The sequence below is a fragment of the Rhipicephalus microplus genome, chromosome 5 (assembly GCF_043290135.1).
Source record: "Rhipicephalus microplus isolate Deutch F79 chromosome 5, USDA_Rmic, whole genome shotgun sequence".
Classification (NCBI taxonomy): domain Eukaryota; kingdom Metazoa; phylum Arthropoda; class Arachnida; order Ixodida; family Ixodidae; genus Rhipicephalus; species Rhipicephalus microplus.
The window spans coordinates 117,296,513-117,440,691 of record NC_134704.1 but is presented as its reverse complement, the minus strand read 5'-3'; the positions used below and the strand labels follow the sequence as shown (position 1 = coordinate 117,440,691).

The 144,179-nt window shown below is 46.1% G+C and overlaps 2 protein-coding genes and 1 pseudogene across 3 annotated transcripts; all 3 read left to right on the top strand.

Annotated features, from left to right (window-relative positions):
• The first annotated feature begins 1,899 nt into the window (after nt 1-1,899).
• On the top strand, nt 1,900-3,933 carry LOC142817547 (uncharacterized). Its single transcript, XM_075894583.1, has one exon. It carries the CDS (start codon nt 1,900-1,902, stop codon nt 3,931-3,933), a length of 2,034 nt encoding a protein of 677 aa, XP_075750698.1.
• An 8,089-nt stretch (nt 3,934-12,022) lies between these two features.
• On the top strand, nt 12,023-14,916 carry LOC119168443 (uncharacterized; annotated as a pseudogene).
• A 50,283-nt stretch (nt 14,917-65,199) lies between these two features.
• On the top strand, nt 65,200-141,724 carry LOC119186855 (uncharacterized). Of its 2 annotated transcripts, XM_075894383.1 has the most exons (16): nt 65,200-65,421; nt 66,027-66,111; nt 69,061-69,249; nt 76,457-76,627; nt 80,079-80,147; nt 81,550-81,607; nt 87,250-87,414; nt 90,418-90,603; nt 103,249-103,318; nt 107,053-107,243; nt 109,852-109,947; nt 111,575-111,707; nt 114,487-114,740; nt 119,692-119,909; nt 130,262-130,369; nt 140,644-141,724. In XM_075894383.1, exons 2-16 carry the CDS (start codon nt 66,094-66,096, stop codon nt 140,752-140,754), a joined length of 2,037 nt encoding a protein of 678 aa, XP_075750498.1. In that variant the 5' UTR covers nt 65,200-65,421; nt 66,027-66,093; the 3' UTR covers nt 140,755-141,724. The 2 variants fall into 2 exon arrangements, with proteins under 2 accessions (XP_075750498.1, XP_075750499.1); XM_075894384.1 differs by lacking the exon at nt 109,852-109,947.
• Nucleotides 141,725-144,179: the final 2,455 nt, after the last annotated feature.

Genomic DNA, 144,179 nt, shown 5'->3' with positions numbered 1-144,179 from the left:
ATCATGCTGTTCTATTTTTTGTTTGTTTGTTTGGTTTATGCAATCTTGAGTGCCAACATTGTGAAAATTATATCTGTAACCACCCTGCTAAAATCTCTGTAATAGGGATTGCAGTATGAATAAATAAAATAAATAAATAAATAAATAAATCCAAGACGACACATCTCCACATGATTCAACTGAGAAGATCAGGTCCCAAATAACTTCCTGGAAGGCAAGAGCCAAAAGCCACTTTTTCGTGGTGTGCGGCGTCCCAGAAGTAGGACCCAAACACGATACCATGCGGATAAAGTGCGAGTTGTGGAATCAAAACCTACGTCAAATTTGCTCAGACATTGGAAAGCGCCTGGAGTTCGTCAGTGTCACAAAGGCTCTCCAGGATAAGATGAATGGAACTTCCTACAGTGAATACGCCGCCGAGCAACTAGGACAACGATTGGGACGCAGACTATGTGCTTTTTTAGGGCTTCGCCCGTCGGGCAACTACAAGCACAGGGCATGGAGGGTGAAACCAACAATCTCCATGATGACTGCCCTGGGACAGGCAATCCTACAAATGGCCAATCCACAGAGGAGGCAGAAGCGCTCCTGGCACAGGACGTAAAGAAAAAGTCGACCCGCCGTCGCCGCAGCCGCAAGAAGAACGCGGACATACATGTAGGCTTCCTTAACCTACATGGTGCTTGAACGGCGAGCAAATGGGAAGAACTATATATATATCAGATGATGGGTGACGAAGATATAGAGATATATGCCGTGGCTGAAACACACCTTCGAGTCATGGAAGAGCCATCAGTACATAAAAGTTGGCAGTGGGCTGGCTTGAACCGTTCAGGTGAATCGAGGAAAGGGGGAGGAATAGGTTTCCTGTGGAAAACTAGGTCAGCTTGGAAGAAACTGGACAGTCCGTGTGTTGAGCATATGTGGGTTGAGGGCTACCTGCAAGGGCTGGCAGTCCTGGTAGGGGTGGCCTACTTTGCCGTATCTGCTGGAGCCGATGCTGGAAACTCAAGAATGGCGCAGTGCATTAGGGAAGACGTGGCAAAATGGGCAAACCAGCGAGAGGTTCTCATTATGGGCGATTTCAATGGGCACCTCCAAGCTCTGGATGGCTTCCAGGATACCAATGGGGAACTACTACTGGCACTGGCACGTACACTCGCCTTAGATGTGCTAAATCTTCGTCCAGAATGTGAAGGACAGTACACCTGGAGCGCCAGGAACAGTCGCAGCTGTATTGATTACGTGCTTGCGACACCTGCTTTAGCACGACGTCTCACCCACATGAACATCGATGAAAAGGGTGAATTCAGCATAGGAAGTGACCACAACCGAATCAAGTTGAGCTTTTCTCGATCCTCCTGGCGAACCATTGCGAAGGAACATCGCAACCCAGCTGAGAGGCACCTCCCGCAGTCGAAGTATGCGGCAGTCGCGGAAGCATTCGAGCAGAACTTTCAACCGACGGAACCACCAACATATGATCAATTTGTGCTCGAACTGAGACGCATCATGAAGAAGCACGAAATTCGCGTAAATTCCCGCGGCGGCCTAAGGCGCAAAGGCTGGTGGGACGAAGAAGTGCAACGGGCCCTTATTGCAAGACGAACGGCGAATCGCCTACACAGAGCGGCTGTTAGGACATCACCCGGAGAGGAGTGCATGAGTACCTGGGAGGAATACCTCCGCCTCAAAAGAGAGATGCGGATCCTCGTACAAAGCAAAATAGCTCAGTACAATAGCAAACAATTGTGAGCTATCACAGAGGCAGGGCGTAACGGTGCAAACAAATTTTGGAAATATGTGTCTTCGTTAGATTGCCAAACTCCGGCACCGAAAATTCGACACCACTCTAGCAACCTACCGGTCACCGACCTCGCAGCGCACCTCACGACCCACATGCAAGAGCTCTTCAATCCCACACATGACGAATCGACCTCAGCAGTAAACGGCGACCCGGATGAGCCTCACCAGCCAAGTGAAGAGGACCATTGGCAGATAACGAGGATCGCTCTTGAGCGTGCACTCCCGCGTATCAGTGCAAGCACTGCTACTGGACTGGACGGCATACCGGCGGGCCTTGTGAAATGCTTGGGGAAGTCTGCTCGAGAACACCTCGCGGGAATTTTCAATACCATCCTCAAGAACGGCCCAATCCCACCTGACTGGCAATGTGGCAGAGTAAGCCTCGTGTGCAAGAGAGGAGGCGACGCTGGACTGCTGGGCGACTATAGACCAATCACGGTGACGAGCGTCCTATATAGACTCTTCGCTCAAGTCTTGAAAGTGTGGATGAGTGGCTGGGCGGAGAAGAGGGGCATACTGTCGGAACTCCAGAATGGCTTCCGACGGAACCGACGCTTGGAAGACAATCTTTTCGTGCTCACCCAGACCATCGAGGTGGCACGGAGAGAAACCAGAGGTCTGCTTGGATGTTTTCTGGATGTCGCCAAGGCTTATGATAGTGTGCCACACGAGGAGTTTTTCCACCAGTTAGACCAACGACAAATGCCGAGCGTGTGGACAGACTCTCTCCGGCGGCTCTATGCAGATAGCTCGGTGGTAGCATGCTTCAGAGGCACCAGAACACAGCCTGTGAGAGTGACAAGAGGACTCAGGCAGGGCTGCCCTTTGTCTCCGCTGCTATACATGATATATGTGGCGGGACTCGAGCAGGCACTTGTGGAATCGGGAGGTGGCTTCGCGTTCCGCCTCATGATTGGTGGGTTGGCGCAGACATGGACGCTGCCCGGCTTGGTGTTCGCGGATGATCTAGTATTACTGGCTGAGCGCAGCAGTGACCTTCAGAGGTTGGTAACACTGGCGGCCGACCACCTGAAGAGTCTGGGCCTTCACTTCAATGCCAAAAAATCGGCCATATTGCAGTTTTCAGGCATGGAGACCATTGATGTGCAGCTTCCCGACGGAGGAAGCATTCCGGTATCAAACCAGTACCGGTATCTCGGTGTCAACCTTTGCACCTCCGCAGATATCTATGACAAGCAAGAAGAGCACGTTCGACAGGCTTCAGTGAGGGCCGCCAACGTGCTGCGACGGCGGAGTCTGTGGGGGTGCAACCGGTTTGTACTGGTGCGCGAACTGTGGAAGGCAGTACATGTGCCAGTGCTGACATTCGCCAACGCCGTCATCTGCCTGCCTGAAGCAACACGCCAGTGGTTGGAAAGAGGTCAACGTGAGTTCGGGCGACTGGCGCTGGCGTGTCATGGACGTGTGGCTGTCGAAGCTATACAAGGCGACCTCGGATGGTCAAGTTACGAGGCACGCGAGGCAAGGAGCAAGGCGGCCTACGAAGGACGTCTTCGCCTCATGAACGACCATCGGTGGGCCCGTCGTGTATTTAGATACACCGCTATCAAGGGCATGAACACACCATGGCGCAGGCGTCTCCACAATCTGTGCCGCAAGTACTCCCTTTTTACTGACCCTGTCCAGGAGGACAGTGAGAGGAAATGGGCAGTAGGAGTACGGAATAGAGTGCAGGAAGCTGAGACGTCGATGTGGCAGGCGGCTATGGAGAAGAAACCCAGTCTGGCCCTATACAGAGCTCACAAGACCACCATCTCCGCCGAACGATTATACGACAATAATGTCGGCAGTGCGCTTCTGTTTGAGGCCCGTGCTGGAGCGCTCCGTACCCAGGTGTATCGCCGTCACTTCGACCCGTCGTTGGCCGACGGCACTGTACAGTGCAGGACATGCGGAAAAGACGAGGAGAACATTGAACACCTGGTGCTTCACTGCGAATGCCTGTGTCCCCGTCAGACAGATGGCGCCACACTACCGGAGGCACTCGGCTTTGTGAAAGACTGCGGCGCACCGGGAGGCGACAGCCGCGATACTAACGTACACCCCCTGGCAGCGACAGCAATAACCAAAGCAAGGCTTCTACAGTGGTGGTCAAGGAGGCAGTGAACAATTGTGATGTTCATGGACCTGGTGTGATTTTTTTTTCTCATTCCGGTCAGGACACTAAAAGGTGCCCCCCGGGTATGAAGGGGAAGACCACAGAGATCATCATCATCATCATCATCATCATGGTAAGAGTGATTGTCTGTGCTACCTTTAGGTTTCATAGTAGGACATTTGTTTTCTCATGCCGCTAGCAACCATGCACTGCAGAGAAGCTGGTGCACAGGCCGCACCACCCAAGGCGGTCGCCATTTATCAAATGATCGTCGTGCGCTCTGTAGCTCGTTAGCTAAACTGGTACTTTTACTTGCTTTAGATGCATCTCCTGAAGCTTCGACAGCAAAGTACTTGCGTGCATACGGCACTACTTTCCGAAAAACATACTGCAATAAACAGTGCCTTTCGGAGGACCTACACTTTGTGTTTGTTGGTTGTTGCTTATCTTCCATAGCAGGCCCCATTTGACAATGTGACAGCGACTGTGCGTGTCATTCAGTGCTACGCTACACCTTTGCGCTTTTCGTTGCCGTACAGACTAAAAATGCTTTTGAACTCTCATAGCAATGTCTCGAAATCACGTGTTTCTTCTTTATTCAGTGGTGGTTGATACGCCAGGCACGTCACCTGGTGAACGGTGACACGCTTCGCCTGCATAAAGAGAGTGTGGCTTCGCCGCGTAACTATAGCTGCTAACCAGGCAATATGGCAAACCTATTATTTGCTCACATGGGGAGCATATACAGTGACTTTATAGTTTTAGTTAAAGACCTTAATTTTTTCAGTGAAGCACTAGGAAATTCGCCATCTCGCTGATAGCATCGCATTTTCAGCCCAGCTTACTAAACAATTTGGCATTTAAAATTGCTTACCTATGCGTTTTCTAAATAAATATATTCACTGCCTAACACTGATGTATTGATGCTTTGCTTCAAGTAGGCGTAATATTCACTTCTTTGTTGACCATGTCCACAATTGTGAACACAGCGACCAGATTTAGATGGGTGGGTTTTAAGTAGGGAATTTAAGTTTTCGCCAGGTGCCTGAATCGTTGCACAGACACCAATCGCCAGACAGACAGAGAGACCAAAGTTTTGTTATGAAGTTAAACCAGCCTTGTACGGGCTGGTTTGAGGTCCACGGGACGGCTTTATACTCTCCCAGAGTACAGTACCTCGTACTCTAAATCGTTAACAACTCGTTCTAGACACAAGACCAAAGTCTTTGCGTTGAAGAATCCCGAAAAGGCTATCGTCTTCAACTATCCTATTTAAAATAGTGATGATATATGTACCATGGAGAAGGTCGATACTGAAAATGGTTATATGCAAGACAATTTGGGAGAGAAATCTAGTTTGTAATCCCTGCCGTTCGTGTTACGCGGCATGGAGGGGTAACGTGTCGTCTGTCACTCCGTAGGTTGCAATGTTGCTGGAGTGAATGTCATACTGCATCTTTTGTTTTCCCGTTCTTTCTTTGTTTGAAATAGTGTATTAAGAATAAAATCCATGCTTCTAAGAAGTAGAATTATTTTTTTGAAGGAGAACAGCAACTTATAGACATTTTTACCACGGAGGAGGATTCCCTCCTTCTTGGGCTGCTGCACGGGAGTACAAAAGTGGAAGTCACAGCTTCGGCTGCGCTGTATTTTTGGGGGGTAACACATGTTAACAACAGCCCAGAGGGGCTCATGGCGGTGCCCGTAGGGAAATTTTAGGGAAAAGATCTATAGTGGTCAATTAGTGGAAAATGCGAAGGGATAACTACCCCTTCAGCTCAGTCACGAACGTTAATGATGTTAATGAACGTTAATAATGTTGAACGTTAATAAAGCTACGAACGCCAATGACGCTTATGGCGATTTCTGTATCGATTCCCTCTACAGTACATATAACTGAAATCTTCAAAAAAGTATGACATTAGAAGCTGTGAAAGTCACTCTGTCGTGAATCTAAAGCTGGCCATTCTGATATTTATATTTAGAGAAGTCTTATTTTTTTTCCTTTCCTGTAACCATGTCCTGTTTCTTAGTTCGCCCTTGAGAATGCAGGGACCACCAAGTACACAACCCAGCAGACCATCTCACAAACGCACACGAAACACACCTTTCCACTTTAGCCACTGGGTGCATGGGCAAACATGGTTGCGAGGCGCACACTAGCAGCGCGGAGGACAACAAAACTTCTGCGCAGTTTAGCAGTTTCATCTGCTCGACCTAAATGTACTTAGGTCTTACTTTTGAGTCACTCTTGCATTCAGAATTTCCTGGCCCAATGTATTTCATACCTACTGAAGACAGTGTGTCAGAATTTTCACAGAGATATACTAAGTGCTGCAAACATCCCTGTCCTCTTTTAGCCTTCACTAACGCGAAGCATTAAGGAGTGCAGCACATATCATAGTACTTAGGCAGTGTAAAGCGCAGCACATACAAAGTCCACAGCAACAAAGTTGATCTAAATATATCATACCGATAAGTCTATCCTGAAGTCTTCCCACTTAAAGTTTTCACACAAGGGCGTCGTTTCACTCTAGCTTATGGATAACCGAGATGACAGACTGATCGCTGTACCTTCTCCTTCTTCTTCTTCTTCTTCTGAGCTTCGGAAAAATTGCCATGGTGGATACTGGAAAACATGGTGGGAGTAGTGGAAATAATAGTGGGCATGGCGTAAATAATAGTGGGCATGGTGGAAATTATGATGGCTATGGTGGGACGTAGTGGAAAATATGGTGGTTATGCTGGGACATACTGGGTGGTATGGTGTAGAGATGATGGGTAAAGTGGAAATTATGGTGGAAAGCAGAGGCTAGATAGTGGGCAATGATGGGACGCTCTGCCCACCATTGCGATAATGCTGGGAAGCTCTAAGCATATGGTGGGTGGTGCTTATTATGGTGGGCTACATGGTGTACCAAGTTGAAAAACTCTTCCCACCATTGCGATAATGCTGGGAAGCACTAAGCAGATGATGAGTGCTGCTTGTTATGGTGGGCCACATGGTGTACCAAGCTGAGAAGCTCTGCCCACCATCGCGATAATGCTGGGAAGCAGTGCGCAGATGACGGGTGGGCTTATAATGGCGTGCAATTTATATAGTGTACAAAGCTGGGACCTGTACACTACATGTTCTACCACCATGATTTCCACCAAAGGTTAGGCCTACTGACCGAGCCCGTACAATTGTGTTATCCGTGCTTCCGGGTTTCAGAATACATGATTACGACGATTAAGTATGACAATACAGCGCCGCCATATGGCATCAATTAACCTAAATGAAGCATTTTTCATTGTGTATGGTGTCTGCTCAAGAAGCAACAAACATCGATGCGACGCGATTATAGCACTCCCAGAGAACGTAATTAAGTGTTTCGAAAAGTTAATTAGAGCGCGAAAACTTGACACGATCACTCACACACGCACACACCCATGCATCAGACACACAGCGCTCATGGGTGTGTGCGTGTGTGAGTGATTGTGTCAAGTTTTCGCGCTCTAATTAACTTTTCGAAATGATCTACCAACTAGCCCAACAACAAGTTCACTCAGTAATTAAGTGTCTTCTCACCGACAGCCGCCGGTCACACTCGCCGGCACCTCTCTAGTTTTTGTACGAGAACTCAGACGTAGCAATTCGTGTGCTTGGTGAACCAATATGATAGCGTAATGTTTCCGGCACACTGCATTCGTTTTGGCCAAGCCGTTATGTAGTTGTTGCTTTAGCGAAAGAGCTACAGCATTGCGCTGGTGCGACCGCCCTCTACATTGCGCGAAAAGCATCCCAATACTCAATCAAATAGATTAGGCGGGCGTATCTATGGAATGAGCCTAGAAGCGTCATAAAGCGTGAACAGATGTCGCCCTTTAGAACGAGCGCGAAACGGATATTAAACTTGGCAGACCCCGCCGGTAAACTGTCACTGCTCCCCAGTCCACTTGGTTTTTTTTTTCTTGAAGTTGTGAATTGCAAAAATAGCACTAGTGTCATTAACATAGTGGCAATCGTTACAGGCCGCAGTTGCTTGTGTTTAATAAATGTGCAATATTTAGTAGCAGGTGTAGATCTTGTCTATGTTGTGTACACGACAAACATGACCAAGTTGAACCTTAAGTTTGTATGGCAACTAAGTATTTAACACGCAATCAACGTCATGTTGGTGTGGCGCAGTGGGTAGCGTCTTCGTATGGGAATCCGCAGGTTGCACGTTCGAAACTCCGTGGCGCCTTGTTTTTCTTTTTTACGGGACGGGTGTTTTTTATACCGTTTTTATAGAATTCTTTTTTATTTTTCGTGGCAGCTCGTCACGGTGATTCTGACGTTATTTCGCGCTCAAGTGTTGCCGGCACTGCAGCACCAACCATACCCACCATGCGCCATGGTGGGCATTTCCCACCATTCACCCACTACATTAATCCACTATAATGGTGGGTGGTGGTTTCCACCATGCCCACCATTCGTTTTTTTCCGATAGGGAGTCACGTGGTCGTCGAATGTACTGATCCTAAATAAATATTCGAACTACACCAACGTACAGCGTGCAAAGGATATAGTCTGTTTGAAATTTAGGGAGCAATATCAAGTGCGAAACTTTCCCTGTCAAAAACTTTTTTTTCGCGTTTTCTAGCGAAAAGCTTTCGGTGGAAGTGGGCGTCTTTGTATCAAAGAGCTCCTTTGTGTAACAGTGCTTTCTAAAAATAATGAAATTACTGTGAACTACTGAGAGTCAATTTTCTGTATTTTCAGCTGAAAGTCACTTTTTCTGTATTTACGTGTGCTTTATTCTCCTTCTGTTACGATTACGTATCATTTGATAGGCCTTAAATGCCATATCTTCAAATCTTGGCCAATCGCCCTGAGTGGGCAGAGCTATAGTGCAGGCATCATATCATCATCATCACATTGGGAAACGATCAAGGAGGTTTAAAAAATTGACAGATCTCACAAACATTGGGCATCGCTGATATGCGAAGCATTCATGAGAAAGGTTGACATGTCACTTTAAAATCAGCGCAAAGTTCGAAGGTGGTGGTAAATGATGCCGTACATGACTTCGGTGTAATGATTACCATGTTTTGATGTGTGGTTTACCTTCGTCATCTATTCACGTCATGTGATACCATATTTAGTATATGAGGAGCTAGCTAAATGATCGCGAGCACACTATGAGCTTGGTGTGTTCTAATATTCTTACATGACACGCGTGTCAGGATTATCATGTTTACACCAGTCATATATTTCGTCATCCATTGACTTCACGTGACACCAAATTTAGTATACTTGGAGCAAACAAAACGGTCTCGAGCGCATCATGAAGGGCCCAATATACTCCAATGTAGCGTTGACGCACGCGCACGCTGGGCACAGCGACGCTACGTTAGCAAAACACGAGCACTCTATAGTCTGACGCCAGGTGCGGCCAGCGTCCGTCGGCGCGCCCTGACGTCAAACGGCGTGATATTCGACATCCAGCATTTCGCGCCCATGCCATAGATTACCACAGCTCTATGCCGATGCCTTGACCAGACAACACTGCGTCTCCCTCTTTTCGTGAGAGAGGGACACCGGACGCGCTGAAACGCGCATGCGTCACAGCAACGCAGCGTGGCGCGTGCCTGCGAGTATATGGCAGGACCGGCACCTGGAGTGGCAACGCCGGCGTGACGCGTCGAAATGAACGCCGGCGAGCACGCGCACCGCATTATGTTGAAATGTATCAGTGCCTTGACTGTGGCATGTAGTCATGTTCTCACATGGCACGCATCTCATGATAATTATTTTTGCACTAGTCACATACCTTCGTCATCAATCGGCGTCACGTAATATCGAGTTTGGTACATGTGAAGCTAGTGAAACGGCCGTGAGCGCATCATGAGCGTAGCATGTAGTCATGTTGTTACATGACACGCATCTCATGTTTATCATGTTTGCACCAGTATCATACCTTGATTGATTGATTTGTGGGGTTTAACGTCCCAAAAGCACCATATGGTTATGAGAGACGCCGTAGTGGAGGGCTCCGGAAATTTTTACCACCTGGGGTTATTTAACGTGCACCCAAACCTGAGCACACGGGCCTACGATATTTCCCACTCCATCGGAAATGCAGCCGCTGCAGCCGGGATATGAACCCGCGACCTGTGGGTCAGCAGACGAGTACCATATTCACTAGACCACCGCGGTGGGGCGGTATACCTTCGTGATCCATTCACGTCCCGCAATACCGAATTTGGTATAAGTGAAGCTAGCGAAACTGCCACCAGCGCTTCATGAGCGTGGCATGTAGTCATGTTTCCACGACACGCATCTTATGATTATCAAATTTGCACCAGTAATATACGTTTGTCATTCATTCACGTACCGTAATACCAAATTTGGTATATGTGACTAGCGAAACGGCCGCGAGCGCATCATGAGCGTGGCATTTAATCTTGTTACATGACACGCATGTCATGATTTTCTTGTTGGGGTCTGTCGTTTGTGTTCGCTATGTAATCATGTCAAACCATACCAATTTTGCAACACACCATGTGAAAGAAACCACCGCAAGAGCTGCAGGACTATGAAATGTAAATCATGACATTCATGACATACATGTCAGGATTTTGATGTTATGAGAAGTCAAATATGTTCTTCATACAGTCATGTTATGTCATACCAAGTTTGGTATCGGTACCACTATCGGAACGGCCAGGAGAGCTAAAAAGTCGTAGGTGGCTGGCTAGATAGATAGATAGATAGATAGATAGATAGATAGATAGATAGATAGATAGATAGATAGATAGATAGATAGATAGATAGATAGATAGATAGATAGATAGATAGATAGATAGATAGATAGATAGATAGATAGATAGATAGATAGATAGATAGATAGATAGATAGATAGATAGATAGATAGATAGATAGATAGATAGATAGATAGATAGATAGATAGATAGATAGATAGATAGATAGATAGATAGATAGATAGATAGATAGATAGATAGATAGATAGATAGATAGATAGATAGATAGATAGATAGATAGATAGATAGATAGATACGCTCAAAGTCACCGAAGTTTGCTAAGAAATGCTTCGCATTTAAATAAATTGCTTGAGTGGAAGCCCCGGCAATGCTTTGCCAGCAGCAGTGAAGCCTGCTTTTGTCCTCCAAAGATCTCAGAATCATGCTGTTTTCTAGTGATGCCCATTTAGACATCAAGTGGCTTTGATTTGTTAGTCTAAAGGCTATGTTAAATGTAAATGAAAAGGTGGTTGTTTCCGAGGAAATAATCCGCAGAGACTAGTATCGATGTCAGGATTATCATGTTTCCAATATAATTTGCCTTTAATTTGAGGCTCACTAAAGAAAACTGGCAACGAAAGGACGAACTTTGAGCGCTATCTGAGTCTAAAATATCACGTTAAACTCGTTGGTTGTGCAAGAAAAACGCTACTTCTGCAGATTAATTAACCTTTTAACCTTTTAATTAACCTTTTAAATGCCGCACTTTGAAGAAACAGGAAAAAAACTGAAATTTATGTTGATAATTTGCATTGGCCTTCTAAATTAACTATAATCAAAAATACAGCCACATTCACAATGACTAAGCATGTTTTTTCGTTTGTTCCATTTTTGGAACATTAGGGAGTTTTAGTGCTGGGTACGCAATCTCTTGGGGCCTTGCGGGCTTGGGAGCGTGCGGCTTTGCGTGCCCAACGCATACCCAACCGGAATTCCTTTTAGTTGGCACCACGGTGGTACGCACGCAAACGCGAGCCGCACGAAAGTCACATGCGCTCGCAGCGCCATAACGTCCGGTCACGTAAGTATATTTTATATTATTTTTACGATTTAAAGTGGTAAATTTAACGTACATAGTGAAATGACGTGAATTACTATCAAGAAATCATTTTTTTATTATTCTGACAGCTTTCAACACTAAAGAAACTTTTTTTTCATATGTGCCGCAGTTGCGACTAAAGCCGGTGCCGCCGATGCCAAGCAATCCAGCCCGACAAGCGCGACAATCTAACAGAACAACGTGTAAAAAACGAGGCAACGTACGCGAATAGGACCTTGTCATCGGCGTCGTCTGTTCTTCTGAGACTTATGCCACCGTTGCGTCGTCGACGTTGCAGCGTGCTCTGCGACCAGCTGCTCTACCTCGATCTTTCTTGGACAGAGATAGAATATTTGTTCCTCGGCTACCGCGCGCCTGGACAAAGGGTTTGGAAATCAGCCGGTGGCCATATAGACATAAACAAAATCGACGAGCAGGCCTTCCGGAGGCAATTCCGCTTCTACAAGGAAGACCTGCAAGTTCTGACCGAGGCCCTGAAGATTCCAATAATTCGGAGCAGCCAAGGCGTCACCGTGTCGGGAGAAAAAGCGCTTTTGATGGGGTTGCGCAGGCTCGCGTACCCCAATAGATGGTGGGACTTGGAGCCCCTTTTTGGCCGTCACTCGTCGGCGCTATCTAATATAGTCAGCCAATTATTCGGCCACATCGATAGCACCTTCGGGCACCTGCTTGCGGATGTCAACAACCACAGCTGGCTGAGCTTGAATGATCTGGAAGAGTACTCCGAAGTAAGCACGTAATATTCATATTGTGTAATTTTAATGCACGCACGTTCTAGCCCTGCTCTATAGTTCTTGATCTTTATGTAGGTTGTCAAGCTGTTCAATTTTTTTTACAATGCTGCGCGATTTTAGTGCTTCGGTCATATGCAAGATTTTCAGGTATGTTTTCCTTGTCTTCGCAGGCTGTGTACAACAGAGGTGCACCCCTGCGCAACTGCTGGGGCTTTGTGGACGGCACGGCGAGGCCCATTTGCCGCCCTACAGTCAACCAGCGGATATACTTTTCAGGCCACAAAAGGCAGCATTCTGTAAAGTATCAGTCGGTCATGTGTGCAAACGGAATTGTGTGCCAGCTTGATGGGCCATATGCAGGGCACAAACAAGCATGATGCCGGTCAGTGTGCCTTCATTCATTATACTGTTTGCTTATAGTTACTAATACGAGTGTCACAGTGAATCCTGCCGATCACTGTGTTAGCATAATAAGCGCATAAAAATGGTTCATTGAGTCAGTACAAAAACTGTTGCAAGCGCAGTACAGTGATTTTGAGTAAGGTAGCTTGCAAGTGTTGTGTTTCTTAGGCTAGTTGGTTCGTACTTTTTATTAACCAAACACTATTATCACATAGTGCAAATCGACAAAAATCAACATACCTCTAGAGGAATTATGCAAGTGCTAAGTCCATTCTCATGTTTCCATTTTTTTTTCTTCCAGTGCTAAGTGACGCGAGTGTTGAGGTCAATTGAAAGGTGTTTAGTGATTAACAAGTGTAACTAAAATGTCCTAAAGGCTAAATTTCCAATTGAAACCTGTGACATTGAGTCTTGATACCCTAACCACATGTTTGATGCCCGATAAGTTTTTCCCAATGATACTTTGCTGAAAGCCTTTCCCAATATAAGCCAACACATTGAAGCATTACAGATGCTTCCACTACTTTGGCTTGCTGTCAGCCAGTATTCATCTCGTGGACACTTTTCGGATGAAATGCCTGGGCCACCTTTAATGGCTATCGTGACTAGACCTATAGTCTATAGCTGCTTGTACCTGGCAGTGCCTAATCTCTGCGTGATAATGCAAAGGCATTCCTTTCACATGTGCTATTAAAACTATTGACACAAAGTTAGCGCTATACCTTCCTGTACCTTAATTTCTGCTAAGTGTTCCGCGGCAACAAGTACTTGTTCGATTACATGCAGACCGAGATAGGTAACGTACAGCCCTGCTTTTAGGCTATAAGTCACAAGCACATTTTGGTAATCATGTGCTTTGTTTGTTTAGACTTCCATAATAGAACTGTCAAGTACAATCACCATAAAGTAGCCTAAAGTTTTGTTAGTGTCTGAAGCCTGGCTATCTCCAAGGCCCAAACAGACCTTTTTTTCTGTGTTTGTGCATGTGTGTGTGTATGTATGGAAGGAAGCCTCCTGCACCGCATAGGATAATCTAAAATGAATGTTTTGCAACAGATCACTCCAAGATGACACTGAAAATGGCATGTTAAAAAAGAAATGCATTTCAAGAAACTTCTTTTTCTCCCTTTTTTGCAGGCATCTTACGCCTAAGCGGACTGTACCAGAAGCTGGAAAAGTTATCCCAGAGCTACTGATATGGGATATATGGTGACCCTGCATACCCACTGTGCCCTCTTCTCATGAGGCCTTATGCTGGAGCCACCCTCACACGACCGCAAGCCCTTTTCAATAGGCATATGAGCACTGTTCGCCAGGCGGTCGAGTGGGGATTTGGAAAGACTGTGGCAGAGTTCGCTTTTTTAGATTTCAAAAAGAACCAAAAACTCCTGCTACAAAACGTTGGCCAAATGTATCGTGTTGGCACTATACTCGCGAATTGCCACACGTGTCTGCACGGAAGTCAGACAGGAATGTTTTTTGGCCTTCGAGCACCTGACCTACAGGAATACTTGAGGTGCGGCTAAGTGTGTAATTATGATTGATATGTAGAGTTTAACGTCCCAAAACCACCATACACCACTGTAGAAATTTTGACCGCAAAGGCTTTTTAATGTGCACCAACACTAGGTAGTACTAGTGCCTCTGAAATTCGTTCAAATAGGCAACCGTGCACTGCCATCACTGCTTCATTGTGGAAGACTGTTTAGCTTTTTTGTTGTGCTGTAGCTAGCAGCACTTTTCGTGTGTGCCACAGTCAGCATACAGTGGCCAGAAGTGAGACTGGTGGGGGGATTTTCTCAGTAGTGTGTGCTCATGCATGCCACTATTAGATTGTGTGTATCGGAGTGCGTGTTCGACAGATGGTATGTATATCACGTGCGACGAACTTGAGTACATGTGCTCTTTTGTGCAAAAAGTTTTCTCAACTTATTGAAAACGCTTTCATTCACCTTAGCAATCTGGTGATCTAAGAGTGCCGGATTTCCAACAGATGCACAGCTGTGCTTGTATTTGTTTGCCTTCATCGCATCTGCATGTTATATTTCTCTCATAGAAAGTGTCATGTTAAATTCTTTTCTATACACTGTTATACGGATTTGAGGAATTGGCAGCTTACTTAATCAAATATTTCTACTCCAAATACTAGTATTTCAAATTGTGGCTCATTTCACAGCACATTTTTAACAAACTGCCATTGTTTGCACCATAACATGTACTTTGATTGTTGTCTGGTAAATACATTTCATAATAATAAATATTTCCAAGATTTTTCGACAATGCTCTGAACTCCAATTAATGCATGGCAAATTTGATAGCTGCTCCTAAGACACTGGTAGCTGCTGTAAACTAGCAGTGTGGGCGTTTGGGCTAGTTGATATGACATGACAATAGGTACAACGCAAGAACAGGACAAAAAAGGTCTCTTTCGTGTCTCTTTGTCGTCGTTCTGTTCTCGCGTTATACCTATTGTCATGTAAACTAGCATGTTTTCCTGCTCCGAATACTTTTATGGCTGCTTCAAATTTTGCTCCAAAAAGCAAGGTCACTTCCATCACTAACGAAGCAATTACATTTTAATTCTTTTAAATTAGGCTATTCACAAAACAGAAAAGCCTTTAAGTCTGTTAAAATTGAAAATTGGTATTTAGTAACATCCCAAAAGCAACTGCAACATTGCATTTGCCCCTAACCTACCCCCACATGTGCAAGATCGAAGTGTTGAATGCAACGAATGTGTGAGCAGACCTAGTTGCAAGGAGCCCTCTAAAGCTGTTACTTTGGACTTGTTGTGCAAATGACTGTAATGTCATCCCCAAGCGAGAAATTAAAAAGGAGTGTAGTGAAGGAGCAAAACTAGCAATATTAAGTCTACTGAGATAGCCTACTTTAAGTTAATGATGACATTTGCCAGAGGGACAAGTAGAACCAAAAGGTTGAGTATGAGGGTTTTCACATTTGATACAGTTCAGTGAAATATTTATTTCTCCATTTAATATGTAGGCTCCTAATTACAATGTGCAATACTGCCTGGATCATGGCACTTCTTTTGCTAGTACAAACACAACAGCAACCACAATAGTGTTCCTAGAAAATTTTAGTGCAAGACAAGAACTAGCTATACGGGAAACTAGCATCATGAAAACAAATACATATACAAGAAGATCACGAGTGTACACTAATGTGGACCATAGTGAATCATTGTGCAAAAATAAAAAAAAACAAGATTGCAAGTAAACAAGAATACATTAATTGATTTAACAATGAAGTGTATTATACTGATAAAAGGATAATTACATGAACAAGAATGTACAATAAAGGAAAATACAATTACAAGCATATAGCAGTCATCACAGGAATCAATCACCATTGCTACCTTGTTCAACCCCCTACAAATCCACTCGCTGTGACAATAGCAAAAAGATATCTACCTTCAAATGCAGATCCAATACTTTTTCCACTCATTCTTTCCAAAAACAATACCGTATATACTCGTGTAAGGGCCGCCCTCGTGTAAGGGCCGCACCCCAACTTTGAAAGCGGATATTTCGAAAAAAAAAAAAACAAAAGTTCAAAATGTCCCGCCAGAAAAGTGTAGTTAGTTCATTTACAGCCAGATGGCGCTGCACGCTTTTCCGCTTTTATTCTACTTCCGCCGACGCGCCGACCACGCTGTTGACAGCGCGCCGCCATATTTGCCTTGTGCGGCCTCTTTGTTGGCATCGTTCCTAGCATCGTGTCGATACGTTGGCAGCGCGACTTCAGATCGGTGTCGTCGGTGTCACTTTGTTGGTTGTAGTGAACCCTGCAGAAGCCAGCGCACGTGACGGACGATGGGCCGGCATCTGAGATCATTCACTGCAGCATTTAAGCTGCAAGTGATTGACTATGCCGAGGAGCACGGGAAGCGGGAAGCTGGACGAAAGTACGACGTCGATGAGAAGCGCGTGCGTTACTGGATGAATCAGAAAGATGCCCTCGCCGCTACTAACAGGAGCCGAAAGGCGTTTCGCGGGAAAAAGTGCAAGTACCCGCAACTCGAAAGCGAGCTCGTCAACTACGTCGTCGACACACGAAGGGACGGCTACGCCGTATCGACTGACATGATACGCGTCAAAGCCCTCAGCATCGCTCGCCACATGGAAATACCCCCGGCACAATTCAAGGCAAGTCGGGGCTGGGCTACGCGGTTTATGAACCGTAACCAGCTTTCTATTCGGCGCCGAACGACGATTTGCCAAAAACTGCCGCGCGAGTACGAAGACCACGTCATTAAGTTTCATCGCTTCGTGAATGCTCTCAGGAGGGAGCATGAATACGACCTGTCCCAAATTGGGAATGCGGACCAGACACCTGTGTGGTTCGATGCACCGGAAAGCACCACAGTGGATTTAAAAGGTGCGAAAAGTGTGTCTGTGCGCACGACTGGTGCAGAACGCCAAAGGTGCACTGTGATGTTGTGCATCACGGCAGACGGCAGGAGGCTTCCGCCGTACGTCGTATTTAAAAGGAAGACTCTCCCAAAAGAGAAGTTCCCTCAGGGAATCGTCGTACGTGCGCAAGAGAAGGGCTGGATGTCCGAGGAACTGGTCGTTGACTGGATTAAGACCGTCTGGGCAAACAGACCTGGAGGGCTGTTACAACGGAAAGCCCTCCTTGTTTTGGACAGCTTTAGGGGCCACTTGACCGACCGCGTCAAGAACCGAGTTGCCGCAACTCGTACGGACTTGGCCGTCATTCCCGGTGGCCTGACGAGTGTGCTGCAGCCGCTCGACGTATGCGTCAACAGACCATTCAAAGTGGAATTTCGCCGATGTTACTCTGAATGGATGGCTGGAGGCGTCCACGAGAAGACCCCTACAGGACGGCTGAAGCGGGCGTCGCTCCAACAGGTGTGTGAATGGATTTTGAATGCGTGGCGTGCCATGTCAGTAGAAGTAGTTGCTAAAAGCTTCAAGGTAACGGGAATTTCGAACTCCATGAACGGCACCGAAGATGACCGTCTCTGGGAAGACGCGGACGCCGAGGCGAGCTCCTCCGAGAACGAGGACAGCGAAATGGAATCCGAATAAAAACATTTCTGGCATGTCATTTGTGACTCTTGCACTCTGCTACTGTTGCATAAACAGTACAGACCTTTGGCCTGTACTGCCTGTACTAAATCGGCCTGATTCGTGTAAGGGCCGCACCTAGCAAAATTTTCGAAAAAAAAGTGCGGCCCTTACACGAGTATATACGGTAAGAGAGTGGAACAGCTTAAGTGACGACTTGGTTGATATAACAAATAATGATTTTTTTTTTCTATGCTGTGAAATTCTTCTTGCATTATGTATGTTCTGTGTGTATGAAAGTGTACTTTGTGATGCATTATTATGTTCTGATAAATGTGGCGGTGGTTCTTTTTTTATTTTTATTTTTTATGTATATTATGTATTTTGCTACGAATTCCTTTGTACTGACTGCTTTTTGTTCCCCCCCTACGTAATGCCTATATGGCGATGTAGGTACTCTGTAAATAAATAAAGAAAATCACTTTCTGCCTTTTAAAGCTACACCAATGTGTCAGATGCACATCCTCCCATTCCCTATATGGTACGCTTTTGCTGTTATTTTTTGTGCTATCTTGTCCCTACTTCTGCCTAGTACAAAACTTGCATATGCTTCACCAAATTAGTACGGCATATACATGGAGTGTACCACAGCAGGAAAAGAGAGAGTGATGCGAGACATCAGTGCAGCTTCGAAGGGTAGAAACTTATTACAGCAAAAGCTGCTATGAGATCACAAAGGCAGGCTTGATGTCAGGAAAGGAATCACAATAGTATGAGTAAGAAAGGAATTTCAAACAGCAATAAAATAAACTGTGACATAACACAAATTGCTTAACAAGTGAGATGTCCAATGCTCCAACCCATACAAAATTTTGATCTCTTATCAACTGTGGCGCCTACCCACTTTGGTCGGGCATAATTTTTCGTCTTCAGCCGCTGCATAAAAAATTTGAAAAATTTTTGCAAGTATGCAGCGGATACCACGCTTCTCCAAAGAATGACGAAGGATAGCAAAAGGAATGCCGGTCTTGCTGAGTAATAGGCTGAGTAACCAAGCCTAAATTTACATTTTCAGTACTACACTGCACTATTTAACCTACCAAAAAATAATGCATTATGAATAGGTCTAATTCATTCAAAAAGTTCAATCTATTCTCTTTTTTTTTCTTTGTGCATCAAAATTATCATATGCTGTTAAAACAACTCATCACTTTTTCTTTTACCCTGCATGGTCCTTAATTGGTCACTTACATTAACCGCTGGCTATTGAAGTACGCACTAGGGGAACAGGACATTGCAATCGCGGTCAACTTCTAAAGGAAAAGTTTTAGGGTCCGGAATTTTTTTTTTTTCCGACAATTTTTCCTGATACAATCGTGTCTATTACAATGCATAAGACTTACTAAGCATTCGTTCATATATATATATATATATATATATATATATATATGGATGTCCTCAACGACAGACTTTACCAAGTCAATCAGGGCACCCTGCTGTCGGAGATAGAGTTCTCTTTCTTGTTCCCTTTCTTTTTGCCTGGCAAGCCGCTCTTCCTTTTTCTCCTCTTGGGTTTCTTCCCACTCCCTCTTTTTTTGGAGAAATACCTCTCTGTCCAAGGTGAGCCTGTCTCGTTCTAAAGTGATGCGGCGGTCCTCGACTGCAAGGCGTTCCCTTTCTAGGGCCAACCGCTCCTTTTCCATTTCTCTGTCCCTGCTCCGGGCCCCTTTCTCATGTTGCAGCCTTTTTTCGAAAAACTGCAAGTGGGGATCCTCACGCCTTTTTCCTGTAATTGCAAAATGTTAAGCATTATGGGATGTTTCCATGAGAAATAGAACATGCATGCTCTCTCGCTACACTCATTCTCACTGTTGCTTTCATACGCTATCTAGGTAGGTATATGCAAGCTGCACGAAATCGGTTTTTTTTATCCACTGAATGTTTTGACCGCATGTTGTCAACATGCTTGTTGTCAACAAGCATGTTGTCAACATGCTTGACCTGCCTGCAAGATACATAATGCTTGCACTGGCTAGTAAAATAGGTTAGAGCAAGTGTAGACTGCTTAAAGGTTGTAACAGAAGTAACACCTCTTCGTTTCTAGACTTTACCAGGAAGTTGGGATCACATGCATGTAGAGGCAATCTAAGCTGTCAATATACAGAGGTAGAAGTTCCCAGACCAAAGACAGCCGAGGAGCTTTTAAGCACCTCTAATTTAGCACCCAGAAAGGCTCTAAATTAACATGAGAAGTATAATCATCATGTTTTAATCTTTGCGCAAAGTCAAAGAGACTGGGATGAATGATTAGGTCCTGGTGAAAATGTGAAGGCCGTGAATTACAGTGAAAATCAAGTTTTCTTTCACAATTTTAGTAGGTTTACATTCTGAAACTGCCTTCCATAGTTTAATACTAAAATATTGTCCAATGTCAGGAAAAAGCCTAGACGCTTCACTTTGCCATCGTTCAGTTTCTTGCACATAATCTGATGCTTTTATGCATACCTAAATTAGTGCTGACAGTTTGAGTGTGCACATTGTGACAAAGGAGATGTCAGGCCTTTAATATGCCTTGAAGATGTGATTGATTGATGTGTGGGGTCTCAAAGCCATCATGTGGTTATGAGATATGCCGTAGTGCAGGGCTCCAGAAATCTTGACCACCTGGGGTTCTTTAACGTGCACCCAAATCTGAGCACATGGGCATACAACATTTTCGCCTCCATCGCCTTCAAGATGTGGGTGAACAATATATGGATGAGTCCCCACAAGCAATGATCATGAAGAAAAGAAAAACCCTGTGATCATGATTGTGAACAGGTAAAGAAGGTATATGCTCACAATATCATAATCCATTTCCGCTCTATTCCACGCTGCTTACGAGGTAATAAAAGGAGAATGCCCCAAGGAAAGAAAAAAAAGGAAAGAAAGAACACGACTTTGCTAGATGGGCTGAAGTAACGCATTGACAATGTTTTAGTAGAAGCAGTATCACACAGGTCACTGTAATATGTTGGTTACAGATAAAATAGAGCATCTATACGTTTCATTTAGATGCGCTCTTTGTACATGCAGTAATGAATATTTAAGAAACAACTCAAAATGTCAGAGTAATGAATATAGCTATTAGTTTATCCACATTGAAACGTCTGGCTAGTTGCATTTTGTTTGTCAAATACAAACATACATTGGTGATTTTTGTGTCATAAATTAGTCATGCTTTGCCAGAAGCTGGTGGATGGGCAAGGCCGTCTTACAATGTTCAAACAGTAGTAAACTGAAACGTACGATTTTTGAGGCATATGCCAGGTGGTGTACGCATATACCCCTTTGCAATAGTGGGCAAAAGGCCACTAGTGGGGCCTTGTGTGGGGCCTGGCGAAGAGCCAGAGGTGGGGCCAGAGGTAGGGCCAGTAGTGGGGCCAGAGGAAGAGGCAGGGGTAGAACCACGGGTGGGATCAAGGATGGGGCTAGGATGGCGGGTAGAGGTGGGGTCAAGGGTGGTGTTCAGGGTAGGGCGTGGACTTGGCTCATGGAGGATGCCAGGTGAAGGGCTGGGTGAGAGGTCCTGAACCAGCCCGCTGCTGGATGCAGCCGTCTTCCCTGTTGTACTCACCGAGGTGCTGGCGGGTAGTTGTGGAACTGATGCCAGCACCTCGCAGTCATCACAGGTAGCTGAAGCTTGGGCCTCCCCCAGGTCACAGACGTTTGTGGACCCTGAGAAAGAGTAAATGTTGTAGCGCATAGTTTATTTAGCTTATCAGAGACATCAAGGTAATCTGGTGATACCAGCAATTTGGGGAAATGTACAATTTTATATGGTTTTACTAGTGGTTGGTACAGACTTCAACAACTCAGGGGTACTGAAGGACTCTGAAGGTCCCACGTAATATTTTTGAAGAAGCAGTCAGGGTATCTACCATTTTGATTTTTTTTCAAATTCCCTGACTTTTCCCAGGTTTTCCAAGATAATTAAAAGCGAATTCCTCGACAACCACATTTCCTTGGAAAACTGTGCACAGGAAACAAACCCTCGAGTGAAAAAAAAAAAAAGCGAAATCAGGCGCTCATATAGAATAAGTGAGCATATTGCACGCCCTCAGAATATTCTGAGCGTGTACGGTAAATATGAAAACGTACATCTGGCCAAATAAAACATGTGAGCTAGGCAGTGAGCAACTTTTCAGTTTGATGTTTGGAAGAACCGGGAAGCGAACCTTTTCTGTTTCGTTATAAAGTCAGTAATACTGAGCAATAAATGTTCTTTCGTTCTGCCTGCTACATTCCAATACTTCACTAACCTTAATGATGTCACAGTATAAGTCATGACACTTAACAATTTCTATTTGTTGTCTTGACATTCATTTAATTGCTAAACTAAGAAAACATTTAATCAAACTACTGATTTTTAAGTAAGGAGCAAGATACTTACACATGTTGTCTTCATCATGCGAAGACAGTACGTCCTCATCCACAGACATCCACTCCCTTCCAGTTACTTCGAATTCTGAGGCGCCTAGGTCTCGGATTGCTGCAGCTATTTTCTTTTCTGTAGGTGGGCGCTCCAATTTTGCTGGCTCCTGCTTCAGCTGCTGTTTTGCTGCAGCTGCAACTTTCCTTACGGCACTACCTTTTAATCAGTACCCACTGTTCTGTGCTAAGTGGTATACCTCTGCCAGCAGCCTCTCTTTTTCATTATATTCTTCTTCTGTTCCAGATCTAAGGGAGATTAATTAGCAATAATATTAATATCCCATAACAATTACAAACAGTACTCGCTAATGTTAAGGACAGAAGAAACGCTGACTACCGGCAAGTTTGTGCACTTTGGAAGTTTAACAAACCACATTTCTCTCAACTGTTTGACATCTCTGGGCAACCCATTTAAAGTTGTCAATTGTTTCAATGCATGCACACCACATGTTTATTCTCTAAGCCGCTGTATGATGCCAATAGTAAATAGCCTCCTCGAACATGCATATTGTTGGAACGGTAGGGTGAAGCATATGAGCAACTCTCAAACACTTAGGCATTCGTTCTGATCGACTTTTCGCGTAAAGTTGCCAGGAACAGGTCATTCCTAACTGAATGCGTTCAAGAGCAAGCAAAATTTGGACCGGTGGCCTAAGAATCACGTTTCGTGATTGACTATATTATTTTTTACTTGTTGCGCTGCCTATAGTAGGAAACGTTTTAGATTTATTAGGGCTATTCCTAGGCACTAGCTTTCTTCCTGACCAGATTGTGCTTTTGCATATTGCATATCATAGAGATCCACATGAGCACAGCTCAGCGCAGTTAGGCCTTCAGCAGCGCAAGTGCTGCGGCAGCAGATAAGATTGGAAATGACGTAGCACGTATGTACACATAGGTTATTAGAGAGGGGAAGCGATCAGAACACTTACCTTCTTAGATTTTCTCTGTCGCGCGCGGCGAACTGCGCGAGCAACAAATCGAGGCAGTCCCGAAGGCTCCGGGCATGAACATTCCTCCGCAACACCGCCGATAAGTTGCGAGCGATGGCGGCCCATCTCGAACTATCTTCAAATGGGTCCACGGCCAGCACCTCCCGTAAAAGAAAAATGTCCACCTCCGGCGTAAAGTAAATCCTTGCGCTGCGCTTCTTCGCTGGAGGCGGAATCTGGGAAGACGGCTGATCCATCCTGTGCGAGATTTGGCGCTTTTGTGCTTGCAAGTCGAAGTGGTGGCTCTGGCCAGCCTCGGCTTGGCTTATCTCCACTTATCTCCGCTAGAAGGCCGGTGGCGGCAGCGTTGTTTATGGGCGCACAGACGCATCGCCCCAGCGATCTTGCGACGCATCTGTTTGGGGCTTCGCGCAAGCGCAATACCGCCGCCCCATCGTCCTGCGCACGCAAGCCGCCGGCGTACCCAGCACTAAAACTCCCTATTGGCATTTCCCATATGCAAAACACACATTTTCTCTGGAACAACTTTTATTGACTTTTCAGTCGGGTTTTCTTATTCAGGATAACGGAAGACTAATATTTGGCGTCATACGATGTCTCTGAAAAGTATAGATATTTATAACGACACTTTATGAAAATTTCTTCTTTCATACTACTGGCTGTACTACAGTGAGCAAATCACAAACCGTGGTAAGCGGCAAAGCCTTTCTTGTGCCGCCGCTTTTTGCACTGCTGGCACCGATTCGTTGTATTCTTCTTGCATTCCGTGCACCTTCCCTGAGTCGTTGAGATGATGTAGTGGCCATCAGTGTTTCTGTCCTCATATCTCGGATGAACCCGGGGTCCAGGTCTGACAGTGAGTTTCTGCTTGAACTGCAGCAAGGACATGGTGACGTCCCGCTGAAAGGCGATGTGCGTCATGGCGGCATCACTACCCTTGTGAAGCTCGCAGTGGAGGAGCCATCCTACGACGACAGCTATGTTCAAACCATTGCTGGAAAGGTTCCACCACTATTTCTTGCTCCTCAGTCTCGGTCGATAGCTTCCGAGGAGGCGGTCCATTATATCTACTCCGCCCCTGCCCTCATTGTATCTACTCCGCCCTTGCCCTCATTGTATTTTCTGATCAATTATGGTTGAGGAATGTCCACCTTTTTGTTTGAGCGTCGTGTGGAGCGTTTCGCACTTCCAACAGGCTCTTGGCTGAGGTGGTTAGATGAAACTGTGACGACTGCATTGTCATTCCACCTGCATGCGCAGACTACCCCGTCACACTTGTAGTGGAAAGATCCTCTTTCTTCCTTTTCGATGTTTTTCAAGCTCTTCAGTGGACAACCACCTGTTCTTGTATCTCGCACAGTCCCTGTAGCTCGAATCCCCTGGTCAGCCAGTTTCGTCAAGAGGCCATGCGAAGTGAAGAAGTTGTCAAAGTAGACTTCGTGATGTTCAGGCGCTTCCAGGACCGATACCATATTGCTAACAACCCTGATCCCGAGAGGTGTCTTGTCGTCCTTCTCGTTCCTCCCACAATATATTTACATCGCATAGGGGTACCCATTCGAAGAGCACATCATCCATATTTTGTACCCAAATCGAATTGGTTTACCGCGAATGAACATTTTGCACGAGTGGTGGCCATAATTAATAGGGCACCATTGACTCGTCGATGCTAAGGCTTTCATTGAACAATCCAACTGGCGGAAACATTTGGAGATTTCGTCGTAAAACAGCTGAAGTTTGCCCATTTTTTCGCCTGCTTTCAACTGAGTGTTGTCAACAACATGAAAGAACCTTTTCAGCTGCCGGAACTTATTGCGGGCCATCACTGTCGTGACTATAGGCACACAAAGATCTTCAGCAGTGCTCCAATACGAGTCCTCAGACAAAACGGAGTGGTGCCCGCTGAAAAGTAAGAAGCCGATAAACTGACCTATGGCCGCTCCTGTGACGTCCACCACCTCCCCCTTTTGGAGTGCGTATCTTGCAGTTAGTTGAGCCAGTGAACCAAGATACTCTGGAGAAATAAATTTGCTGAACAGCATAAATGGGCTCATGTTTGCAAGATCAGAAAATGCCTCTAGCAACAACGGAGGACTCTCGCTGGAAGTGTTTTGTCAAACGTGGCATGTTCACCCCATACTGGTGTATGGGAACGCTACGGAGCATTTGTTTTCCGAGTGTTTGTTGAAGCTTTGCATCCTTTTTCCAGCAGCGAATTGCCGCCCCGCTGGTTTCTTTCGTCGTGGCTCAGGACTCGAACATGCAGAAGGCGAATCAACGTCTTCATCGCTGCACTGCATAACTTCAACGTGCCCACAAACATCATCGGGAACAACTTCAGAAAAGTCGTTTTCGTTCACGTGCTCCTCGTCAGTTATATTGCTATCTCCAACAGGCGGCAATTGGCATACAGACGCACCTTCGCGTTCGTCATCAGGAAGGCTGAACAAAAGGTCAATTGCTGCCTCCAAACTGAGGAAGCGTTCTACAACGAAAGTTATTGCGGTGTAAAGCACAGTACTACAAAAATAAAACCAGCCGCAAGGTAGTTTTCTACCTACATTCACAGGGATTGGTGTAGCTAGGCACTGTAGTTCAATGCTGCTCTTACCATGTGTCTGGCAAACTCAAAATGACGCCCAGGAAAGCTTATGTTCAAGTTTCTGCCAAGCGCTGCCCAGCGGGCGCCATCGACCAGGCAAAAAAAGAAAAAGAACGAGGCGAAATGCTCGCGCGCGTCTACGCTGCGTTTGACACTGTGAAACACCAATGTTCCAAAAAAGGAACATCCGCACAAAACTCTCAAGCTGAAAACTAGATTGTCTTTGTTATTTTTTTTATTGTATTGCCACGTAATCCCGAACTATTTGCCGATATTTCAGTTCTGCTTTGCTCACTGCAACATTACTTTTTCCTGCGGAATAATGCAACAAACATCGGGTGGTCAAGGAGCGCAAAATATGCCTGTTTTTAAAAATTTATTTATTGATTCTCCGTAGGTTCATAATAGAAATTAAAACTGCTGCGTTTTTCACAAGCATCAATGAGTATGCGTGAACATAAAATTTTAATATGCGATATATTGGAGAGGAAATAAAAAATTAGGTTTCGGATGTTCCAATTTTGGAACATTGGCAAGTAAAAGGCAGATGAACAATGATTCCTTAAGACATATTATGCCGCCAGGGACGGCTTTATGCTCTCCCATAGTACAGTACTTCGTACTCTAAGTCTTGAACACTTTTTTCTAAACACAGATTTAGCTTAAGGGGGATCGTTACCGTGGACGGGACAGCTTTATGCTCTCCCATAGTAGAGTACCACTTACTCTAAATCGTTAACCAATTTTCCTAAACACGCAGACAAAGCAGTTGTATTGGTCAACTGTTCGACTTTACTAGGGACGGTTTTAAGCTCTCCCATAGTAGAGTACCCTGTACTCTAAGTCATTTGCCACTTTTTTCTAAGCCGCCACAAGTGGTGATATAGCCTCATGAAGTGTGAGGCCCTTGGGATGGCTTGGTGATCTCCCATAGCAGAGTACCTAGTACTCTGAATCGTTACCCGCTTTTTTCTAACCACAACATGCGCTGTTTCAGTGCTCGGTGGCGAAAGGCGTCTGGCACATGGTACAACGCCTCTTTGGCTTTCACACAGTGCGCATGGGTACAGAACGTGGGCTGTTTACGAGATTGGTCTTTGCAGTGACCTTGTGCCTACTGTGGCGGCGACGCTGTTTAGTGGGAGAATGGCACAAGCCTCATATAGGCGCCTATCCCTCACTCCAGAATATAAGGCTCATTGTGTGGAATTACCTAGACCAGCCGCTGAAAGCGCACCGCGAAGAGGCTTTCCTTCGACGATGGCACACACGTTTCTTCAGAGTGAGAGAGGGACAGCAGAAGTTTCCAGTTCCGTAGTAGTGATGCTCCCACTCTAGTACACAAGCATACGTGGTACTCTGTAAAATGTGATTAACTTTATTTATTTTATTTTCCTTCGACTTGTAACATTTGGATATGCAGTGATCAATTAATAATTATATATTGGGGCTCATTTGTAAGATGTGTTCACGGTCTTCACTAGTTTTCTAAGTTTAGTTTGCGTGCGTACGAGTTAAGTGTACAATAAACTTCTCTTTTTCAATCACCGTTTGTGTTTTATTGTGTGAGTGCAGTGTTAAAAAAAATTCAGAAGATCCCACGTACCTGTGTATCGACCTTGTGCGAAGCATGCGGAGGGAAGGAGACTGTTGTACTTTTTTTATTGAGTGACGCAGCGTGAAATGAGGCAAATATATGTACAAATGTTGCACGCACAGATATACGTTGAAGAGTGGCAGATGTTTATATAACCAGTTTTTTGCACTTGAGCAACGATGCCAACTGGAAGATACGCATTAGCAACACCAGAAGCTGATACGAAGCGCTGATGCTCGCGAGGATGGTGGCCCTCGGCACTGCTACATGAATCAACTTCAGCGCATGGCAACTAACCACAAGACAAGTGACGTTAACATGACGTGACGGCTGTATCAAAGAAACACATATGTAATGTTAACACAAAACTGGGTGGGCAGCACTGCAACCACCATTGACCCTTCACGAAGATTACCGTCTGTTCGAAAAGTAGCTCCGAGACCTGGCATAGCTCTAGGGTAAAATGCTTCATTGCCACGCAGAATGCTTGGGTTCAATTCCAGCTGAGACCCTGACATTTGTTCTTTGCATTCGTCGGGTTGACCCTACTGATGTCGGGAATTTTTAATGCTCGTGCCTTAAAATTGTCCATGTGTGTTCTCGTCGTTCTTGGCTAGATACTAAGTGTCAATTACTTGTTGCACATACCCACGTTTCAGCGGCACAAACCCACCCATGGGTATGTGCCCCTGTCTGGCATGAAGTGTTTAACGACATTTCGTTTTCATATATATAGATACGTATACATATACGGTGCATGACATCGATGTCAACATCGACGCTGGCGGCAAAATCCAGCCTGGAGTGTCCATATAATTGCTATCGCAATAAAAAGTTTAAGTGGAAGTCATCGGCCCACCAAGTGTGTTCATGAGTGTGTTACAGTGGCGTAACAACTGTTTCGCAAAAGGGGGAGGGGGCAAGCCTACCTCACTCGTCAGCCAGAATATATATATTGTACCGAAGCATAGTGGCGCCAGCTCTGTGCCAGCGTGAAAGAAGACGTTGACGTCCGTGTGTGGCTCGTGCTTGCCGGGTTCCTGCCTGTACCAGCTTGTTGCGGCTAACGTTTCTGGAATAATAACCTGTGTTTTTACGCAACCTTGCTCGTTGCATTTGGTGGAAACGTGCTGGGTAACGTCCTGGAGCTCCGCAGCCGTAAGCTACCATCTCAGTCCACGATGACCGAGCGCGTCGATCCCCCACAAGGCTCTTCCACGCTGCCACCCGTCATGTGTTCTGGTGTACTTCGTCTGCGTGACCCACCAGTATACAACGGCGCTGAAGATCAAGATGTCGAGGACTGGCTGGCAGAGTACGAGCATGCCAGCGCGATTAACAAGTGGGATGACCCTGCGAAGCTGATTCACGTCATCTTCTACTTGACGGATTTGGCCAACCTATGGTTCACCAACCACCAAGCCGACATCCCCACCTGGTCGGTTTTCAAAGAGGCCATCACCTCGTTTTTCGGTCGTCCAGCCATGCGTAAGCTTCGCGCTGAACTGGGACTGCGGGGACGATTTCAGCGAAATGGTGAGAGCTTCACAAGCTACATTGAGGATGTGATCAGCCTCTGTAGGCGAGTTGATGACAGGATGACGGAGGCTGACAGAATAAAGAACATAATGAAAGGCATTGATGACGATGCTTTTCATATGCTTGTGGCCAAAGACCCACAGACCGTCACGGCCTTGACTCAGTTGTGTCAAAGTTTCGATGAGCTGCGCAAGCAACGAGTTTCTACACGTCGCGCTAATACGCAGACAGCTGATATTTCGGCCTTGGAGTGCAAAAGCAGTGGCCCCGACTACAGCGTGTTAATGCCTCAAATTCAACAGTACATCCGGGAGGAAGTTGCTCGACAGCTCTCTCTTGTCGCCACCATCAACGAGACCCCCACAACACTGGACCACTCACTTCGCCGTGCTATTCAGACGCAAGTTGCCGAGGCTCTCCCTTCGCCCACATCCCCAATATCAGTGGCTGCACCGCTGACTTATGCAGAAGCCGTCCGCCGACCTTCTGCCCAACCGCCGCTCCCTTCATACAGTCCATCCACCAACTACTACAGGTCACCAGTTTCAGTTTATCCGGTAAATCGGCCCATTCCACCACCTCGAGCACCTGCCAACTCTTGGCGTACTCCGGATAACCGGCCCATCTGCTACAACTGTGGTATTCCAGGACATGTCGCGCGCTACTGTCGTCGCCGTGGATTCTATTTTAATGATGTGCAGCATTCCGGCAACATACCTCGGCCATCAGAATCGCATGTGACACCTGATTCGCATGACCCCCGCTCACGTCGACCAGACTTCAGCCGACGTCGATCTCCTTCACCCCGTCTTCGGTCTCCTTCCCCCATGCTTCGCCGTTCCAACCACGCCCAGGAGGAAAACTGACAGTCGCAGTTCCTGAGGCAAGAGCTGCGCCACCGACGAAATTTCCAAGGCCTCATCTATCGCCCCCTAACGAGATTGCCGTGTTTGTGGACGGTTTCGCCACAACTGCTCTTGTCGACACAGGTGCCGCTATTTGTATAATCAGTGAAGTGTTATGCCGCAAACTGAACAAAGTGACGACTCCACTGGTTGAAATTTCTTTACGCACGGCGAGTTCGCAACACGTCCAACCTTCTGCCACATGCACTGCTCGTGTTGTGATTCAAGGGGTGCTTTACATCGTAGAATTTGTCGTCCTTCCGCATGCGTCGCATGAAATCATCCTGGGATGGAACTTTCTTTCCGCTAATCATGCGGTTGTCGACTGCGCTCGTGCTCAACTCGTTTTGTTTCCATTCAGCACGACATTCATAGATCTCCCTCGCTCACCCAAAAAGGTGATCGTCGCCGCTGACGTCGTCATTTCTGCTTTTTCGGTCACCGCGGTATCTCTTTTGTGCAACTCCGTTTCCGATTCAACTGCCCTATTTATGCCGTCACAAGAATGCGCTCGTCGCCGGAACCTTGTCGTCCCGTTTGCCGTCATAACACTTGCCGATGGCTCCAGTGCCGTGTACGTGTGCAATCCGTTCCCTTGTCCCGCTACCTTATTGCATGGCGAATGCATTGGAAGTCTTGACACTTATGATGACATCTTTCCTTTCGATGCCCGTTCTGATACGACACCGATGTCCGTGGATGCTGTCACAGCTGGCACCGCGCCCTCACTACCTGACGAAGACGTTTTGTTGCGCAGCGTAGACACCGGCCTTACGCAAGACCAGCGCAATCAGCTCATTCAACTACTTGACCGTTTCCGCGCCTCCTTCGACCACGGACAACCTCCCTTGGGACGCACGTCAGTTGTCGCTCACCATATCGACACCGGTCATCATACTCCACTTCGTCAGCGCCCCTACCGCGTCTCGCAGGCCGAGCGTGACGTCATCACTCAACACGTCGACGAGATGCTGCAACGTGGTGTTATTCAGCACTCACACAGTCCTTGGGCTTCGCCAGTGGTCCTCGTGCGAAAAAAGGATGGCTCCATCAGGTTTTGCGTGGATTATCGTCGACTAAACAACATCACACGCAAGGATGTTTATCCCCTGCCACGCATTGATGACGCCTTGGATTGCCTTCAAGGTGCGGAGTTTTTCTCTTCACTGGATCTGCGCTCTGGATATTGGCAAGTACCAATGGCTGAACCAGACCGTCCAAAAACGGCGTTTGTGACCCCTGACGGCTTATATGAATTTAATGTAATGCCCTTCGGTCTTTGCAATGCGCCTGCGACTTTTGAAAGAATGATGGACAGTGTCCTCAGGGGACTTAAATGGCACATCTGTCTTTGCTATTTAGACGACATAGTTGTATTCTCGGCGAATTTCGAAACTCATCTTTCCCGTCTGGAACAAGTTCTCCAGTGCCTTACGGCAGCCGGGTTGCAACTTAACTTCAAGAAATGTCGTTTTGGCGCCCGCAAACTCACAATTCTCGGCCACGTCGTTTCAAAAGAAGGAATATCGCCAGATCCTGCCAAACTGCGTGCCGTTGCTGAGTACCCCAAGCCTACTACCCTAAAGGAGCTTCGTAGTTTCATAGGCTTGTGTTCCTATTTTCGGCGTTTCATTCGCAATTTTGCCTCTATAATTGCCCCTCTGACTCAGCTTCTCTCCCGTAGCACGGACCTCTCTGGCTGTAATTCCCACTGCGATGAGGCATTCACGGCGCTACGCCGGCTACTCATCTCTCCGCCAGTTCTCCGCCACTTCAATCCCAATGCACCCACTGAAATTCACACGGATGCAAGCGGTGTCGGCCTCGGTGCCATTCTCGCTCAACGCAAGGATGGCTGCGACGAGTACGTTGTCGCCTATGCCAGCCGTACACTAACGAAGGCAGAGTCCAACTATTCCGTCACGGAAAAGGAGTGCTTGGCTATCATTTGGGCTATAGGAAAATTTCGCACCTACCTTTACGGACGCCAGTTTGATGTTGTCACAGATCACCATGCCTTATGCTGGTTAGCGTCCATGAAAGATCCTACTGGCCGCCTCGCTCGTTGGGCTTTACGCCTTCAGGAATACGATATCCGTGTTGTTTATCGCTCAGGACGCAGACATTCAGACGCCGATGCACTATCCCGTTCTCCACTGCCTCCTGACCTTGCCTGCTTATCAACTGCCATTTGCGATTCGTCATCGTTGAGCATCACTGACATGCCATCCGAACAGCGCAAGGATCCCTGGATCAATTCTTTGCTCGACGTCCTCTCTCACAGTTCGTCAGAAACGACTTCACGCTCCCTCTCTCGTCAAGCAAGACACTTTGCTGTCCGTGAAGGCTTGTTGTATCGCCGCAATTACGTGACGGATGCCGTAGGTGGCTCCTTGTCATCCCTCGTCATTTGCGTTCGGACATCTGCGCTGCCTTTCACGATGACCCCCAGTGTGGCCACGCTGGAGTATTTAAGACTTACTCTCGCCTTCGTCTAAGATACTACTGGCGCGGCATGTATCGGCACGTTCACCAGTACGTTCGGTCATGCACCACGTGTCAACGACGCAAGACGCCTTCTCACAGCACTGCTGGCCTTTTGCAACTCTTACCCTGCCCAGCGAGACCATTCGACCGCGTCGGAATTGATATTTATGGTCCTCTACCCAACTCTCTTCGAGGTGGTGGTGGTGGTAAAAAACATTTATTTCAGAAAAAGTTTACTAGAGAGTGCCGACGTGGCCCATCGGCGTGCTAGAGTGGCAAGACCCTATTCCGGGACGCCAGTGGAGCTGGAAGCTGCCCGTGCGCGCTCCACCAAGGAGCGTTGTGCAGCCAAGGTAGAGCAGCCGAGCAGGTGCTCCTCCCAAGCCTCTCTAGTTGGGATAGGAAAAGGGGATGAGAAAGGGACGGGATTAACTGGGCACGATGCTACGACGTGATATGTGTCGGCGAGCACATGACAGGTCGAGCAGGTGCCATTGATTTCCGGCAAAAAGTGCCTGGCGACCGCCGGACTGATAAAGGTGTTCGTCTGCAGGCGGCGTAGCAGTCGTTCGTCCGCTTTCTCCAAACCGCGTGCGGGGTCCGGGTAGAGGCGGCGCGAAGCCCGGTAATAAGCCAAAATTTCGCGAAAGCGCGTCAGGTTGGTATTGCCAGATTCCGTCTCGGGACATGGAGGGGCAACGGCCCGGACAGGAGAAGCGCGGGCAGCGGCATTTGCCACCTCGTTGCCGGGCAGGCCCGAGTGGCCTGGGGTCCACACTATACGAATGGGATGAGGGTTAAAGCGCCAAGAGGCTGCCTGTAGTAGGCTAGCCGCCAGCGGAGCAATGGAACCCTGAAGGTACTGAGAACAGGCCGAGCGCGAGTCCGTCAGGATGGTGCGTGAGGCAGGGTGAGAGGCGGCCAAAGCTATGGCAACCTCTTCAGCGTGCGTTACTGTGTCTGCTCGAAAGGAGAGGCCATCTACGTGTTTGCCCTCTGTAATCACGGCAGCCGTGAAGTGACCCGAGGGAGAGGGACCCGAGACGTTCACTTAGAAAACACCAGGACGATCGGAGTGTCGCGTATGAAGGGCCGCGGCGCGTGCTAGTCTACGGCCAGGATGGAGGTCAGGGTTCATATTACGGGGTAGAGGTTCCACCCATAGCTTTTGACGCCAGAGCTCTGGTACCGGCTGCAGAGGGTCTTGGTCAGATATCGGGTTAAGGCCAAGTCTGTGTAGAAGACGGCGCCCTGAAGGCGTCTGTGACAGTCGATTGATTTGGTTAACGCGATGAGCTTCGCGCATCTCTGCAAAGGTGTTGTGTACCCCCAGAGCCGTGAATCGGCTGTTGGAAGTTGCAATAGGTAGGTCCAGAGCGCGTTTGTATACTGAACGAAGAAGGACGTCCAGCTGATGCTCGTGTCGACGACGCAGGCGAAGGTAAGGCAAGGCGTAGAGGACGCGACTGGTCACAAACGCGTGGGCCAAGCGGAGGGACTGAGACCCGCGGAGGCCGCCGCGCTTGGTAGAAACTCGCCGTATCATGCGGCTCACCTGTTCGCTGGTGCGTCTGAGGCCTGCTATTGTGCCCTTTGGATCCAAGGACGATGTGAGGTGAAGGCCAAGAACCCGAATATTTTGCACTGACGGGACGGGCCCGGACGGAAGAAAAATTTTTTGAGGCGGTCTTCGAGGCAACCGGTATATTATCGTCGCCGTGGATCATTTAACACGCTACGCTGAAACATCTGCGCTGCCTGCTACCACTGCGAAAGACGTTGCGTCCTTTCTTCTTCACCATCTCATTTTGCGACACGGTGCACCTCGTGAATTACTCAGTGACCGTGGACGCGTGTTTCTCTCGAACGCCGTCGACGAGCTACTCAAGGCATGTCGCACTGTCCATAGGAAATCCTCGGCATACCATCCCCAAACCAATGGCATGACAGAACGCTTTAACCGTACCCTTGGAGATATGCTTGCCATGTACGCCTCTGACGACCACACTAATTGGGACCAAGTGCTCCCTTTTGTCACGTACGCGTACAACTCTGCGCCACAAACAACCACTGGCTTTTCTCCTTTCTTCCTTCTGTACGGACGTGAGCCATCATGCTCCATGGACACCATTCTCCCTTACAAGCCTGATGTTTCCGAAGCGACGCCTGTTTCCGAAGCAGCTGCTTATGCCGAAGAGTGTCGTCAACTCGCTCGCTCATTTACCGCACAAGACCAATGGCGCCAGAAAACTGACCACGATTCCTCTGCGTCTACTGTACACTATAACCCAGGAATGCTGGTTTGGCTCTGGGTCCCGTCTACCCCTCCCGGTCTTTCCCCGAAGCTTTCGTCGAAATACCATGGCCCCTACCGTGTGGTGCGGCAAACATCTCCTGTCAACTATGAAGTTGAGCCCATTGATCCACCCTCGGACCAACGCTGCCGTGGGCGTGAAACAGTACACGTATCACGCCTCAAACCGTGCTATGACCCCCTTGTCGTGTCCTTTCCCTAGGTCGCCAGGTTGGCTCCTTTCTGCGCGGGGAGTAATTGTACCGAAGCATAGTGGCGCCAGCTCTGTGCCAGCGTGAAAGAAGACGTTGACGTCCGTGTGTGGCTCGTGCTTGCCGGGTTCCTGCCTGTACCAGCTTGTTGCGGCTAACGTTTCTGGAATAATAACCTGTGTTTTTACGCAACCTTGCTCGTTGCAATATATATATATATATATATATATATATATATATATATATATATATATATATATATATATATATATATGTGTGTGTGTGTGTGTGTGTGTGTGTGTGTGTGTGTGTGTGTGTGTGTGTGTGTGTGTGTGTGTGTGTGTGTGTGTGTGTGTGTGTGTGTGTGTGTCTGTAAGGAAAAAACTAAGCTGCAATGTCAGCGAAATTTTACTATGTAGTAACGTAGCCTCGCAACAACGTAGGAACATAATTGAGTAATTACTGTTGTGATGGAAAACTACACCTTACTTGCTCGTTTCCCCAGCGTGCAGCCAAGAGTGACCACTGTCGAAAGTAGGGGGTCTTTTCACAGTAGGGGGGGGGGGGGGGGGCTCTCGCTTTTCTCGCCACACTGGCTCGTACGCCTATGAGTGTGTGCAGGCTGCCGCCATAGGTTGCCGATGACGTGGCGGACTCAGTTTTGCAGCCTTTCGGCAAAGTACATAGTATAACATACGTTCGTTCCTCTGCAACGACGTCAGTCTACACTTTACCGTACACGAGTGGTGAAGATGGAAATGGCAAAGCCTACACCGAACTTCATTTCAATCCATGGACGCCGCTTTATTTGGAGCACCGTGGCACGCGTCGCGTCTGTGCGCGTTGCCACAATGAAGGCCACATTGATAAAAAGGTGTTACACAGGTCACAGCGTAGATAGAGTGCGTACGGACACGTTGTGGATTAGTGCACTGAAGCCTGCAGAAGGTGGGGAGGTGATCACCCGACCAAAGAGTGTTTCAGGCATAAATCACACGCAGTCGCAGCTCAGAAGGCGTCGTCATCGAGAGTACAAGACTTCCCAAAGCCGGAAGAATCTACCTGAAGCTCCTCAAGTGGGGTCAAGCAATCTAGATCCTATGAAATACTGCGTCAGCAAAAGAAAACGATACGAGCTAAGACACCAGATCACTGGGAGGAAGAGAGCCTGACAGAAGAATTCGTAGACGCCAAGTCGGAAGACGCTACTCGCGTCAAGTCAGCCAGTATGCCAGACGGTGCAACTACCGATGAACTGCCCACTCAGACGCAGCATGTACACTCAAACAAGAGTTCCACGAAAACGTCCAGTGATTTTTCTTCACTAGCAGGCAGCATCGAAACTCGACATAACTGCAGCGCATCAATGGTGTCCGAAGAGCGTCATACGCCTACCGACCAGGTACCCCTTAAGAGGCATCGCAGAAAGCACTGCTTTGATTTCCTCTGCGACGACAGCGACGGACGCCAGTGACAACACACTGAACGCTAACCTTGGAATATCTACGACCCTCGATAGCATGAACGCCATGCCTTCGACTTCGATGAAGCAGCTAAGAAGCCGACCAACAACGCGGAGCAAACCGGCGGACATCTAGGTTTCTGCTAAAACCGCACAATCTGCAGGCGCATCAAGCTCTTGGAGTTCACAACGCCGTTCCAAACCAGGCAGTTGGAGCAGTGGCAGCGACTCCGCTAAACACGGAACATTTAAGAAACCCCGCGTGGGATCACCGCCTCGGCAAATGTCACCAACCGTGAGCGGTGACGATATGTACTGTGACGTCCCCCGCTACGCCACCGATTGCCAGAGAGAGGGAAGAGCACTCAACCCCTTGTCTATCTGGTTCCCTCTTGGCTATATGTCTCAATCATTTCCCACATACAGGGATCCGTGCTAGGGCCAGAAAGTAAGAGACGCTATGATCTGTTCCTGTTTACTGATGCATTTCATTTATTACCAATTGTAAACGGCGTACGAATATGCTGCCCTCTTAAAACAACCGCTACACAAAATTATAACACATGGTTTAGACACTCGCGACGTGTGACGCAGGACACATAAGGGAAACAACTTTGGCAATACAATGGTGCGACAATACAAAGTAAACGCATGACGACACAAACACGATGAAGTTATCAGTTACCAAAACCCACAATGTCTCAACAGGCCACCTCCCTTCCCGCAAAGCAAATCTAAATAAGGTGCATAAAGTCTGTCTCACGAAAGGTCCATGTTAACGGGGGCCTCGGAGCTGGCTGCTCGAGTCGGGGCTCAGGGCTTCTTCCTGGGGTCATTGTCTAATTAGTCAGCGTCTTCATCGTCTTCGTCATCGTCACCTTCGTCGTGCCTCTCAGTGATTTCCATCTTAGCCCTCTTTCGTAACATTCCATTCACTCGCCTCCTATCCCTAACTTTAATTCCTCATCGTACCGTCCTTGCCCCAGTCATCATCTCCTCGCCTCTCATCGCTATCTCTTCGCAACGTTATCTTCCTTTTCCATTCCGTCTCTCTACCATCTCAATCTCAACGCTCCGTCTCCCTGACTCTCCTCGCATTGTCTTGTAGTCCCTTTTCGTAGGACCCGACTCCGCCCCCCGTGGCACCTAACCAATTGCCACTGTTGACACGACACATTTCTCTGTCAGTCAGTGTGTGTCATCTTCGACGGCCGCCCCCGGGGCCCGCACCAGTGGAAAACCCTCTCCCAAGCATAGCCGAGCAAGTAACTATGTACAAACTCAAACCTGAGAGAGAGAGATGGGCGAGCTGTCCGAAGACACGTGAATTACGGGCGAACAATGGTCTCAATGCTCCGACAAAGAGCGTCGTCTCTAATGGCCATCGTCCGGAGTTTCCAGTGTTGTGCGGAAATGTTTTCGGCCGAACCAATTGCCTAGGTTTCTGGCCCCCGATGACCCATTGTCCAGATCAAGTATGAACGTCTCCATGCAGCTTGGTGTCTCCCGAGAAATTCTCCGCAGCTGCCGCTTCTTCGTCATTCAATTCCGCGGGTGGCCATCCGCGCAGAACGCAGTAATGAGCCCTGGAGCCACGGAGGCTGACGAAAAGTCAGGCTGGGCCCGGCACAGACGCTGCAGCAGGGTCGCATTCACCGAACCAACAAAAGGTGCTCTGCAGCTCCCCCATGCCACAAATCTGAAGGGTGCGCGCGGCGTATTGCCACCGTACACTGTCACACTGTCCGTAGACAACAGGCCGCCACCCGGTCCTGGTGTTTGCGCGGGTGTTGGGGTGGGGGGCGAGAACCGTCGACAGAATCCTCCCAGGTACTCCACTCCAGAATGCACATTCGTTACCCCAAGGTTTTATTTTTCTTTCTTTTTTAATTGCATGGGTTTAAGAAACGAACGTAAACATCTTTAAAGGGCCGGGGTTCAGTCCGTGTTTGCGGGGACGTCACAGTACCTTTAGCATTTGGCTCTCCTCACTCTTACCTTTCTTTCCTTTGAGCAGCTTCCTCGCCTTTAATTCAACAATGGCATCACTTTCTTTTATGTCGTTCAATGTTTGCGGTTTTTTGAAATTCGGTGAAGCAGCAGGCAGTACTTGACCCCACGCGGACGCATCAAGTAGACTTACTTCTTTTGCAGGAGACAAATTCGTACTAAGGCTAACATTGCAGAGTTTCGGGAAAGGTTTCAAGTAGTAGAGGTCTTCTTCTCTCTTACAGATGCGCCTGAACGTGACACAGGAGCTGTTTTCATGGCGCAACGCTGAGGAGGGTGTTCACTGTCCTATTGACACCGAAGGCCACATAATAATGGTAGAAGTGGCACTTAACTGCTAACGAGTCAGATATGGCAACGTATATGCGCCCGTAACGAGTTCAGAAACGAGCGGGTTCTATGAAAGTGACCGAAATTTTTTGATCGAGCCGATATTATTCACAATGTTCATGGACTGTCACGCTGCTTAGCGGAATCCAGGAGCGTCCTCTCATCTGAGATCATTAGGCAGACGCTCTGAACGCTCCCTTGTTCGGCGATCACTTTGTATGTTGCGTGCATCAGTGAATATACTGGACCATCCGTGACGTGATAAATCTGATTCGTTCGTGCGAGAGGCGAAGTTTTCGTGAAAATACGTGGCAACTCGCGCTTTCAATTATAGCCCACAAAGTACACATATCAGCTTCGCTAGCAGCTGACGATGAACGATCAGCTGCTAGCTCGCGAGCAGCGAGTTCCACTTCTCGTCTTGGCGTGCGTTGATGTTTTTTTTTTCACGCTCGCAAGTCACTTTGATTGCATTTATTTTATATTATTCTTCAGCGAGCTAAAGAAAACAGTTCTTGTGCATTACATGTAGGATAATTACAGTGAATATTAAAACGCTGCAAGCTGCCAATGCGCTTGAGCTCGACCAGCGAAGCGAATTGATTAGAGCAATGAAATATGCAGTTACGACTACAGTCCACGCTAACTTCTCCTGCACTTCCCCGGTGCCGCCCAAAAGACGTTGTTGTTCCACAAATTTTCACAATTTTGACGTTGCGAAAAGCGTAGGCATGTATTCGTTTCGATATCCTTGTTCCTATCACGCTGATAGAACCTGCAACATCCGAGTTCAGCGAATTGCGCACTGTTAGTCTGATCATGGCTGGGACAAAAAGCGCTACTTGATGGGAAGTTAAATGCTTGTGTTCTGTTGGAGAAGCAGCTGCATGATGCTTACAGCGCAAGTAATGACGACAGCGTAATATGTTTGCAAGCCATCGCTACGTTAAACATTCAGTCCTGTGCAGCCGCGACGGCCCACTACTCGCTAGGGGCCTACTACTGTGGCAAACTCGGCGGGCAGGCACGGCACAAACTATATCTGAGTGCCGTTCACTTCACACGTGAATCCTAGTTCACACAGTTGTCTGTAGCACGTACAGTATTACGCAAAACATCGCTGATACACGGACGATCAGCTGACATTACCACTATTCGCAGTGCGGCACGAAACGAGGTAGCAAACATTCAGCAGTTCCTATAGTTTGGGAAAGTAATTTGGTCCAATATACATTCATTTGACGATCAAGAGTTCATCTGGTGAAGGCGGCACGGAGATTACATCAGTGTGTCCTATATTTTCCTATGCGAGTTCACGGGTTCATAAACCCTCCGCAGCCATCGTGGATTGCACGGCGCGCCACCTATAGGCCGTGGGCATTGGAAATATGTGCTTGTCGGACATTTCAAGTGCGTGTTTGATACTACACGAGACGTCAAGGATCTCGATCAAGGCGCCAACAATTTTTACGCCAGAGAACTACAGCAGATTAGTTAATAATCTCAATATAGCAGGTGGCTGGTTAACTCTACATTGAGTCAGGCTCGTTACAACCCACGCTTGTGGCATTTACCAAAGCCGAATGTATGGAATTTATGTGCCCGATGACTTTTTAGTGAACCTACAAGCATGTGAGGTGGTCCAGCTTGTGCCAAGCCAGCAGAAACTTAGCGATCACGCTCCGTTACTCTTCACCTTTAACGTGAGCACAACAACGAGAATCCACAAATCGTGGAGGATGGACCCAACTATTCTTCATGATGACGAAAGCATTCCCGGGCTTCAAACTGAGCTGGCGCCTCAGAGCCAGAAGTAGGTTGCACGACTCCGACTATATGGGGCCACTTGAAATCTCACCGGCACCTCATAGCTCAGCAGGCAAGAAAAGCCCTCCATGCTTGCCTCACGGCCAAGAGGAATGAGATTCTCAAACGCATTCAAATCATAGAAAGAGGTGGGTCAACTACGTTCGCTATGTTCAAATACGTTGAAGTACAAAAAATGAAATATCGAAATCTTTCAAAGTAGAGGTCTTAGGTTACAAGGCTCGTACAAGCAATGCGCTTATCCACAGATGAAACCGAAAACTTGACTTATGCGCAAGGAAACAGTGATCGTCAATGCCAGCCCTGCTACATCGATGAGGCGCTGAAAAAGAATAGTACCATTGTTAATGACGCGGAGTAAGTTCAAGAAGTTTTCTGAGAGTACTTTGCAAAAGTGTTTGCTGCAGAGCATCACGCTTAGGGCGACGATCTTAGTGCCAAACTCTCAGCATTTTGCAAAGGTTTGCCATCACTAGGCTCAGAAGACGGTTTAGTACTAAATACGGAAACTGATAAAAAAAGAGGTATAGTACACCCTAAAATCAATGAATGAGACGGTGTACTCATGAAGTTTTACCTGCTTTTCTTTGATATTTGGGGAGATGCGATCACTGACTGGTGAATATTTTCTTAAGTGATGGTCAAACACCACAGTCTTTTTCCGAAGGAAGGGTGGCTCTATTGCTGAAAGAAGGTATGGAGCTGTCAGATCTAAATTACGGAGGCCTATTACGCTGCTAAACACAAACTATAAGTTAGTATAGCCACGCTGCTATCACGGTGGCTGCGGCCTTTTTGGAAGAGGTCGTGTCACACTTGCAGTCATGTGCAGTACCAGGACGTTCCGTCTTATTCGTACCTCTAGCAATCAAAGACCTCTTTGCATATGCCAAAGAAAAAGACATCACAGGAGTATTTATTTCTCTTGATCAGGCCAAAACACGGGTATCTTTACACTATTCTGTGCATTTTCGGCCTCCCAGAGCAGTCTGTGTGACTTGTAGAAAGACTTTATCAGGACCTGTCAGGCTGTCTTTACTTCATAAATGAAGTGACCAGAAACTATGCAATTTAAAAAGGAGTGAGATAAGGCTGTCCGTTGTCTCCGGTATTATTTATTTTGTCTCAAGATCCTTTCATTAGAAAGGTTGCAAGATGCGAGAGCATAGTTGGTTGCCCGTTGCCAGGCAAAGACATCTTCAAAATTGTCGCATACGCCGATGATATTTCGGTTTTTCTTCGTAACTTCTCTGGCTATATTACATTCCTTGCCATTTTTGCTGAGCGTCTCTCATAATCATATGGTGGTTTTAGGACGTTAAACCCCACAAATCAATCAATCATTTTTGCTGAGTATTTCTATCTTTCTGGTGCTCTTTTAAACACCGCCAAATGTAAAGCATTGCGCTTTGTAAGCTTCAGACAACCATTACTAGGAAACGTAGATTAAATTCAAGCTGATAAGGTGTTAGGTATTTACTTTGAGGAAGGAGATGTCTCAAAAAGGACCTGGGTGACGTACTTCAGAGATCCACCGATGTCATATCAGCAGCCATTCATTTTAACTTGTCACTAACGGCAAAAGCAACAGTCATCAAGGCACAGGTATGCGCTTTTGCGTTTTACATAGCACACTTTGCCCTTCTACCTCGCCGTGTAACAGGGCATCTCGACTCCATTGCGGGGACCTTCTTCTGGCAGGAAAACCAGCAAAGGTAAAAAGAAAATTTTTACAGCTTTCCACAAATCGTAGCGGCCTGGGTCTCCAAAACATACCGATATTCACGAGAGCTGTGGCTGCAAAAACCATACAGAAGCTCTTTGATGCCGGAAACTACCCCGGATACAGGCTCTTAATGTACTAGAGCAGTACCCTAAAAGGAACTTTCGCGGCAAATCCATACATTGGATTACGTGCGCAATTCCGCTCGTGGTCCGATGTTTAAAGAGCATGAAGTAGCTGCTTTACAGAGTTGCCAGTGGTTTAAAACGAACAGTGGAATCAATAGGTTCATGCAGTCTGGAAAATGTTTCATCGCGGTAAATAAGTGGAATAGTAACAAGTAGCATACTAAGAAAAGAGAAAGAAAAAGCACCCTGCATGAAAAAAATGGAAACGATGGCGTTACAATCGCGTACATAAACCAGGTTCGCGAGTTTGACTGGTTGAGAAGATAGAGGGCATTGCCTACGCGCGACCGGTTAGCACATTGGGAAGTCGTTCCAAATGACCGATGTCCAAACTGCGGCAACAGAGAGACGGCACAACATGCGCTGTTTTAGGGCTCGGTGGCGAAAGGCGTCTGGCACATGGTACAACGACGCCTCTTTGGCTTTCGCAGAGTGCGCATGGGTACAGAACGTGGGCTGTTTACGATATTGGTCTTTGCAGTGACCTTGTGCATACTGTGGCGGCGACGCTGTCTAGTGGAAGTACGGCATAAGCCTTATAGAGGCGCCTATCTCTCACTCCAGAATATACGGCTCATTGTGTGGAATTACCTAGATCAGCCACTGAAAGCGCACCGCGAAGAGGCTTTCCTTCGACGAAGTGTGCAAGCTTAGACGATATACAGGCAGCTTTATTTCTTGCAGTAATGCACCCAAATGCATTGTGACATTCACTTTCTGAAGATAGTTTTTGTTTAAAACGTCTTATGTCACTATTTTACTCAAAATCTAGTTTCGCATGACACATTTGAATTTCGCGCGTAACGAACACTGGTCTGGAGGGCATCATTGCATGAAAGACTGCGGTTTTCCCTTTGGCTTGCGACTAGTAGACTCACTGCTTTATTTTATGCACTGTATTACTTTATTGATACGCATCTTTGAGTACGGCATAGCGGGTGGAACTGGTGCTTAGAGGACAGTCGATTGAAAGACAGGGCTTTTGAGATTTGTATTTTTATACAGGACACCGCAGAGAACACAGAGTTTTTACAATAATACCTAGAGGGGGATCTACTATAGTGTCTACGCCGACCCCTTCAGCAGCGCTGTACCCTCATGGGAGTACAGTGTACTAGAATATTCTAGTACATTACAATGGGAGTTATGGTAGGGTGGCTAGAATGAGGAGGTGTGAAAAGCGGCCGTTGAAACCGGTCCCCAAAGCGCGCCGATGCCGCTTGGAGCGCTGCACGCAGAGGCGCGGGTAACCTTGCGCAGGCGACATACGAATGAGCGCGCGCTGCTCTCCGGAGCTAGGGGCTCTTTCCTTCCTAGTTTTTAGCAAGTGCCCCTTCCCCGAAAAACATTTCTGGCTACGAGCCTGCTCTCACGCTATATGGCAGTCGCCTATTTTTGGTGAAAACCTTTTTTATTGAGTCAATGTACGACAATACTTAGGATACTTAAGCCACGTAATGTCTTACGCGGTTTAAGTATCTCTATATTTTCTCGCCTCTGAAAACAATTCTCGAAATGGCATATGAGCGAGACCCGACACCAACTTTTGTGGATTTCGTAGTATTGCGGTTACTCACGGCTTAACTGCAGGGGTGTTACGAGACGTTGCGATTACTGGAAGGCTTAATATTACTTGGCGCATGTTAAGTTCCTTCATCCACGAGAAGAAACGTCGGTACAAGAGCCTCGTTTTGCTGCTCCACCGCGAATGCACAATCTTGTGCGAGTCGCAGCTTAAATTCCCACTTGGCATTCAATTATCGGTTTCCGTACGTACAAGTTTTAGCAGCCTACAATTGTTCATTAACTTAGACGAGTAACACTGTACGAGCGCTAAAACTTACGTAAGCCGTGAAGCCTGTGACTCGAGAATTGTCCCCAGCAGCAGAAATAGAGCAGACACTTTTTTTAACAAAAACATAACGTTATTTTCATGCATGCCAAGGCATTCATGCTCTACCACTAGAGTACACATGGCTTAACTCTCCGCCCTTTCTTTTCGTCTTCTTTTTGGTTCATGCCTTTAAAAAAAGGGACACGAGTGAGGCAATAAAATCGCACCACAAAATTGGTCAAGAGAGCACCATGCTTCGGGCCGCCAATTTGTTGTGTCTCGCCAATCCCCTTCAGCATCTCTATGGCCGACTTGGCGTGAAGACGCGCTGAGCTCAAGAAACGAGTGATTTTGTCCTCAAGGTGCAGGATGAGAGTATAAAAGGAATTCGATGGATAAAAAAGTCCACTCAGATCCCACAGCTTGCTTCCCTCGGCTGGGAGATTTCCTTGCACATTTTCTCTCGAGACAAGACAGGCGTTCTTGCACTCATCACAATTATTGCTAAGTATACGCTTTCTCGCAACGTAGCCTGCGACATAATATAAAAGGTGGGAGTCACTTCGCTCAGCATGGTACGATGCATGATCTGTCGACACTATCGGCACCCAGGCACAAAGCACCAACGCAGGGTCTTCTTTTTTACCGTTGACATCCTCGGGCATTTCAGAGGGACCTAGTGCATACACTGACTGATGGCATGCTTGCAATGCAGCGACTGCTTGCGAAGAAAATCCCAGCGCACCTGCAGCAAACACAGGGAAGTGCGCCGCTCCCTACCCGGATGGATGGATGGATGGATGGATATGGCTGTACCCTTTAGATCGGGCGGTGGCTAGCGCCACCAAGCCGTAATACCTAATGAATCAAAAACTATATTTTTTTCCCTTAAAAAGTGAGTTTGAGGATTCGTACTTTGCAGTGAAGAGTTTAATTTTCACTCGTGCATTGACTTTAGCCACCAATCACATAACCTCCTTCTAGTTAAGCCTACCCGCTTAAAGTCTATTTTGCCCTCCCGGTCCCTAAACCCCAGTGTTTTGAAAAACTCTGCGCCATCATCCTGAACTATAGGGTGAAGCCCTTTACAGAACATTATCAAGTGTTCGGCAGTTTCTTCTTCCTCTCCACACGCACTGCATACTGTGTCTACCCCTTCGTATTTGGCCCGATATGTCTTGGTTCGCAGTACTCCCGTCCTGGCCTCAAACAGTAGAGAACTACCCCGAGTATTATCATAGATCCTTTCCTTGGAAATTTCCTGCTTAAAAGTTCGATAGATATCTAGTGCGGACTTCTTAATCATGCCAATTCTCCACATGTCAGTCTCCGTTTCCTTCACTTTCTTCTTAACCGATAGTTCTTTTTGGTTTGGCCACCTGCTGTTTTCTAAGTATTTACGAGTCAACTTCCTGGTTCGCTTTCTCCATTTTGTATCGACATTCTTCATGTACAAGTAGCTGAAAACCTTCCTAGCCCAACGCTCCTCCCCCATTTCTCTCAATCGCTTCTCAAATTTTATCTTGCTGCTAGCTTCCCTGCCCTCAAATGATGTCCATCCCATATCACCTTGTACTCCCTGATTTGGTGTATTCCCGTGAGCTCCTAAAGCAAGCCTACCTATTCCACGTTGCTTAATTTGTAACCTTGCTTGAACTTCTGATCTCATGCACAAGACCGCATTACCGAACGTCAGCCCAGGAACCATGACCCCTTTCCATATTCCTCTCACAACATCATACCTATTGTAATTCCACAGTGTCCTATTTTTCATCACTGCTGCATTCCTGTTACCTTTAGTCGTCACGTATATTTAGTGTTCCCTCAGGTACTCGGTCTCATTGCTTATCCATACGCCCAGATATTTGTATTTATCTGTTATCTCTAGCGTGACCTCCTGTATTCTAAGCTTACTACCTTCGTTATCATTGAAAATCATGACTGCTGATTTTTCCTTACTGAATCTGATATCTAACCTATCTCCCTCATTACCACAGATGTCCATCAATCTCCGCAAATCTTCCTTGTTGTTGGCCATTAGCACTATATCATCTGCGTACATTAATGCTGGTAGTGCCTGATCAATGAGTTTTCATTGTTTGACTAAAGAGAGGTTGAAGCCCAGTCCACTTCTCTCTAATTTTGCCTCTAATCCTTGTAGGTACATCATGACTAATAAGGGTGACAGGGGGCACCCCTGCCTAAGCCCCCGTTTTACCTCTGCAGGCTTGGATACCTGTTTTTCCCACTTTATAACTACCTTGTTACCTTTATAGATATCCTTTAAAAGATTAGTGACTACATATTTCACGCCTAGTGCGTCCAGTATTCCCTCCAATTCCTCTTGAACCACGCTATCGTACGCTCCCTTGATATCCAAAAATGCTAGCCACAGGGGCCTGTATTCCTTTTCTGCTATTTCTATGCACTGCGTCAGTGAGAACAGATTGTCTTCCAGCCTCCTGTGTTTCCGAAACCCATTCTGCAGTTCCCCCAGCACCCCCTCATCCTCTATCCATGCCTGCAGTCTTTCCTTTATAATCTGCATCGCCAGCCTGTAGACCACTGATGTAACTGTTATGGGACGGTAGTCGTTTATATCAGCTTTGTCCCCCTCTCCTTTATAGATCATGCTCATCCTGCTAAGTTTCCATCCATCGGGAACTTCACCATCGTTTATTAGTTTGCTCACTGCCTCTCTCAAAGCCTGCTTAGACTTCGGACGTAATGTCTTTATCAGCATAATTGGAATGCCATCTGGACCTGTTGATGTACTACTAGGAACCCTTTTCTCAGCCCTTTCCCACTCACGTTGTGAAAATGGAGCCATTGCACCACTTGGTTCGTCCTTGTCTATTGTGGTGCATAAAACACTTCTTTGTTGAAATTTTTCTGTCACTCTTCTTTCTATATATTCAATAGCTTCGTCCCATTCTAGCCTAGCACCTTGGGCTGTAGTTATAAACCTCTGCTCTAGGCTCGTCTCATTTCTTAGGGAGTTTAGATGGTTCCAAAATTTCGCAGCTGCCTTTCTATCTTTTTTTATGTACTTCTGCCAGCCACTGAGCTCCTTTTCTTCTAATCTTTTCATTAATCAGAAGGGATGCATCCCTTCTACAGCTTAGAAAGGTTTCCCATTTTCTTTCAACATCATCTATCGGTTTAGGGACCGGGAGGGCAAAATAGACTTTAAGCGGGTAGACTTAACTAGAAGGAGGTTATCTGATTGGTGGCTAAAGTCAAGGTACGAGTGAAAATTAAACCCTTCACTGCAAAGTACGAATCCTCAAACTCACTTTTTAAAGAAAAATAATCTAGTTTTTGATTCATTAAGTATTACGGCTTGGTGGCGCTAGCCACTGCCTGATCTAAAGGGTACAGTCATATTCAACCATCCATCCATCCATCCATCCATCCATCCATCCATCCATCCATCCATCCATCCATCCATCCATCCATCCAGCGTTCGAGATTTGGCATCAACAGGTGTAATTATTTGTTCTTTGAAACATTTCGAAACGAACACTTATGTTTTGCCCTCGAAAGTACGTAATATTTATTTATGTGAATAACAGCGCAGTACTAAGTGAGAAACACTTAACGTTTTGTCTGCTGCGATGTCAAGTGGTCTGCCCCCAACGCACCTCTTGTTTTGTTGTGAAGCCGAATCAGAAGAGCGTGGTGGTGCGTCCACTTCACGTCGCCATTGTTTTGCAGTTTATTTCAACGAGTTTTGACCAGACGCACCAACAACAAACGTGAACGCGATGTAATATCCTGCACTAGCATGGGACGCTACATCTATGCACAGCAGTGAGTAGACGACGCTTCAGTCAAACTGTCAATCCAGCGTTGCAGTAAATTGAGAGGCCTAGAAGTTTTCAGCTTCTTTAAACAACAAAGGCGCAGTTTCAGTCAATTGCACTCATACCTTTACCAACTCCACACAAATAACGAAACCGAAACTGTTGAAAAAAATTCGTAGAGTTTGCTGGCTAATATGATCTTATCCGAAGCCTGTACATAATTCCTCTGTTGCACTGAGGTTTCTTTCCTCTGTTTCTTTTCTTCCTCCATGCTCAGAGGGTACAAGATTGCAGCGCCAGATTCCTCTCTAGGTATTATTGTATGAATCTCTATGGCGGAGAACGCTGTCTCATTGAAAAAAAAATTAGAAGAGAAAGTACAACTTTTAAAATGTGCACCTTATAACATAAAAATATTGGTATTGTAGGCACATACACAATGTACTTTTTTTTAAAGTAAGAAATGTTTTGGTTTTAAAGGTGACAGCTAGCGCCAACATAACGTCACGTTGAACAATTATAGAAGACGACACCTGCACAGGCTGCACCTCGAGTCGTGGATAGAGCAAGGAGGATACATAAAAGTACAGTGTACTAGAATAGAGGCAGTGTGCTCACTGCCCTATCCTTGCGGCGCTCCGCCGTGGCGCACTCTGTGTCGACTGCCACGATGCCCACCAGGGGCGCTGACGCTTGACGCACAAAAAGTTGTGTTGTTCCTAATTCAGGATGATGGCGCAGAGTTTTTCAAAGCACTTGGGTTTGGGGACCGGGAGGGCAAAATAAACTTTAAGCGGGTAGACTTCACTAGAAGGAGGTTATCTGATTGGTGGCTAAAGTCAAGGCGCGAGTGAAAATTAAACTCTTCACTGCAAAGTACGAATCCTCAAACTCTTTTTAAGGAAAAATAAATAAATATAGTTTTTGGTTCATTAGATATTACGGCTTGGTGGCGCTAGCCACCGCCCGATCTAAAGGGTACAGCCATATCCATCCATCCATCCATCCTGAAAAACTTCTCTTGGTTCGTGTTGGCGGACGGGGCTGGTTCGCTCAGTTCAGTTCGATCGGTTCGATTGGATCAACGTGGGTACCCCGTGTGCGTGTTCTGTGCTTTATGCTTGGATCATTGTGTAGTATGTGTTCGTGAAGATGCCTAACCGCCGTCGAAATTACTGTTTTGCGCCCGGTTGTCGAACTGGGTACAGTCGTGTGCAGGATGCACCACAGGCGTCTTTGTTCAGCGTCCCGCGTGATGAAGAACGGCGGAAGGAGTGGGAAAGAAATCTCCACCGTGCAGATAAGAAACTGGATGAGTTTTCTGCGGTCTGCGAACTGCATTTCGAACCGAGGTTCGTTATCAAGGAGTTCGTGCACCATATAGATGGCAAAGAGGTACGCATTCCTCGTGATAAACCGATGCTGTCGGAAAACGCCGTCCCCACGATTCTTCCAAATTTGCTGCAGTACCTCACGAAGAAGATGCCAAAACCGAGAGCTAAAAGGAAGATGTACGAAAATGACCATGCAGCCGCAAAGAAAAAGAGCCGAAGTGCTCTCGAGACTGACTGCACTGAATTTGCACGGGCTGCTGTTGGTGATTCAGGGGAGGACTGCGACTTGACACACGATGACGTTCCAGCGGAGCCCGAGCATTGCTTGTCGTTTTGTTATTGTTTAAAGACTCCTTCCAAGTACTGGAGTATGCATCACCATCCTGACCTTAACGGAGTGATGTATTGCTCGTCGACTTACCTTGAAGAAGGCGTTGTCACGTCCGAAAAAGTTGTGTTGTTCCTCTGCGATAAACCGCCCGATGGCTACTGCAAGGTGTTTGTGAGGGGGCGGCTGATTGAGGAGCGCATCATTAAATGTCAGGAAGAAGCGGAAAGCGTGCTGGAAAGCGTGGAAGCTACCGAACTCTGTATTGGTGCTTTGAATGCCAAAGATTATGACACCTGCTTTTTAACAGCAGGACTCCAGAAGCAGCTCAAAATCAAGCATGCGACATATTTCAGCATCAACTGCAGCGGCAAAGTAACAACCAAAGGTGGGTAACGAGTCGCCCGATTTTCACTTAACTGAAGTAGTGCAGTTCTTTGTTACATAATGTATTACTTGCTGGCGCATTCTGGCGCCTATAAGTACTGGCAGTGCTTTCTTGTTCACGTCCCAGTCAGAATTTGCTACAATTTCCGCACATTTCTATTTTCAGGTGGACAGTGCATGAGCTGCAAATACTTCAGGAAGGCTCTCTTGACAAGGAGGTCAAGAGTACAACGAACACCTTCCAGGGCTTCCAAAAGTGTTGCCCAAAGGCTCAGGTTCCTTGCACGTAAAAACAAGCGCTTCGCTTCACGGATTTCCACAATGAGGGAAGATGTTGAAAAGATGCGGGCATCCAATGCAGCAGTAGCCGAAGAGACTCTAAGTGATCAGATTTCGAAGCTTCCCCAGAAGCAACAAGAATGCGTCAGACAATGCTTTGCCGCAGCAGCAGCAAAACAGAAAGGTTTCCGCTATAGCAAGCTGTGGATCCTGGAATGCATCATAATGAAAATGAAGAGTTCTCGCCTTTATGACCACATCAGGGACAATGAGATACTCTCCCTTCCGAGCAAATCAACACTGAAACGATACACGGCTCTGTACAAATCAGCATTTGGCTTCAGCAAAAAAGTGTTGGAAGAATTGAAGAACAAGACGCAAGACATGGACCCATTCAAAAAGCACGGCGGACTTCTTGTATGAGCTCAAGCTTGCAGAGCATATATCTGTGAAGCAGTCAGGTCAAATCGAAGGGTTTGTAGATTTAGGACCGTTCACTTCTGCAGCAGACAGGACCACGCATTCGGATCACGGCATGGTGATCCTATTTGTTCCGTTCGTCGGTGGATGGACGCAAGTGATCGGGACATTTGCAACCAGAGGCAACATCAAAGGCGATTTGCTAGCTCAAATAATGGTAGAGGCCACAGTGCTTACTGAGAAGAGCGGGCTGTTTGTTGACTTTATAACGTGTGACGGCGCCACTTGGAACCGTCGGATGTGGACATTGCTCGGTGTAAAGGGAACGCGTGGCAGCGTGAAGTGCAAAGTGAAACATCCAGTTGATGAAAGCCGTTATTTGCACTTTGTATCGGACTTTCCCCACCTCATAAAGTGCTTGCGGAACGGACTTTTGAAGTGCTCATTTAACACACCAGACGGGGACGTAAGTAATTTTCTTTTGCCATTTATGAAAAAGGGCACATGTTTACGAAATTCTACATCTTTCAAACCACCTGGTGAAAGAAAAAGTGCTGTTTGCTTTGCTTCCCAGCTTTACTAAGCATTTTTTTTTTCCTCAGGTGTCGTTGTGGCATGTCAAGAAAGCCTACGATCTTGACTTCAAGAGCCTTACATTAAAGGCAATGCCAGGAATAACCAAGTGCCACGTGCAGCCAACTTCATTCGAGCAGCAAAGAGTTTCCTACGCATTCCAACTCTTTGGGGAGAGAGTTCTTCAAGGGCTCCACCTTTACAAGGATGAAATTGAGGCAAAGACAGGACCCATAAATGGCACACAGGAGTTTTTCAAGTAAGAAATTTGGAGATGTTATTTGGATGTGAGCAAGTTAGTTTGCATGCTTATTCATAGATAGTTCCTTAGTCATAGGACCTTCACGTATTGTACAGAAGTGCCACTACATAGATTAGAACTAAACTAACAAAGACAGTACAAAGTGCAAAGTTAAGGTGCGGTTGCCATGCAAGCCATAATATAACATGTATATGAAGGAACTTAAACTCATAATGATTCGAATTTTTTTTTTTGACAGGAGGATCAACCGCCTGATCACCATTATGACGTCTCGGCACCCAAGAGAAGCCCTGAAACCCAACTCCTCTTCAGCAACAGCTCTTTCGGATTTTCTGGAGTACCTGGATTCTTGGGAGCAGCACACAGAAAAAAAAGGGGGGTTCTTGAGCCAGTCAACTGCGATTGGCCTGCGTGTCACGATATCAAGCACTCTTGAGCTTCTTTCCTACCTCGAAAGTTTAGGTTATTCGTACCTTATGACATCCAGACTTTGTCAGGACCCCCTTGAGAATATGTTTGGGATAGTCAGGCAAGCCTCTGGCTGTAACGATCATCCGACACCCACTCAGTTTCTCATAACCATGAACTGCATATCTTTCTACAGTTTAGTGAAAACCGTTAGATACGGTAATGCAGATCCATGTGCACTAAGTGCCTTGCTAGACACACAGCAGAGCCGCACAAGTTGCCCTCCCAGCAACAATTTGTGGGAACATGTAGATGTTCTGATTGCTTCGGGGAATTTACCTGAAGCCGAAGTGGTGTTGTCTTCGATGGAGCATGACGAGCACATACAGAGGAGCGACTCTCGCCTAATTTACTATGTGGCGGGATACGTTGCACGAAAGTGCGTAATGAAAACTAACTGCCAAGACTGCATGGATGCTCTCACCAGGCCATCTGAAGATGAGAATCCTGGGCTTGCTGCGCTGACGCTGCACAAGGATCGAGGTGGACTTCTCTATCCACGCGGCACACTCTTTTCGTTTGTAAAAATGCTTGAAGACATGTTTACAGAACACTTCAGCAAGAAAGAACTGCATGCTGATAGCATATTGGATGTGCTGAGTCTGATGAGGGCAAAGTGCACACGCCAAATAGGCTGCAGTGAGCATTCAGCTCGGCTCACCAAGGATGTAATTAGCTTTTACATCACAACGCGGCTTCATTTCTTTTCAAAGGGCATTAATTCTGAGAAACTGGATAAGAGGAAGAGCATGACACACCGGAAGATTGCGAAAACTTAATGAGGCATGTTCACTGGTGCCACCATGTCACTGGTGCCAATGACATGGTGCATGTTCACTGGTGCATATCAATGTGTAAATGTCTCGATTTGCCATTATTCAGCCTTTTTTTGCAAACCTGCATGGTGCATGTTCAATGGTGCATATCAATGTGTAAATGTCTCGATTTGCCATTATTCAGCCTTTTTTTACCCTAATATTTTTTGTGCAAATTCTTTCATCACTTATTTGTAAATAAACATTATTTCATCAATTTACATGGATTTTTATCATTTCTTTTTAACTTGCTACGTCATTACCTTGATGGATACACGAAATATTAAAATTCAGAGGCAATGAATGGAATGGACTCTGGCAGTGAAGGACAGGAGCGGGTGTAAATCAATGAAAGAGGTCTCTGTCCTGCAGGACCTAACAGGCTGTTGACAATAATGATGCTACGTCTTGTTTACAGCAAGAATCACGCCACACACAAATCATCGCCTAAAGTCTCCAAGCAGCGATGCTAGAATGTTAAACGTCGTGCGTGGTTGTCATGGTGGTTAAAGTTTGGGTTTAGGGCGCGCATTCCTGCAGCAGGCACGTAATCAAGAAAAACCCGGCGTGGAGGCTGTCTAAGGCGTTGTACTGTTGAACCTAAGGACGTGTGTTCGATCCTAGCCGCGGTGGCTGTTCTCCCGAAGGAGGAGAAAAAACGAAACAAGCCGCGTGTCGGCATTTCGGCTGACGTTAAAAATTCTAAAGGGATCTAAATTAACCTGCAGCCCTCCGCTATGGCGCACCTCATAGCGGAAGTGTGGCTTCGGCTCGTTAAACTCCAAAATTTTAATTCTGACATTGCGAAAAAAAAAAAGCGCGTAGTGTTTTTCGCTCCTCGGAACCGCAGTCGACATGACCGCTGCATAAGCGAAACCATTTTGAACATTTAAACGGTAGGAAAATAATACGATGTCAGTTGCTTCACGCCCTGCACACTGATAAGATGCCCCAAAGAAGTGTCGTGCATTGCATGTCGCGAACGTTGCATAATTTCTGGCATTTCAACAATTGCGCTGTGGCTCTCTACTTCGGCGCGCAAAGGAGTTTCAGGATGGATGGATAGATGGATGCTATGAGCGTCCCCTTTATAACGGGGTGGTGACAAGTATGCCACCAGGCTCGACAAAAAAAAAAAAAACCCTTTTTTCTTTTTTTATGTTGGCCTAATGCCTCTACTTCGATAAATTCTATCTTAATGGAAAAAAAGGTACATTTTCAGCTTAAGTTCTCTGCCATTTACGGCACACTGTCCATATTTTATTTTTCCAATATTTATTTTTGTCCTTTCTCTCTAATTTTCTGCCACCAATACTCTAACCGTCTCTTACTTATTTCAATCGCGGGTGTGTTCAGCTTTCCATTGTTGTGCCTAAAACCCAAGGCTTCCTGTAGGCTCGTGCCCAAACGTACACCTGGGTGACGCTGCGTACATCAGGTGACGCTGCGAACCGCGCCGCCTCTCGGCGTCGACACGAAGTGGGTCACCCACCGCCGCCTGTGAGCACACTGCCTCTATTCTAGTACACTGTAATAAAAGTTTTATGTATCCTCCTTGGGATAGAGGTGTGCGCCGAGGCGATTTCGACCGGCGGCGGCGTGGGGGTCGTCCAGAGTCGGCGGCGGCGGCGTCGTCGGCGCACGCCGGTTATTTCATCGGCGGCGGCGCGGAAACCGAAACTAAAAATTCAAAAGGCTATTCTGCCACATGTTACTGAATTAGTTGAAATTCAGGGATTTTCATCCAAATAGCGTAAATGACACTCACAGATGTGTCAACATCACGCTGAATGCAAAGCGTTTTGTAAAATAGTTTTTATTTCGCTTTCATAATAAAATACGCGTATTGCAATCTATGCCCATGTTCTACCATGAATGCGCAGCACTTTGCTTGTTTTTTTTTAATTTACGATGTAGCAGTTTGTTTCTGTTGTTGGCTACGCCAAACTTTGTGAAACCTTCTTTCATTGAACATTGAGCAAGCACAAACGCACGTCACTCAATTCGATTTTTTCGGATAGGATCTCACTTTTACATTGTACGCTGCATGAAAAAAGAAGCACCTATGCTACGAGTTTTCTTATTGCTATTGCAGGAAACCACTTTTTTTGAGTATCTGTCATGCCTTGAATGTTATTTCCTTCAAACTAATCAAAATACCTACTTTTCACAATGTGAGAATGTTTTATGCAGCGGTATAAGATGCGGAAGAAAACAAGTCTGCACATTTAGTCAACTAGTCCTCACCGCAGTGTTCAATGAATGAAGTGTAGACATGGGCATGGGCGAGGCGGGTGGTGCAAAAGGGGCACTTGACCCCTTCAAGCCGCACCAGCACTTGCTACCCACTCTAGAGACACCAAGACGACCCCCTCCCTCAGCCGTGATGCAAGTGGAAAGAAGGGTTCGCATACCCCCGAAACAAAAACCTGTCGATGGTCATATGGGCAGATGAAAGCAAATGAAATATTTGCTCAGATACATAGTCCATACTGGTCACGACCTGGACGCCCGTTGACCACGCCTGCAGAGAACCTTGACTCCCCGACCCCTTTGTGCTTGGTCAGGGGAGGGGGACACCCCTTGCAAGTGGGCCCCATTAAAATTTCTCTTAAAAACTTCACAAATAAGAATGCTTGATAAGTATGTATAAAACATTCAACTTTTTAATGCTTTTTTGTAGCGTGTACACGTGCTCAATACCCATCAGCTGTGTGAGACATTTGAAATCGCAACTGCCACTCTCGACTAGTTCCGGAAAAGTCTCAATAGAAGAATGCAATTACGAGTGCTGGGAACCTACGTTCGTTTGTCAATTTGATTTCTAGGCATGATTTTAATTCTTATATTTAAAAAAGAACCTGCAACATAAAAAAACAAAATGGCTGCTATTGCAAGATGTGTGTCTCCCTTCGTAATTTTTCTAGACTTGCGCGTCTGCAAGGCACATCTGGTGTCACAAACTTGCAATTGTCCCTCCTCCTCCCCACGACATCTCCCAAGTTAGTCTCAGTCCAAGTGAGTCCAAAGCAAAATATTTTTATATGTGGTTATTGAGTTAGTCCGAATGAGTTCCATTTATTTTGCCAACCTATGCCGTACGTGCACTCTTTTTTGTATTTCGCAGAGTGTAGTCTGAGTGTTGTTTGCGAAATTTACTATTATCTTGCTCGTTTGAATGGCGAATTCGGTTTTGATATTAAGCAAAATCGTTTGTTCCAGGTCCTAAAAGCTGAACAATATTGCTGTTACTTTTCTGTCATACATGCATCCAGAAACCTTGCCGAAATGTTTTATTTGCATTTCTTCCAGGTAGTGGCGCAAGGGGTCGGCACGGGGGAGCTGGAGCCCCCCCCCCCCACTCAATTTTTACTCGCCCCCCACTGCCCCCCTCCCACAAGAGAGAACATAGTCACAACACAATGGCTAAGTTCCCTACCTCCCTGCCCACCCTTCAGGAACTCACTTTTAATGAGTGACCTACCAGTAAAATAATCCTGACGCTGCCCCTGATTTATTTATTTATTTTTTTGTGTTGTTGCACTAAGAATAAATACCTGAGTAAGAAAATGCTTGCTCTGGGGAGAGTATATTATGCATATTATTTTAGAGGATTAAATTTTTTAATTTTCTGAGAAAAAACACGGGCTTAAGAAAATCGTAATTTGGGTCCACATTAAGACGAAATTTAGACCACATGGGGCTCCAAGTGAAAATTAACTTTATACCTCAATCTAGAGCAAACAAACAACTTTATGTGGCAAGTGTTATCACTGGGCTATTCCACGCCATCTCACCAAACCTTGGCGCTCGACCATTAGAGATTAGCTTTAAAAAATTGAGGATTATCTATTTATAGAGCAAGGGATTTTCCCCTGAAATGTTTCTTGACATACATTTTTTAGTACCGTAAGACGCATGCGAACTGTTTTCGGAAAGCTTGAAGCTTGACTCGTAAAATGTATTGCCCAAAAATCTGTTCTACATTCTCAATATTATTTTCACTAACTCACTCCAATATTAAAATAAAGAAGAGGTTGTCCAATTGAACAGGGGTGTCCTTTTAACTTGAAATACTTTTTACGAACCCTTTCATGGGTGTCTATCGCTGTCTTAAGGATGAGAAATATGGCTCCTATCGGAGATTTTTTCCATAGACAGATAATAGTGAAATGAAATAGATTGTATTAACGAATGGTCAAGTAGTTTTCCTGTAGGCGAAAAATAATTTTAAACGCACGTAATGCAAAATAGTGTGGACAACTGGCGTCAAAATTTGCTAAAAAAGCTTTTTTTTTTTTGCTCATGAGTGGTCGTAAGTTTAACATTGACGTGTTTCAGGTAAAAAATATACTGAACTGTCGATTTAGTAGTGATTTTCATTGCGTACTGACTGGAAGTTTTTGTTTACTTTTTGTTTTAGGGGAGAAAATTATTCACTAGTTATATTCGCCTTATCTAAGTTATCTGTGTGCTTGCACGTGTTCATACCCTGTAACAACGAATCCTTGCATGAAATACAAGCTGTGTGGAAGCGAGAAGCATTTAGAGAACACATTAAGCTTTGTTCAGGCTAATTGAAGTGATTTATTAGGGAGTATTAGCTTGGGTCCCTATCAAAATGTCAAAAATCAAGACTCCGATTTATTAAAAGGTCCAATGTCAAAAAGCTGAAAATTTTAAATGCCATAAAATCGAAACACCTAAAACAGCAAATGCTGGAAAATGAAAATGTTGAAAAGACGTATTGAAGAAAATCCCTTGAACAATGCACGCGAATACCCCCGATTCGGAGGGAAATGGACGAAGGTGCGGTGGGTTGTGTTCTTAAAAAGGAAAGCCAATACTTTGTTGCAGTTGTGGTTATGTTCATGTGTTTGACAAGAAGGTGTATTCTAGGCATTATTGGAGGTGCGAGAAGTGAGGAGACTGCAACGCCAGAGTGACTACCGACCTTCCTGTAGAAGGTACTCGCATGGCAATCTCGAAGAAAGTGATCTACGACAGCCATGCACTTTCGACTTATTGCTACCATGAAGAGGAAGCAAGCCAGACTCGAAGGCATCGTCAAGGGAGCGACAACCCCGCCGCTTTCAGAGCAAGAAACAAGGGTTACGCAAAATCGATTGATGCTGCTCTGGGCAACCCGTACAATGACGACGTTTCAAGTTTTCGACAATGAATTGCACACAAGCTATTAGCGATAAGCAAGAAATCACTCTGATGTGCGATTGGAGGTGGAAAAGTTTATAGTTTGCTATTTCTATGAAGGCTTGAGATAAATGTAAAGGGACAACTGGAAATGAGGGTGAACGAGTCTGCTGGCGTAACCTCCAATTAAGCTAGGTGCTTCATCTTCCAGTATAGCTACGTGACGCAGACATTTTGATATTTCGGTGTTTAGATAGTTAGGTGTTTTGATTTTTTGACATCTTACACTTTCGGTATATTGTATAATTGGCTTTTTGATTTTTCGGTGTTCTAAATTTTGGCATTACAGAAGTTCGTCATTTTGATTTTCGGCATTTCGAGTGCCACATTATTATAGCTTTAGTCAACAATAAATGCGAACCCTACCCAGATGCAGCTCTCCCCTTTCCGGGAAGTGATACCAACCTATGCGATAAAAGCAAAGAATCCTAAAAAAACATTGCATGGCAGAAAAGTCACAGTTATGAACTAACTGAATAGTATTTGAGGGACCATGTTTAATTGACCATTAATCATGTGTTGGTTTATAATTGCAACTTATCCGCCGCGAAGCACCCTTTTTTATTTTCGCGGATTCTTTGCATGATCGTTGTGCTGTATCAATTTATAAATCTTCGGGTGTAATTAACGAGGTGCTTGACACGTCGGTATCCTTTCAGAGTGTCACAAGATGTCCACGGGGTGCACTCTACAAGTATTCAAATTCCTCGTTGACTAAAGCTAATACTTGCATGTAAATAATTTGAATAACTACTTAGAGAGCTGGATATGCTGTCTATGATGTTTCTCGCGTCTGCTAAGGTTACACTTAATGCTAGGATGCATTGCTTAAAGTATAAATCAACCACCTTCATATAAACACATGTGAGGACTGGAATCAGTAGAACGCCAATTCAAAATTATTTCACTCACTAAAAACAAAAAAAAGCTTTTTTGAAAAAACTTACAGTCGGTACACAGGGCAGGCTGATAGCAAATGCGCTGTTAGTATAATTATGTCTGGACACATCAATGTTAAATTTAGAACCTAATGTGGCGCGTCATTGGCTCAACATCTTTCTGCAGAACACCACAGTCTAGACGGTGATGGTCTACAAGTCCTTAAATTATCAGAAGTGGTCTCTTACAGTGTGCTTTACTTTTCCAAGTGTGTCAGGCGTATAGTCTTCTATGCAGTCCCCTAGCATAGGTTTAATTGAAGGACTCCTTGAAGAAGCGATCCAAACTAGTTTTCTTTTTGTACCAGCACCAAAAAGCACATCGGCACTACTGCCGCGTGCTCCACATAGCACCACTCAGTGAATAGACAAACGCCATGATGAAAAATAGCAATGAGCAAAGTGCATGGTTTAACCCACCAACCTCAAAACTAGAGGGTTTCGTTACACCGGCCGTACAGACAATAGCATGAAGGCTTCTACTTGCCATCTTCGTGTTCGCGATGGTCAAGAGTTGTAGTGTGCAACATCTGTGCACCGCGCCCCAGTGCATAAACCGAGTTTTCAGCAAAAATATGTCGCTTCTTTTAATCAAAATATGCCGGAGGGAAAATGTCTGGTGGTCGAATGCTTGGTAGTCTGTAGGAAATCCTGTCACAGCGTTGATACGGCTTATTGTACATCATTCTATAGAAGCGGCAGCGGGGCTTAACATTCATGAACCATGGAAAAGCACAGACAGAGAACAAGTACTCCCACTTGCAAGCTTAGTTAAAAAAAATGTTGGAGCGATTTCCATTTTCTTGGCGCATCATTCAGGAGTATCATTTCCAGAAATCATGCGCGTCGAATAAATGTTTGTAGTACTTTAACCCAAATATATGCGACTAACAACCGCGTCGTACTTCAGCTATATAATGAAAATATACTAGAATTTCAAGACTTTCTAAGAAAAGAAGCTATGGCATACACTGCACGCCTTTTTATAGAAGATGCACGTTACGTACGTCATTGCGACCACTACCGATTCCCTCTCGGAGTGAAACTGTGCGTGCTTGTGTGCGTGTGTCTGTAGAAGATGTTAAGATCGGCCTCCCTGGCTGGGCGCTGCTTGGACGCGGGAGATGATTGCAGCTAAGGCTACCCTGATTTGTTCCGGGTCAACGCTCTCGAGGTGCGCCCAAAGTGGGGACAACACGAAAGTCATACTTCGAATTCTTTAGGGGTGTTGGCTCCTCTCGTCAAAAACTCTTTGGACACGCCTGACCGACGACGGCCTAGGAAGAGCTGTTTGAAATCGAGGCTGCTTGATTTGTTCGACGTGCCACGAGACGCGCTTGGGATCCGTCGTCAGGTATGTTTCCCACACTCTGTGGTGCTTGCAGGTCTTCCATTCCCTCAAGCCCTAGCCTGCCTAGCACTGCAGACCCTATTCTGCACGTGCGATGCAATGTTATTGCACTGTGCTGTGTTGTGCGTATTATTGCACTGTGACCTACGTTGTGTTTCCCTCTCACCGTGTGGCGAACTGAACGTGCATTCTCTCTCTTTCCTAGGTTGAAAAGACGGCAGTATTTGACGTTTTCTCGCTTTCTCCCTCTCTCGTTTTTTTATCCTTATTCGCTGCGCCCTGCGCTCCCTGCTGGGTTGCAGAATTCAGGCGCCTTCTTCTAACCACTACCCCCCCCCCCCCCCAGTTCGGCAGACGGAGATGAAGACGACAATAGACCTCTACCGGGGTACGTCACCGGGTGACGTCACCGGTGCACGTGCAAGGCGGTGGTTGGCAAAACATTCCTGCCGGTGCCTGTGTGGGTGTAGTCGCTCGGTGCTTGGGGCAATTTTTTCTTCTTTTTGAAAGCGTAATCTTCATCTCACAGTGGCAACATTAGCTGTGGCATGTGTCAGAGAACATCTAGGTGTGTGATAAAGTGCGTGATGAAATCTTCGCCACGCTGGCTGGCTGTTTATCTCGGAGAAGTGAACACACGTGGCGGTCTGTGCGAGGAACAGCGGCATCTAGTTTGAAAATGTGCAGTGTTGACGGTGGCGTGTAGTGTGCGTTAAAAGGCATCGACAATATTGGTTCATCTTTACAGACGGTAAAATTGGGAATATTGTGCATGGTGTGTGCAGTGTGAATAATGCGATGCGTCCATTTTTGCGAAAACACAGGTATTCATTGTGGGCCGGTTTTAGTATCAGATTGTCGATATAACTTTACGGTCTCACATTTTAGTCAAGGTAAACATGCATTTGACGCGATTATCCGCGAGTGGGTACATCTCAACGTATGCGCGGCTTGCAGAAAAATAAAAGTGCATGATCTCCTGGTGATATATACGACTACGCATGAGCTATAAGCATGTTGTAGCGTTGTCGAATCTGCATATATGCTTCACCATGGCTATAACTCGTAATATCGGATACTTGATACGTGTTAATGGAAACAGCGGAGATTTTGGTTTCTCATCTACTTTGTACTTTTACGACTCGATCCTTATGAAGTGAAAATGCGCGTTAGAAGTTTGTGTATCAGGCCTAAAGGAGCGATAAGTACGAAAACACGTTATAGGTGTCAAATGCAGCAAGATAACTGTGCCAGATAATATTATATATAATATCAAGATGTCGGGTTTTACTTAACATGAATTTTTACTAGGTTATTGAGAAACACAGCGGCAGAACTTCACTTTGATTTCCACGAGGATATGTTAACCTCAGCCTAACCAACGGAAAGAAGTGTTTTTTTTTTCTCATTCATCTCCGATGAGAGTTTTGGGCAATGAGTGACAATCTTATCCGTGACTTTGCGCATAGCAGCTCAAAACCATGCTGCCACCAATGCTGTACCTCGTATTGCACATGCCACGATGGAAATTGAGTAAGTTTACAGCCATGCCATGCAAATATTTCTCAAAGTGCCAGTAATCGTGTATATTCAAAAGGTTCGCTTTCAAAAAAGATCAGTTTTTTTTATGGCTATCATCTACGTGGGTGAAGCCCACTGCATGTTAGTCGCGTCTCTCAGTACTCTAAACAGTTTCTCCGTCCACCCAGCTGCGATGAGCAAATTTACACACTATGGGCAGTAACCCTTCAGCGACCCCCTTCTTTCAAAAGCTGTGACTTTAGAACATAGCGATGTAGAAATTTCTGTCGAAAGAATGCAGACAAGCAGCTCTGCTATGCATAAAGATGCCGCCCGAGGAACTTTCTTGCCAACCAGCACCTGTTTCGAGAGAGGGTGTAGGGGGCGGGGTGCCCGCAGTGACGTCACACTGTTTACAAAAAGGGAGAGGTCTATTCCTTCGGACTGCCCTGAACTGAATGGACATGCAGTCTGTCAGTTTACAGTGATCTGCACGGTGGCTTTTCTGTAAGGTTTGTTTTCCAACCAAAAACTCTCGTTCACAGACTGCTTTTCTTTCTCATTTTGAGCCCGCGAGTACAACAAAATGTCACCTCTCCAAATTCCAGCGAAGGCACGCGAGTACAACAAGATCTCAAAAAGGGGAATGACAAAAATGAAATGAGCGAGAAAAGCAGTCTGTGAACGAGAGTTTTGAAAAACTAACCTTACAGAAAAGATGCCTTGCAGATTATTGCAAACTCTCCATTGTTTTCTCCTGCAGAGAATTTTAGGAAGACCAGGGCTTAAAACACGAGCACTGCAGAGACGGTCTGATACAGCTTTGAGAAGCTCCCATCAAGCTTCCATGATGCTACCATCAACATATAGTATTACGCTACCTTTAGTGTGTAAATAGTGTATATAAACGTTCCTCTTATCAGCCCCGGCTACTCTGCTCAACTTCTACCCGAGACTTGGCTAGCTCCTTCGAATAGATCACGAGCAAGCAAAAGGGCACGGAGTTGTACAGGCGAAGTTGTGCCACATCACATCGCTTTTATTACGTGACATATTCGTTCTCCGCTGCATTCGCCCGCTCGTGTCCGCATATAACGTTCCAGTTTCTATAGCGAAGACACACCGTTGATCACGGTCACGTCATTGAATATCAATTAAACAGCGGTTGCATTATTTATTTGCAATTTACTTCACCATAAAGTATGGTAAAGTAATTTATCACTTGGCCACCTGAGGAGCTTTCTAACTTTACTTACTGTTTATCAAGACCTGAATATAATGTTAAGATTTATTTGGTTGATTCTGAGCATTACCTTCGCAACAGAAGTACATCACCACTGCCCGCAACAATTATTATTCGTCTTTCCCAGTGCCAGTAGGTCCGTTCAAGTTACGTGATGAAAATATGTTTGCTGGACTACGTCATATATGGCATGCCGCTTAAGTGTCTGTCTCCACATTATTGATGAATCCAGCCGTCTCTTGTAAACTTTCTGCTGGCAAGTTTTTTTAATTTTGTTTTGTTCTTTTTAAAACTGGTGATCTTAGACAAGCTTAATACGCCTCTGCTCACCACTGCATAGCGTTGTTACGCGCGGCGCCTGGGCCGACGAAGGAGAGAGGCGTTCTTTGTTCATCAAACAAGTCACCAAAGGGCAGCCAGCCTGCTGTCCGCCGTGTTTTGTCCATCTTAGCCGGGAAGTGAGGCGGCATTCCGACACCATAAGACGTTCGACGAGACGACCACAATGGTTTCTTGGCGTCACAGGCGCAGTGTGGTGACCACGCCCCAATAAAAGACGTTGACTTGAGCGAGTGTGAGCGGCACCGTTAGAAATGGTGTGTGTGTCCCGTGATTCAACAGCGCATTCTGCACCCATTCCCTGATTTAATCAAAACGCACACTTTCTAGTGAGCCACCCAGCTCATTCACAAGAGATCTCTCGCCCTGTCTGTACAGAATGTAATAAATCCTCTATTAAGTTTGCCATCCTACTCCTGAGTGCACATGCGTTTTCTTTTCTGTCTCTCTACACCCCCTTTCTTGCCCCTATTTCTCCACCCCCAGTGCGGGGCAGCAAACCGGATGCCAAGATCTGGTTGATCCCCGAACCTTCTTTTCTCATCTCTTGCCATCTTACTTCCTTGGCATCTTCATCCCGGATATCTGATGCCTGAAAAGACCGGTACCAACGCAGGTTAAAGAATAAAACAGATGGTGAATATTTTCTGCGGCATGTTGAGACGCTGCATATGAGTGGTCATCCTCGAAAATCTTCAACTTTAACACCACGGACAGGTGATGATATACCCTGAGTAGGTTCGAGCATGTATTATGCATCGACGCTTTTAATCTCCACTAAACTTCTCCATTTCGATTTCATCCTTCGGGGCTTTGTGTAGTTCTTCACCTAACGCACTGCATTCGTGCTGCATTGCTATACTACTTCATTTCTTCTGTATATACGCCCTGTTTCGGGCACGATCATAGGCTGCCATCTTGGACTGATAATGACGCCGTTTTGCATCCATATGAATATTTGAATAGTGCTACGGTGAACTCGCACGCATCAACACGCTGGGCCAGTACACTCAACGTCGTATGACCATAATCATCGCTAATTACGACATAGAAAACCAGCAAAAATTGCTTTTAAGCCTAAGATGGCAGCGTCTATGCTTTACTGTAACTGTTACATTTATTTTTTGTCAATTTGTCCAATATATCATTTCATGCAGCGGCCGCAGAACTTGTGCCGCTGTTCATAGTGGCACTCTCGGTCTCTGAAGCTGGATGAAGATAACCAAGAAGCCTGGTTTTTACTAGCTACATAAAATGTGAAACGAAGCTATAAAGTAAGACGAAAAAGAAAAAGAGAAATCTGTGAAAAGTCAGCATTGGCGCATAAATGGCGCACCGATTGCGCCGATGAAAATCATCGGCGGCGGTGGCGGCGGCGCGCCGATCAGTTCGCGTCGGCGGCGGCGGCGCGGTGAAAACTCTCGGCGGCGGCGCGCCGACCAGTCGGCGCACACCTCTAGTCGTGGACCACAGCGCGCGTGCGCGCTGCAAAAACGGAAGTGTGGTCGCCGGAAGCATCGCTGTTCGAACGAAATTTAAATCAGCCGCTAGCTTCCGCCGAGAGCCGCGGTGCCTCAAAAGTGACTAGGCAGCCCACAAACTCCTCATTCTCGTTTAGGTGCTTCAGCATTCGATTATGTTGTTGCGTCGCTCCTTGGGCCAATGGAACGAAAAAGCGAGCACAAGCGGTAGTGTATAGGTGTTCTGTGGCGAGCAGTGAGCGACCACATTGCAGCGGCTACGGTGCAAGGTTTGTCAGCTTTCTGTTTTCTCTTAGTTCATTGTTTTTTCACCAATTGATTGATTGATTGATATGTGGGGTTTGACGTCCTAAAACCACCATATGATTATAAGAGACACCGTAGTGGATGGCTGCGGAAATTGTGACCACCTGGGCTTCTTTAACGTGCGCCCAAATCTGAGCACACGGGCCTAGAGCATTTCCGCCTCCATCGGAAATGCAGCCGCCTCAGCCGGCATTCGATCCCGTCACCTGCGGTGCTTTTTCACCAATTGGCAAGCGTTTCTCTGCGTGCGAAACCGCTCTCATTAGACATTGCTCGGAGTGTGATGCCCCACAAAATTATCTTTGCTGGCCAAAGCCGAGTACGTACAGCAAAGCCCGTCTTTGCGATACGTACTCGGCGACTCAGCTCTCCAGAGCGGAGAGAGGGACTAGTTGGGCTAGATCACTTCGTACTGCCGAGAGAGTGCTCTACAAAGTGCTCTCTGGCACTGAGTCCCTGTCGTGCTCGAAGAAGCGACCTCAACAATCTCGTAGCTCACTCGGCCGCTGTACTTAGTAACCTTGCCTGTGCTCACTGGTGCTTCTTTTTTTGGCGTCTGTTGGTGCAGGGGCCCGGCTGTATTCGGACCATTTCGGGCTTGCAGCTTACCCTGGTCGCCACTTGATCTGTCAGTGATGCCGAGGACACACCAGGTGAGCTGCTTGAAAATTCCATCTTTTCTTGCACGGTTGTGGTAAGCATCGCCGATTGAACCTCATGGCGAAATGTTTGCATAATAGGGGTTTGCTTTGTTTTCGTTTTTCTAACACAACGAGAGAAATGAAATCAGTATACGATTTCAACTGTGTTACTCATTTGACATTAGTATGCAAAGCATGCAGCACATTAGAGCACTGAATGCTCACAAAATTTGCTTTAGGAAATATGGTATAATACGAAGAATTGCTAATGACCATTACCTAAACATGAAATAGATTCAACGTGAACTTGGTTTACAGTGCGACACCAGAAACACAGACACAAGGAAGCAAGCAGGCAAAAGAGAAAGAAAGAGATTCCGGAGCCCTCCACTATGCAGTGTCTCATAATTGCATGGTGGTTTTTGGATGTTAAACCCGGCATATTAATCAATTTATCGCGAAAGAAAAGACAGCATTTTGCACTAACGAGCTCGTACCAGTGCCGTCCTGTCTTTTCTTTTTCTTTTTTCTCTTTTGCTCCTTCCTTGTGTCTGTGTTTCTGATGTTGCGCTGTAAACCAAGTTCACGATAATTCCCAGTCAACTGGCCCAACTTGCCGTCTTGCCAAGATATGTCCCTAAATGAACTGATTTTCTGTGGTTGGTGGCCTTGCTTATATGTTGCTATGTTGCTTATTGTTCTGTGTATTCTTTCTGTGTACTTTCTTCTTAACTATTAGCATTCTTAAATGCATCTTGAGATGTGCAACATTACTGCCTCCACGATAAGTCAGTTCTGTGGAAGCTCACAAGGCCAAAGGAGGCTCATTCTGGGCCAAAATGAATTCTCTTAACTCCAAAGCAGCTTAAGCCTGCCATAAAAGCTTTGGACGGCACAAAAAGCTATCGTCGTCGTTAACCATTGTGACTCACCCAAAGATAAATACCGTGGATGCACGTTTCAACTTTGCTGAAGCATCTGTGCGGAGTGCTTCAGTGGTGCATACGGGAGAATAACTAGGGAACTGGAAAGGCAGCGGCCACTGTGGGGAAACATCTCCCACTCCCCCCCCGAAGTGATCGAAGCCCTGAGCAAACAACATGCCCATGGATTTATGGGAAGAGTGAACGCTTTATTTCAGTGCGAGTTTCTGTCCCTGGAGTTAAAGCGTCTGTTTAGTGTCTGTGACTCGCTGTGGTTTAACTCGCTTAAGCCTCTTTTCGTGGAGAAGCAGCCGGCAACACATAGCCTTGCAACTACGTACTAGGAAGCAGATCAAACTTAAAAATCAGCCGGATTCACTGTTTCAGGCCTTGCATGACTTAGCGGTAGCTTTGCCACTTTTTTACACTTCAAGCTTTTATTTTTCTGATGGTGGTCATTGTAGCTTCATGCTGCGACTGGTAGGTCACAATTTTATTCTCTCTGGTTGAAACGTTTTGACGAACTTTCAACAGAGGAACTTCTGTACTCTGCCACCTGAGCCTTGGTTTAATTGAAAAGTCCTGCTTGAGATGGTTTAAATACTCACGGTGGCTGGTGATCTTCATATAGTCTGCTAGAACATGTTTGTCATGTGACAAACCTTTATTCTTAATGGTAATGCGAGACGGATTTGTTTAGTATGTGTAGCTTGTACACTTAAAATGTTGACAAATAAGGGTTTCTTGTGAATACCTACTTCATTCTCTCTGTGGTATTTTTTTTTGTGATGCAACGTTGCACATTAGTTTTTTCATTGTGACAGTGGAAAAAATCTTTGTACTCGGCTGTGATTGGGAACAAAATTCTTGAAGTCAAGTTTAATAAATGTTGAGCCTGAGGATTTCTCGTAGCACCGATGTTAGCATGTTGATCCATTAGGCTTGCCTCTCTTGATGCCAAATATATGTGATGTAATAATGTAGTTTACTAGCAGCTTTGCAAGTTGAAAGCCCCCATTTCCGATGGAGGCGGAAATGTTGTAGGCCCGTGTGCTCAGATTTGGGTGCACGTTAAAGAACCCCAGGTGGTCTAAATTTCCGGAGCCCTCCACTACGGCGTCTCTCATAATCATATAGTGGTTTTGGGACGTTAAACCCCACATATCAATCAATCAAGTTGAGAGCCCCGCAATACCGAAATTCATTCAATTAGGTCCGCTAAACATAGTTGCACATCTTTTATTTCCCACCGTGCATTCTGAGTTAATGGCCCTGCGGCTGGTTTGTTATTTGTCGATAAATCAACCACTCCACATTGACGAGCCACCGAGACAACCTTGTGACTTGCACGGACTTTCACTGCAGTCTGAGAAGCATAATACATTAAATTGGTTTAAGTCGTTATTGGTGCTAAATTCATAATTGGCCATCGTAAATACTCTGTACAGTGTGGAAAAAAGGCTTCAAGGACGCATGAGCTTCCTATTCACAAGTAGAACAAGAGTGATAGCATGATGAGTCTCTCTTTGCATAGTCTCCTCATTTGCCTTGGCTTTGCTTCTCATTTTACGCCACAGTTGTTGCTACTAGAAAGGGAACATATGTGTCCTTAACATTGGCTGTAAATCATAAAATCGCAAACATACTTAAGAAATTTCTGTGGGCTTTTGTAGGTACAAGCTTGACTGCTGACCCGAACGTGGTGGGATTGTAGCCTGGCCGCGGCCACTGCATTTCTGATGGAGGCAAAAATGTTTGTGAACTTAGATTGTGTACTTAGATTTAGGTTCAGTGTAAAGAAACACAGGTGGTCGAAATTTGTGGAGCCTTCCATCCACTACGACACCCCTCATAATCGTATAGATTAATACTCTATGCACAGGTGCACTTCTAGCTGATTTAAGCACATTGTCATCAAGGACTGCTATAACGAGTGTCCAGTCACTCCGGGTTGGACCAGACACCCTCAGTTCTGAACTGGTTCACCCCCTTCTGAGGGCATGTTCCTGAACATTATCGACATGCCATGCCCTCTCAGTCGCTGCAGGCTCCCCAGGGTGCTGCGGCCTCCAGCTCTGCTTCAAAGACGGCCAACTACCAGCACAGCCCCTCACATCGTGGTCGCCTGGCAAACGAGCCAGTTAACTTGTACATCGCTTCAGCATGGCCACTGCCGAATAGCTCACCTAATGGCCTGAAAGACTCTGAAAAAGACAGGTTAGGTCAGGTAAGTAAACGCAGTTTGCACTAACAGCTCCTGTTCAGGTACTACCAGTTGGCTTTGCTTTATGAGGTTTCTCATGTCTGCATCTGCTAGTTGGCAGTGTCGACATGAGGACTTAGTTCGTTTCTCTATTCATGAAGTCAAAGTTTTTTCCTAAGGGAAACTCTTTAGTTTGTTTTAACTTCCAATGAGTGTGTAGAAAACTCTCTCAGGCAGTAGAATTACAGTGGCATTCCAAAATTCTTGTTTAGTTTGGTTGAGAGAAGTTGCTACTGGGGGAGTGTTGTAGTATGTGAATGTGCACAAGCTGCTAACCTACAGAGTAATGCCTGAGACCCAGGTTATTGAGGGGTTCTTTTTATGGCAAGTTAGTTAATGTGTGATGTCTGTGATCCTACAAAGCAAATGGGTGTCCAATATGATGATCGTTTGAGAATGCTTTTGTTATCCCGCACAATACGTTTGTATGAACTAGCGGGGTTTTTCCTTTATGCTGTTCAATACTTTGATATTTGTGGTGCATTAAATTTTCTCTGTTTAGAACTGCAGTATATTCATTTTATTTGTAGCATCTTTTTATTGCCCACTCTGCTGCATTCTAATAAAATCTGCATCTTGAAGTTTGTATTTATCATTAACCTTACTTTGTTCAGTGGGCTTTAATACTCGAGTGTGTGCTACTATATTATGCGAACAATGCACATAAATCTATCATTTTCATGCAAAGCAGTTCTCCTTGGTGTAAATTAAACATTATTTTTAGGCTTGTGCAGATGTTCAAATGCTTCGAATATTCGAACGAATAATAGAGTATTTGAATTCACTTCGATTTGAATTTAAATATCGGATGTTGCCCGTGTGCTCAGATTTGGGTGCACGTTAAAGAACCCAGAGTGGTCGAAATTTCCGGAGCCCTCCACTACGGTGTCTCTCATAATCATATGGTGGTTTTAGGACGTTAAACCCCACATATAAATCATCATTAAATATCGAATGTTTCGAAGTATTTGCCTTGCCGTTGACCCACCTTACCAGAGGAGACGTCGCATTCGTATGGAATGAACAGCAAAAATCATTCGACGAGCTGCGGCAACACCTTCAGAAGCCACCAGTCCTCGCAAACTTTGATGATGACACCCCGACAACAGTGCACACCGACGCTAGCAATGTTGGCTTGGGAGCTGTACTCGTGCAGTGGCAGGATGGTGCTGAACGAGTAATTGCTTACGCGAGCAGAACTCTTTCACGTGCGGAAAAAAATTATTCCACCACGGAAAAAGAGGGCCTTGTGGTAGTGTGGGCCATTATGAAATTCCGCCCATATCTGTATGGTCGTCCTTTTAATGTTGTCAGCGGCCATCACTCCCTCTGCTGGCTGACAAATTTAAAAGACCCTTTCTCTAAAAGACAATTTTAAGAAAAATTTAAAAGATTTAAAAGACGGTTGGCGCGCTGGAGCCTGAAGCTTCAAGAATTTGATATGACGGTGGTCTACAGATCGGGGAAGCGACATTCAGACGCCGATTGCCGCCTTTCTCGTGCGCCATACGAACCTGCAACGGCTGATGATGACGATACAGTCTTTGTCGAAGTTGCAAACATTGCTACTATCCCACAGCTGCAACGAGACGACCCGGAACTAGAACCCGTATTTCGTTTTTTGGAAGGTCACACTTCAGCTGTACCTAGACTGTTTGCGAGAGGGCTTCCGTCGTGTTGCTTGCGCAATGACGCCCTGTATAAAATGAACTTCACGTCGCACGAAAACGGCTACTTCTCGTGCCAACATCTCTAAGGAGTGAAGTATTACAGGCATGCCACGATGAACCAACATCCGGCTACTTGGTTTACACGCATACGCTGTGCAGAGCGAGGCAGAAATACTATCAACCAAGACTGACGGTGACCGTTCAACACTATGTTCGGACGTGCCTTGATTGCCAGCGCAGAAAAGTCCCACCCGTCAAACCACCAGGCCATCTCCATTCTATTGACATGCCTGTTGCTCCATTCACTCAAGTCGGAATGGATCTTTTGGGCCCATTTCCCGCCTCATAGGCAGTCGCAGGTGGATTAGAGTAGCCATCGACTACCTCGCTCGTTATGCCGAAACCAAGGCTCTGGAGAGGGGCACGGCAAGTGAAGCAGCCCGATTTTTCATGGAGAATGTGGTGCTTAGGCATGGTGCTCCTTCAGTTGTAATAACTGACAGGGGAACTGCATTCGCAGCCGAACCATTACGGACGGTTTTAAGACTTAGTGGCACATCCCACCGGCGAACAATGGCGTATTATTCGCAAGCGAATGGTTTTACAGAGCGTCTCAACAAGACACTTGTGGATATGCTCTGCATGTACGTCGATGTGGAGCATAAAAACTGGGACGAGCTCTGGCCGTATGTCACATTCGCCTATAACACGGCTCGTCAAGAAACAAGAACGCCATTTCACCTTCTTCATGGTCGTGAAGTAACCACTATGCTGGATGCTATGCTGCCACACGAGTGCGAAAAGGTTGAGATGGATGCTGATTATATCACCCAGCCTGCCAAAGAAGCCCGACAACTTGCACGCCTACGTATTAGTCGCCAGCAAGACTACGATTCAAGGTGGTACAGCCTTCGTCACCGTCTAGTCTCGTACAAGCCAAGAGAGAAAGTTTGAATGTGGACTTCTATTCTGCACCGTGGCCTCTCGGAAAAAAATGTTAAGACGGTACTTCGGGCCCTATAAAGTTCTACGACGTTTCAGTGACAGGTTGTTTGTGATACTGCGCACTCCTTAAGGCGTCGAAGGTGTGCTCCAGAAGTTGTGCACGTTGTTCGGATTAAACCTTATTTATCTGAATGAACTCGGGCGTTTCCAACGAGTACAAACCACTTTGATGCTTTCTGAATGCTTTCTTGAATGGGACGATGCTTTCTTGAATGGGAGGCTAATGTCACGGCTAAAGGCCGGGCAAGAAGACGGAGGACTACGAAGTAATGAGCGTGGACAGCATCCACGGTTGCTTTGAGGAAGACGACGTCGAAGCGGCTGCTTTTTTGTTCTGTTAATACAGACCTCGTTTTTCCTGGTCGCACCGTCGTCCTGTATCCTGTTATCTTCATGTCGCGACAATATGAACGAATAGATCTATATTTGTCCTCTTGTAACAGCCTGTAAGGGTAGTTTCACTGCAGTGTAGTGGTGTTAAGCTGTGAAAGCACCTTTCTAGGGGAATTTCGCTTTGCCGCGAAGTCCTACTTTAAATATAGAGGAGCCCGGCAACACTGGTTAAGCATGGCCAGCTAACGCTGCTAATCGGCAGTCGAGACAACCGAGAACATGTGAGCTTAATATTATCGCGCAGCACGTGACCTGGAATTCACAATAAATTCTCAATCGTGTAAAAATTGCTCTCTTCTTTCAGCAAATGACGACACTATGTCGAAAATCACTCGACACAGCCATTGTACCAGCCATTGGCTGATTTGAGCATGGTTTTTATTGGGGCCGCCGTGGGTAGCCGCGTGCGTATTCAAAGAAAAAGAAAAAAAAAAGAGTTCACAAGGTCACCACGCACACCCGACATATTTTCTTTCCGTATGCCATTTCTCGCGGCTTTGCTTCAAGCGCTTTCATCGAGACAAGAAGGGAGAATGAAGTTGTATAATGTGGGGAATCGCTAAACTCTGCTTATACTGGACAGGCTCTAAAAGTTTTTTCAGCGGTTAATTCATGAGGCAATAAGCTTCTTTAGTGAATCCATTCCATGGCTACTTGCAAAGTTGTTGAAAAACACTTTAAATGAACATATGATCCTCAAATCGATTGATTATTTTTTTTAAGCTTAAAAGCCTGCTTTGTTGACTTATACATTCTAACTTTAATGAATAATGTTAGTAGTTTACAGGTCATCACCTGCATCCTACTGAAAGTCAAATCCTGCTACTTCTCTAAGTTGTCTCGACTTCATTTGAGCGGGAAAGAAAAGAAAGCACTTTTACATAGAGGCCTTATTTATATTGAAAAAAAAAAAATGTGCAGGACAGTTAGGTCATGATAAATATGCCCATTTTTCTTTATACATCCTATATTCTATTTGATTCGAAATTATTTGACCAAAAACCCTATTCGCTTCGAACTTAAAATTCACTGTTCGTACAAGCCTAGTTATTTTTGTTGTAACACCTTCTACGGTGATACTCTTGGGCAAATTGTAGGCTACGAATGAATGCACGACTGATGTGCTGAAGAGTGCAAAAAAAAATTAGATGCCTTGTCTCTAGGTCTTAATTGCTGCCACCCCAATAATCCTCTGTTAAACAAGGCAACGAGAATCTCTTAGTGGTAGCTAACACTTCAAATAAGGAGGTGTGCATATGATTCTTATTAAAATTATGTACTTTATCCAACTTGTAGCAACACAGACCGAAGTTTTTCTAGACTCCGTTTGTAGTACGGCACGTGGAAATGAAAAATTTATCTGTGAACCCTCATTTAACTGTGCTAAATGAGTGTACCGATTTATGTGTCATGATATTAGAGAAAAAAAAAAAAACTGTGCAATCCATTATTGTAACAGTTTCTTGGGACCGTCATGCAGTCGGACCTGGCCTATTGAGTCAGGCGCGTGCGGCCATCGGAATATTGGCATTTTTTTGCTGCCACTGTTAAGCACGGTGGCTTGCAGCTTGCGCATTGGAACAACCAGATTGTCTGAGTGGATGTCGAGACTGATTTCTTCAGTGCTTTTAGCCGCTTAATGGAATTCACCACCTGCCCCGATGACCTGGCCAATAACGAGGGCTTATTGTAACTACGTAGCTGAGCCAAAGCCAGTTTTGCTCCAAATTGCAGTTTTTAAATTTAAAATTGAGGTTTTCACGTGCTTGCATCAGTGATAAAGGCAATACTCGAACTAGTGAAGATGGAACTGCATATTTTAAAACCTGTGTCCAGAAATGAGACGACCTGTGCAATGAAACGATAGTCAAGCATAGTTGTCAGTTTTTGTCCGTAATCTTATTATCGATGGAACATTTCTTCTTTGCATGCATGGTCAACTATTGCAGTGTTACCGCTGGAATGTTCGATAATGTACACATAATTGCTTAACTCTTGTTGCTTGCATACATTGGTACAGCATAAGCAATGACAGGTTCCAGAATATTTTGGTGTGGCCTGTCCCCATAAGTGGTTAGAAATGTATGCCTTGATAATATAGGAATAGCTGTGGTCTAACGTCCCAAAACGACGTTATGATTACGAAGAACAGCGTAGTGGGGGCAAGATGGCAAGTTGGGCCAGTTGGATTACGTTCATAATTTAACATTTTGTTGAAGCACACTAAAGTATGGACGGACAGAAGACTGTACTTGTCAGCCTCTTCTGTCCGTTCGTTTTAGTGTGCTTCAACAAAATTTTCAAATATGAACGTAGTGGGTGCTTTGAAAATTTTGACCAGGTTCTTTAATGTGCTCCTAAAGCCAAGTACATGAGCCTCGCACATTTTTGCATTAATTGAAAGTGCGGCCAATACCGCTGGTATTCGGTCCCGCGACCTTAGGGTTAACATTCGAGCGTAATCGTTGCTACACCACCATAGTGTGCATGTATTGATTTTGTGAAAGAATTTGACTAGGGCAGGAAAATACAGATGCACCTGTGACAATATTGGGCACTGTACATTAGTCAAAAATGCAGTTAAATGTACATACAGTTAAAGGCAGTTAAATGCACATACAGTATGTGCATGACAGTTCAGTGAGGTTACTACAGTAATCCCTTAACTCGAAGCCGTGAAAACCAAGGAATATTTCGAGATAAGCAATATTTCTACTTGAGCAAAACGTCGAAAATATTTGCCCAGGTCACTGCAAAAGAAAAGCCAGTGTTGTTGGGAAAAGCCGCACTGCACGAGAGAGCTACTGTAACAAAGGCACAAGAATTCGCAGGGAAAAAGAATTTATCACCGAGGACCAAAAGACTGTGTAATTCTCGTCTGTTTCGCGTTTTTGCTCGGTCCGAGAAAGGCGTTTTACAGTTGCTCAACTCATCGTATGAGCCGTTGTTCGCCACCACTGCATTCGGCCTTGTTGCGGAGCAAGTGTAGCATGTTAGGCCTTTCTGTCGTCGTAGGCACTTCTCGTGGCTCTTCCTCTTCTGCGTGGTCATCTGCATTGTTCAAAGCCATCTCAACGACAGCATACTGGTAACGGGGACGTCCGCCTCGTTAGAAGCTTTGCTCGAAGCCTTCCATAACCGTTTGCTTGTTCTTAAGCACTGTCGAGAGGATTGACAAGGGGGTGCCGAATTCTTTGGCGATGCACAACTTGCTTCGACATGCTCTTTCCACTTCGTTGATTAAAGCGGCTTTTCTCTCCAACGTTAACGATTTGTACTGCTTTGGGGGGCACATCTTGGTTGATATTTGGAAGCATTCGTTGCACAGACCACGCACTGAAGATTCGTCTCGCGCAGATCGCTGGGAACAAAGACAACTGCCTCGAACATGCAAGGGCTAGCTTACGTACGGACGGTGCTGATGGCACGCTGCACGCCGTGCAGAAGGCGTGCACAGGTGCACACACTTGACCATTCCCATAGTTGCTTCAGAAGGCGAATAGCAAACGGCTGCGACAGCGGGAATTTCAAATTCACCCTTCACGACCGTGTTTAGCACGTATAGTAAGACCTAAGCGTTTGCACAACGCCCTCGTTTCCTGTTGGGAGTGGACTTTGCCTTCTTCCCTCCAGGTCAAGATTTGGAGATATACGCTGTCCCCTGCAAAAACCTTTCAAGAGGGGGCAAATACATGCCGCCTATGGCGGGCGTGGCAAAAGAAAGTTTCGACTTGACCGAGATTTCGAGATATGCGAGTTTGAGTTAACAAGCGTTTACTGTACACCCAGATATAACAAAATATCTCTTATGACGAAGTAAATAAAAATTGTCTTGCCGTAGACATACTGTTAGAAATGAATTTCTTAACGAACTTTCGGATATAGCAAACTTAGTTTTCGTGTAAGATGCAATTTCGTTATGATGAGATTTGAGTGGTTTTGTTCGCATGCAATTTAGGTGAAGTATACTGCACACAGGCAGCACCTTTTACCCAAGTTAAAATGGCACTGTCCTATGGCTTGCTTCAGATGTTAAACGCCTTTTCAGCTCTGATCAGGTTAAAAGTAGCGCATGCGCCTCATTGACCTGCCTGTTGCTGCAGGCACATGCGAGCGGTACAGTCAGCCCTGTATCCAAGACCACCAGTACCCAATTAAGCGAAGTCCATGCTGTGGGCCAGCCCAGGAGCTTTTTTGGGACCCCCACACGGCCCCTGCCAACAGCTTCGCCTACTTCTCGTAGAAAGGGGTCCGGTAAACAGAGGCTTCGCCAGGTGAGTGGCTCATAAATGTACCTTAATAAAACGAAAATAAATTGCTATGCACTTGATCTGTAGCACTCGCCTGCAAAAACGAATGCGCACTTTCTCAAACCAAGGTGTCTTAGACCTAGAGCCTTTTTTTAAGGGAGGCCCCCTTTTTTTGGGAATGTAAATAATGGGACACTATAGAGAAAAGCGATTTTTCACGTATTAAATAAGTACAAATTTCACAATCTCAAAAACGCCACTCTTACTGCGACACGACGCTTGGTTAGTGAGACAACTCGTGAAAAGAAAATATGGGTAGAGACGCCGCAATGAAATTCATGCACCAGACCGGGGCTTTGTAGATCTCGAAGGCTTCTTTTTTCTGGGTCCTACGTAGCTTCTAATAGTTAAAAATGAAGCACATCATCATCTGCGGTTGCTATAGATCTAGCATACGAAGTTTCAGAAAACTTATCTAGCCCATGTCTTGAAATTGCGAAAAATACACTTTAAAATTTCTGACGTCACCTGCCAAATTCAAAAATAATACAACCTTGGTTTTCTCCACTAATAATGAACTTATGTTAGTGAAACATATGGCATTAGAGTTCTTTGAGTGCAGTTTGTCAATATAAACCAATCCGTCGCTTCTCTTTAGTGTCTCTTTAAAATGAAATGTTTAGATTTGTTTTTAACTTTTGCATAGCATTTGTCAACGTGACTTGAAGTATTTAATCTTTCTAGTGCAACATGTAGGTTTCGAAACATTAATCAGTCTATCGTGTTAGGAGCAACATCTTTTTTTCAGAACTGGAAGTTGCAGCAAATTGACAGGCAGTGTTTCAACAATGTGTGATTGGTACTGACTGAAAAAAAAAAAGAATATTCAAAGTGCTCTTGAACAGAAGTTATATTGCGAGCTCATCTTGATGTCGAACAGAGATCGGGTTTTTGAAAGTCGAGCAGATTCAGCACCGCCTTTGTGCACCCGAACATCTGTGAAGCAGTCTACTCTTAGCGAAAAGGTTGCAATTTCTGAAGTAATCATTCAGATTTCACAGGTTCGTGCTACAAATAGGCTGATGCGATTCTTTCTTCCTTTTGTGAATCTTTTGCCACATTGCATGCTTCTTTAAAATTTTACATTTCCTGATTATGTTAAACTACTGGTCAAGCCAGCTTGGGCTTTGCAACAGTTTTGCAAGCTGGCTGTCCGGGCTTGCAGCTGTCTCAAACCTTTCCCGTGCCGGATGAGGTTTGCTACACTAGCAGTAAAGCTTGACATGGTGTTAGAACCGCAATTCTACAATGAAAAGCGCGGCTCTAGCAGAGGCCACGCTTAGTGGGTGTACTGTATTTCTGCTGCTAGATTCGGTGACAAGTTCAATCTCTACCGTGGCAACCCCGTTTCGACAAGGGGATGCCACGGCCGAGATGGAACTTGTCACTGAATATAGTACCATAGATGCAGCATACATAAAAATACAGTATAACATACAAGCACTGATGCAGCTTTAGATTTTTTTCTCTTGAAGGCAGATGAACATACACTTGCACCCTAAACCGACTTGTCAATCGCTGTGCTATCTAGCTCATGAGTGGGACTAAATCTACATTCTACTTTAATCGTGGAGGCAATCTCCAGTCGCTTTATCATCTGGGTGGGGCCTCTCCGGCCTACCAAAGTTATTTCAGACTGTAATGTAGATTGTTTATGTGCCTGTTTCAATTAAAGTCCTTCCAGTGCAAGCTTTGAAACTGGTTTGCATGTTTTGCTCGTAAAATTCCAGAACTTGAGGTAGCAGAAACTTTACTTGGGCTCGTCTTTTTGTAGCTCTGTGTAGCACATAGCTTGTGTGCTAGGCTTTGTTGGATTGTTCACTTGTTATTTCAGTTTAGTTGACAGCGCTTATCTTTGCGAACCGTGAAAATGCTCTAGGTATGTGATTCATAGTGCCATACCTATAAGACCAGGGCACGCTATTATGTAAACATACCCCGTGTACTTCTTGTTATGCTAGTTGGTAAAAACATGGCTGAAAAATAAGGAATGCAAGGCAGAATACGGCTTAGGTTTTACTTGTATAGAGTCGAACCTGCATATATTGAGATCTCAAAGATATTGCAACTATACTCTGTTTCAGAAGTTCCCTTCAGCACTGTGAAGGCTGCAGGGCCCCCAGCCAATAAGAGAGGCGATCAGCCCCTCTACATGTATTCATCCGCGCTGTGTCTTCTCATTGAAATGTCCTTCCACGCTCATTGCATGTAACTTGGGTGGTTTATGAACTTTAAAAAATAAGTAATACTGTCAAACTGGCCATTACTCTTCAACTTCAGGAAGTTTGGCATCTTAACTATATGATTTGTGGCTCTACGGAAGATCGGTACACGCTCGTGCCGGCAGATATCTTCACTTTGTGGCTCTCTGACGCTGTTCGTGGTTCTGGTATGACTGCTTCTCTTTCGACGCGTTCCTTCTAGTCTCTCGCTGCAATGTTTCTCGTCTATCTTTTTTTGTTTCACCGAAAGAGCATCTGACACACGTGGAACGCTGTGCGAGGTCGCATGTCTGATATTTGGCGATGCAGTGTTTTTCGCCTGGCGGCACAGCCCTGGCATCGGCGCGTTAGGCTTATCAGATATGGCTACACAAGCAGCATATCTCACTTACGACAAAATGTACATGATGCTTCATCCTCGGAGTGAGATCAAACAAATCAATGGCTCATTTGACCATTTATTTGTTGCTGTCAGTGCAGTGGGCGTTTAGCAGGTGTAAGTTCGAATCAAGCGGGCGCTGCCATTTTGAATTGTAACCATAGTTACTGTCGGTAGCTGACACGAAAAATTAGATTTTCAGGAAATAAATGCGATGAAGAAACACATTGCACACACCAAACAAATGTCAATTTTAGACAACCTTGCCAATTTGAAGGCACTTGTATGAGGGGGTACGTTTTGCTATGCAAGCGTGTGGCTTTCTTACACCCCATAGCTTTGGTAGTGCTGAACCAAAGTGGTGTAACAGAGTATAGTTCAATATATCATATGCTTCAATAAGGAACATTAAAAAGGATCAGCCATATTTTCAGTGTGCAAGCTTATTTCACCGCACTACTTTATGTTAATGTAGGCAAGGTAGCTTTACAGCAGTGTGTGAGGACTCTTTAAGCTCTTATTTTGCCGCGTTCAGTAGTTACATGTGCAGGTTATATATGAAAGCAAGGGTCATGTGCAAAATTAATACAGCATCTATGTAAATAGCATCACTACCTACATGTGCAGCTATGTGAGCTCTTTCGGCGCCAAAAAGCCATTAGTCTGCCTCGGCCTGAATTTCGGCCTTGTTCTGTTGGCATCACTGAATGTCACTCTTTGGCTTGCTACAATTTCGCATGTGGCATGTGTTGTCACACAGCATAACATGTGTTTAGTAACTCAGCCCTGCATTCTTTTTCGTGTGCACTTTCAGTTCTGGGCACAGGTCTTGGAGAAACCTGACACAGCACTTCTCTTGTCACCAAGCCGGCAACGACCACAGGTGGGTTTCTGCTCCTTGTGCTGTTGCTCTAAGGTTTTGGAAACATTTTGCGGTACAGTATCGTTAGGAGAGTGCAACGCTGTTTGCATTATGCTTCCGTGTTTGCGGCTTACATACCAGTGTCTTGAAGAACTGTTTTTTTCACAGCAACTAGTTCTAGGTACAATAGAATGAAGTTTATTGGACCACATTTGAGAGCACTCAACGTTGTTGGCCAGGCTATAAAGAGCACACTGCGTGAAGTCATCATCGTACTTACTCAATCTCAGTGTCGACTCTAATGTAGGTCGACCTTTTACAATTGCTCTGCATAACACACCCACAAAAGAAAATCGTGAGCACATTTGATAAAGGCATTTATGTACCATGTCGCTGAAGAAAAACTGGGATTTCAGTTTAGAATGGTGGCTTCATGGCGGCACCTCAGACCTGTACAGACAAGCTAGCTTCAGGGCAATTGGCAGGGATTATCTGTAGAAAAGCTTCAGCGAATCATTGCTTAAAGTACTGCTTGCATGCAAGGAAATGTAATATATGTCACAGGCACGGCCGGATGATAAACTTAATGTTGTAACCATTCCACAGCGTGCCCGATTTCTTGATAATTTAGGTTTCGGTTGTAAGTCTACCATGGAAACTAAACAGATTTCGGTTTCGATTGAAGTCAAAGCCCACAATGGATTTCAGATTGAGATAAAATGGGTATATCTACAATGGTATAAATACGGTACTAGATAGCGGGAGGGGAAGAGTTGCAGGTAAGGTGGGCATCGGGGTTTTTCGTGCCAGTGCAAAGGAGGCAATCAAAAGCGAGCAGCTAAGCTAGAACTGAGCTCTCCACATGGCCGATAACAGAGGCAGCTGGCGCTCCCCCTATTTTGCAGATAACATGAAATGATTGCCAAAGCTGGGCAAAATGACTCGTTACTAAATGTGTGTTGTCTTCACACACATGGTCAATATTGGAGGTGACATGACCGAAAGGTAGAGACATTGTGTATAGGCACTTGAGCTGCCTGTGCAGTCTATAGCACTACGAAATTCTTTCAACAGCAAGTGTTTCACTTTTTGTTTCTGTATACGTTGCTCGGAACGGTGGCTTGACTGTAAAAGGAAAGTTTGGGGTGCCTACACCATAGGTCGGTAAAACAAAAGTGGAACTCGCTCACTCACTCGAAATATACATTATGTGTTTTGCACTCGCTCGGACCCAGGCTCGCCAAAATATTGCGCCCCGATTCGCAGCTCGATCTGTGTCTGAGAAAGTCCAAGTGACTCGACTTATGAGTAAGTTCGCCGACCTATGGTCGGCGAACTCACTCACATAGTGGTGAGTGAACTCGCATAGTGGTGTACACTATGCGCTTCTTCGCATCTGTGCCTACAATTTTTCTTTCCTCAGGTGGCTGATGGCAGGGTTGATAAGAAGACAAGCAAGTGCTCGTCAACAAACATTAAAGGTAATCTGCACACCTCTCTCAAAATATGCTACTGTGAAGTGCATGTTGAAAGGGAGTATGGTATTCTTTTAAATACTGTACGACAGTGTTGAAAATAAAGGTGTTAGACAAGAGCAGAAGCATGGCAGGCAACCCCATGGCAGGCTGGCAAAAAGGCAGAGCAACGGGAGAACGTGGGCGAACGCATAAACCGACCTTCGGCGAGACTGCTCTCCTGTGTTTACTGCAGGCTGTTTTATGGAGTGGAAAGAAGGGCGATTCGCGAGCGAGGCATGAGCAACATGACTGGCATGCCCACACTGGGTTGGTAGTGGGAAAAGGGCATAGCGAGGCCTATCTCCACCCAGTGCCATGGACAGTGTGCTTGCATGACACCAGGGGTCTCATGACACAACAAAAGGGATTTTTACAAACTGAAAGTATCAATTACGATGCCACATGGTTGGGATGAACAAAAAGAAATGCAGCCGAGAAAGATGGAACACTTTGTTGGCCAAAATTGTGCCCAATGAGAGAAACCAATGCTCAAAGTGCAATGAAAACGGCAGGGATAGACGCCAGTCACTTGAAATCTGAAAATTAGTCGTTTCTTGCTCATTAGTGTGAAACTTTCTGCGTTTTTGCAGAGGAGTGAAAACATTCAGAGACTTTCACAACCTGAGCAGGCCAGTACCTACGTGTGTAACAGGTCGGTGCATAAAAATGAAGGGCATGTGGCTTTACACTCTCGGGAAAACATAGTCTTGATGTTTGAAACTGAAAATAGAAGCGAACCTTTCTTGGTGTTGTCACCCATGTCCCGTTTATTAGGGAGGCGATCGCCGGGCTAATTCCAAGGGCCGAAGTATCGGCCCCCCGAACCGCACCACGAAAGCGTGGACAATTTCGAAGTGGTCCTTTTTGGCGCACCAGCGGACGCCGGCTGTGGCCCAAAGAACAAGTCAGAGCCGAGAGTTTATAACCAAAACAAAATTATATTCTCAAAAATGGCAGATAGAAAACAATGCACGAGAATGCACACTCTACAATAGTTGAGCACAATATGTCACCAATCAACCAACGTACTACACAGTACAATCAGCCACACTCAAAACAACGGACACAGACAACAATACACACTACAATGCAGTCGCATGCATTTAACATCCAAGACACTTAAAGACTAAAGAGATAGAAAACCTATTCAGTCCAAAGTCCTTGGAACAAAAGTCTGAATGATACTCTTCCGAGAATCACTCACTCGAAGTCCAGCGTTGTTGTCGTTCCGCTGCCCCCTGAAGTTTCTCTTCCAGGAAACTTCGCGCCTTCAATTGGCCACTCTTCAAGCTTCAACTTCTTCGCCGGAAACACGTCGGCTTCACACACGCAGCTGTTGCCACGCGTCTTCGCTCGATAGCGGTAAACACACGCTCTTGCCTGTAGCTCGAGCCTTCACCCCTCAGGTGGAAATCCTCTTCATCTCCTGCTTCGTCCCTACGGACAAAACCTTCGCCGACTACACGGCGGAATCCCTAAGCGCTCTGGCGCTCACTTCCGTCTTCTCCTGCTCTCTCGTCTCGGCCGCTCGATTAAATACCTTCCGCGCCACATTCTAGAAAGTTCTCGTCATTTCGTCGGCGCGATACGCAGCGGAGGCTGGGGAGAGGCGCGAGACTGTACGGGGGCCGTCCCCGACAGATGAGTCAACCCGGCATACACGCCCCGTTCCTTCTGGAAAAATCGAGTGCTTGCTCGGCCGCCGTTGTGGGGTGAGGAGGTTCGTCGGCGAAGCCACGCTTCCGCGGGGAGAGCGCGCGCCCGGAGAGCCTTGAATGTTTTTTTTTTTCTTTTGACCTCGCGGCGTTTCTCCCGCCCGTTATCGCAAGAATTTGGCGGCGCGCCCATTTTTAGCGCTCGTTCTGTGACAGTGGTCTAGTGGCTCAGGCACTTTGCTGTTAACCTGCAGGGTACAGGATTGAATCCCGGCCGCGGCCGCCATATTTTCGATGGAAGCGAAAATGCTTCCAGCCTGTGTGCTTAGATTTAGGTGCACATTGAGAACCTCGGGTGGTCGAAATTTCTGGAGCCCTTCACTAGGGCTTCTCTCATAATCATGCAGTGGTTTGTTTTGGGACATTAAACTCCTACAAGAAGTGGGCAATAAAAAAAATCTCCACCATATCCACAAAGTGAGTGACCTTACAGGAGCTTACTCGGTGGTGCATGGGGCGTTTCTTGGCGAGACCATTTCTGTAGGAAGGCTTGTTAACGAGCCAGCGCATGATGGGTACGCTGAAGGCAGCATTGTCGGGCACGTTAACCACCTGTTCCTTTATGCTATACTGGCCGCTGGCAAGAGTCGTATTCTTAACGCTCGTAAATAGATGTGGAGCTATCTGGCGATCAATGGGGTTGAGAGCAGGCAAGTGTTTTTTCTGTCCTCCCAGTTCGGAGGCGGCGCGAGTTTGCACGCGACCAGACCAAACACCGCTGACACCCTACTTTTTTCCTCTCTTTAACATTCCTTTCTCTCCTCCACTACTCATCACCCGTATGGTGTTATTGAGGTAACCTCCTGAGAGAGAGACAGTTACGACACCACACTTTTCTCTTCACTTTTCTTTCTTACAAAGCCACTTTTTGGAGAAGAGTGGGCAGGTCATTGAAAACCGAAGCCTTGGGTGGCAGCTTGCCATCTAGTAAGCATTTTAGAATCGCCGGAGGAGCAACCTTAAGCGGCGACCGCAGAAGTGCACACACTGGCAACACTAGTGTACACGCCGGCAGCCGCCGTACATCAAGCTGTGAGCAAAAGGAGTAATAAAGCAAAATGTGTCCTCCAATACTCCGATGCCTACAACATTGCTCAAGAGGGGAGGGAGGCTACCACAGAAGGGCAACTTTTTGTTTGTTGAGATCTCCCAATGAAATTTCAGGGTAGTCCACAAAATTTCATGCATTTAGGTTCACTGGTTCCCAAATTACAGCCATTTATTAGGGTAGTGCACATAGGTTTTTGAGTCAGGCGCTTGTGACTTTAATCAATGGGCTAGCGCAGTTAAATTCACTGTGATGATTTTTGGATGGATGCTTTACACTACGACAGAGACCTTTTTTTCAATTTCCTTGCAGAAAATTTTTAGCAGAGCAACAAATTTGGTGTTTGCCATTGAGATTTTATTAATGAAATTTTAATTATCACAAATTGCAGATGCAACAAATTTAAAAAGCAGTTCTGTCACTGTTTGGGCTATTTATCAGGGTACGCAATAAAACAAATCTGATAGAAATGAGATGAACGGTTGAAGAGATATTGCCAGACAAAACGGCCTCACTGGCCAAAACAAGTCATTCTGAGAAAACGGGCTTTGAAAGTTTCTAACTCGTATTTTGGTCTAAAATTGCCCTGCAAAGTAGCTAGAAATGTTTTTTAGGACTCTTTTCCTTTTCCGCTTCTCCTGCTTGTGTTCCAGCCGTTCCTGAGCTTTTTTCACACGAAGAGGGTCTTTCTCCACTGCCCATTGGTTGCTGGCATAGCGCTGAGGTTTGGTTGCAAAGCAACACGTTCGCTATCTTCCGCAGCTCCTCGCACGTCCAAGGACCTGTTGGCAAATGCACAGTCGACGACGCCGTTGCACTGTTCGAGGCCGTAATCCCTGCAGTTAGCGAGCGCAACTCGTCAGGCGCACTTGAGCACAAAACCCCAACACCAGCCTCACTTGTGACGACGAAGCGTTGCGCTGATGGTGTAGCAACCTCGACGTCGCGATAAGCATCAATGCAGTCATCGTCTTGAAAAGACGAAGGAGAAGCTGCTCAGCATCTATGCGACTGTCGCCCAGCGTTGGCGCGTGAACAAGCCTCACCATGCGAACGAGTGTCATCGGACGCTATCTTGAACAGAACGCGTGCAGAGTCTCAAACTTTGCCCTGCCCACTCTTAGCGACAGAACAACAATCGGTGTCCCGTGAACAAGGGGAAAGATCATCTCATAAAGGCGGTAAAAGATTGAAGAGCACATGTGAGAACTGAGCGAAATGATGGCAAACGGGACGCACAAAGCACGCCCAGAGAACAGTGGTGCTTGCAAGGCCGCGCCGAGCAAGCACCACTGTTCTCTGGGCGCGTTTTGTGTTGCAATTTTTTGGTTTTCCAAGAGCGCGCTTTTTTTAAAGCATTCCTTGTGGACAACTTCAGGTCCTGCATGGTTTCACTGAGAGCTTGCACTGCCATCTGACATGCACAGCCGCGTAGTCAAGTGCCGAGGCGCTCTAGTGCTTTGTGTGGAACTATCGCTGTAGAAGTGTCACGAGCCCACATCTGCATCCATACCCAAACACTCTTTGAGCTTCTATTTCTTGTGAAGTCATTAAAGGTGTCAACGACGACAGTCAGTCGTTTGCTGGTTCTTGATGTCCAGATGGGCAAGTTGTCTGGCTTCTCAGGCGCGCTTAAGGTACATGGTGACGTCGAGGTTTTCTTCGTCGGTGATGTTGGGTGGTATGACATCGAGCATGATTGTGAGACTATTATCATGAGACATTTTGAAAGGCTCCATCTGGGTGGTTTCTTATAGTGCTGTGTTGCAAGCAAAAGTTGCACGGGTTGAGAGTGTCCCAATTTATGTATTCGACGTTGACTTGCATTACTACTGTCTACAGCAATGCAAGAATTTGTGAGAGTTGGTAGAGCTTTGCCGTCGTTGAGTTTTTTCTTTTTAGTCTGTTTGTGTGTGCATTGGTTTAAGACTTCAACTCTTTCTGTGAACGTGCGGCACGTTCTGTACTGGTCTGGCTTTTTTGTGCAATTAACACGAATTAAGTGCACTCAATTAGGGTTTCTTCTAGTATTACGTAGGTGGCACAAAAGAAAAAAGTAGTCTTTTATTCTTTTGTAGCACAAAGGTACAAGAAAAGCTGTCCGCATTTCTCAAATATGCCTATATATTGAACTAGTTATTTCAGTGTCATGCTCTAGCTAGGAGTGGTCGGATGTGCCTTGGACATTGTAGAACAACATAGTTCTCCTCACATAGTTACTGAGGCTTCCTTTTTGACACGTCAGCTGGGGCTTGCATGGGGTGGGGAGTCCCATTTGTTTGCAGCTCGAGACGTGGTGACAGCTTTGCTCTTGATTGCTCTGTCTAGTGACAGCATATGTGTCTCTGGCACGTGTTTTGCGGCGGGGATTGTGAGCAGGTTCTGTACGGTTTGAAGTCGCTGTTATTGAAAGTTCTGCAGGACAGGAAAAATTCATACTTGTCCCAGATTTGAACCTGGGACTGCCTTTCGAGGACTATCGCTCTTACTATCTTAGCTTGCAAGGAATCTAGTAGATATCGGCCTTAGGGTAAATTAAAAGCTGTAAACACAGGATGCAGACATTATAATTTGGCATCCCAGAGTTACGAGTTGTACTGATTGCATCAGCAAAAATCAATAGTCCACTGGTCAGCATAGATAACAGCATTTTCACTTGGTAGTGAAGTGTAAATTAGTAGAACAGAACTGCTTCATATTTGCTTCATATGTCCACTGTGTGTACAGAGGGCCAGAATTTCAGCAGCTAATGGGTAGAATATTAGAATTCTCTTGTAAGCACATTGCCTGTAAGCATCTTGTGCTTCCTGTCAGCTGAGCTTGTTCATGATGGCCATCTGCAGGACGTGCAGCTGCACCGACAAAAGACCAGTTCCGATCGCCGTTTACACTGGTCCAGCCTAAGGAAATCACCGGCTGCCAGGTTTCGTGGTTACCGCATCTCGTCGACTCGTCTGCGCGAACAGCTGCCAGCAATGAGTCTGAGCAAGCGCGAGCGCTTCCACAGAGTAAGCAGTTATTGTCGTTGTCCCTAACACATTGTTGTGGCTTAGTGGTGTAAGCACGACGGTGGCATTTGAACTCTTAAAAGGGACATTTGAATGAAACAGTGAATTGGTTTGGATTAATAAAATTGAAGGACTCTGTAATGTCACGAGTATTGCGTTCGTAAGTTCATCATTAGCGGAAGAAATCGAGGTAGAAGTGTCGTTTTAAAATTTCTCGCTGAAGCCTCCGACCGCAACTTCACCGATTTCAAAACGATTAATAGCAATGCAGGACCGAGTGATGGTGTTTGGTGTGGAAATGGCAAGGCGGTTCCTACACTTTCACTTTCGTTTCATGCTTTTTCTCACTTGCGATGTGTCGCCTCATGATCAAGTGGTGTCCTCAGGAATGTGAAATTGTACTTTACTGATGCAGTAGACTCCTTTTAAATGAAACCTGAAGGGACCAGGAAAATGTTTCTTTTAAGAGGAGTTTTGTTTATTTAGAGATAAACAGGGTTATAATATTGAAGTACGAAACCAAACATATTACTGGCAGTTGTTCCATTTAAGCAGCAGTTTCATTTAAAAGAGTTTCTTGTGAAAAATATTCTTTCTTTAGTGTCCCTCTAAGCTGGGATGAAACCTTAAAATTGAGTTAGAAAATTTGGCTGTAATGTAGTAACGTAAGTTATGGCTATGAAATTTGCAAGGAATCTTAAAGACAGATGCAGCTTGGCACAGGGGCTCAAAATCATTTCATCTTGCATTTTTATTTTTTCTACATAGCAAATTTAAAAAAAAAAAAAAGCTATCTGCAGAGCATTGCAAATTTGCAAAAGTGTAACTTAAATTGTGACTGCACAACAAAAGCTTGATTTTTGTTTTTGCATTTCCTAATGCATGGAAACTGCCACTTAAGAATGTCATTTTTTTTTTTATATATACTAAAATTCAAATGCATGTATGCTACAGATTCCAGTTGCATCTATCTGAATGACTCTAGTCAACACACATTAGAATATTGTTTGCCTATGCTCTATATAGTTCCTGAAAAAAGGTACATAAGCCTCTGAAATCCTTTTGAGAGAAATGCAGAGACCACACGAAAATACATGCTCATTTCTCGTCAACATTTCCAAGCCCAAAGACCAAAAGTTATTTTTGAAAAAGTGAGTACCCAAGTGGGATAAATTTTTTGAAAGCTAAAGAAATTTTCTATCAGGTGATGGCAAAATCGAATTTTTCTACTGAACAGTCGAGTGGAAGACTGTTTTAGACACAACTTGCTTTAGTTAGTATGGTATACTTCAGTGAATATGAATTTTCGTGGGCCTATATCGAGCCCAATTGTTATGTCTAAGGTGGTACTTCGACTGTATGTCACCCGGTTTGGCGACCCACATTTTACAACGAATCTGTTTGGTCCCAGCAAAATCCTCATAGAAGCAATGTAAATAACCCTTGGTTATATAACAGTTTTACGTGGACCCCGCAGCCTTTGACGAATTTCAGATTTCATCCGAAAGAATACTAGAACCAAACGTCGTCCAAACATTCACGAGTGCAAAACATAAGCTTGTGTTCCCTCTGGCTGGAGTAGTTACCTACAAGCTATAGGCACAAAGAGTAGCTTCAGCTGGCTGAAGAGCTGATATTTTTCTCGTTTTCAATCTGTGGAAACTTGCTCTGATCGACATACAGCTGATCTCATTGCTTTGTCGCAGTCACAGGCTCGCGCACGCATACAGGGGCGACACAGCTGTTTTCACTGTGCAAAATTACTTTCACTTGATGTCAATCTTCATGATAATAGCGAGAGATCACTAGTTGCACTTCACAAGCCAACAAATTGCAATGCGCACAGCTCAGTCGTCCACGAAGGCATTATACGCGAACTCATGGTCTGTCGCCATTATGTGATAGCGATGACACTGCAACTCTTCTGATGGGAAGCTGTTGACAACACTGTTTCAGTTTCGTTTTCTCTCACTGGCCTATACAAGTTTGATAATACGACGCCTGGATTATACATGTATTGCATTTTCGCATGGTCCCCCGAAAGTTGTATAATGGTGGTTCCACTGTACCAGACTATTATTTTTAAATGATTCACTAGAACTTCATGGGATCATGTTTTTGATAAACTGGCTACTGGTAGGTGGTATAGTTTAGCATGTAACACAAGATCATCTCTTATCTGACAACCACTTGCGATCATGATAGAAACTGATATCGCTAAAAGGGCTAGCATCTTCCAAGCGGTCTCGATCGTCGAAGTGGTCTCAGTGGTCTCGGTTGCCGCTTGTCCAGGTGTATCAATCGGCCAATTCCGCCTAATGCCGAGGCTAAGTTTACAAAAACACTGCTGAAGAAAAAGGATATGTGCCCCCTGAAAGCATTCGTAACTGTAACACACAGATTTTACTGCAAATTTTTTGCTGAGTGCGTTGCTACAACAAGCTTCAAGTATCTGACCAAGTTTTTGGAGCAACTTTCGGTCGCCCATCGCACGGCTACCAATGCCTAAAAATTCACAAGGGTATCATATTCCATGACAAAATTAACAAGTTAAGCAGTGACAAAAGGGGGATCCTTCCAAGGAGGGCGTGCAGCCATTAGGATGGAAAGGTGGGCTAGTTGGTAATTCATAATTGTTCAGCCAACTGGGAGTGTGCGAGGAACACACACACAAAGCAAAGAGGAGGCACGCAGCACTAATGCTCGTGCTGTGTGCCTCCTCTTTGCTTTGTCTGTGTCTTCCTCCCACGCTCGCAGTTCGCTGAACAATTATGAGCCGTGATTAGTTTGAAATTTGACCTCTTTCAGCTGCGGAAAGCGATGCTTATCTTGGCAGTCGTAATCATCAGCGCCCAGTGTATGCATTGCCAATATCAGCTTGAAAAACTCGAACATGGTAAGGTTTTCACAATGTTCTGGCATCAGGGGTGTAAATTGTAGATATCACACCCTTAGAGTATCCAGATTCATCTGTGATATCTAAACATTCGCAACTCTCTACAGGTATTCCTGCCAGTCCTTTGTCTTATTACTGCCGGCAGCGAATCGCCGACATTCAGGCCGAAGGAATCTCGAGCAAAAAGGGGTCAGAGCTGCCACAACACATAAAGCCATCTGTACCACTTGCAGAGCATAACGACACGGAGCGGAAGCCAGCACGCCCATTGCCTGTAGATGCACTTCCAAAAGGTACGCAGACGTTTTATTCATGCTTCTTGACATCAATAATGCATGCGAGGTACCCCGTTTATAAGAGACACCTCATATAAAAGGCGAAAATCGCTGTCTTGAATCGATGCCTTATAAAGGGGTTCATCTGTATATTCAAGTCATTGCAGCCACATAATGTCTCATTGAAGCACGCCCCACCAGATAAATTTGACAGAAAACGGTTTGAACATTGTAGTTATGCAAAAATAAATATTAAGTGAAAATGTATTTCTCACAGCCGCCTGTTTTTGGTCCCCAACTTTCCGGGAGCAAAGTTGGTACTTAACTGTTCTTTCAATGCAAGACCACTTTTTCTCTGCTGCCGTTACCAAAAAATGCACGGGCCTAATCCTGTGCTTTAAACAATGGTGGGACAAGCATACTTTTTTGAGCATATGGGACAGACACGGCACCCCCCCCCCCCCCCTCCGACTTTTTCGTGCGTAGGCGGTTGTACTCTTTCCGAATTTTGTGGTAAATTTTTTTGTTTTTTTAATGAATATTATTGCATTTGAGTCCCAAGCTCACAGTAAATGATTTAATGATCAAGTCCATGCATTCTACTTAACCTTGCCCCTTCTGCCCACCTTTCACCACACTCAATCCAGCACTCACGTGCGTGGCACTTTTGCAAATGACCGAGAAGACAAACAGGCTGTGCTGTAGGTTTTTTGCCCTTCTTGTCCACAGGCAGTGCTATAAAATTCCTTATCACTGTCTGCGAACACTTTGAAAGATGATAGTCTTTCTTGGGGACCTTCGACCGAAAAATTTTGGTCTGTCTGCCTGTACATTTGTCTGTTTTGCCCACCTATATTGGTCTGTCTGTCTGTACATTTGTCTGTTTTGCCCACCAATATTGCTTAAGATTCAGCATTCATAGTTATGCGATTCTCAATTAAAAAGCAATTATTACACATATCTGAGGCGCCATAACAACACGTCGATGTTTTGTATGTGTGCCTTCATACTATAAGAGGCACACACAAGTAACTATAAGGACTGTAGCGTATATCGCGCTGCACTGACAGTGCAACGCGATGCTCAAAAAGTTAAGTGTTTCCAACACTTTGCTAAAACCACGCAGTGGTGGCACCTGCCCATCACTTTGCGTTCTACGCCTTATCACCTCCGAGACAGGCGCGCATCTTTCCCTGCAAGCGCGCATGCCTTCGTTTTCGAAAATAACTGCTAGCTGGCGCTCGGGTCTAATATGCCTCGATGCGCTCATTCGCCTCAGCTACACGCTCGAGGCACTCTTAACGCAGCGCCTCCAGAATGTGATTCACCGATTTTCTTGCGCAGAACATCAAATAAACATTTTGTTCACTCTTTCTAGACACAAGACTATCGTCTTTCAACGACATTTGCAGTTAACATCCAGATTCGGGACGAATTTTTTTAGTCGTAAGCACCATCTTTGACATCTTTGACATTTGACAGGGAAGTAGGTTCTCTCTACATTGCTTGCTCCCGTTCAGTAGAAAGGGTGAGATACCACAGACGTCTCTGCTCCTTGTGGTTATGAATGCCTGCTCAGTTCAGAATAGGAGTAGCCTTTGCCGCGGCAAGACGCTGCTCGTGATTCACACACACGAAACTACTGCTGAATCCTCCTCGGTGGTGGCTTCCTCCGCATTGTTCTTGTGCTGTCTTATGACCCATTGCTTCTTGTTAGTGTTGCATTTTTAGTTGCCTCGTTCGTGTCTCGGACTCCCTGGCGCTTCCCTCGCACCCCTTGTCTTCGACAAGCAGCCCGGGCACCTTTGGGAGCTGCCCCGTCGCAGTGGTCTAGTGGATAAGGTTTTCGGATGCTGACCCGCAGGTCACGCGATTGATTCCTGGCTGCGGCAGCTGCATTTTTGAAAATGCTGTATGTGCTGATTTGGGTGCACGTTAAAGAACTCCAGGTGGTTGAAATTTTCAGTCCTCTACTGCTGCCTCTCTCAAAATCATTTGGTGGTTTTTGGACATTAATCCCCACATATTAACCAAACCAACCTTCGGAAGATGCCAGGTGTGACACTTAGCTGAAGGCCCGTGTCGCGTCTGCCACCTTCCAGATAAGTCACCCTGGCTTGCCCTGGATAAGTCACCCTGGCTTGCTTTTATTCAGTCCCATCACTTTGTTTTTCTTCCTCCTGCGCTCTCTTGCAAAGGTGCCATGTTCATTTTGTTTTTCGGCCGGGCCACTTTCGTCGACGCTGCCAGCCTCTTTCTCACTGCTCGTTCCATTCTCTTCCTTCTCCTCCTCTTTCTTACCTCTATCCTTCCCGTTGACTTCCTTCAAATCCGGATAAAAATGTGCAGCTTTCTAGCCGCTGATGTCTGCATTCTGCGTGGTCTCGCTTTTCTTTTGCCCGACGTTGTTGTCGGCTGTACCTTCCCAGTGTTAAGTGCTGCTGTGGCCTCCTGTATTCTCATCTCCATTCTCTTCAACAACCACCTCTTCACCATCCAGGGACATTACAACCTCATCACAGTGCTGAGACTACTTGAACCAATTACCGAGACAAGTCGAGCTCTTCACCTATTTGAAGTCATCCCCTTCACCCATTTCCATGCATTTCATGCCACTCATGTTCGCTACACTCTCATCATCCCCCGTCCCTGCCTCGTAGCTGATATTCTTCATGTCAGTGGCGTCATGCAGGTTCGGAAACCAAGTTTTGGTAGGCATGGCATCCCTCTTGGCAGTGCTGCTGTATGTGACATCATCTGACGATGCCTCATCGATTGTGGCCCGCTAGTTAAGACCCCTCTAGCCTCGAGTGATGTGTTGGTCCCTGTGTTGAGCCGTGAATGCCTCTAGCAGTGGTGCACACTCGAGATGCGTCTGTCACAAAAAGATCGCGCTGTGCGCCAGTGTGGGAGCTCCAAGCCCTGCCTGCCCACTGTTTCACAGGCTTCGAGTTCCATCGCGCCTCTCCCACAGGGACGCAACTTTACCGTGTCGTCTGCGGTTAGAAGTAGCTTTCACGAAAGCGTACTCTTTTAGGGGCGAAGCTTCTCAAGGCGTGGGTCTGTCCATCCCTTATATGTGTGTATTTATTAGTATGTAGCCACCGATGGCACATACCCGCTCTAGAGCGGGTATGTGCCACAGGGGATGCGAGATGAGAGATGGCGGTACTTAGTGTTCACTAAATGGACAGATGGACAAACAGACTAGCAGACAAACGTACGGACAGGTGGAAGCATGAACAAACAGACAGATTGATGGACGGACTCGCAGACGGATGCATGGATGGATGCACGGATGGTCGCGCAGACGAATGGAAGCAAGAACGGACAGACTGAAGCACGGATGGGCTGCCGGACGCTTTGTCCCACTCATCATCATTCACTCCGTGGATATGCTGCGATTTTTTTTTTGCATAGGAATGGCAGATGCGTCCAGGTGTGACTCGTGCAACAGTGATGAGTCAACAGAACATCAACTGTGTTCCTGTGATTGTTTTGCGTGTGAACGCAATGTGCTGCATGAAACGCTGAACAACTTGATGATAGACCTTTTTCCAAAGGGCAGATCCTCGGATCATAGCTCTACACGTCGCAGGCCAGCAAAGCGAAGCGGGCATTGCTAGGTTTTTTAATGTCAACTGAAGTAAATGAGCGCTTGGGAGCGTGCAATAAACAGGCTCACATGTACCCACATGGAAGGCATGGTTCAACAACGAAGGCATGGTTCAACAACATGGAAGAGCTCACCAGCTGGAACTTCTGGGAGATGAAGTTGCGCGAGTTATTCGGTCAATCTGTCGGGTGCAAGCAGGCCGCTAAGAAAGAACTTGGTAACTGTGTCCAGACATCCACGGAGTCTTACCTTGCCTATATTCAAGGTGTCTTGACTCTCTGCCGTAAGGCTGATACCACCATGACCGAAGCCGACAAGGTTGCGCACCTACTCAAGGGCATCGCTGATGAGGCCTCCTTGAACTGTCGAACAGCCTTTAAATACAAGACGTCATTAAAGAGTGCCGATGCTTTCAAGAGGATAAAAGCCGTCGCTAGCCCACCACTTCACCAATCTTCCTAACACCACTGCAATGTCAACTTGTGAGCAGCTCCGTTTTGAGACCCAGCCCAATGCACCCTCTGCTGACATTACGAGGGTCGTTCGACGTGAAATCGAAGTAATGTTACCAGCATCCTTGAGGGTCCTGACGCCGGATAATCCTCAGCCCACCATATTCCTCATGCAGAGCGTTGTTCGCCAAGCATTGGCAAACGGGAGCCTTCAGGCGATCTGTTCTGTGCACTGATCCGATGTCCATCCGCCTACCTTGAACAACCGTCAGCACTACCGGTATCCCGCTCCAAGTATCCGAGATCCAAACGCATAAAGGACGCCTGACGACAGGCCAATTTGCTTCCGGTGCGAACGAGTGGGACACATTTCGCGTTGTTGCCGAATGCCGAAGCACGTGGACCTGGCCCTCGTGCACAAGCCCAAACTTCACGAACTTTGATGCATTAGCCTGCCCTTCTAGCCAAGAACCACCCTGCCGTGATGACTCGGCCCATTACGACATGATCGCCACGACCAGTGCCCAATACAGCCACTTGCCTTCACCGCGATGTAGATTCTCGGGGTCTCCTCCGCTGCCACCCCGCTCCCCGTCCTTCGCCCGACGGTTTCCTTCGGTAAACTAACTGGTGCAGCTTCTGGAGGTGACGCTGCTGCTACGACTTGTCCTACAATTTCTCTGTTGACCCTCCCGACCAAACGGAACTTGATTGATGTAAAAGTGGATGGTTTATCTGTTAAATCTTTAGTCGACACTGGTGCCCGAACTTCTGTTATGAGCTTGCACTTTCGTGACCGCTTAAAGAAAGTCTTGACTCCAGCTTCTTCACGCTGTGTTCGTGTTGCTGACAGCAGTGCAGCTGCCGTCGTTGGTGTCTGCACAGCACACGTTACTATAGCCGGCCATCAAACCTCCGTCCTCATCACTGTTCTCACCAACTGCACCAATGATATCTTTGGTCTGCACTTTTTGTTCGCCCATTCGGCCCTCATTGACTGTTCAGCTAGCACATTGCAACTTGACCTGCCCTGTACGACTGATGCGCCCAGTCCGCCCCAAGTTCGTCTCTGCTCTGCTGAACATGTCCATTTGTCACCGCAAACAGTTACGTGCATTGCTGTAAGAACGCCGCCACCTGTACCTGATGGAGACTACGTGCTCACGCCCATTGCATCCGTCCTTCTGACTCGCAGTGTTACTTTTCCGCACACTATTATTCCGTTACTGAAAAACTGTGCTTGCATTCCTTCGCTGAACTTTGCTCTGTGTCCGCAAGTGCTTCCGTGTGGAATAGCTCTCGCCACGCTGACACCCTCTGAGGATTGATTGCATCATCTCAGCTTTGTACCCCAATGATGTGCGTCGCCGCAACTGCATGCAAGTCTGTTCTTCGACAGAGAGTCCATCTTCTAATGTGGAAAAAATGATCGCGGTGGACCTTTTGCCGCATCAAAGTGACGCGCTCAATCACGTCCTGGAATCATACTTTGATGCATCCGACTTCTGTGGCCGTCCGCTAGGTCAAACCAGCATTGTGAAGCATCGCATGAACACTGGCGATGCATCTCCGGTACATCGACGGCCGTACCGCATTTCTCCTGCGGAGCATCGGGTCATTCAAATGGAAGTCGACAAGATGTTCACCAAAGACATAGTTGAGCCATCTTCTAGTCAACGGGCTTCCCCTGTTGCTTTTGTAAAGAAAAAGGACGCAGTTGGCGATTCTGTGTCGACTACTGACATCTGAACTGGATCACTAAAAAAGATGCCTACCCGTTACCGCACATTGACGACGCCCTGGATTGCCTTCATGGCGCTAAGTATTTTTCCTCCATCGACCTTTGCTCAGGGTACTGGCAAATTGCTGTCGACGACATGGACCGCGAGAAGACTGCTTTTGTGACCCCTGGTGGTCTTTACCAGTCATGCCGTTCAGATTATGCAATGCTCCAGCCACCTTTGAACAAATGAGGAACACTGAATGGTGGAAATAGTGGTCAATTTGCCTATGTTACTTCGACAACATCATTGTATTTTCCCCGACATTCGAAACACACCTCGACCGCCTTTTCTCCATCCTTTTTGTTTTGGACTGCAACTGAACTCATCGTAGTGCCACTTCGGGTGCCAGCAAATAACCACCTTGGGCCATCTTGTCAACTTTGGCGTATGCCCTGATCCTGATAAAGTTCGAGCTGTGCAAAACTTCTCTGTCCCGACCAGCACTAAGGAAGTCTGCAGCACAATTTTGCAGACGTGGCATGACCTCTTAAGGACTTGCTGAAAAAAGATGTTCCACCCTCTTGGGGCGCTGCGCAGGCTTCGAGGTTCTCTAATCTCATCGCGTTGCTCGCAACACCACCTATTTTAGCCCTATTTGACATATCCGCCCCAACAGAAGTCAGAGTTGATGCCAGTGGCCACGGAATCGGTGCTGTTTTGGTCCAGCATCAAAGTGGCTGCACCAGCGTTATCGCATATGCCAGCCGTCTGCTCTCTGCCGCCGAGCGGAACTACTTGATCACTGAAAGGGAATGCCTTTTTTTAGTTTGGGATCGCCGTTCCACCGTCACAACTGATCATCACGCGCTCTGCTGGCTCTCGTCACTAAAGGATCCCACTGGGAGTCTTGGTTGCTGGGCACTGCAGCTCCAAAAATGACTACTCAGTGTCTTGCAAATCTGGTCGTTTTCACCATGACGCTGACTGCTTGTCCCGCCATTCAGTGGACCCCCCCTGAGACTTTAGATGAAGCGCCGCCATGTGTGCTCTCTCTCTGCTTTCAGCAACATTCGTGATGAACAGCGCCGAGATACTGTCTTGCGTGACATTATTGAGAAGCGCAACTCTCCGACGCCCCATCCGTCTACTCGACTGTTTGTGCTTAAGGAAGGCACCTTGTACCGCTACAATGTCGACACAAATGAGTGCGAACTGCTCCTCGTGGTGCCTCCCCACCTCTGTTCGAGTGTTATCGCCCAGCTCCATGACGTCTCCACCGCCGGTCACCTTGGTCTCTCTGAGACTTACGACCACGTTCATCGCTGATTTTACTGGCCCAGGCTTTATCGTTCCGTCTGCCGCTATTTTGTTGCATGCGACCAGCGCCAACGTCGAAAAAACAATCGCCTATGAGTCCTGCCAGACTCCTCCAGCCCTTTGGTCTTCCTATTGACCCCTTCTTTTCTGTTGGTCTTGACCTTGTGGGGATCTGAGGCGCGGCCTCGACCATTTCGCGAGCATTCCGCCGCACGGCCACATTCTTTTGCTCTTTTTGCTCTGGTCACGGCGCGTGGCGATAGATGGTGCCACGCGCGGGCGCGGCACGTCATACGTGTGCGCCGAGGGAGCTCTCTCTCCTCCGTGGTTGCCACTGGATAAGCACGCATTTCCTTCGTCCGCGTCCCCTTTGGGAATCGCCGGACTATAGCCTGCCAGGGGTGGCCTTTGGCACCTCGGCAGGTGAGTTTACTTGAGTGCTAGTTTCGGTACCGTACGCTAAGCCCACAGCAGTGCCTTGTGCTTGAAGTGGTCGTACCACACTGAGCCCCACTTGCCGTAGGCCTACGCGTACGAGGTTTGCCCTAATACTCGCGACCATTGCGAGTGTGCAGCATAGCCGCAAGGGACCTTTTCCCGACCGGCGTGTCAAAGATCGCCATTGCCAGCTGCGACGTGCTCGGGGTTTCCTCTTTTTGTGAACGTCCGCGTGCAGGTGCCTTTGCTCCCCGTGTCCCGGGAGCGGACGTTGTACTCTTGTTCGGGGTACCTCTAAGGGCAATGAAGTGTTGTGTATTTTTGTATTGAAATGCTGTCTGTTTTGCCGCACCGCGCTAAACGCCTTATTAGTTGAGCGTGCGCGGAACGGTGCGCTACACGCGAATAGGTGGTGGAGTCGCGGCCCTGCGGCTCTATAAGCGTGAACCCGCGGTGATCATTCGCTGCAGTTAGTAGCGGGGTCACCATACTGTCGCCCAATGCGGTATCAAAGGCTCATCAAGCCTTTGATTAGTCTTAGCGGAGTCAGACCGCCTTTGCGAATCAGGCTTCCAGTGTTTCCCCGCCCTATGTCTGCTCCGCATGAGTTCTGTCCGCTGACGCTTTTAGCAGATACCGCATTGCTCGAAAACGGGGCCAGTGCCCCCCTTGACCCTTGAGCATCACAATCGCGCACCCTCACTTGTCACAAGCCCTAGTCGGGATGACACGAGGCGCTACGTAACAGCTCCCACTGGAGGGGTGTCGTGTTATGGGTCTGGGGCCATAGTACAACCCGAACAGTGCACATGGGCAAATTGGACTACTACTGCTCCCTTTAGAATGCACGGCAGTTCCATGTCACAGCGCTCCGAAACGGCTCTCAGTGGAGCTTCCGGGTGCAGATCGACAATGCGGCCTCAGCCGTTCCTGAATTTTGCCCGCCGGCTATTTCGCAATCTAGCAGCCAGGCTCATTTCGAGCACGCACCTGTACCGCTAGCTGCAACAACAGGCATTTCCCAATGTCGCGACGGCTGCTATCCATTTTGAAACTGCGCCGCTTATCGAGCTCGGACACACTTCCCCATCGTTCGGCCGCACCGCTAATGCACAGACAGCTTCTTTTGAAGCGGGCGCACAGACGCTGCTGCAAAATGCCACCCAAGTGACTCGGGCACTCGCGGGGGCAGTCCAAACGCTTTCGGCCGTTCCGAAATGCCCTCATCCTGCTGTCATGTTGGCAGTTCCGACCTACAGTGGGTATGGTGATCTGCAAAGTGCAACAGATTACCTGGACTCCCTCGCACGTTATCGGAGAGCCATGGGTCTAGACGACCAGGAAGTGCTCGGACGCGTCGTCCCGGCTGCACTGACTGACACGGTGGCCAGGCGGCATTGGCTTTCCGGCCACCGAGCAGCAACCCTCGACGAGTTCCATGCGGCCTTCTTGCGCGAATTCTTACCTGCTGACTACGAGAGTAGGATGCGGCGCGAGCTCGAACTCTGCACACAAGCGCCTAATGAGTCGCTTCAGGACTACGTACGCGCGATGGAAGACCTTTTTTCTATCGCTGAGCCCAGAGCCTCGAACGAGGAGCCTGTCGAACGGGTGATCAGGCAGGCACACCCGACTTTTTCGGCATACCTGCGCAGCAGTCGCTTCTGTGATTTGGAGGAATTGGCTGTAGAGGCAAAGTGCATTCAAGGCGACGCTCTCGCCGCGCATGCCTATCGCCCGACACCGCCAGCCAGCGAGGCCATTGAACCACGCTGCGCGTGGGGAGGGGCCATGACCCTCTCTCAGCGGCAACAGCCCGCCGGAGCTGCCTTTGCGGCTACCGCTACAGGTGGGCGCACGTGGGAGATAAGCGATCGAGCTTCAGATCCCTACACGTACGGGAGGCGTGCAGGCTGCATCGCAACTCGACGCGCGCGAGCAGGCACGAAATCCGACCCAGCGCATCACCGGTGGTGACGGTCGTCAGAGCGGTTCCTTTGATCACGTGGCGAACCGACCCCTGCAGCTCAAAGCTGCTCCGTCTCGGGAAAGGGACCGCGATGGAGTGCGCTGGTTCTGCTGCCGTCAACGAGGGCACATAGTGAGAGAGTGCTCCGCGTTTGTGCCTCCTGTGAGGCAGAGTAACGGGAGCGCGGGTCGTTCATGAAGGCACGAGCGGCCGAACCGTTGCTTCTCCCCTCTGCGTACCTGGCAAGCAGTCTTGCTGGTGCGCACGCGCCGCTTATTTCGGTCAGCATTGTCGGTCGCAAATTCTCAGCAATGCTGGACACAAGTACAAGCGCTTCGTTGTTTGGCACGCAGGTGTTGTCCCACTTGCAGAAGCGCTCGGTGTGCTTGCGGGACAGCCGAACGACATTCACTCTCGCCAAAGCCGTGGCCAAGTCGGCGGGCGCCGCGAGGTTGACTGTCAGATGGGGCGGCCGAATGAGACGCGGGCATTTCGTTCATCTTCCAGGGCTCGGTGTTCCTGTGATTCTTCGTCGGGACTTTCTCCTAAAAACCGGTATCGTAGTGGACATTGCGAACGGAGGTTATCGGGACGGACCTTTTTCCGAGCTAAAGCCGTTCATCAGCCCACCAGCACTTTCTGTTGCCTGTGCAGTTGAAGCGTCGAAACCGTGTCACGTGCAAACTTCGGGGGCAGGCCCGTGCGCTATGCACTCGTCGGCTCAAACTCCCCATCCGGATCGAGCGGTTGACACGAAGAGCCTCCGCATCCTTTGATCGCCTGTGGGACTCAATTGGATGATACACAGAAGGCTCGTTTGTCAGCATTGTTACGCGAATACGATGAGCTTTTCACCGAACAACCAGGCTGTACCGATTTGGTGAGCCATTCGATCGAAACTGGCGACGCACTTCGTTTGAAGTGTAACCCCAGGCCCGTCAGCCAGGCCAAGAGGCAGGTAATTGATGGCTTGCTGGACGAGATTCTCTCGGCTGGCATTGTTCGCCGTTCGTCCAGCGCCTGGGCGTCTCCAATTGTGTTGGGGCCTCAGAAAGATGGCAGTCATTGCCTGTGTGTAGACTACCGCCGCCTGAATGGAGTGACTCGTAAGTATGCCAATCCGCTTCCCACAATTAGCTATATCGTAAAAAACCCCGGCACTGCGCCATATTTTACATTAGGTGCCTCCAAAGGTTACCTACCGGTTCGGATGGATGAGCGTGACCGGTGCAAGACCGCGTTCACGTCCCACAGAGGATTATTTGAGTTCACTCGTATGCTCTTTGGTCTTTGCAATGCTCCTGTGACTTTTCAGACTCATGGACCACGTCCTTGAGGAAGCAAAGTGGTTTTACTGCATGTGCTACCTCGACGACATCGTGATTTATTCACGAACCTTCGAAGAGCATTTGGCCCACATTGCCGATGTGCTCGAGAGGGTGAGAGCCGCCGGGATGACGTTAAATCCCGCAAAGGCCCAACTAGCGCAAACCCGAGTTCAGTTACTTGGCTTCACGCTGGGCGAAGGCTCCATTGAGCCAGGTTGAGAGAAACTTCGAGCAATCCTCGATTTCCTTGCGCCCAAGGACGTACGCGGCCTGCGCCGCTTTCTCGGAATGGCCAATTTTTACCAGTCTTTCTTTCAGTCCTGTGCCCGAGTGCAGGTGCTTTTGACCAAGCTCTTGGGTAAGTCAGCTGAGTGGCGATGGGGACCTGAGCAGCAAGAGGCGTTTTGCCGTCTGTCTAGCGCCATTGCGGAGACGGCGCAGCTCAAGCTTCCCGACCTGACCAGACCGTTTGTTGTCCAGACTGACGCAAGCGATCTGGGATTAGAAGCAGTTCTTTTACAGGAATACGATGGTGTGTTGCAACCGTTGGCCTCTGCCAGCCGCTCGTTGATACCCGCGGAAAGGAATTATTCTGTGACCGAGAGGGAGTGTCTTGTCATCGTGTTTGCATGTGTGGATCTGAGGAGCGCCCGCGACCATTTCGGGGGCATTCCGCCACATGGCCACACCCTTTTGCTTTTCCGCTCTGGTAACGGCATGTGGCGATAGATGGCGCCACGTGCGAGCGCGGCACGTGTTACGTGCGCGTTGTGGAGCTGTTTCTCCTCCGTGGTCGGCGCCGGGTAAGCACATGTTTCCTTCGTCCGCATCCCCTTTGGGAATCGTCGTACTGTAGCCTACCTGCGGTGGCCTTTGGCACCTCAGCAGGCGTGTTTGAGTGCTAGCTTCGGAACCGTACGCTAAGCCCACAGTGGTGCCTAGTGCTTGAAGTGGTCGTACCACACCGAGCCGCACTTGCCGTAGGCCCACACGTACGAGGTTTGCGCCCTAACACTCGCGACCAGGCCCAGTGGCCATCGTGAGAGTGCACAGCATAGTCGCGAGGGACCTTTTCCCGACCGCCGTGTCAAAGCTCGCCATTGCCAGCTGCGACGTGCTCGCGGTTTCCCCTTATAGTGAACGTCCCCGCGCGGGTGCCTTTGCTCTCCGCGTCCCGGGAGCGGACGTTGTACTGTTTCTCGGGGTGCCGCCAAGGGCAATAAACAGTTGGTGTATTTCTGTACCCTGTCTGTTTGCCGCGGTGCGCTACACGTGAATTGGTGACGGAGTCGGGGCCCTGTGGTTCGCTAAGCATGAAACCGCGGTGATCATCCGCTACAGTGAGTAGCGGGGTCACCATATGTTTCTAAGGATAAAGCAGACAGAATTATATTGGACTAGCTCAAGAGCAGAGGTTAGTACAGCGGTGGACTGGTCCCAAATGAATGCAGCATATTTGTGCTTACTTTCTATTAAAGTTTTGTGAAAAAGTTTTAAAGGGACAGGGGTTAGCATTACTAATGATTTCGTTAATGTTAACAGACTAGATAAGAGTGCTAGTTACACCCAGGTAGTGATGGGATGGTATGAGCTCGAGAGCGGAGTTGTCAAGCTGATAAGCAGTGGATAAAGGTGTTCGGGAAATGTTTAAGATTTTCCATTCAGTAGTGTTTAGGGTGTGGCTGTACTAATAGAGTAGCATTAAAAAGCACTGCATCATGTAGAATACTTCTGGAGGTGAAAAGGACACGTGCGATAGACGGGGTGGATCTTGAAATCGAGTTAACTCTGTATGCTCTATTTCTGATGCCATGTGCAGGGGACCGCATGCGTGAAACCTCAGAATTTCCGACGGCTGGTATAGAGGCAAAAATGTACACGCCTACGAGGTGAGTTTTCAAAGCCATTTTTTACAATTCGACGGAATACTTTAGTCTTTACAGTGATGTAGAATAAAATATACTTGGTTCTGTGCTGAGAGTGATGGAAACTGGCATAGTATACTGCTGAATGTTTTAATCGGTAGTTCCGAACTCGGAAGTAGTAAACTACATTAGACCTCTTAGAGGTGTCTGTAATATCATTTGTGTGTTCGCATGGTTAGTGTGTGTGTACATGCACTAACCAGTCATGTAAAATCAATGTATCAATGTAAAAAGTCTCTGAGGAGATGGCTGTGAGCTGTGTCGTTTGATTAAGCTATTCTTAGGTGAACTTTTTCTTTGTAAGAATAAAAATGAAAATATTTTGAGTCATTTCACTTTGTGAAGCTGGCTTGTCATGCAGCAAGGTGGTCACATGGTGGAGGCCAGACTGGTATGAAAGGCTAAGTTGGGAACGCGCCCATTAAAGTTAAAACCATTGTGACAAGTCTGTCATGAAACATCAACGATGACTTTGCCGTGGTTATGAATACACTCAAACCTCGATATAATGAAATATTGGTTATAACGGAGTAAATGAAAAGTTGTCTTGCAATAAAGTGTCTACAATATATACCTTTATAACGAATTTTCGAATATAGTGGGCTTTTTTATGCAAGATTTAACTTCGTTATAATTCGGTTTGAATGTAGGCTTCATTGCAACGCGTAACAAATGAAAGCCAGCTTGCAAATATAAAGGCTATGCCCATCCTCTTAAAGCAGCCTTCTCCTGTAAACGCAAACCCTTACTGGGAATAAATGGCTTCCGGACAATATAACCCCTTCAGAAATGATGTGTGCAGCTGTACACGTCAACTACGCGAGCACATTGCGCACCGCGTGATTCTTCAAACTGCCTGAAACGTAGTGTGTGCATTTGCACAGGCTTTGTTATGGATAGCTAGTTATAAGTCGTTCTTCTGCGTGTTGTCGAACAGGATCGCTCTGCCGACGTTTCCATGTCTAATGATTGTTTGACATGCCTCGTTTCGAGACCAATGTAAACATCTGCAAAGCAAACTGGGCGTACATATATTTTGAGCCTAAGGTTTAGTTCTTCTTGTGCAGCAATGAAACATAGCTAATTGTGTTATAATTAGATATACAACGAGATGCTAATGATTATTAATTACAGACACGTACATAATGGCAGGTTACCTCGTTTTCTCTACTAGAATGCGATATAGTGCATTGAAGTTGAGTGTATCGTGTTGAAACACATCTTCAGTCTATCATAATTGTCGTCTGAAGGGGATCAAGTTGCATGGAAATGTGACGGCACTAGAATGTTTTTATTTTGTTTGAGGTTTTCTTGGGGCACTGTTTCACAAAAAAACACTTGGAATACCAATGACGCGATTGCTCTGCCGGCGGGTGAGCCATGGCTGTGGAAGACGCAAGGCATTCGTATGATTATGCTATATTCACGTTTTGTAAGCGTTGGTGTGCATTCTAGTTGATGGCAGTTGCCAGAGGTTCCTTGTCTACTTCAAACTTTTTCACTGAAGCTGTGGCAAAATCCTTTCTTCAATGAGCTACACAGTGTGCCTTGATGAGTACGTAAGTTTATGGATTTATGCACATTGTGCCTTGATGAGTACTCAAGTTGATAGAATTATCCGGTCTTCAAATGTGTGATTATTTTGCTCATTTATGTTGTACAGATCAATGCTATATCAAGCGTAGAGCCAAAGACTCTTCAGGCAGTCATACACACAATGCTTCATCCTCTGTCAGATCCAAAACCCTTACAGCATTGCAGTAATTGCCAACAAACCCAGCATGTAGCATAGTCATGCCATCATGTCATTTCTTGCCATGGCAGCTTTTAACGCTAAGCATGAATGCATGGGTCTGATTTCCGGCCACGGAATCTGCACTGCAGTCGAAGTTAAATGCGAAAACAGCCATGCGTTTAAATTTAGGTGTGTAGTGAAGAACCAAGAATAGCGAACAGTGATCCGGGATGTCCTGCTATGCCATGCTTCAGAATAGTTTTTTTCAAATGGCGCCACAGGTTACCACGTGCTTGTGATGGCACAGTAATGCTAGTGACCACTCTCAAGTGATCCTTATCCGCGTGAGCTAGGATTGGGCTACACGTTTGGTTAAGTGAACTTCAGCTGTTCAAGTTGGTGATTTCTCCTCGATGTAGCAACTGTGTATATGCACAACTCAGTTTTAGTGTGCATTAGCTGTGCCTGGGTCTCGTACAGTAAAACATTGGCGATACGAATGTTGCGGTGTCACCAAAAATATTCTAATCATGTGAAATTCTTATCACCAGACAATATAGAATATGAGCATGAAAAAAAAAAAAAACCTGGCATATGTTTCTATTACTGAGTCTTGGGGCCACAGCGTCGCGAACTGCTTTGAATACCTTCTAGTGAAGCTTTTAGGCAGGGAAATGCATGGTACCCTGTGTGTAAAAGACACCTCGTGTAAAAGACAAAAATGGCTGTCCATTGCACATCCCTCATAAAGGGGCTGAACAGTATTTTCTTATCGCGGTGGTGTTGATGTTTTTTTTTTTTTTTGGGGATATTTAGGGCAATGCCAGCACCATGGAAGAGTTTTAAGGTCTGTGTGTCCCCAACAGTCGTGCATGTTGACGTTCCGAGGCCTAGCTCTTTTGCCGAGACCGTCTTCTTTCACTTTCAGTCCTCGTTCACCATTCATAGCATGTCTCAATGCTCGAGGACACTGCCCCCATTGTTATCTGCATGCGATCGACAGCACAGCATTCCTTGATGTGTAAAAAAAAAAAAAAGAGCGTGATGTCAATGTTATCTGTAATCTACACATGAAGGCACACGAAAGTGCATTAAGGCTTTCAAAATTAGTGCATGCAATCTTGGAGGCTACGACATGTCATTGAAGGCATAGTTTACTAAAATGGACAAAAGAGGACTCTGGCACTGCGATTGTTCAACCACCATGGTAATGTTGGGTACTACGTACACGGATTTCCTAGGCTTCTTGCTTGCGGGCTTCGAACCCACTTGTGGATTTGTTTATTGGGGTTTTGGTTTTGTTTTGAATAAAAAAAAAGGGACCCTTGTGGACTTCTTGAACAGATTTGAATTGGTGAGCCTGAAAAGTCAAAAAGGTGTAGCGTAACAGCTTGACCTTTGCTAAATTTTTTGTGCCAAAGTGCATTGAGGCCACATGGAGCCAAATTGTGCCGAGAGAAATTAGACAAATTCGTGGACTACCCATCACTTAAACTCTGGCTAAAGCGCCGTGTGTTACATCTCCCATGCACGCTAGCACCAGAGTCACCTTTAGTATAATAGGACACTGTGTGACTGAAGGTATATTCTGACGAACTGGTGGTGTGGCACTCTAGCCAGCATTTGGGTTTCCGCACCCGTGCATGCTTGTTGCGCATTCTGCGACAGCAGAAGCAGCTCCATGTCATACGTATTTCGTAGCGGATGTTCATATCAAACGTCCCAGGGCGACAATCGGTACACAACAACCATACTAGATTACATTGTGGGCTAGTAAACCTCTGCCAGACCAAAGAACAATTCCCATCACCCCAAAATTTGTACAAGCACTGTTCCTACCACCACGGTTTTACCGTACAATGGGTTTTCTGTGCGAGGCCTCAGAATTAAGTTTTGCTTCTTAATGATATGAACTTACTCACCCCTCACATCTTTGCTTGTCACTGCTACTGTGAACCTTCAGGTCAAAGAGCAGCCTGGGCCATATCGACCGTAAAGGCAGTGACACGAGCCTTTCAAGTAGCTGCTCCTACAGCCCGTTGCCCCCATCTGTAGTGCCGGACTTCAAGACTCCCGACTTTGAGCAGTTCCGCAGCCCTTTCAAGGACTGCACCATACACAGGAATCCCAGCAAAGGTCTTGCCATGCAATACGGTAAGTACATGCTGCATACTTCAATGTCAATGCCTAAGAAGCACAAGAACTGCCTAAAATTACTCAGAAAAATGTGGCTGCAAAACTTAGAGCTTCACTGGTCATCAGAAATATGCTTTAAGTGGTCTGGTGAGGGCGAATCTTGGGGTGACGAAAAATTCAAGTTCGAGTGCTTCGTATCGAGTTTTAGACAGTGTCAAATTAATGGAAAAATCAAGGTAGCAATAGCCTTCGGTAGCTTGAGTGTGCTTTAAGGGAGGATGGCGGATAAAATTTAGACTTTCTGAAAAAAAAAATCGCTTTTAGATTTGAGTTGTTTTGGATTGGTGGTGCATTAACGATGCTGGGTTGTTTGTGCGGCAGAAGACAATAACAAAATTTTTTTCTCGAGATGTTGGCGTGGAGGTCTCTTACAAAGTCATGGCTGCAAAGTGTGCAAGATGCCGATTGTTAAAGGAGCATGAAAGAGCAAAATGTTTTTTTCCCGTATTAGTAAAGCACAGTTTCGCTGTCCTGAAAACACTACTCTTGCCGCGACATGAGGCCTGTTATGCGAGAAAATGTGCGAAAAGAAAATGCAGGTGAAGACGCCACAGTGTGAAATTTAAAAAATGACACTTCAAGTTTAATTTTCACTGCTAATAACAAAGGATGTTGTAAAATCATCGAACTCTTTCTTCTCAGTTCAAAGTACGTTGAGAAAACTATGATTTCCTAATTGTTTTGCCAATAGCTGCATACATACAGTCGAACCTCGACGAACGGCGCGGCGATCGCGAAATAGTTTGATATATCCAGAAAATATGCGTCAACAGCTTGCTGAAAACGACCAACGAACCGTTCAAGCATGGTGCAGTAAATACTCACTTGAAGATTCAAACATAGTATTTATTGTGTTGGTTTAAAATATTGGAAAAGAGTAGCCTGCTTTTTGTTGGCCATGGCGTGTTTGACGACTGCGTCCTCAATATAGTCCAGGCGATCCATAAGTGATAGGCCGGTGCCTTCGATCGCGCCGCAGTGGTGGCGCACAAGGGCCAAGGCAGCTACGACCTCAGCTGATGTCGGGAGCGGGGCACCATCAGCGCTTGCGGGATCCACCTCGGCAGAGTCTTCATTTGGCTGCTCAGCAGTAGCTTCGGCGACAGTCTCCACATCCGTGAGCTCCGCCGTTCGAAGTTAGGTCAGCGCTTGACAGGCCCAACTCCGAACAGTGCGCGACAGGCCTAACTCCGATCGCACGAACACTGCGAGCACAACGACCGATGCCTGCCGATGCTACGGGGGAGGAGCTTGCAACAAGTGCACAGTGTGCCGTTGACACCATAGAGACTGCAAGGAGTGCAAGCTACAAGGCTGCGGCGTGAGTCCGGGTGTAAAGCGCGCACATGGTTCGCCCATGCCGGCTCGCCTGACTGCTTTCCCTTTCCCGGCGGCAGCGCAGGCCGCGTCCGAGACAGTTGTCTGCGTCCTTTCCCTTCTATACTTTCCTCCTTAATCTTTACCTCCCACTCCCCCCTTCCCCCGCACGAAGCCGTGTCGGTGCCTTCGTATTGAAAGAACATAACAGCTCTGCGCTTTTCGGTCACTTTCCTCAAGAACCTCTACCGCAAGGCTGCGGCGCGCGTCTGCCGCTACGTTAAGTGGCGCTCTCGGCGCCATCGATGTGTGCAGCATTCGTAAACGCCCGCCGCTCTACCGCTACTTTCGAGAGTTGCGGGAAAGCTCACCGCCTATCAATGGAGCGCGGGCGGTTTGGGGTGGCCGAGTTCGATATACCCATTATATGTCAAACACTGTTCGAAATAAAAAATCAATAATGCATGCGATTTCCCGCGTGATATAGCAACCGTTCGATATAGGCATTAATTCGATATATCCGTGTTTGATATATTGAGGTTTGACTGTACAAAGTTCGGTTCTAGACAAACTTTACAGGATCAAGGTATGGTACTTTTAAAGACATGAAAAAACTTGGATGTCTGACATCCAGTAACAAGGAACAAAAATCTTCACTCTTTGGTATACATCTTTACAAAAATGTCATAAGAGGCATGTGACTCTCCTTAGCCTGTACTACAAATCACTTGAAATGGACATAGTTATAAAAAAAGTTGTACATTTTTAATATTTTTCAAATGACAGTTCTCCTAAGTTGATATACCTGATCAATCACTATAACAGCTGTTTCTTTTTTCCAATAATGCTAGGTTGCTAAAATTCAGAGGTCATCTATCTCTGCGATTTTCGTCAATATTGGTAAAGCAGTTCAATTGTTGACTTCAGCTCTGCAGAGCCCGTTAATTATGTACTGAAACCTTATTACAACAAAGTGTCATGCTACACAAAAAATAAGTTTGTGATATATGAAAATTCGTTATAAAGGTGCAATCCTTACACTATTTATATTGCAACTTTACTCTTAATTTAGTTCATCATAACTGATACTTCACAATGCCAGTGCTCGAGGTTTGAGTATTGTTGACCTCTATTGACTTTCCATTGGTGAGAGAGCCATATTGCTAAGCCTTAAGGCAGTCTTTATTCAAGACTATCCATAACTGGGTATGAAACGAGACTCCTATGTGGTTTTCATCCCTCCATTCAGATGACAGCTCTTCTGAGCTCGATTCTCCGGTAAGCGCTACGATTGACGTCAAGAAAATAGTGGCCTTTCCGATCCCCGACACGCCAGCACATTACAGTGAGTACTCCGTAAAGACCTCGTAGTGTCAGTTTTTCATGTGCTGTTGTTTCTGGCTGTTCCAAATAAATGCGTGAGCACGGCCAGGCGATTAAATTTATTTGTGGGACACAAAGTTCTTGGTATTAAAAAAAAAAAGTCGCAACAAATAAGGACGAGGTGCAAGTGTTAGTCTCGATAATGCCAGTACTTGAGAGCGATAAAACTGTCCTGTGCAATCAAGACATCCTTCGAAACAGTACCGCTCTGATGTCTCCTGTGTAACTCCGCCAAAACATAGTTTTGGACTGGAAACATGAAGTTGACTGACTCCTCGGTTCGACTTGTGTGGTTTTACTCTGGCACAACCATACGAGCAACGAGCAGTGTATAATTTTTCATATTATGGCATTTCACAGGCAAAGTCATAACGGTTAAGGACATCTTACTGCTTTTATTCATGTCGCTATAGTTATCTGTCATGGAAATAAATGCATAAGCTTGCATCATGTGGAGGTCTGTTGTTAGTTTTGTGCCATGACTGCGGATAACCTCAGTAATGTTCAGCACTCTTGCAAAAGTATATAAAACTGTGATTGGCTCTGAACCTTTCGAACGAGGTTTTTAATTTGGGTACAAGAGTACTAACAAAGGAGAGAGCCACTGTGAAGGGAACTCAGATGACCTACACAGCATTTTCTTCAACCACATCATGTTCCTACATGATGAAGTCAGTACCCCCCCTTCCCCCTAATTGAGCTGTTTTCACGTCGGGTTTTTCCTCCACACCCTCAAACTCTTGCCATAGCCTACGAATTTGGAATAAATTTAATGCGCATTATTTCAAATGACAAAAAATGCAGGTACAATGAGCACTAGAGGCGGTGCTAGCAGGGGGTACGGTGGGACTGGAGCACCCTTGAAATTTTTGCCCCCCCCCCCCCCCTGAAATAGAAAACACTCAAGTTACCTACCTTTCTGCCCCCCTGCAGGAACTCTCTTGTTGTAAGTGATCCCCCCCCCCCCCCCCCTAATGAAAAATTGCTGGCGCCGCTCCTGACAAGCACTAACTTTGGCAAGCTGCATAAATACATAGCCACCATTTTCACTCTTAGAGACATCAGCTTTTCCAGTGGTGCAGCTGTTACCCAGCCTCAGTGTCTTGTGGCGAAAGCTATTGACCCGAGGGCATTATGACTAGAGTGCTTCAGTAGTTTCATTCCTAGCAGACAGTGTTGCTTCGCTTTAGCAGCAGTTGGCAACTTTGATTGTAAGAGCACAGTTGAAAGCGCTGTTGCGCACACACCTTTTCGGCAGACGTAGCAAGTGGCTAGTATACCCTTTTACATGCTTTGCTCCTGCCATTTATGTACTTCATGTTGAGATGACGCACCACAAAACTTCAATGTGCCCTGGTGCAGCCATATTCCCTTAAACGATTGCTTTGTGGAATTAAAACACTCGATTCAAAATAAGTTCACTACTAAGTCTTAATTCTTTTAATGCCATAATTTGTTGCGACTGCATTCATTGCTTCACCCTTGCGGTGAAACTGTTTTTTTATTGGCGGGTTTTCATTAGAGGTGTTGTTTATACGCAAGAAAAATATAGCAGTTATTTAACTAGGTCATACCATATGCACTTGCAGCTGGCACACCCGAATCGAGTGGCAGCCCTGAGGTGTTAACACTTCCCGTCAATGTGACCATGAGGCGGAGGCGTGCAAAGAAGAACGTGTCTCCTCTTGTTCTACCGGAATTGTTGCCGGAACACCTTACGGAGTATGTTTGAAATCTTTGTTTTGGCATCCAATGGTATATATATATATATATATGTATATATGTACGTGTGTGTATTGTATGAATAAGTTTTAGTTGGTTAGGGAAGTTTTTTCTGTGACAGTCGAGAAAATGACAAGTTGCGAAATAAGTGTGCAATGCCTTTGCATGGTATGAAATATTTCAATAGCTTGAGGGGATTTGAGAGTGCAGTTGCAAACATTCTAAAGTCCAAATGGTTAGCACGCACACACACTTGTTAAACATTTGAGAGAAGAGGTGTAGTTAAGACGTTATTCTGTAAAGTCGATGAATTTGTTGTCTGTTCTGTTGTCGATGAATTTGCTCTCGCGGTGCCAATGGCTAGCTTCCTGGAAGAGCGACCGCCCCGTTAAGGTGTTGGTCCCGAGTTCGAATCTCGCACCAGGACAAATTTTTTGGAGAACTAAGAAGCTTTTCTTTCTGAGAAATCCATACAGATTTTCTTCTGGCTTTGCGCTGCAAATAGGTGGTTGTCTTTCTCCCCTTTCTTAATCCCTCCGCCACCTTGCGGGTTTCCGCAGAACTCATCGGTAACAGACTGCTTTATTGAAATCACTCCAACTTGCCTCCTGAAATAGTGCACGTGCGCAATAAGTCATGACCTCGTGCTGACAGAATGCTCCGTGAAAGCCCCCTATGTACCTTAAAAACCAGCAGGTGTTGCGTGTACAAATAGCTTCTTAGAAGTAGGACTCAAACGACTGTGCCTGCCGCTTTCTCTGCTGACTTTCTCTCTGCTGACTTTCTAGAAGACGGTAAGGTGGCGAGCGGTGATGCGGTGGGGACATTCGTAGGTGTGCATGGAAGGGATCGCACGTGCACGAGAGAGATCCAGTGCGAGATTAGCCTTTCCTCGACGAGATTCAGCCTCGGCAAGTATTGCAGTTTTGGTGGTTAGCAGAATCCATTTGTTACTCCAAAAGCCGGCACGTTGCCGAGCATGTGATCCTTTGCACGTCCCGCGCAATTCAAACTCGGCGTGGTCGTCGGCATTGGGAAACTCCTTTTTGAGCACTCGGACTGCGTTTTCAGTTCGTGTTTTGGCTCATTGCAAGAAGCCATCGGTTCGAGACAGATTGTTCTTGAATCGAAGTATATCGCATACACGGCCACTGTGTCCGGAAGTTAACTCGATAAACTCTCGTTCCAAAGGGCAGTTAGCACCGATGTTGAGGTGTGGTGGCCAATTTTGTTATTTTACAGCCTCTTGACGTGCTCGGTGTGCCTGCATTTCTTGGATAATGGCCTGCATTTCTTTTGTCCGAAATAAGCGTGTCGCAATCTGCGCACGTTCTCACAGGTCTTTGTTATACTGATGCCGAGCCCGATGACAAAAGCTTTCTTTGTGCGATTTTTGGGAAGTGCCCTGCGAACGTGCACTTTTTTTGTGCGTACGATGGCATCAGAACAATGAAGTTTGTGTAGGGAGAGTGCCGGGTGCGCATAGTGGCGCGAACGGCTGAATAAGTGAGTGCACGCGCCATCTGCCGCTGCGCCCGCGCTGCTGCTCTTTTGCTCGGCACCCTTGCCTGGTTTTAGGAGCTTCATTTGGTGGTGACGTTGAAGTGCCGAGCTAAGAAGCTTCGTGCCTTCGTGATCAAGCTCTTTCTCTGCATAAAACACTCCACTGTTACCTGCAGAATGGGAGTAGTGTGTGGCCGAATGACCTATGTGTGGCAGACCGGGTTATGTAGTAAGCGTTTAATAGAGCACTCCAGCTCGCTAGGAGGTGAGTGGGAAGCACCTGCTGTTTAATTGTAGGACATGTGCCAAGAAGTACAGGCTAGTTTTAATGCGATAACTTCGGAGAGCTCGTTTTGCAGAAATCAGGGCATCGGAGTCATTTGTTGCCAGAGAAAAATCACTTGATCAGTGACCGAAAGAATAAGATGCAAATACAATAAATATTTCAGGGTCCAAGTGGCGATCGAAGCTGTCTGCATGGCAAGCAAGTGTTCTGCCACAGAGTCACAATATTTGTCGGAATAGCCTCGTGAAAAAAAAAGCACTATATCAATGTCATGTAGTAGAAAGAGCCTACGCTTCGTATATTGCATGGCAGAAGCATACAGTCTCGCCAGGCATCAAAAGATGTGAATTGAGCAAAAAGTGGGGGCTCTAAAAGCCCACCCATTATAAGGTCCTCGGGCATATTTAACCATAATGCGCAGCAGAACCATCAACAAAGTGAACAGCTGGGTAGGTTCGCGTGTTGCCCTACGGACACGTAGTGGGGTTCCGCTTATTCATTAAGTAATTATGGCCTAGAGGCACTTAACAACGGGGCTTGTAACAGGCATTCATTGACGCTTTGAAACAACCAATGTTACGCAAACAGTCATTCGGGAAAAGGAAGGAGGTCTCCAATCTCTCCTCGTTACAATGCGCCGTCGCGGCACCTAAACCATTCTGACACTCTGGGTCGGACATATTCTGTGTTCAGAAGACTACTTAAAAGGAGTGGTCTGTCTGCTGTGCTTGCTGTTCTCCTTCTCAGTGTAAATATACTCGCAAATAGTTATGTTTCGTCTCGTTTTACATAACAGTATCGTGGTTCTTTGTGTAAAACCACTACTAATAACTGAATCGTGGCAGAAATCCAATCATACCTTTACAAACTACAAGTTGGTGTGCTGTAATTCGAAGAGCATCGGATAGCGGATGCTGCAAAAACATTGGTGTGCAAGGGTCTTCTTCAAATTTCAGTTTGCAGTCTACACTTTCGTTTTTCTCGTTGCAGGAGATTAGAACAGGAGCCTGAAGGTGACAAAGGTGATCAATCGGACGATGAAGATGATGAATCGGACGAGTCTGACTATGCCAAGGACACGGGGGGCACCACAGAAATCCCCAGTGCTCGAGCACCGACAGTGCCGCTTTTCCCGAGCCCAGACTTGGCAGCCTACAGGTGCATCATCCACGAGGAGATGGCCAGGTGTTACGGTGCACACATAGCGTCACCAGCCTCAACAGCCGATTCTCTGGCAAGCACAGGTGAGCATCCTAGTAATTATAGACTGTGATGGACGCTGTGGAACAGTTAAACCTTCACGATAACGGAATTGTTTGTATAACAAACTACAGAAGGCTTTCAGTAAACGGGAAATCTGTTCAATGGAACTGCTGCTCATTAACTGAAACTGCCTCTGGTATCATTGGTCTCGTACCTGAATTCTACACGCTTGTTTGTCGCTCGGCAAATGGAACTCTTGTTAAACGAAACTTCCTGGTCCTGTTTGATAAGTCTACTGTTTGATAAGCTTCCTGTAACATGGTGTCCATACGAAAGACTGTGTTTCCGAGTAGTCGAGTTTGCAGGCCTTGCTGCCAGAGGAATACATAGTACAGTGTTTTTTTTTTTTTCCAGCTGCACGATAGCAAGCATACGCACAACTGAAAAGGAAAGCATGTGCGCATTTCGCAATAAAAGTTCAACTCGGTGAGGGTCAAATTTTTTGTGACGTAACCTCCAAAAGTGTTTATTTTTTATTCCTAAACTAAATTTTTGGGCTGTTCTATATTTAAAAAAAATTCTTATTGTTTTGAGTGAGCATGAACTATCAAGGAAAATCCTAAAAAAAAAAAAAAAACTCGTGTGATTTTTTTAGAACTAAGTTATCTTTGTATAATAGCTTGCAGACATACAAAAATAGGCACACCAGAGTACTTTTTTGCTGGACTCTCAAGCAGCAAAGCAACTGGCGCACACTTTCATAGCGTAAATGAAGTGAGTGAGTGTGCGGAAAAAAATTTTCATGGTAATGCACCTATCAAAAAAGAACAAGTGAAAAAGGTATAATAATTTTTCGTCTCAATGCCAGCAAGAGAGAGAGTTAGCGTTTCAGAGTCGTCAAAACGGGAACCGCAACCAGGGCAGCATTGTTTGTGTAATGCAGCGCCACATAAAAAACAGATGTAATTGCACCCCGGGGAGCAATGAAGGAGAAAGTAACAAGTGGTCACTCTTTAAGAGATTATACACCACACAGCCATCAGTGTTGAAAGAGCGAAAAGCGAAAAGCACCCGAATGATGAAACCAAACCAGCTGCACCGCTAGAGGCACGCTCGGATGCGCAAGCGAAAGCTGATGCACGCGAGCAAAAGCCAAAGCAATACCATACACTTACAGCGTAAACCCCGAAAGATTAAATGTATTGGTTGCAGAACTTGCTACTTTCCTCACTAACAATCAAGACAGTTCTTAGTCATGAAACCTTAGTTCAGAGGCCCTAGTGGGAAAAAAATAGAAGCCAGTGTGCTGTGTGATATCGGTGCATGTTAAGAAACATCATATGGTCAAAATTTTTGGAGCCCTTTACAGCGACATGTCTCGTAACCATGTCGTGGTTTTGGGACGTAAAACCACAGGTATACTTTATTGCTGGCCCCAGTGACGTTGAAACATCTTTGGTGTTCTTCCTCCCAAGCTCTTGTGATCCGCTCACAAGTTCTTGTTATATTTTGTATGTTACTGTGACTGATCCTGTTTATAAGGAGGCAATCGCCAGGCAGGTAACAAGGGCCAATGAACCGGCCCCTTCTGCGTGCATAAGCACAGACAATATAGGGTAGGCCCTTTTTGTGCAGCAACGAATGATAGTTGTCTAAAGACATTCAGAGCAGAGAGTTCCTAACGCAAAATATAATCTGGGTTAAGGCTGCAAGCATCACACGAACCTACACACTTGTTTATCAAAAACAGTTTCTCATAACTCGCAGTGTAACTCGGATGGGGTTTAAAATAACGGAAACAAACTGATCGCACTACATATGCAATCTCCTGCATTGAAGAACACTGTTTTGACCATTTGCATAATGTTTCCAGCCCACTATTCTTGAGACGTATCTCGATTGTTTCTGTTTCACGAAACATTCTCGCAACGCAAACTCCAGTGCTCATAGTCGTTGTTCCCTTCCGCTATAGGCCTGTTGGTGACGCTTCTCAATTTTTCACCGTTTCCTCAGCGTCATCATTCTATTCTTTCAGATTGATTGACCACCCTACCAGAATCGCTTGATCAACATAACTTCTTCATTGGTGCCGCTATCCTGCTCACCTACTCCCTCCACCACCGCCTGCTTTTATCTTCTCGCTTCTGGATTTGCAAATACACTCAAGCCTGGATAAGTTGAAATATCGGTTATAGCGAAGTAAATGAAGGATATTCTTGCAATAGAAATAGTGCTAAGAATGTACCTTTATAACGAATTTTTGGTTATAACTAACCTGTTTTTATGCAAGATGCCTGTTTGTTATAATGAGGTTGGAGTGTATTTTCTGTGATTTGTCGGTGCATAGCACAGCCAAAGCGAAAAAAAGGGCAAGATTTTACAACAAAAGCTGTTACAAGATCACAACAAGGGTAGCGTGCGCCGCTACCGCTTGTGTCCATAACCACTACTGTGCTGAAGAAGCAAAAACTCTGTAAATTAAAAGACAAGGGCATAGTAGAATTCGAACCAGGGTACCTTGCGTGCCAGCCCAGTATTCTACCACAGAGCCACGCTGCTGCTTGGAACTTTGTTGCAAGCTAACTTTAGGCAGGCTTGATGTCGGGACAGGAATGGCGTTAATGAGTAATAAAGTGCTTCAGAACCAGGCGCCGCACAATGTGAATTGCGTAACCGGCGAGATGTCGGTTGCTCCAACCTATTACTCAAGCTTCAGGCATAATTCATCATCCTCAGTCACAGCATGAGAAAATTGCACAAAATATTTTGCAAGTGCGTAGTGGGCACCACCCTTCTCTGAAGAATGACAAAGGCTGGCATAGGAATCTTTTTTTTTCTTTTTTTTAATATACTGTCTTCATTTTACAACTTTCTTTCCCTTTTTTTGTTGTAAGCAATAGTGCAGTTATCGTCCATATGAAACAATTTGTTCTCTTGGCCAATCCCCCAGAGTGGGTATGAGCCACAGATTCTAGGCTACAAACAAACAAATTCCTGACCAATTTCCCACAGTGGGTATGAGCCACAAGAGAAAGTGAACAAGAATGCTGGCCTACTACACAAAATTTATAGCGTTGTGGGTATTCTGTGAGCGGGTTTGCAGCAGCTACTCAAAGATTGTTTTTAAAAGGCTCTAATGGCCACTCCTCCAGCTTTGGGTGTGACTGTGCTGCGCGTTTCGCACAGGCCTGACTTTTTTTTTTCCTCGCTGGTTTTACTTATTATCGCATAGGTCAGCTTTGTATCAGGCTTCTTTTTACGGTGCTTTGAGACTTCGCCCGTAGTTTGATCAGAGGCTGCTTTTGGTCACCTGCCGTTACGAGAGGCAGAGAAGGCGTACTCATGGCATTTTTCGATGGTTATTTTTTTTAATGTGTCACGATGAACCGCCAGCGCCTGGACTTCACTCGGCCGTCTGAAGTCGGCAACGCGTGCCTAATTGAGCACCCGTTTGTAACAGTTTCCAGTTGACAGATCGCATAGTTTGGTCACGTATGGTGGAAGCTCTCGGCTACGAAAAGCATCCAGACTCCTGCAGATGAAAGCCTCATCCTTCGGCACGACTTGCAATGATTTGCCGCTCCAGCCATTACTGAACGGTGCTACACCAGCCATTACAAAACTCCAAACTTGAGTCTTGCTGTGCAGTACTCGTTTCTTCGGCACAGAGAATGGCAGCCTTCTTGAGCACTGTTGTGAACGAGTGCATTTTTTTGAGGCGAGGGTGGCACACAACAGCTAAATGAAAACGAAAACATGCGAGAGCCAGTGATGCTTCCGACAATTATTACCAGTACCCCTCAAACAAATGGCCACTGCCTATTAGTACAGCGGCCCTTCAATCAACGATTACATTAATTACGACGTCTGTGATTGCCATTTATCAACCTCATGGTGTGTGTATGAACTCAGTGGCATGTAATAAAATTTATTGAGACATTTTGAAAGAGCTGCAGAACAGAATACAATGAGTAAGCCAGAAAGCACACTGCAGTATCCTCCGGCACGTTTCACTGGCAGATCCGGAGCCGGTTTTCTTGCTCCGTTGCGACTGATCTGGATTTCGCTGGTAGATTTGGAGTGGGTTCGCTCTTTTTAATGGCAGTTTCAGAGTAACTCGTTTGGAAGCGGTCTTGTACTCGCTGCTCCCCCGCCAAGTCACAGATTAGGGCGGAAGTTCGAGGAGCAGCGTACGTCACTTCCGTCATTGTGCATGGGCTAAGCTTTGCGAAATAGCTGCGTTCACTGTTGTGAAGGAACTGCGGTCTAGCGATGAGCATGCCCAGCAGCAGCAGGCGCACAGCCACAGAAATCTCCGTGTGCTCTTTTACATTTTTCAGCGCAACACATGAAAACGATACCCCTGCTTTCCGTGAACAGGGTGGTCGAAATACACGCTCTGCAGAGGGGACAAGTTTGCCATGGAAACGTAGAAAGCTGAAAAGGGAATCATTTCCGGAACTGGTTTAGTGACCTGTACGTAAACAACTTGCGAAACGGCCTCCGCGGTGCATTCACACGTTTCACTGGGAGATTCGGCTTGGTGCAATCCAAGGGCTCGCTCCAGGATTTCTGCGGCTATTCCAGGTCTCCTTGTGAAAAACGCTTTTAGGTTTGTGATTAGTCTTGTTGTTGCTGACGTTCGATGTTTAGAGTCCCAAAAATTGACTCTGCATCTTCAAATGTTAAAGTTTAAATCTCGTAAGTCAACATGCAGTCGCGTAAACATGGTAAATACAGTTTATTTGAGACTTCACTTCAAGTTTCAACTGTTCGGGCCCACTTTCATATTTTAATGCTTGCCAGCTGGATTGGGCTCAAATGGCCAAATGTCGTAAAGTTACAGTTCAACATAATGGCTTTGCAGACTTCTCACTGCGCATGTGCCGTGAGAAGTTTTTTTTTGTCTGCCATTTTTTCTAAATACATTTTCACAGTGCTTCTGCAAAATTGCCGCTGCACTGTTGTCCTTTTTTTTACTACTCTTTTCAGTGTCAGGAGCGTCGACTGGCGGCCACATCGCCTCATCTCCAGCTGTGGAGACTACCCCTGCGTCCTCGCCGTCGACACTGGCCACTGCCTTCGCGGGATTGTCGGCACAGCCAAGACTGAGCCCGATTCTCAAGTTGTCGTCGCAACAAAAGGGCCGCCTGAGTACTGTCTTGGAGTGCACGGAGACAAGCGACAAAGGGAGCGGGACAACTGCACTCGTGAGTTGTGTTTTTCGTGTGCCACAGTTGTATTCTTTTTGATTATCTCTTTTGAAGTAGTCTGCATGCGTCAAGTGCTTATCAAAAATAGTTGCTCAGAGGAGCCCGACAGCCTGCCAAACACGCAGTACCAGTGCGTCGTTCAAGCTTTTATACATATCCTAGCATGATGGTGAACGCGAGCACTTTATTTGCAGCCTGTTCATTGGTAGACAGCTAGCTATGTCCACAGTACACTTGCCCACCGATTTTACAGGCGTGATGGGGACCACGAAGTAGTCTGAAAAACCAAGCGGTCCGAAAAAATGGTGAAGTCGTGAAAACGAAGTTTATTTAGATCGGAAAAGCCTAAAAGAAAATACCCACTAATGCCATGCTTCATGCTATTCTTGGGGGTGAGCAAACTAGGTTCTATCGGGGATACGGTAGCATCGTTGGCAAGTGCGTTGGCAATTGCTGCCGCCAACCGTTGCTCATGGCAAAGTTGGCGGCTCCATGGAATGATGAAAAGAAAACTTGATTCTGGTCGCAAAACGATGCATGCAGTGTCTCGCCTGTTTGGTGGGATTTAACAATCCGGTCTGGGCTCCGTTTACCTGCACAGACACCACACAGTACGTGAGCCTCCAGCATTTCTCTATCATCAAAACCCTACCGCCATGGCTGCGATTGAACTCGCGTGTTCCAGGCCAGTAGCCCAGCACCGTGGCCACCGGAGTGCTACTGAACAATCGCGAACAGCAGCGAGCATGTGACGCACACGATGGCTCGTCCGCACTTGGCACACCGCCAGCATGACCACGTGCACAATGACGACCAGAAAAACAAACACCCAGAATATAAAAACAACCTACCGGCGTATTAATGACGATGATAAGGATGACTGAAAAAGAAAAGTTCTGCTGTTCTGTTTGCCAAGAAAGATGAGGCATGGCTTCTGAAACTGGAAGATTATGCACGCTTCTAATTTTGGAGGCCACACAACTAGCCACTGCATGCAAAAGTCAACCGAGCAAACAAAAATCCAACATGGTGGCTTTCAAAATCGAGCAGCATAGCTTAAAACAAACGATTAGGCCTCGAAAATCGAATTTTGTAACATAAATTTGTCCCAAAAATCAGTCGCGTATATGCGTTGGTGCAATGGCAACTTTGACGGCGCATTTGTGAAGTCCGAAAAATCCAACAAGTTCGAATTTTTGGAGTTCCAAAAATTCGTTGGTGACTGTATTTCTGAATTCATTCATTCTGAAACTTAAAACTTAGTCTTTTATTGGTGTGTGGAAACACTTATCAAAAATTTTTCCTAGACACATTATACAGAAAAAAAAAAATCGCAGCATATCCACGGAGTGATTGATGGCGAGTAGGGTGAAGCATTCGTCTGTTTGTCTGTCTGTCTGTCCCTCTGCCTGTCTATGCTTCCATCTGTCTGTGCGTTCATTTGTGCATCTGTCTGTCCGTCCATGCATCAGTCTGTGCGTTCATCCATGCTTCCGTCTGTCCATCTCTGTCTTTTTGTGTGATCCATAACACAGGACAAACACTTGTCTTGTGTCCTTTGTTCGTTTTACGTATGTGCCTTTAGTGCTTACATAAGCTCTGAATCGGTACCAACTAGCCCAAACCCAGTGCCTTCTATGCTTGTCTGATACTGCCGGCTACGCCTGACGCAGGACAAGGTTAGACTAAGAGGAGCTTCGCCCCTGAAGACATGGTTAGTCCCTTCTGTCCTAGGAATCAATATATATAACAAAAATTTAAGAATGTGTTCCCACAAAAGTAGTTGAATGTTTACCGTATTTACTTGCGTAATGATTGCACTCACCAAATAAAGGCACCCCCGAATTCAGTCGTCAAAGTTAGGATTTTTTTCCCCCCCGCGTAATAAATGCACCCCCTACATTCATCCACTGCAAACCTGCTAACCGACACCTGGCGCCTCTTCGCCCGTTGGATGTCTTCCGTTTTTTTATTATTATGCTGACCCCCATCGGCCTTCTCGGCTCGCTCCTTTCGCCCATTGCCACGTGCCTTATTGTTTTTCTTTCTATCTGTGTGCGGTACGACCCCAGTCTTTTCTATCTGTGCGCCACAGCAGGGTTCAAGAACGGTGCGAGTGTAGAAACGTCGCAGCTGATAAGGACACTGCGAAGGTCTTGAAACTGTCGCGCCAACCGACGGTCACTTTCGGCGAATACGAAGCTTTAAAGCCCGACTATGTGCACGTGCTTTTCGCGCGACAATGACAGGATTTGCTGCCGCGAAGGGTCATTCGTCGCTATCGCGTTACAGGTTTCTGGAAAACCAGAAAAGATAGCATGTCACCCAGAAAAGATCGTGTCAATTTCTGCTACAATGTAGCATCCTGGATTCTCGCGTCGCTCGTTATTGGCGCGTACAGGAACTTCTCATGTATAAGCGAGGCTGCGGTGGCCATATTTTGTCGTTAATATAGTTATCAACGATTTGTTTTGCTGCTTCGGGGGTAGCTTGCTGCATTGTTGGTTACTTGCTACAATGTTAACATCGTCATGGTCATCGTGCGAGGTTGCCGCGAAGTTGCCAAAGTGCATCGTAGTGCACGCTTCTGGACGCCCCTTGAGATTACAGCAGATACCACTGTTGCGGTTAATTGATTACGAGAAAAGATAGTCACAATACGCTTTTATGGCTTGTGCGGGCAGCGCGGCGACAGCTTGCACAAGATAGTCGACGATGAGTAAAGTGCAACAAAGTAGCCGTTTCCAAACAGTGTACGCGTATGTCAGTTGTGAAAGGCTAAGCGACCTATCTTTTTTTTTTACATTACCACATTTTTTACTGTTCCCGAAAATGTTTTCATGAATTTTACCCCACATAATGAACGCACGCCTAATATGGTCTGATTTACTCGCGTTCGTTTCGCGAGTAAATACTGTAGGCAATGTCAGCTGTAGCATCATTTAACATGGGGGCACCCACGTTGATGCTTGGTGGTACACGTTTATCCCAACAACTACAATGATTAAACAAACCTTTTGGTTGGTGTAGTAGTTGAAGAAGAAAAAATAGCATAATCAGAGTAAGTGGTGGCACAGTCAAAAGAGCATCCAGATGTTGCTGATTAAATTCGGAATTTAATAAGCTGATGACTTCATCGTGCAGCATGTTCAAGAGTTATTGAACACCACGGTCAGACTAAATGGAAATGCTATGTGTGCCGTGTTTTCTCTAGCCCGGCAATGATTTTTCTCGGGGCAAGTGTAAGCGGGGCGGAGCTATTTTTGGTATGGATGTATGCTACAAAGGAAACTGAGGCTTGGGCTAAGGTCGCCACAGTATAGTGCCTTATGGAGTTGACAGAATTTCATTTGTGCTGTTGAAAATGTGCCGTGTAGAATGGATGTGTAGCTACGTGTTGCAAGAGCTCACTGCAGAGACCATATTCATGAGGCATTACTTCACTGTTGACCAAGAGAACTGTGAGAGGAAAGTGCGAGATATAAAAAGCCTCCAAGGTGTATCATAGTGCTGTGGGCCCAGCATATTTTGTCGTGAACAGAGGAGTTGTGGGTCCGGTTACCACCGACGAACACCTTTTTACAGCGAAAGCTGTTACGAGATCACAACTCTAGTCTCGCGCAGCACCGTAGTTGTCCGCCGCTGCCCGCAACCACATCGCGCACATTACAAAAAAAAAAAAAAAAACCTAGTACCAATGACACAGTGGGGCTCGAACCCGGGTCTACTGGGTGCCAGCCCAGTATTCTACCACTGAGCCACGCCGGTGTTTGGGACTTGTTGGCAAACTGCTTTTTCGACATCAAGCCTGCCTAAAGCAAATCGCAATAATACGACTTATAAAGCGTTTCAATACGGCAAAAGAACAAGCAGTCGTCGCACAATGCGAATAGCGTAATGAGTGGGTCATCCAATGCTCGAACTCATTACAAAAGCTTGTTTTGTTCGTCTATGAACTGGGGCGCATACCCACTTCATGCAGTGGCTGAAGATGATGAGGAATTATGCCTGAATAATTGGCACAAAATTTCTTGCAATAGTTTAATGAATACCACGCTTCTCAGAAGAATGATGAAAAATAGCGTAGCGTATGCCGGCCTACTACCCTCAAATTTTTATTATTAATGCCGTAGTGGGCATAAAGCAAGTGTGCTTGCAACAGTTACCCAGCGAGTGTTTCGAAAGGGCTCTGAAAGACCGCTCTTCTAGCTTTCGCTGTGACTGTGCTGCGCCTTCTGCGCAGTCCTGGCGTTTTTTTTTTTTTCCCTTCAAGTTTTCCTTAGCCATCTTGTCAGTTTTTTCAATGTCATTTCCGTGTCTGAAATACATCCCTGAAGTCTTGGTGAACTCCGGCGTAAATCACTTATGTGGTAATATGCTCTAGCCCCGATAGCAGCCTGTAGACTGCTTTGACCTTTGTTTGCTGCTATCATGTCATGGTCTTATGTGCCTGTTTCATGTGCCTGCCTATATACCTTTCAGGTCAGAAGTGTCTTCACATTAAACCTTTTTGTACGCTCAGCAGTTGCAGTGAGCATCTAAAGAGTTTATGGCGTGCCCTCTCTCTCCAACTTTTGTTGACACTACATGTTCAATAAAGGTTTGTTGTTTTTCGAGCCTCAAAGTGTAATCGGCAGATGTTCACACTAGCACAATAGCAAAAAATACTAAGAGGCGATGTGCTTGCGAAGCATTTCTTGACATTAAACTGTGGGGGAACTTATCGCAATGCTTGGGCCCACCTTGCCCGAAATTTGAATGTATAATAGTCATTGCGAAGAGCTCGGCAAACTTTTTTTTTGTTCGCTGACCCATCTGCTGCTAGGGGCACATGTTTCTTCCTTAAAATGTACTTCGCAATCTCAAATAAAGTTGGTTGTTCATAAGACAGTGTTTGAGCCACAATAGTCAGGTGATGTGTGTACTGATTATATCTGCAGTAGGCCTAACCTTGTTTAATCTTGCTTCTCCAAATTGTGACCTCAGTATGTTGTCACAAGTCCCGTTAATTAGGGAGGCGATCGCCGGGCTAATTCCAGGGGCCGAAGTATCGCCCCCGCCGAACCGCACCACGAAAGCGTGGACAACTTAGAAGTGGTCCTTTTTGGTGCGCCAGCGGACGCCGGCTGTGGCCCAAAGAACAAGTCAGAGTCGAGAGTTGATAAACAAACAAAATTATATTCTCAATAATGGCAGATCAAAAACAATACACAAGTATGCTCACTCCACAATAGCTGAGTACAATATGTCACCGATCAAACAACGTACTACACAGTACAATCAGCCACACTCGAAACGACGGACACAGACAACAATACGCACTACCATGCAGTCGCATGCATTGAACAACCAAGGCACTTAAAGACTAAAAAGATAGAAGACCTATTCAGTCCAAAGTTCTTGGAACAAAAGTCTGGATGATACTCTTCCGAGAATCACTCACTCAAAGTCCAGCGTTGTCGTTCCGCTGCCCCGAAGTTTCTCTTCCAGGAAACCTCGCGTCTTCAATTGGCCACTCTCCAAGCTTCAAATTCCTTCGCCGGAAACACGTCGGCTTCACACACGCAGCTGTTGCCACGCGTCTTCGCTCGATAGCGGTAAACACACACTCTTGCCTGTAGCTCGAGTCGTCACCCCTCAGGTGGAAATCATCTTCTCCTGCTTTGTCTCTACGGACAAAACCTTCGCCGACTACACGGCGGTATACCCTACGCGCTCTGGCGCTAACTTCCGTCTTCTCCTGATCTCTCGTCTCGGCTGCTCGATTAAATACCTTCCGCGCGAGATTCCAGAAAGTTCTCATCATTTCGTCGGCGCGATGCGCAGCGAAGGCTGGGGAGTCATCCGTCCGCGACGGATGACTCAACCCGGCATCACCACGCCCCTTTCCATCTAGAAATTTCGAGTGCTTGCTCGGCCGCCGGTGTGGGGAGGGCCGTCGGTGAATCCACGCTTCCGAGGGGAGAGGGTCGCGCGCCCGGGGAGTCGTTGGATGTTTGTTTTCTTTTTTTTTTATGGTTGACCTCGCGGCGTCACTCTGGCGCTTCGTCGCGAGAATTTGGCGGCGCGCCCTTTTTGAGCGCTCGTTTTGTGACATATGTCCACATTGGTAGGCTTGTGCAAATAGTGAATTATAGGTTCTAAGTGGATTCGAAGCGAATAGCATGCCTTCTAAGTTTCCCGAGTTGTCCGGGAGACTCTGGAATTTTGACAGTTTCTTCCTTTGGCAGGATTGTCATGAAAATCTTCCTGAAATTGAAGTTTCTGTGCATGGCTCGGCTGCATTGGCCAAAATGTAGGTCAATGCGCTCTAGGTTTTTCAAGAACTCGCCACACTTTATTATAAACGAATTTGAGAGGCGTTCATCTATACGTACAGTAGAATCTCAATGATGCGAAACTACGGCAAAAAGAATTCGCGAAATTCCCCAGCCAAATTTCACTGTGTTCATTGGGCTGAAATTCATATGTCCCGAGGACTTTTCTTAATCGCGGCGGGTGATAAGAACTTCAAGCTTCAGAAGTACGCATGCGACCAGCGCACGCACTGTTTTTTACAGTGGGTGTGGTTGTCGTTGCCGCAACTGCTGTGGGCGAACTGCGTGCGCTCTTGACACGCTCATGTATGGTGACAACCTAAGTGACAGAACTCTGAAAGTGTGTGCGTGTTCAATGCTCGACCAGTCAAAGGAACGCTGCTTTCCGGTAGCTCTGTGAATAAAACCATGGCAGGTCGATTATAGACAGCATAAAACGACCTATGAAGTAGTTCTGAAGGCACGTGTCCAGCCAGCGCATGCGGGTTGCAAACGTAGCTACCGTTTGCCACAATTGTCGCGCACAAAACCGTGGCCACAGCAACGCAGTAGCGATCTACGAGCTCTGAGGGCACGCGGTAACGCAGCGGTAGATCAAAGGCAGTAAAGACCAAAAAAAAAACGAGAAGTACTTTGGCGTTCCTGTCAAAAGATTCTAGCAGCGTTCCTGTCAAAAGATGAAAGCACTGACTTGCGCTTTCATGGCAGCCAGCTGCACCATCCCATTCGTTCACGTGCGTCGTAGGAAAGCATATGGGGTTTGTTCTGATGAGAATAGAATTTGCTAGTTGTTTTGATGATGCTCAATTTGATAGTATTTGCACTCCCCGTTTGAGACTCTCGCCTTAGTGGGAAACACTACCCTCGTGTTCAGCCACTCCGAGCTATTTTAAAACTGCAAAGCCGATGTTTCCACTGGTGATTGGTGCCCCCTTCCCCCTGTTGCTTTTCCCAATGTTTTTTGTTGTTTTCTTTTGGTACCAAAGAAATGGGGGCACATAATTTAGTGCAATATCCCCCTCTACATTGCAAAAATCTCCCGGATTCAGAATCCTTGAACTTGGCAGGTATGATTAGCGATTTCAATCATATGATTTCAATCTAATTCAAATACAGTCAAACCCCTTTATAAGAGTCGCCGATATAAGAGACAAATTGGTATAAGAGACACCAGTATGCCTACAGTAAAATACGGGGGATAAAAAAAACACATGCAAGGTCCCCTGCTTGTAAGAGAGACATCTCGTTCAAAAGACAAGAATTGCTGCCCGTAGCATGCCTCTTATAAAGGGGTTTAGCCGTAGTATATATTGCGTATATAAAGAAAAATTGGCATATATTTATGACCTACCTAGTATGCACAATCTTTTTTAAAAGCTGAAACAAGTCTTGTGCAAATTCTTTTTTTTCATTGTTTTGCTCAAAGGATGTGGAAACACTTTTGAATAGTCGTAGTATTCGCCTTGTGGTAGAATTCAAGTGATAACCTGCAATATATTGACACGCGCGTATATAAAAAAGAACGACGATAGGAATGGTTTGTAGAGATGATGAGATGATGGTGAAGCAGGCGTCTTGCTGTACAGCTGATTCTGAACATGCTCTTTTCGCTGCCGTAAGCTGCTGTCATCCTTTGTGTCCATTGCACTGTGACAATATGTTATATTTTATTAACACTTTGTGTACTTGAGTGCGTAAGTTGGTATAACAAGCTCTTAAACTTGAAAAATGATGAATCGATACTAAAGCAATATGTTAATTTAACGTTGAAGTGGGGCCTTGCGGCAGTGTGGATTTTTTTCTGGCTAGGTGTTTTCACGGCTTAGCCCTTTTCTTTATTACAGTGAAACCATCTTGTCAGGGAGTTGCATGCAGTTAATACCAGGGCGGGGCAGAGATACCCGAAAAAGTGTTCCGGAATACAGATATCGAACTACACGGTGTGGAAGCCTAAAATACAGATACTGAGATACATTTGTAATTGACGTAATAGGATATTTTAGAGATACTTTTGCAAAAACCGAAATACTTTTCTCTATGTCGGGGATAGTCATACTCCGTACAGACGTTATTTGGAGCATAGTATTTAGAATGCACAGTGCATTATTTTATTCATTGTTTTGTCACCGTAGTCCGAGTTCTATTAAAGCATTACAAAGAGGCTTACACTGCACATAATTAATAATGACATACTTACAGATATCAGTTGCTATAGAAAACTATGCTGTATGAGAGCAAGTCACATGCATTGTACACCGAAATCGGGATACTTGGAGGCAATCCTATTAGCTATGCTAGAAGTAGCATAATTCAAGTGAAGGGCTGGAACCATAAACAAACAAATCGAGAAAAGGTATGTTTTCATTTAACAAAAGTCTGTTTGTTGAAACATTTTGCATGTCAATTGCACTTAAGCAGCAGTAGCTTCTCAAATAGGCCGTTATCTAGACATCGTCAATTCGGCCTCAACACAAGACTCGCGAACGAAAAAAAGTCGCTCTACTGCTGCAGAGGAGCACAAATTTGTGTTATAGTGGATACAATTCATATCGATACGGTGAGCACAGTAAGCCTAGTGCGTGAACAAACGGTGCCTAAAATGTGGAGCCAGTGTCGTCAGAGTAGGACCGCCACTTTACCGTAGGTACTTTGCCCGTTACAGTTTTGAAATTGTAACGAGTACATTAATAAGTTACCTAAAAAAGCAATGTACCACCACTAACGCTGTTACTCGTAATGCGCTACGGCTAATCCTGCACGAACACACAGGTCGGCATGTGTCTCTGACAAAAAAAAAAATTAAGGCTCCTGAATTCCTTACTGCCACTGTAACGGCGGGGCTTACTACTCGGTAGACTAGTGGTTCAGGCTAGTTGGTTTCCAGTTTTGCTAAAGTGGCTTAGCGCAAAGCAAGAGAGGAACACATAAACAATGAAGATGAGCACTTACTTCTAGTTGAAGGTTTAGTGTTTCCTAGAAACACAGAAAAGGCAGAAAGAAGAACGAACAAAACAAGGAATGCAAAAAGAAACGCAAAAAGACCTCCTTCCAATTGCCGTGTGGCTACCCCGACATCTTCCGGAAATGTTTTGGAGAAAGAAGTTTCTTAAAGAAGTACACACCAAATTTTTTGGGTGGTTTGTGGCTTCCCCAATAAGCTCATTCAATTGGCATGAGGGAACACATTTTAAGAACGACGCTGTTGGTTGGCACCCATTGTGCAGTATACAATGCTGCTCATAATGAAAATACCGCTGCTGGAATTCAAAATGTCAGTATAACAGTGTTGGGAAGCTCAAGCAGGCATTCAAACACATTACAGTTCTGCCTGAAGGTGCACAATGGGATGCAGGTAGCAAAGGCACTAGCTCACTGTTTCTAACTTTGGGGCTCCTTGTGTGTATTACCAATCCCGTACGCACTTTTCTGTAAACTGACATCTTTGTTGTTGAATAAACTTTTAGGAAGGTAGGAGTCAGTTTCACCCTCAGCAGAAATCCAGATATGGTGAGTGAATATCTTGCTGCATACTTCCAAGGTCACAGCAGAAAAAAAAAATATTTTCCCATTGTAAACACATCGCGGCTCATTTCAGAAAAAAAAAAGTAACGAGATACCCATGTCCTGGATAGTATCGAGATAAAGGCGATACATCTTAAAGTATTTTACTACTGAGATACAAATGCATTTTTGAAAACTATCTCGATACAGTAACACAGATACTCAAAAGTATCTCTGAAACACTATCGGGATACTATTGTATTGCAAAACTGCCTGGCCCTGGTTAATACATACACTTGGGTAGGTGCTTTCAAGGCTTAAAACCTTTATCTTGCAGTCAAACCACCTTTACAGGAGGTTACATGTGGACCAATATTTAATAGACGTAGTCAATCATTTCTAATACCTTGAAATTTCCAATTGAAGTGAACTGGAATTGCGAATATTTGCACAAGCCTTCACATAGGAGGTTAGAGATTTATATCTGAAAATGAGCAGTTTCTTCTTCCTCTTTTCTTTTTGCTCTTTCAGTGGGCTCATCCAGAAGAGTCTCTGATAACGAATGCCAGGCAGCCATCATTGATTGATGGGAATTTCAGCTGTATATCGCCATCGGTGGCATTCGGCCATGAAGAGCTGGTAAGTTGCGTTGTTTTGTTAGTACTACTTGAAAGAGTGCACTCTTACTAGGTGGAAATTACACTTGTGCTAGCTTTGTTGAACTTACCCATAAATGTCCTCGGGCTGCAGTTGCTCACTGCTTGGGCTTTTTTTTTTTTGCCCTCGTCTTCTTGCACAGAGTACAGTGCTAGGTCAGTGAATGGTGAGGTGTAGACGCTAGTGTTTTGCAGTGTTAAGAAGTGCAACACCTGCGCCAATTTTATTAAATTCCCAGTTTTTGCGCTGAGCTGTACCAAAACCACAAAATTCACCGAAATCGCGCCACGCTGCACCAAAATGCCCGACCAGCCTCGAAGCATTTTCAGTTGTGCTACTTTCAGCGAGAAATGGAGGCCACATTGGCCACCTGTAGTTTTTGTCGTCAATCAATACAGGGATCCAGGTGCACACACTCCAACCTTAACCTAGTTAACTAGGATACGGGAGTGCGCGGAACGATCGTAGCACCAATGCACAGAAAGTGCAGGCCAAACAGAATCAATCCGCTTGCGGAACTTCAGTTGATAGTCTACGATTTGTCGTCGCTTTAAGAGCTGTGCACGGCTTTACTGAGGTGGTCGAGGGGCAGAACTCCCGCTTTCCACTCAAAAGACCCAGGAGCTGTGGGTGGCAAATTTTCATTCTTAGTGTCACTTGTACTGCTGTGTTGGTTTCCTTTTTTTGAGCTTCAGTTGCTACATGTTTCTACCAGAAATTCCACGAAATATGAAGTAAAGAAAAAGTTTGACAGCAAGGGTATTCATTTGCAGCACCACTGCACGGGATTCATCAAAAACTTCATATTTCACGTAACTTTTCGTAGCAATGCATAGCAACTGAAGCTATATTAAAAAAAAAATGGCAGATACCACGTACAGTGAGAATCGATGATATGTGAAGCACGAAGTAGGAAGATTGATACGCCACTTTAAAATCGCCACAACGATACGAGCCGTACAGGACTTTCGTGTCATGATTACCATGTTTGGGTGTGTCGTTCACCTTCGTCATCTATTCACGTCGCGTGATGCCAAATTTAGTATATGTGAAGCTAACGAAACGGCGGCGAGCACGCTATGAACGTGGTATGTTGTCATGTTCTTGCATGACACACGTGTCATGATTATCATGTTTGCACCAGTGATATACCTTCGCCATCCATTGACGTCACGTAACACCAAATTTCGTATATGTGGAGTGAGCGAAACGGCCACAAGTGCGTCATGAAGGGCCCAATATACTCCAACGAGACGTTGACGCATGCGCACGCAGGGCACAACGACACTATTCGTTAGCAAAATGCCAGAACTTTATAGTCTCGCGCCAGGTACGACCGATGCGACCAGCGTTCATCGGCGTGGCTCGATGGGAACCGGCGGATGCGTTACCCAGGCAGCACTGCGTCTGCCTCTTTTCGTGACGGAAGGACGTCGGACACGCTGAAGTGCGCATGCGTCAAAATAACGCAGTGCGGCATGCGCCTGCGATCATACGACAGGACCGGCGCCTGGCGTGGCAACGCCGGCGTGACGCTACAAAACGAACGCGGGCGTGCACGCCGGGTCACGTCGAAGTGTATTGGCGCCTTCACTGTGGCATGTAGTCATGTTGTCACACGACACGCATCTCATTGTTATCATGTTTGCACCAGTCACATACCTTCGTCATCCATTGTCGTCACACGATACCAAATTTGGCATGTGTGAAGCTAGCAAAACAGCTTGAGCACATCATGAGTGCAGCATGTAGTCATCTTGTTACATGACATGCATGTTGTGATTATCATGTTTGAATGTGTCAATGACCTACGTCATCCATTCGCTTCATGTAATACCGAATCTGGTACATGTTAAGCTAGCGAAATGGCTGCGATTGCATGATGAGCGTAGCATGTAGTCATGTTGTTACATGACATGCATCTCATTTTTATCATGTTTGCACCAGTTTCATACGTTTGTCATCCATTCACGTCCCTCAATACCAAATTTGGTATAAGTGAAGCTAGCGAAAAGGCCGCCAGCGCATCATGAGCGTGGCATGTAGTCATATTGTTATATGACACGCATTTTATGACTATCATGTTTGCACCAGTCACATACCTTTGTCATTCATTCACATATTGTAATACCAAATTTGGTATATGTAATGCTAGCGAAATGGCTGTGAGCGCATCATGAGCCTGGCATATAGTCTTGTTACTTGACACGCATGTAATGATTTTCATGTCAGGGTCTGTTGCTTGTGTTCGCCATGCAGTAATGTCGTACCTTATCAGTTTTGCAACATGCCATGTGATCATAACCACCGCAAGAGCTGCAGGACCATGACATATAAATCATGACATTCATGACATACATGTCATGATTTTCATGTTATGACTAGTCGAATATGTTCTCCATACAGTCATCGTGTGCCATACCAAGTTTGGTATCAATATCTTTATTGAAAAGGCCAGGAGAGCTAAAAGTCATAGGGGGCTAGATAGATGACAGATAAATGATGGATGGATGGGATGGATGGATGGATAGATAGATAGATAGACGGATAGATAGATACCCGCGCACACTCAAAGTTGCCAAAGTTCGCTAAGAAATACTTTGCATGTAAAAGAAAGTTGACTACAGAACTAGACAAAAGCCACGGAATTGCACTAAATAGATGCAATTTAATTTAAGGCACAATAAACACAGTCACAAGAGATATACAAGACATTGTAATTGGGTTTTTGCGCCTAAAAATAAATTGCGAACTTACGCCAACTAGCAACTAACGGAAAGACTCGTACGCTATGATATATATATATATATATATAATATAATGTTAAGTCTTGGTAGTCTTCGTTGCGACAGCGTTTGAGGGAAGACCTCGCAAAATGAACGGGCAGAGCCAGTACACAGACGATGATGATGGCACAGAGTGGCCATGAGGAAGAGGCAAGCGGATGATGGTGATTATGATCATGCAGGGATGAGAAGGCTGTAACAAATGCCCACACTTATTCCCCTCACTTGGAAGCGGACACCTTGGCCGCCGCAAGTCAAAGTGACGGGGAACGTCGCGTGAAAGGTTTCATGCAAGAAACGTGGACAATCTCAGTGCTGCGGTAACGGCGGTCTGTTGGGGCGACAAGTGGTGTCACACGATAATTGACCGGCGAAGTCTGTTCTAAAACTATGTATGGCCCCATGAAGCATGGTTGGAATTTGTCATAAAGACCAGGAGTGTGAATTAGTGTCCAAAGCAGCACCTCGTAACCAGGTTGGAAAGACACAACGCAATGGGATGTGTCATAAATGATCTTCCGCTCGTGCTGTCTCGCTTCAGTATTGATGCGAGCCTGGTAGCGAGACTGGGCCAGGTGGGAAATGTATTCTTCACTATAAGACTGACATGAATTGTCGTCGCTGTTAAAGAAGGAGACGTCGAAAAAGGTGGTCAGGGTGCGTCCGTACGCGAGGTAAAACGGTGAGTAGCAAGTTGTTCGCTGAACGGCGGTGTTGTAAGCGAATGCCAGGAATGGTAAAAGCATCCCAGTTTTTGTGGTCAGGTTGGACGTCAACGGCTATCATGTCGGCAAGGGTTCGGTGAAATCTTTCTGTGAGGCCATTTGTCTTAGGGTGGCAGCTTGAAGCTGTCTTGGGAGTAGTTCCAGAAGCGCGCAGTACTACATTTACCATTTGTGACAGGAACACTTTGCCGCGGTCACTAAGCAGTACACGAGGAGCCCCATGACGCAGGATTATGGCGTGAAGAATAAAGTCTGCAACTTCCACAGCTGAGTCTGCAATAACAGAGAAAGTCTCAGCGTAGCGTGTCAGGTGGTCCACGGCGGTCACTATCCATCGTTTGCTAGCAGATGTGACGGGGAGAGGCCCGTAAAGGTCAAGACCTACAACCTCGAACGGCATTGAAGGGCACGGAAGTGGCTGTAGAGGTCCAGCAGGTGCAGACGTAGGGAGTTTACGACGCTGGCATGGGTAGCAGAAACTGACGTACCGCGCTACACTAGAAGCAAGGCCAAGCCAGTAATGACATCGAATACAATCAAGAGTTTTTTAAAACCATGATGACCAGCAGTCAAGTCGTCGTAGAAAGCTTTGAGCACTTGAAGTTGAAGAGAGCGTGGCAGTACAGGAACCCAGCACTGACCGGTGGTAAATGTGGCAGTAGAGAACCCCATTGTCCAGCTTAAAGTGCAGGAGTTGACGACAAAGTCGCACGTTTGGTGGACGAGAAACTCCCAAAAGGTGGTCCATTATGCGTCTGCAGTATGGATGGGATTGTTGGCGGGAGATAAATGTTGGCTCGTCCTTCGAAAGGGGTTGCCCTATGGATGTGAGTGTATGAAATTTGGTAGATAATGTGGTTGAGTTCTCACTAACGCTGATATGGGTAGTTGGAAGCGGGCAACAAGATAAAGTGTCAGCGTAATAATGTTCTCTACCTGACATGTAAGTTATGTCAAAGTCGTACTCCTGCAAGCGTAGTATCCACCATCCCAAGCGTCCGAGAGAACGTATAATATTGCTAAAATGTATTATTCTTTCACTGCGGCCACTTAGTGCTCGAAATTTTTCTCTGACCTCTAGACTGCTGGGGACGAGAGTACCTTGTTTCGCTGCGAAGGGAGATCGTTGAACATCCTTTGCGAAATGCTCCATTCACCTTCGTTTGCGTAAGGGTGGCCGTGTGACACCGACCGCATCTTCGTTGTCGTAAGGACGAGGGAGTTAAACGGTCTTCACGGGTGCCCGTGTGACAGGGGTATAACTGGTGTAAGGGAGCAGCAATAGGGGTGAAGTTCTGGATAAACCGGTGAAAATAGGAGGCGAGGCCAAGAAAACTGCGAAGCTCCTTTGGTCTTTTGGGACGCGGAAAGTGAAGGACTGCAGAAATCTTGTCAGGGTCGGGCCGAATGCCATCTTTGCTATCGACGTGTCCTAAGATTTTGATAGCTTTGCTAGCGAAAGAGCATTTCTTAGTGTTTATTTGGAGCCCTGCGCGGGTAAGGCACGTCGGAACTTGATTCAATTGTTCTAGGTGCTCAGGAAAGGTTGACGAAAAGATAATAATGTCGTCCAGGTAGCAAAGGCAACTTTTCCATTTCAAGCCGCGCAGCACGGTGTCTATCATGCGCTCAAAAGTCGCGGGTGCATTGCAGAGCCCGAAAGGCATCACGCTGAATTTGTATAGCCCATCAGAGGTTGCGAACGCCGTTTTCTCCTTATCGTCTTCATGCATGGGAATGTGCCAGTACCCAGAACGAATGTCGATGCTTGAAAAATATTCCGTGCCTTGTAGGGAATCAAGAGTGTCGTCAATGCGTGGCATAGAGTACACGTCCTTGCGTGTGATCTCATTGAGCGCCCTGTAGTCCACGCAAAAACGCACAGAGCCATCCTTTTTATGGAGTAAAACAATAGGAGACGACTAAGGGCTAGATGAGAGACGGATGACCTCCCCTTTAAGCATGTCAGCAACGTTTTCTTCTGTAATTTTTCTTCAAGCTAGAGACATGCGGTTGGGTCGGCGGTGTACGATAGATGTCCCAACTGTTTGAATTCAATGTGCTGTAGTATTAGTGCGGCCCAGCTTAGGCGGAGAAACATCGAAAGAATTTGCGTGTTTCTGTAACAATGCGAGCAGCTGCTGCGTCTGTGAATTTGTCAAGTCGCTGCTGATAGCGGTGGTAAAGGCGGAGGAAGAAACATGCTCACCAAGGGAAGGGTCTTTGGATGCGATGGCCTTAAGTGGCATGACAAATACAGGTTCTAAGTTGGCAACACGGGCCACAGTAGTGCCCGGTGGCGGTAAGACCTTCTCCAGTGAAGAGTTTACAGCGGTGACAAGTGCAGAGCCATTGCAAAAACGGACACCGGATGGAAGAACTATGCCTTTACGAACGCAAAGTGGTGATGGGGAGACCACTACATCACAGTGATAGATGTTGTTGGATGTAATGCTGATAATTTGTTCTTATTCTGGCAGCAGTTCAATGTCTTTTGCAGCGACCAAACGAAGTGGCCTTCGATTGACGTCGTCAAGCATGTAGTTGGTTTCAGTAAGGTGAGCGATGCGTTGTTCGCAACAAACAGCCGCGGAAGCAGATGATAGGAAATCCCATAGTCGGTGAGAGCAGCGGGACAGGACAGCAAACTGGACATGATAGCGGATGCCGTCGATGAAAACTAGCACAGTACAAAACGCGGAAGGGCGAATGACGTTCCCCTGAGCAGCGACTAACGTGGGTCCATTGTAAGGCGGCGTTACTTTCTTTAAATGTTCACACAAATCGGCACGTATAACAATGTCGCACTTGTGTCCACCAAAGCATCGACTCTCACTCCTTCTACTTCCACAGCAACCATGTTACACGGGCCTGATGGAGGAATTTCAGTTCTAATTGCAAATGCAGTTTTTTCTCCACAAACTGCATCATTTAGTTTTTTTAATGAATATCGTAGAGAATGAGGCGGGCTGAAGAGAAGTGAAACTGCGGAAGGGCGAAGGCGAGCGGCGTCTCGTGTTTCGGCTGTTCCGTGGTGCAGTCGATGCCGGAGGAGATAGAGACCGGTGCAGGGAAGACGAATAACGCTGACCTTGATCGGAGGCCCCACTGTACAAATCCCGTTCACGCATGTTGTTCCGACGCTCATCTTGCTGGCGCTTTCAACAGAAACGAGATATGTGGCCGCGATAGCCGCAGTAGTAGCAGACAGGGCGGGACGAGTGCCAGAGAGTGGGGAGTAGAAGGCGTACGGGGCCCCTGGAGATAGCGCGGTCAGGTAGAAGGGTCAGGGGGCATCGAACGGTAGTTCACCGTGGGAGCGGCAGCAACCCACGGGTAACTTGGCAGCGGCAATGCCGAGTGTACGTCGCTGGGAGGCACGGCAGCAACTTGAGGGTAGGTGGATATGGGGCGTGAAGCAGGTGGCTGTACGGGCGCAGAGCCGGTCAGGGATGCAAGTTCCTTCCTGACGATGTCATGCAAGGGCACTCCCGAAGACTGTGTAGGATGCGGTGTAGGAGGTGGGAAGTCCATAGACCGCGATTCTTTGCGTATAATGTCCCGGATGAAGTCACACAGGTGGCCATGAGACATGGAGTGGTGGTCGTCAATGTCTGGTTGGGGACGAACGGAGTCCAGCGCGTCAAGGCGCTGGCTCGTCGTCACGACATCAGCGATAGTAGCTGGGCTTTGCACAGCGAGGGCATTAAAGGCAAGAGGTCCAATGCCTTTCAATATGTGGCGCACTTTGTCCGATTCCGGCATGGAATGATTGACACGCCGTCACAGTGAGAGGACATCCTTGATGTATGAAGTGTACGATTCACCGAGATGTTGTCGGCTAGAGTGTCCTCTTCCTCTTCGCGACGGTCCCAAAAACGTGTCGCAGCTGCTGTTGGAAGGTAGCCCAGTCGGGTAAGTCAATGACGTGGTTAAAATACCATGTCTTTGTGACTCTGGTCAGATAAAAAGGGACGTAACGCAGTTTGGCGGCCTCGTCCCACCGATTAGCGACACTTACACGGTCGTAGTCATCGAGCCAGTCTTCTACGTCCACTGATGTCCGTGTCTTCTGATGTCCGTGTATGTAAACAGGAGGGGCAGCTTGCGGCGGTGCGTGGTTGATGACATCAGCGCCGGCAGGCTCGGTCTGGGACATGCTGCCTCACAGTGGGCGCAATCGACGGACTGAACGAAGCTTGAGAGGGTAGAGCGGGCTGCGGGAGGTTACAGGACCAAAAATCCACCTCCACCACGTATGAAGTCCTGGTAGTCTTGGTTGCAACAGCGTTTATTTGAGGAAAGACCTCGCAAAATGAACGGGCAGAGCCAGTTGGTACACAGATGATGATGATGGCACAGAGTGGCCATAAGGAAGAGGCAAGCGGATGATGGTGATTATGATCATGCAGGGATGAGAACGATGTAAGTAACAAATGCCCACAATATGTATATTGTAACGCAGACTGAAAGAGTGAGCAAGAAGAGGTAGGACGCTCTCGAGCGATGTTGATTCGGCAGTGACGATTGAGCGCTGGCATTTTCAGTGTAAATAAATCCATCACATCCGTTACAGCTTTGGTGGAGGTGCTGGGTAATTCGCCGTCCTGCACCCCGCAGTAGAAGTTCTTCGAAGAAGCAGACGCTTAGCTGGCCTACCCCCGGACAACATCAGCATGAATGACGACACAGCAATCTAGTTGACGCACTATGCTGCTGCAACCACCAGTGCCCCCAACATGGCACAAGGTGGGCGTCGACCTCGACAACCAGACTACTGGGCACCTGAACGACGGATATTCTCGGGTAAAACTGAGGAAGACGTGGATGCTTGGCTAAAACACTAAGACAGAGTGAGCCCCTACTACGAATGGGGTGCGCCGGCAAAGCTCGTGAACGTAGCATTCTTCCTTGCCGGGACTGCTTTGCTTTGGTTTGAGAATCATGAACATGTCCTCACCACTTGGAATATATTTGTTGAGGAACTGAAGGCCTGCTTTGGGGACCCGAGTTCTATGAAAAAGAAAGCTGAGCAAATGCTGTCACGTAGGGCTCAATTGCCCGGTGAAACATGCACAACCTACATTGAGGAGGTATTGAAGCTTTGCGGGATTGTCAACGCAAATATGTCCGACGAAGACAAAGTCGTCATTTGTTGAAAGACATCGTCGAGGACATGTTCAATTTTCTCGTAACAAAAGAAAACTTGAACATTCCTATTTTCAGGCAGCAGTGTCGCGCATTTGAGGCGTTGAATACCCGGGAAATTTTCCCTAAGTTCGGGCACTTGGACAATGTTCCTACTGTTGCAAGTATGGGCGTCGCCGCCTGCGAAAACATTCCCTTCCTCGTATGTCGGGTAACTCGAGAAGAGCTCGTACGGCTTCAAGCAGGTGACGCTCACCACCAATGCATGTTCACCGCGTGCTTCGAACCACCTCCCTACTGGATGCGAGAGCGCCACGTAGAAAACCAACTGCACACAAAAACTAGATTTCACCCTGCGGCTTCCATTTTACCTGTCGGGTCATGGCCACCACCGGATGTCATTATCTCAACGTGCCGTTGCAGACCTCCAATCGTCGACAATCAGGCCTCTACCGGAAGACTACTATGCGTCATCACAAAATGTTCCTGCAGAGCTCGTCAAGATATATATGAAGCATCTTTTATTGTGGGCACTTCAGAAAGCCATAGTTATTCTGTATTTGCCTTACGCCGCTAAATGTTACGCAGTATAAAGTTTCTGCGGCAGCAGCGAATCACGATAATATACCATTAGCAAAGCTCTTTAAGTATGGCCGCCACAGCGTCTTGCCACGACGACTACGCGTTTTCGTATGCTAGCGAAAGCTCATTGCGCCGCCAGCGTCGCCAGCGCCACCAAACCGGAAGCTGTCCTTGCGCCGTGTGAGGGGTAGTCTGACTCGAGGAGTTTTGCAACTTGCCTAGTTCTAGAAACGTTCACTGTAGCATAATCACGAGGGGCATGCGCTTCCATCAAGTTCCTCAGCCTAGTGGACATTTTTAACAATGCACGCGCATTGGTTCGCGCAAAGGTCTGTCGAAAATCACTATGTTGCCAAAACAGGCAAATTCTAATTTATTCTGAAAGTTGAGTGGCTGGACTAACTACTAAGAAACGCTGGGTGCATGAGAAACCAATTTCACATGTCAAAATCGATGACCCAAAAGTGTCGATCACTGGTGATCGATTTGAATAGGCGTTGTAACGAAAGATTTCAGTAATAATAATACAAACCTAGCTAGGCCACTTGTGTGTTAAAAACTCAAAAAGCATTCTTTATATTACCTCAGTATATAGAAGACTTCTGATTGTTAAATACAGTCGAACCCTTTTAGAAGAGACACTGATACAAGAGACAAATGGGTATAAGAGACACCAGTGTGCCTACAGTTGAAAGCTGCCTTCGACGTCAATGGGAGGGTAAAATGCAAAAGGGCGCATTTCTTTCTCATCGTCTGCGAGGGTTTTGAAGTTTTAAGGTGAATAACTTCTGTCACCTTGCTCCAACTTCTGTATTTCTTGTTGTGTTCATCTCTGTATTCGGCACAACACACAGCCCAGTGCTTCAGAATGCAGGCAGAACAAGGAACATTGCAAAGCCCCTTTAAATACAGAGTGATGTTGATAATAGAGGTGTTCAAGTTATTTACTGATGACTCTTTGTACTATATCTAGATGTTCAGCAGTTCTCTTATCTCTTTGGCTTTTCTCTCGCAGGATCGACAGTCCGAACAGCCGCTTTCAGACTCGCTGCTTTCGTTCATGAAACACGAGCGAAGCATTCTGCAGGCTTCCTTGGACGAGGGTGCCGTCCTTTCCAATAGCTGAGCAAGACAACTGTCGAGTCTGACAGCCGTCTCTGTGTCTTCACTTTTGACAAGCCACTCTGTTTTTGACAACTGTTTTAAATAGTGCAAACCATTTTACTTTGACCAGCCAACAAAAGGCAGCAGGAGAGGGCCTGCACCAACTCTGGCAGTATGAAAACCTAATAACCTGCTTTTTTAGTTGGCAGAGGTTGTCAGTATTAGTTGTCTGCTTTTTTTTACCTTTTTACATGAACTGCTGCATGCATGTAGGCTCGTATTTATGACCGTGCAGTAAATTATTGCACCAAAATTTTTTTATTGTGGACAAATGGGCTGGCACAATGTATATAGCACTACTCCTTGTCAACTCTGTTTGCATTGTCTAGAATTTCACACTGTAGAACTAGTTTTGTCGTCCTGGTACCCTGGGAGGTTGCAAACATGACTGACCAGCTTGATGGGTTTTTAAAATTTTAGTACATTAACGAGGTTGTCAGACCTCTTATCAACTTTTCAGATGTCGCATGTAAAGAACAACCTGTATATAGTCAAATGTGTGTATCATTTCGAGGCTTTCAACATTTCATTGCTACGAAAACATTTTGTATAAATATAGTCTTGTAACAATAAACACTAAATTTACAATATTTATTGTCCAGTCCTGCTGTTTTAGATAAATATAAGAAATTGTAAGCTAGGAATACAGTGCCTATTCGTTTTCAGCTTCTTTGTTCATTTTGAGAATGAGAAATTTTACTTCAGACGCTGCTTGACAGAAATGGTAGGGCCTTCAGCAAAGCCTTTACATTGTTACTGGAACACTGCAAAATGGTGTTTAATCATGCAAATATTTGTGTGTTCTCTTAGCCATCTGTCAACATACCTAGCGAGAACAAGTGTACATAATTCTGTATGAAGTGTCTCAAAGGGCTAAGCCACCATAACTGAACTGTTTAACTATAAATGAATAAATGATAAAGTTGTCTACATTATTGCCATACAAAAAAGGTGGAAAAGGACCACAGGCCACAAGCTACAAAACTAGCTTGATTGTGCCCGAGGCCCAACTGAATACACTGATATAGTATACATGGCTAAAAACTGCACCTAACAAGCAAAATTAATTACTTCATGCTTAACAATAAAAAGAATTCATTACTTCACAATAAAAAAATAAATTTTCAAGTTGGAACTCGAATGAAATACTCAACCGGTACAATATACATTTAAAAAGCATATGCACTGCACATTACACAATGTGTTACTTAGTTGTTGGTGTGTGTATGCAACAGTCATGTTCAGTGTGTCACTGTCCATAAACTAATGGCATCCAAGTGCACACAGATGCACTTCACTTTAACTATTTGCTTTCGATCAAACATGAACATGAAATACACATGAAAAGCTACTGACAACAATGTTATAACTGTAGTGTCTGCTTCGAATTCGATATAGCTAATTAGGAGTCCAAATAGTAACCTAACTTTGCTGCACATTAAAAAACATAGTTCGAATATAGTACTTTCCTTGGTGGAAGTTTGGGTCCGCAGTAGCAATTGACACCAGGGCCTGGAGCCTAGCCGATGTGGGTTCTGTCCAGGAGTCCGTGCACATCTTGTCTTCACCCGAACCAAGTCTCGACTGCCTCGAGCTCTAGGTCAGCTTCGTCGAAATATCGCGGCTTCTCCTGAAATTCCTTTGGGGTCAATCGCAAGAGTGCGGGGTGTTTACACTGAACGTTGCCTGGTGCCGGGATTGCAGGGCCCACGAAGGGGGCGACTTTGTTTTCTGGTGTGCGATATGGGACGCACACTCCAAGTTTGCACTGTTTGGTGATGTATTCACTGGGCATAGATACACTTAAGTTCGATTATTTAACGAAGTCTTTTCGTATATGCACACCAGTGACAATGCATAGACTGAAACTTCGATATAACAAAGCCAGATATAAGGAAATATCGGTTACAACGAAGTAAACGAAACAGTCTTGCAATAGTCGGGAATACACCTTTATAAGGAATTTTTTGATATAACAAATCTATTTACGTGTAAAATACAACTTTGTTATGAGGTTTGAGTTCACTTCTCAGTACAATGATGTTCATTTTATGTTGTTAAACTAGTTAATGATTAACTGACTTCTCCGCATGCCATGATGCCAGGTATGCTGTGGGAGCACAGGGTGATTGATATGTGGGGTTTAGCATCCGGAAACCAGCATATGATTATGAGAGACTCCGTAGTGGAGGGCTCTGAATATTTTGAACACCTGGGGTTCTTCGTCGTGCACCCAAATATGAGCACACTTGCTTGCAGCATTTTCGTCTCCATCAAAAATGCAGCCGCTGCAGCCGGGAGTCGATCCAGTGACCAGCGGGTCGGGAGCGCAGGGTGGGTCGGAGATGAATACTACCTCTGTACAGTGAGATGGGGAGCACAGTGTCGTGTAAATCTTTGAAAATGTTTTTCTTTCCAACAGACCTCGGGAAGTCTGTCGAAAAACGGACACACAAAAGCCGCACGCTGGCCACGACTTCCTTCATATAGCCTTGCACTGCACACGTTTGCTGCAAGATTGCCAGCGCGTTACATTTTACGACTGCTAGCGGTCATATTCTTGTAGTTGATCGAGTTTGAACCCCGTAATGTTCCTAAACGGCAGTGTTGCCGGTAACATGAATAATTGTATCAAACTGCACTCTAAAATGAAAATGGAGGTTAAATTGTGCCCACGTGGGTACCCATTTGAAAAAGAGACATTTATAGGCACCTATAAGCGTTTTGATTTGATTAATAGACGTAAGGTATGCGATGTAAAAAGGTATAACATGGAGAGAATTGAACATGCTCTGAAAAACGGAGGAAGCGTCAAAGCAGTGAAGAGGAAACTTGGGATAGGCAAAAGTCGGATGTATGCACTATGGAACAAAGAGGGCAAAATAACTACAAATATGGATAGGATAGTTAAAATAGCAGAGGAGTTTTACAGAGATCTGTACAGTAGCCGAGACAACCACGACCTTAATACTATAAGAACTAGCAGTAACCCAGATGACACCCCACCAGTAATGATAGAAGTCGGAAAAGCTTTGAAGAGCATGCAAAGAGGCAAAGCTGCTGGTGAGGATCAGGTAACATCAGATCTGCTGAAAGATGGAGGACAGATTGTGTTAGAAAAACTGGCCACCCTGTTTACGAGGTGTCTCCTAACGGGAAGAGTACCAGAGACTTGGAAGAACGCTAACATCATCTTAATACATACGAAAGGAAATGACAAGGACTTAAAGAAATACAGGCCGATCAGCTTGCTCTCTGTAGTATACAAGATATTTACAAAGGTAATTGCTAACAGAGTAAAGAAAACATTAGAATTCAATCAACCAAAGCAACAAGCAGGATTTCGAACAGGCTACTCAACAATTGATCACATTCATACTATCAATC

Excerpts from the sequence above, each read along its gene's own strand:
- LOC142817547 (XM_075894583.1), top strand. The coding sequence starts at position 1,900 with ATGCAAGAGCTCTTCAATCCCACACATGACGAATCGACCTCAGCAGTA.
- LOC119186855 (XM_075894383.1), top strand. Across the intron at positions 69,250-76,456 it reads AAAAAGACAGGTTAGGTCAG|GCACATGCGAGCGGTACAGT; the intron begins GTAAGTAAACGC and ends CTGTTGCTGCAG. Across the intron at positions 114,741-119,691 it reads CGATTCTCTGGCAAGCACAG|TGTCAGGAGCGTCGACTGGC; the intron begins GTGAGCATCCTA and ends TACTCTTTTCAG.